The following is a 129,721-nucleotide window of genomic DNA, read 5'->3' on the forward strand; positions in this document are numbered from 1 at the left end:
CTAGTAGAGATGCGAGGACTACTATTTAGTATTTAATTTAAACACAATACTTCATATTTAAATAAAATATACAATAAATTTATTTCACGTACATATTTTATATATAAAAAATTTAGACATATTACATGCTAACGCATGATTAAGAACATTTACTTTTTAATTTTTAGTCAAAAGATTAAGGATCAATTGTGCACTCAATTAACAAGTAATTTTAAAGATATGAGAATAAACATGCTCTCTAAAACTCAAACTTTATTTTTTAATTTTTTATTTTTTATTATTATTCTTCAATTTAGTGTTGTTTTGTGAAGAAATCAGAGTTAGGAAGAGTACTGCGACACATATAAGTTCTTTTGGCATTCAAATCATATAAGTCACTTACATAATACGTGCGTTCCTCCTATTATTCTTCTTTTTTCTTCTCTTTTTTCTTTGTGTTTTTTCTCATTTTTTTTTGCGTGTTCCATCTTCATCATCGTTTTTTTATTACTATTGTTGTTGCTGCATTTTTTTCCTCATCCTCTCTCTATTGATTTTGCAATATTATGTATTTTTTTTGTTTAATTTTTTCCTCCAAAAAAGAATTATGAGAATATGAAATAAGAAGATGAAGAAGAAGAATCAGCAGAAGATGAAGAAGAAGAAGAGGAAGATTTTTAAATTATGCAAAACTTATCAGCACACATATACCGAAATTTTTTAAGTAATACACTCGAATATCTTCGTGTTACACCCAAATTTGATACAAATTATTCGTATCCATCGATAACATGCATTTGTATGGCAAATATGGTGGTGTTCTTATTGTAAAAGTGACACAAGACAGCAACGGAAATATCCTTCAAAACTTTTAACAAATTTTTATTATTTTGAGATTCTCAAAAATTATTTCAGAGTAAAAAGATTAAACTTTATGTCGTTAATTTGTAGTCAAATTTTTAATATGTATATTAAATAAATAAATTTTTAATAAATTTTAGTATAAAATAATTATATTTCAAAAAATATTATTAATGTGAAATTTTTTTAAAATAATAGAAGAACAAATATGATACACGAATGTAATTTTTTAAGGTTTCTAAAAAGTAAATTTAAAAAAATTACTATTTATAAATTAAAATTAATTACTAAAATCAACTATAATGTATAAATATATATTACTTAATTTATTTTTAATATATATTTTTTATTTAATATGTATTTTATATTAATAATTAATTTTTGTTATTAATTTTAAATTTTTAATATATATTTAACATGATTAAAAAAATTATTGATGAATAAAATATTTATCTAAATTTTTTGAGATCCGAGTCTATTTAAAAGATTGAAAAATGGTTTATTTAATTTCTCAGCAACTCTTTGTTTTTTAATTTCTTACCAACCCGTATCTTATTGGGGCTCATTAATTTTAATATGATAATGTGATGTGTATAACTCAACGTTATGAAAGTTTGAGGGGTTAATACAGTAATGTGACAGCGTTAGTTAGCTGAATAGGGATTAGAAATCGGACCGTCCGATTTTTTTGTGGGAAAAAGGAGTGCACAAATTAGACGGTCCAATTTGTGCATGATGGAAAAATTTTAATATAGTAATTGGACCGTCCGATCACATGAGACTGAGATATTTATGAGTAGTTCACCAAAATCGGATGGTCCGATTTGCTACATGCTAAAAATTTGGAATTCGAATGTGATAAAAATAGGACTGTCTGATTTCAATGCATAATAAAAATTAACTGTTGAGATGCGGTCGGACCGTCCGATTTCTGGTTTTACTCAAAGTCTCCATTTCTTGTTAGTCTCTGAAATCTCTCTTCTGAAACCCCTATAATTCTTTCTTCTTCTTCTTCATTGTTTCGGCACCAACTTTCATCTTTATTGTTTGAAGATCCTATTTTTCCAAGTTTGAGAGTGTTTCATGTGAGTATATCACAATGGATGATAGAGTATTGTTAAAAGTTTATTATCATGAGCAGATTTTATTACAAACAGCTGAAGGTGTAAAATTCGTGTGTGAAAATCTATTGGAGATTATTATTCCATTCACGTTGTCGTTTGAAGAATTAAAATGTGTAATTTGTGAGAACATAGATTTTCAAACATGCAGTAGGAGAATATCGTACATTTTGTACAGGAACCCAGTATCTGTATTTGGTGGGTTCGTTCAGTTTCAAACCAAATATGTAACCAATGAAGCGAGCATGCAAGATATGTTTTCAGTGTACATGGAAACTCGCTCACGGATATCGTTCATCGAGCTGTATATTGAGTTCGAGCAGTCGGAAGCAGACCGGAATATTGAGCTGAAAAATTATAATAGTGATAGTGAGGAGGAGTTTGAAAGTAATTATGTATGCCTTGATCCGGGTGGAGGCGAAGATCAGGCCGACGACACTATGCAAGCAGATGTGGCGGATGTGGCAAAAATACCATTTGTCGGTCCTGTAATTGGAATACCATTTGTCGGAAGGCCAAAAATTATCGCCACATCCTCCAACGTCACGACATACTCACCAACTGGAAAATAGAACGTATGAGTCTCGGGCCGCCATCTCTCGATCAGAGCATTAACCAATGCCGATTGACATTGAACAACTCCAATATGAGAAACGTGATAAAATCTAGTCTCCCGCAAATGCCCCTCCACAATTAGATTATATAGATTTGGTGACAAATAATGATCACATATTAACATCTGTGTACCCTACAAAATATAGCCATATATTATATTAATCAAATATAACCATACTTAATTAACATACAATATTTAACATTCTACCATTCTCGTTATCACATAAGCAACATAACATAATTAATAAACCTTAAATGAATCTAAAATACCTATCTATTTATTACTATTATTTCCATCAGAACTATATTTTCTAAAATCTAAATTCTCTTAATCTCTTAATAACAATTTTCATTCGTTTAGTATAAATAGAATGTAAAACTCAAATAAATTTAAAATTAAATCTAATTATTATTATTAGTCGACGGCAATAAAAATATATATTCTAATATCTAAACTAAATCCTATTTGGTTTATAATAATAATTATTAATAATACCTAATTTATATTTATATAACTGATTCCTTATTTTTGTTATCTATATTATTATTATTATTATTATATATTATCACTGTACGGGCACATATAAAAATTAAGGGGTCTGCTACACATACAAGTAAAAAGGCCGTACAAGTTTTACAAGTTATCAGCCCAAACTTCATTAACACGTGCATTAACTCATTTTGAATGGAGCGTAACTACACGCGCCCCACTCAAACGGTTCCTCTTCATCTTCTTCTTCTTCTTCTTCTTCTCTTCTTCTTCTTCTTCGTCTTCGTCTTCGTCTTCTTCTTTTTCTTCTTCCTCTTCCTCTTCCTCTTCCTCTTCCTCTTCCTCTTCCTCTTCCTCTTCCTCGTTTTTTTTTTTCGATTTTTATGGTTTCTGAAATTCTTCTTCTTCTTCTTGCTGCACGTTCTTCTTCCTCTTACTCTTCTTCTTCTCCTTTTCTTTCGTTTCTGCACGTTCTTCTTCCTCGTTTTCCTCTTCTTCTTCTTCTTCTTCATTTACGTCTTTTTTTTCTGTTTTCTCTTTTTTTTTTTCGATTTTTCATGGTAAAATCGTTTTTGAAGAAGAAGAAGCAGCAGAAGATGAGGAGGAGAAAGAGAAAGAGTTCTGAATTATGCATAAGATGTATTTCAACGAATTTTGGGTGTATTTTTTTAAATCCTTTGGGTGTATTTTCTGTAACCCTTTGGGTGTATTCCTATAATCGTTTGGGTGAATTCTTGTAACCGTTTGGGTGTATTTTCTATAATCCTTTGGGTGCATTTCTGTAATCATTTGGGTGTATTTGAGTGATATCTGACTGATATCTATGGGTGTATCTGACTCATATCTATGGGTGTATCTTACTGATATCTATGGGTGTATTTTTCATTTCAGAAAAAATGGCAAGCATTACAGAAATACACCCAAACGATTACATAAAATACACCCAAGAAATTACAGAAATACACCCAAACGATTACATAAAATACACCCAAGAGATTACAGAAATACACCCAAACGGTTACAGGAATTCACCCAAACGATTATAGAAATACACCCAAAAGATTACAGAAAATACACCCAAAGGATTTAAGAAATACACCCAAAATCATGCATAATTCAGAACTCTTTCTCTTTCTCCTCCTCATCTTCTGCTACTTCTTCTTCTTCAAAAACGATTTCAGAGCTTGATGTCAAAAAACAATAGAAATCGAGAATAACGAAAAAAGAAAACAGAGAGAAAAGCATGTAAATGAAGAAGGAGAAAGAGAAGACAAGAAACAAAAGAAAAGAAGAAGAAGAAGAAGAAGAGGAAGAAGAACGTGCAACAAGAAGAAGAAGAAGAAGGTGCAATGAAAACGTGCCGTAACAGTATGTGGAGGAACTAACGTCAACGACGAAGAACAAACCAGTGAGAAAGGAGGAGAAAAGAACGATCGAAAAAGAAGGAGAGGAAGAAGGGATGTAGCGCGTGTAAAGAACGTAGCACTTGCAGCGAATTTTGGGGATTAGAGTTTAATTGGCTTGTAATACTTATAAGTCCTAATCGCTTATACGCAGAGTTTTCCCCAAAAATTAACAACCATATATCTATTCTATTAACTAACCACATTGTTCCTAACCTAATTAACTAGCTAAACTAGGTTAATTTAGTAAACTAAACCTAAACTAACTAACGGTCACCAGAAAAAAAAAATAATATTAATATACCTCAGTCAGAAAAAAATAATCTATATTACTTAGTTCACTAATTATACTTACACAACTCTAACACTTGAACTAACTAACAACATATACTAACTAAATATTCTAATAACATGTTTAACTTAAACTAATTATTATTATTTAAATTAAAAAAAACAATTTAATAAAATAAACTTATATAATTAGGATGATCAAGGTAATTAACAATGTGTAATTCTGAACGATTAACATCTTTTGTTCTTCGTCTCTTTAGTATTATTCAATTCGGTCTTCTTTCCTTGAATTTTTTTGTTTCTGCTGGAGTTTCAAAGGAAGAAAAGGAACAGGGTTTGAAAGAGATGGAAGGATGAAAAGTGAGAGATGAACAAAGTGGGGAATGGATGGCTGGGGTATTTCCATTGAATTAAAACGGGTTTACTGGCTAGAGTAGGTGCATGTGCGACGCGTGGCAGTGATACGCAAATCGGATGGTCCGATTTATTTACCCTTCACGCCAGTAATTGGACTGTCCAATTACATGTCCCCTAAATCGGACGGTCTAATTTTAACTACGCAGCCCCCACAACCATGTAATACAAGCCAAGCACCAATAACTATGAAATACACCAATCCTAGCCTCATATTAAAATTAAAAGTGTCTTATTGGAGATACGTTACTAATTAATTTAGAACTCGCCCATCGAAAAATAAGCACTATTAAAAGCAGATCACGTACAATGTGTAAGGCCATGCATGTGAAGTTGTGAACTGGACTGACCTCAACCAAAACAATTAAAAGGGGAACGAGTATAGGCCCCCTTGGATATTTTATTAACTCCTTGTATACATATTTATATTTGTGATGGTTTTGTAGGATTTTTTTTAAATAAATTAAATAAAAATTAATATTTTATTTTTATTTTATAGATTATAACATAATAAAAAAAAGGTTTATTAATAGTCACCTTATTAGTTAACACAAGTGAATGAGTTATCTTAGTCATTTTAATGGTGCTTAGTCCGTGAAATCACTTTGGATTCCACTAAAACAACTTGCAATTGATATATTGTTGTTGAGTAATGATCATCGTCAACTAGTCTTGAAATTAATATTTGTTTAGTGATTTAGTCTTGGAATTAACAATTTAATAATTGTTTACTACTTCCGCTGGAATATTACATCGTAGATTGGTAAAGGCATCACGTGGCACATGACTCAAAAGTCAACATGCTGCAAAAACGTTTCTTTTGTACAAACAACAAAGAATGAACTCTCTGTATATTGAGGCAGTTTCCATTACTTGCACACTCTTTCCTACGGCCATCTGCACTCATCAAAGCAAAACCAATCTCTTATCTGTCTTCCTTTCTTCATTTGTTGCATTTCTGAAAATGGCGGAGGCCTTGCTTGGAATTGTGCTGGAGAACTTGATCCCTTTTGTCCAGACTCAATTTGCAGCCTTCTCTGGAATCAAGGAAAAGGCTGAAGACCTATCACGAACTTTACAACTAATCAAAGCTGTTCTTGATGATGCCGAGCAGAAACAATGGTCAAATCGTCCTCTCAAGGTGTGGCTGCAGCAGCTTAAAGACGCAATGTACGTGCTGGATGATATCCTTGATCAGTTGCCAACAGAATCCTCTCAACTTGGGTGCTTAACTTCTTTGAATCCAAAGAAGGTGATTCATCGTCGTGAGCTTGGACAGAAGCTGAATGAGATAATAGGGAGGTTGGATCGAATTGCTCAAGCAAGAAGCAACTTTGATCTTAGACAAGGTCTGAGGGAAAGGCCAAGTGAATTAGTTGAATGGCGCCAAACTAGCTCAACTATCGCCGTTCCTCAAGTGTACGGACGAGATGAAGATAAAGGGAGAGTTGTGGAGTTTCTTCTTAGCCCATCACGAAGCTCCGAGTTCCTTTCCGTCTATCCTATTGTTGGCTTAGGTGGTCTTGGGAAAACAACGCTTGTCCAGCTGGTTTACAACGATCCAGAAGTAGGTAACAATTTTGATTTGAAGATTTGGGTGTGTGTTTCTGAGAATTTCACTATCAAGAGTATTTTGCGTTCCATTTTAGAAGCTGTCAAAAAGGATAAGTCTGAGGTCATGGATTTACAAGTAATGGAGGAAAAAGTGAAACAATTGCTACAAAGTAAAAAGTATTTGTTGGTTTTAGATGATGTATGGAAAAGAAGCCAAGAAATGGAATTGGGATTAACCCAAGACAAATGGGATAAGTTAAGATCCGTATTGTCTTGTGGATCTAAAGGCTCATCCATTTTAGTATCCACTCGCGATAATCATGTTGCAACAATTATGGGCACATGCCAAGCTCATCATTTGGGCGGTCTATCTGAAGAAGATTGTTGGTTGTTGTTTAAACTGCACGCATTTGGAGCTGACAAAGAAGAGCGTGCAGAGCTTGTTGCAATAGGGAAGGAGATCGTGAAGAAATGTGGAGGATCACCTCTTGCAGCACTGGCTTTAGGAGGTGTGATGCAATCCAGAAGGACGGAAAAAGAATGGCTTGAAGTTCAGAAAAGTGAGCTTTGGAGTTTACCAGAAGAAAATGATATTATGCGTGTCTTGAGATTAAGCTACTCTTCTTTAACTCCAACACAAAAGCAGTGTTTTGCTTTCTGTGCCATATTTCCCAAAGATACCGAAATCATGAAGCAAGAATTGATTTATCTTTGGATAGCTAATGGATTTATTTCATCACGGCCAAACTTGGAGGTTGAGGAGGTTGGCAACATGGTTTGGAATGAATTACAGCAAAAATCATTTTTCCAAGACGTTAGGAGTGATGATTTTTCTGGGGAGATTTATTTCAAGATGCATGATTTAGTCCATGATCTTACGCAATCAATTTCAGAGCAAGAGTGTATATGCTTGGAGAAACACAACCTTAATGATTTTTCAAGCAACTCCCATCATATTGTTTTTCACGGCATTCGTAAAAAACAATTCAAGAAGATAGCCTTTGAAAAAGTTGAATCCTTGCGGACATTGTATCAACTGAATTCTGATGAACTTCCCTTCAGTTCTAGATTGATTCGAACAAATCATTCTCTTCGGGTTTTGTGCATACATCCTGGAAAGATACCATCTTTCGGGAGTTTAAGTTGCTTGAGGTATTTGGAACTTTGTGATTTGGGTACAAAGAGCTTGTCTGCTAGTATTTGCAATTTGCGTAGATTGGAAATCTTGAAACTAAAACGATTGTCGAATCTTCGCAGTCTACCGAAACACTTGACTAGGATGCAAAATCTCCGACATCTTATCATTGATGAATGTTATTTTCTATCTAGTATGTTTCCGGAGGCTCACAAATTGCGTCATCTGAGAACACTAAGCGTATACATTGTGAAATCAAAGAAAGGGTATAGTTTGGCAGAGTTACGCCATTTGAATCTGGGAGGAAAGCTATGCATCGAAGGTCTAGCAAATGTTGGGAGTATATCTGAAGCTGAAGATGCCAATTTGAAGGATAAACAAGACCTTCGAGAATTAAGCTTGTCGTGGTCCAGAAGTGATGGTAAGACGAAGTCAGTAGTGGGAGCAGAAGAAGTACTCGAAGCGCTTCAACCTCACTCCACACTCGAGCTGTTGACGATAACGTGGTATGAGGGATTACGTTGGCCAACTTGGATGCAAAACAATTCTGCTATCCACAATTTAGTTTCTCTTCGACTTGTGGATAGTCTGAAATGCGGGCATCTTCCTCCAGTGGGAAAACTTCCATTTCTGAAGAAGCTTCAGATAAGCAACATGGTTGAACTGCGGTTCATTGAGGAAGATGAAAGTTATGATGGTGTTGAAGCAATGCCATTCCCATCTTTGGAGAAATTGTATTTGTCCTACTTGCCAAACGTGGAGAGATTGATGAAACGGGAAACAACACACATGTTCCCCTCTCTTTCTATACTCTTTATCGAAGATTGCCCTAAACTGCAATTGCCGTGCCTTCCAAGTGTTAAGGACCTCACTGTTTGGTATTGTAGCAATGAGCAACTGAAGTCAATCTCTAATCTCAACGCTCTTAACCAACTTCATCTTTGTGATAGTGATCAAGTGTCGTGCTTCCCAGAAGGAATGATGGACAACATGACCTCTCTTGCAACTCTGGAGATATATTCTTTCAGAGAATTGAAGGAACTGCCATCTGACATCACAAAACTCACTGCTTTGTCTGATCTAACCATCAATGACTGTGGAAAGCTGGAGTGTTTACCAGAACAGGGTTTGGAAGGCTTATCTTCACTTCGAAAACTGTTCATTCATTCCTGTAAGAGTTTGGGATCCTTGCCTGATGGTGTCCGGCACTTAACTTCACTTCAATCTTTGACTATTGGAGGCTGCCCAATGTTGAAAGAGCGGTGTAAGCAAGGAACAGGGGAGGATTGGCACAAGATAGCACATGTTCCCCATGTAAAGCTTCATGCTTTTTAGTTTATACACAGCTTATTCATTATTTTCTTTTCATTTTGTTGTGTATTTGCATAATCATGGTTTTAATATCTTGTATTCTATTTTATCTTCATTTCTACTGTTCCCTTTTTGGAAATGGATCTTCTCAATTTTTTTTAACAATTGAGAGAGTAAAGTGTGATCTCTCACTATTAATTGTTATAAGTAAAACAAAAAAAAATATGAGAAAAAGTGTATTAAAAGATTATAAATCATACTTTACTCCCTCAATTTTTTTCAACAATTGAGATGATCCATTCCCTTCTTTCATATTACACAACTTATCCTTTATGCTTCTTATATAGTTCAATTCCTACTATAATTAAGTCAGTAACAAGTCAACTCATTCTTAGCATGTACAAATGGAATTACAAGTCATTCACACTTCACAGCACTGCAATATATAAATGTTCTCTTCAATTTTATAATTTCTTTTTTTTTTATTCTGTTCATTGAAGCCACAACTGAGTTGTCCCTTTTTCTTTATGTATATTAACATTATGATTTATTAATAATACAAGAGAATCACTTCTTTTAAATCTGAAATTTCAACAAGTTAGGGATATTTTGATTAAATTTTCTTATCCTACCAAACAAAGAAATTCAAGCCATCTATCGGTAGCTCTATAATAGTATTAGAGGTGCGAGGACTACTATTTAGTATTTAATTTAGAGCAATGCTAGGGCCAGTAATTTTTGTGATTGTTAGCCATCAATTAGCCATCAATGATGATTTGATGGTGTGAGATTGGTATGAGATTTCATCCAATGGTTCATCTTCCTCTGCTGGTTACATGCTGGCCAAAATTCAATAAAACTGCTGGCCCCCTAAACTTTTCCTTTAATTTAAATACGATACTTCATATTCAAATAAAATATACAATAAATTTATTTCACGCACATATTTTATATATAAAAATCTTATACATATTATATACTAACCTATCATTAAGAATATTTACTTTCTAATTTTTCATTGAAGGATTAAGGATCAATTGTGCACTCAGTTAACAACAGCGCGGAGCTACATTGTAGCAAAGAGGGGCAATGATCCCCCTAATTTTAATTTTTTACACATAAATTATATGTAAATTTTAGTTTAGTCATTTTTAAAATTTTATTTTAGTCTTATTTTATTATATAAATATTTTTTGCCCTCTTCTAATCTTTCATCTAGCTCCGTCCCTAGTTAACAAATAATTTTAAAGAACATGAGAATAGCCATAATTTCTAAAACTCAAACTTTATTCTTTCAATTTTAATTTGTTATTATCATTCTTCAATTTAGTGTATGTTTGTGAAGATATCAGAGTTAAAAACAAATTGAATGAGAATAACTTAAATATATAATATTCTCCTTTTATTTAATTGAATATAAGTGATAAATAATAAGCTCACACTTTCACACTTTATAACAGTGTTGTAAAAATCCGACCGGCCAGTTTAATCGGAAAATCGGTGAATCAGACTCTAAACCGATTTGGTCCGCTAATTAAACCACACAAAGATGAGAACCGGTGTAAACCGGTCAAATCCGTAGTAAACCGGTCCAACCGAACCGCTGGTAATTAAAATTTTGCAAAATGAGTGAAGTGGGGTTCGAACCCTGTCCTCAATAAGAAAAAACATGTCACAACCACCAGGCTATCACAGTTTTAATTATCATGTTTACAAATTAACCCTGTCCTCAATAAAAAAAACATGTCACAACCACCAGGCTATCACAGTTTTAATTATCATGTTTACAAATTAATATATATATAAATATCTTTTATCAAATATATTTACTTCTATTTAATTTATTTTAATTTTAGTTATAAACTCATTTATTTTTAAATTAATTATATTTTTATTTAATAATAATTATAAATTCACTATTTTTTTTCATAATTATATAATATCTATTAATATTATTTTTTAATAAATATTTGTAGTATATAATAATATAATAGATATAAATTTATTAATAAATTATTAAATTTTGAAAATAATTATTATTTTAATATAAAAACAAAATAAAATATTTATGATACATTAAAATTAATAAAATACTTATTATTTCTGTTTCATATTATTTTAGAATAGTTGAATATTCTTAAAATGTTAGTAAAAATATGTATTTTAAATTTTAACTTTAAATTTTTTATTATTTTTTATTTTTTATTTACATAGGATCGGATTAATCGGTTCAATCAGTAACCCACTAGTTGAACCAATGATCCAATAACCCAATAACTTAATCGGTTCGATCACCGGTTCGGTTCTGACAACTATGCTTTATAATCACGCTCATCTTATAATACAATTCAAATATTGAGTTTCTTCTCAATAATTAAAAGGACAAGCATTTATGGGTGTATGTACAAAAGGAATCTCTGCAATCTGCACGGGCTATGAAACCATATTTGGTGAGACATTCTACGATAACAATAATAGGGGGTTTCCATCTTTGCAACTTTGGTCATACCAAACATCTTCACACCTCTCATCTCCAACCACTTGAATTGTCATCAACACCCCTACATAATATCAAAATATTTTATGTTTCAATAGGTTATATTATATAGAACTTGGAAATGATTATATATATAAAATTTTAATTGAACTAATACTAAATATTGGAGGAGTAAATTTCACTTTTAGTTTTAAATTATCATTTATGATATATAGTCTTACAAATATATTTATATAATCCAAAGTGAAATGAAATTAAAACTAGCATTGGAGATGCACTAACAAATTTTCCCCGCTTGGTATTTATAAAAGGTTAATAATGGTAGACATTGTTGTTGCTCCTTTAATATATCCATGAAGAATTGTCTTTTTAATATTTATTAGTCTGCATAGTAAAAAAAAAAAAAAAGGATTTTGCTAACATACTATTTAAGAGTACTTTTTAAAAATAGTAAAATGAGATTTTATTTGGAAGGTAAGATTTTAAAATTTTCAATAACATTAAATACATATTTCGTTGGAGTTTTCTTTCAGCACTGACTGCACTTTGCAATTTGCATTACAAATAATTTCTTTCCTACAGCCATCTTCACTGGTCAAAGCAAAACCAATCTCTAATCTTTGTCTTTCTTTCTTCTAGTTTTATGCACAAAATCTTCCAAGTTTTATGCCACTTGAGGTATTTAAGACTTTGTGATCTAGATATAAAGACTATTCCTGATATAGCACATGTTCTCCATGTATATTTGTGCTCTTAGTTTATACACTCCTTACTGATTTCTTTTTCTTTTCTTTATGTTGTGTATTTGCATAATAGTAGTCAAGTTATTTTTCAATATTAGTAGAAGGACATGAAGGACAAAATCAATGTGACCAAAGATGGACTCTTTTTATTCTGTCTCAACTCCTTGCACATTTCAAGTTTACAGTATTCCAAAATTTTCACTCACTTAAAGTATTCAGTGTCAAGGAAAGAGCAATCAATGAAAGAGAAGAGATGAAAAGAAACTGTTATTAAGAGAGAGTTGTTAGTTAGTTGGTGGTAGTTTGGTTCAGTTGAAGCAGTTATACAAGTTGGTCTTAGCTGGAGGCTCACCTAATATGAATATAAAAAGGAAGATTAAGAATTCAATTGCTGATCTTTTGCCGCAATTCAGTTCTGATCCAATTCTCTCTCTCTTTTCTCTTATCCAAATTCTCAGTTTCTTACAAACCAACATATCTCTCAAATTGGAACCTAAAATTAGTTACATACAAATTAACTTCACCTAATTTTGCACTTCTTACATAACTCCAGTATTAATATAAAATGGAACTGAAATTCATTCTAATTCAGAATTTCAATTCTTATTGAGTTATAGTTAATCCGCATCAAACAAAAGTTCATGAACGTTACTTAATTGCAATTCTCTAGTATTCAATAATTGAAGTGTTTTGTTTTTGTGCCAATTTGAGTGCGTGGGACCTCCAAACGTTATCAATACACTCTGAAAATTATTGATTTGAGACACACTAATTTTTCAGTAAATTAAAGTAATCCAAAAAGACAAGCACAAAGCAACAAGCAATCATTTCTTTCTTTTGACTGGGCAGCAGGACAATAATTGAAAGCAATTATTGTGGAATGAGGAATCTCATTGAATAAAAGCACGTGAATAAATGGTAGAAAAGATGGTCAACTTATTTTTAGTGAAAACTCAGGTACAGTTAATTTCATGTGAAGTTGATAGCTGAGAGTCGTTAAATGATTTGACTAAATTTTTATTTAACGGTTCTCAATTATCAACTTCACATGAAATTGACTACACCTAAGTATCTACCCTTATTTTTTCTTGGAGTTTTCTTTCAACGCTGACTGCATTTTATTTGCATTACAGCATATGTATTGCGGGTCAAAGAACTCACAACATAAGAATGTTGATCATGGTTACTGTCTCACTGATATATAAGCTACAAAGAACAGGCTGCATTTGTTTTTCTAACATAGTTTGATGTTTTCTTTTTATCTGTCTATATATAATCTTTACCTGATTCAAAATTAGTTACTTATGAGTTAACTTGATCTAATTTTGCACTCTTACATAAGTACGTGCTAATATGAAATACAACAAAAACTTCAATTCTAATTCAGCCTAAAAAGTTCAATTCTTATCGATTTTTAGTTAATCGTATCAAACAAAACCTGACGAGGATTACTGAATTGCAAGTTACAACTCTAATACTCAATAATTGAAATGTTCATATGGCTAAAAGAAAAAGATATCAAAATACTGTGAATGAAAATTATTGATTTGAGACAAATTAAAGTAACAACACAAGGACAATAATTTCTTTCTTTTGTCTGGGCACGAGGACAATAATTGTAGGCAAGTATTGTGAAAATATCTGTTAAGAATAATGGTAGAAATTAAAAGATGGTCCACTCACTTTTCTTGGAGTTTTTTTCAACACCGAAACCATTTTGCATTACAAGACAGTTCCTATTCACAATTCATTTGTTTCCCTTTCTTCGACTGTTGCATTTCTGAAAATGGCCGAGGCCTTGCTTGGAGTTGTGCTGGAGAAATTGACCCCTTTGATCCTGAGAGAATTTGCAGCCTTCTTTGGAATCAAGGAAAAGGCTGAAGAGCTATCACGGACTTTAGAACTAATCAAAGCTGTTCTTGATGATGCTGAGGAGAAACAGTGGTCAAATCGTCCTCTGAAGGTGTGGCTGCAGCAGCTTAAAGATGCAATGTACGTGCTGGATGATATCCTTGATCAGTTGCCTACTGAATTCTCTCAACTTGGGTGCTTATCATCTTTGAATCCAAAGAACATGATCCATCAGTGTCATCTTCGGCACAAGTTGAATGAGATAATAGGGAGGCTGAATGGAATTGCTCAAGCTAGGAGCAACTTTGATCTGAGACAAGGTGTGAGGGGAAGGCCAGTAGATGAATGGCGCCAAACAAGCTCAACTATCGCCCTTCCTCAAGTGTACGGGAGAGATGAAGATAAAAAGCAAGTTGTGGAATTTCTTCTTAGCCCATCACGAATGTCTGAGTTCCTTTCCGTCTATCCCATTGTTGGCTTAGGTGGTCTTGGGAAAACAACACTTGTTCAGCTGGTTTACAACGATCCTGACATAGGTAACAACTTTGATTTGAAGATTTGGGTGTGTGTTTCTGAGAATTTCACTATCAAGAGTATTTTGCGTTCCATTTTAGAAGTTACCAAAAAGGATAAGTCTGAGGTCATGGATATAGAAGTAATGGAGGTCAAAGTAAAAGAATTGCTACAAAGTAAAAAGTATTTATTGGTTTTAGATGATGTCTGGAAAAGAAGCCAAGAAATGGAATTGGGATTAACCCAAGACAAGTGGGATAAGTTAAACTCCGTATTGTCTTGTGGATCTAAAGGCTCATCCATTTTAGTATCCACTCGCGATAAACAAGTTGCAACAATTATGGGAACATGCCAAGCTCATCATTTGGACCGTCTATCTGATGATGATTGTTGGTCGTTGTTTAAACTGCGCGCATTTGGAGCTGACAAAGAAGAGCGTGCAGAGCTTGTTGCAATAGGGAAGGAGATCGTCAAGAAATGCGGAGGATCACCTCTTGCAGCACTGGCATTAGGAGGTTTGATGCAATCCAGAAGCACGGAAATGGAATGGCTTGAAGTTCAGAAAAGTAAGCTTTGGAGTTTACCAGATGAGAATGATATTATGCGTGTCTTGAGATTAAGCTACTCTTCTTTAACGCCAACTCTAAAGCAGTGTTTTGCTTTCTGTGCCATATTTCCCAAAGATGCAGAAATCATGAAGCAAGAATTGATTTATCTTTGGATGGGTAATGGATTTATTTCATCCCGGCCGAACTTGGAGGTAGAAGAGGTTGGCAACATGGTTTGGAATGAATTATACCAAAAATCATTGTTCCAAGATGTGAGGAGTGATGATTCTTCTGGCAAGATTTATTTCAAGATGCATGATTTAGTCCATGATCTTGCTCAATCAATTTCAGAGCAAGAGTGTATATGCTTGGAGAAACAAAACCTTAACGATTCTTTAAGAAATTCCCGTCATATTCTTTTTCACCGCATTGATAAGAAACAATTTAAGGAGAGAGCCTTTGAGAAAGCTGAATCCTTGCGGACATTGTATCAACTGAATTCACATGAATTTCCCTTCAGTTCTACGTTGATTCCGACAAATCATTCTCTTAGGGTTTTGTGCATAAATGATAGAAAGACACCATCTTTAGGGAGTTTAACTTGCTTGAGGTATTTGGAACTTCGTCGTTTGGATATAAAGAGCTTGCCTGCTAGTATTTGCAATTTGCGCAGATTGGAAATCTTGAAACTAACACGGTTGTCTAAGCTTCGCCGTCTACCGAAACACTTGACTAGGATGCAAAATCTCCGACATCTTGTCATTCATGAATGTGATTCTCTAACTGGTATGTTTCCTGACGCTCACAAATTAAGCCATCTGAGAACACTAAGTGTATACATTGTGAAATCAAAGAAAGGGCATAGTTTGGCAGAATTACATCATTTGAATCTGGGAGGAGGGCTTAACATCAAAGGCCTAGAAAATGTTGGGAGTATATCTGAAGCTGAAGATGGCTACTTGAAGGGTAAACAAGACCTTCGAGAATTAAGCTTGTCATGGGGCAAAAGTGGTAAGAGTAAGAGCAAGTCGATTGTTGAAGCAGAAGAAGTACTTGAAGCGCTTCAACCTCACTCCACACTCAAGCTGTTGAAGATAGAAGGCTATGAGGGAATGCATTGGCCAACTTGGATGGAAAACAATTCTGACACCCACAATTTAGTTTCTCTTGGACTTGAGGATTGTGGAAAGTGCGGGCATCTTCCTCCAGTGGGAAAACTTCCATTTCTGAAGAAGCTTGTGGTAAGTGGCATGGATGATGTGCAGTACATTGAGGAAGATGAAAGTTATGATAATGTGGAAGCAAGCCGGTTCCCATCTTTGGAGGAATTGCGAGTGAAGAGATTGCGAAATGTGGAGCGGTTGATGAAACGGGAAACAACACACATGTTCCCCTCTCTTTCTACCATAGAAATCACCGATTGCCCTAAACTGCAATTGCCATGCCTTCCAAGTGTTAAGCACCTCACTATTTGGAATTGTAGCGATGAGCAACTGAAGTCAATCTCTAATCTCAACGGTCTTAACCAACTTCGTCTTTATATAAGTGAGGAAGTGTGGTGCTTCCCAGAAGGAATGATGAACAACATGACCTCTCTTGCAACTCTGCATATATATTCTTTCAGAGAATTGAAGGAACTGCCATCTGACATCACAAAACTCACTGCTCTATCTCATCTACGCATCAGTAACTGTGGTAAGCTGGAGTGTCTACCAGAACAAGGTTGGGAACGCTTATCTTCACTTCGACAATTGTCAATTATTGAGTGTAAGAGTTTGGGATCCTTGCCTGATGGTGTTCGCCACTTCACTTCAATCTTTGATTATTGACGGCTGCCCAGAGTTGGAAAAGCAGTGTAAGAAAGGAACAGGGAAGGATTGGCACAAGATAGCACATGTTCTCCATGTAAATTTAAAGTAATCATTGTATCTATTTATGTTGGTAGTGTTGAATTTGTGTCCTTCATTCATCTTATGCTAATTTGTCCATATTATTCAATTGTTATTACTCGCTAATTGTCCATATTATTCTTGGTTCTTCATATATTGATGGTACTGATAGAACTTGAGAAAGGATGCTCGAATCAAATTTGCACTAAGTTAAAATTTTAGATTCTGTTTTTGCGGAAGCTTAAGTTGCAGGAAATTATTTCATTTTGTCTCAGGTGCAGAACATATAAAGAGAAGGGAAGAGAAGAATCAAGCATGTATTTTGGTTCGGATTTTTAGTGCCTCCAACACAAACTACGATGAAATTTTCATTATAATCTAGATTACATTCATCAGTAAAAGTTCAAGTCATCGGTAGATCAGTAACAGCAGAGATGTGAGGCCTATCATTTAAATAAGACATTTCATATTCAAATAAAATATACAATAAATTTATTTCACACACATATTTAATATATAAAAAATTAGACATATTACATGCTAACGCATCACAAAGAATATTTACTTTTTAATTTTTGGTCGAAGGACTAAGGATCAATCGTGTCTATTCAATTAACAAATAATAAATGGAAGTAAATTTTAGAAAACAAATTACATGAGTGAGAATAATTTAAATATCTAATATTCCTTTTTCTTTAACTGAATATAAATTAAATGCTTATTTCTTTGAGAAGTACTTATATTGTGTATAGGATTTAGAAAAACAATCCCCTGATAGATAATAATCTCACACTTTACACTTTATAATCACGCTCATTTTATAATATAATTCAAATATTGATGAGTTTCTTCTCAATAATTTTGGAAAATGTGAGTGTTTGTGTTGCCTTTGCATGCCATGCATCCACCCTATTATCTCAGTGAAATAAATATTTTTCAAGAACTATGAAAGCTGTCTTTTTGGGCTACCGGATTGACTATATAAAAAGTACAAATTATATGATATAGAGAAGAATATGATATTAATTTGTAGAGATGTAAATTTCTCAAAATATATTCTCATTTCACTCCATCAACATTTAGAGCTTTTCCTCGTTCAAAAACTTCCTGACATAGTGCTACTCTGATCCTACCCAACCATACACCAATACCGAACCAGTTCCAATAGAAACCACCAAAATAACAAGCTTTCATACTATATTAAATTTGATTTGGAGAAAAAAATGAATGACTTGCTTCTCATTGAATCTGACGTTGGTTTATATATATAGACAGCTGGATGCATAAATAGTAACTTAACTAATTTTGAAAAATCTAACAAACTAACAAACTTGGTTGAACATCTAACTGATTTATTAATTGTACACCTGACATGATTTAGTGAATAAATATCATCCTAAAATTAACTTTTGACCCTAATAGTTTACAATAATACTAGAGAAATAATAATTAAATTTATCTTATTTAACATAATATTTATAATTTTATGTATATAATATTTATAATTATATATTTTTTATATTTAAAGTATTCTAATAATAAGCCAATGAGTTATAGTTCAAATAGCATAATCTCTTTATACTCTATGGAGGTCGCGAGTTTAAGTCTCCTAATTTTGGCAAAAAAAAATAATAATAATAATAATTAATAAATACAAAAAAATTAATTGTTTGAGTTAATTTTCTCTCCATAATATTATTCTATGCTGGTGGAATTTAATTTTGCTACTCTTAGTCCCACAACAGAGAAGAAAAGAAAAACTTTCTAAGAAGTTTCAACGGAATTTTTTACTGGAGGAGTTCACCAAGTAACTAATGTAATTTTGAACCTAATGGTTTGATTATAGTGAAAGATATCTCTTCTTTAATCCATGGTATCGATTCAAGTTTTGACTATGAAGTAATCAATATTGTTGCGTGAGTCTTATTTCTTATAGAATCTCTAATACTTGTAGTTCAAAATAGAAAAAAGAGTAATGTAACTTTGCGTATATTTGTTGTGTTGATGGAGTGAAGGATATGACGAAAAGATGCTTATTGTTTCATGGAGCTTCTCAAGGATCTGATTCTTAGTTTGAGCGAAGCTGTTCTACAATAATCCAGCTTCTTTTGTCTATTCTATTCCATTTTTGAGGCAGAGATTCCATTACATGCATCACCTATCTCAGCATTGTCTCTGATTTTCGTCTTCCTTTCTTTCTTTTTTTCTTCATTTGTTGCATTACAAGATAGTTCTTATTAACAATTCATTTGTTCCCTACAGCCATCTGCACTCATCAAATTAAAGCAATACCAATCTCTCATCTTTGTCTTCTTTTCTCTCTTTTTTTCTTCATTTGTTGCATTTCTGAAAATGGCTGAGACCTTGATTGAAATTGTGCTGAAGAACTTGATCACTTTGGTCCAGAGTGAATTTGCAGCCTTTTCTGGAATCAGGGAAAAGGCTGAAGAGCTAACACTCACTTTAGAATTGATCAAAGCTATTCTTGATGATGCTGAGGAGAAACAATGGTCAAATCGTCCTCTCAAGGTGTGGCTGCAGCAGCTTAAAAATGCAATGTACGTGATGGATGATATCCTTGATCAGTTGTCTACTCAATCCTCTCAACCTGGGTGCTTCTCATCTTTGAATCCAAAGGTGATTCATCAGCGTGAGCTTGGGAAGAAGTTGAATAAGATGATAGTGAGGTTGGATCGAATTGCTCAACGTAGGAGCAACTTTGATCTTAGACAAGTTGTGAGGAAAAGGTCAAGTGAAGTTGCTGAATGGCGCCAAACAAGCTCAACTATCGCCCTTCCTCAAGTGTACGGACGAGATGAAGATAAAAAGCAAGTTGTGGACTTTCTTCTTAGCCCATCACGAAGCTCTGAGTCCCTTTCCGTCTATCCCATTGTTGGATTAGGTGGTCTTGGGAAAACAACACTTGTTCAGCTGGTCTACAATAATCAACAAGTAGCCAACAATTTTGATTTGAAGATTTGGGTGTGTGTTTCTGAAAATTTCACTCTGGTGAGTATTTTGCGTTCCATTCTAAAAGCTATGGAAGTGGATAAGTCTGAGGTCATGAATTTAGAAGAAATGGAGAAAAAAGTGAAAGTGTTGCTACAAAGTAAAAGGTATTTGTTGGTTTTAGATGATGTCTGGAAAAGAAGCCAAGAAATGGAATTGGGATTAACCCAAGACAAATGGGATAAGTTAAGATCTGTATTGTCTTGTGGATCTAAAGGCTCCTCCATTTTAGTATCCACTCGCGATAAGGATGTTGCAACAATTATGGGAACATGCCAAGCTCATCATTTGGACCGTCTATCCGATGATGCTTGTTGGTCGTTGTTTAAACTGCGCGCATTTGGAGCTGACAAAGAAGAGCGTGCAGAGCTTGTAGCAATAGGCAAGGAGATCGTCAAGAAATGCGGAGGATCACCTCTTGCAGCACTGGCTTTAGGAGCTGTAATGCACTCAAGAAGTACAGAAAAAGAATGGCTTGAAGTTCAGAAAAGTGAGCTTTGGAGTTTACCAGATGAGAATGATATCATGCCTGTCTTGAGATTAAGCTACTCTTCTTTAACGCCAACTCTAAAGCAGTGTTTTGCTTTCTGTGCCGTATTTCCCAAAGATACAGAAATCGAGAAGCAAGAATTGATTTATCTTTGGATGGGTAATGGATTTATTTCATCCCGGCCAAACTTGGAGGCAGAGGAGGTTGGCAACATGGTTTGGAATGAATTATACCAAAAATCATTCTTCCAAGATGTGAGGAGTGAAGATTTTTCTGGCAATATTTATTTCAAGATGCATGATTTAGTCCATGATCTTGCTCAATCAATTTCAGAGCAAGAGTGTATATGCTTGGAGAAACAAAACCTTAATGATTCTTCAAGAAACCCCCATCATATTGTTTTCCACGACATTGATAAAGAACAATTCAAGAAGAGAGCCTTTGAGCAAGCTGAATCCTTGCGGACATTGTATCACCATCAACTTAATTCAGATGAATTTCCCTCCGTTTCTAGATTGATTCCAACAAATCATTCTCTTCGGGTTTTGTCCATATATGGTAGAAAGATACCATCATTTGGGAGTTTAAGTTGCTTGAGGTATTTGGAACTTTGTTATTTGGATATAAAGAGCTTGCCTGCTAGTATTTGCAATTTGCGTAGATTGAAAATCTTGAAACTAAAAGATCTGTGGAGTCTTCGCCGTCTACCGAAACACTTGACAAGGGTGCAAAATCTCCGACATCTTATCATTGATGAATGTGGTTCTCTATCTCGTATGTTTCCTGAGGCTCACAAATTATGTGATCTGAGAACACTAAGTGTATACATTGTGAAATCAGAGAAAGGGCATAGTTTGGTAGAGCTACATGGTTTGAATCTGGGAGGAAAGCTACGCATTGAAGGCCTAGGAAATGTTGGGAGTATATCAGAAGCTGAAGATGCAAATTTGAAGCGTAAACAAGACCTCACAGAATTAAGCTTGTCATGGGACAAGAGGAAGTCGGTAGTGGGAGCAGAAGAAGTACTTGAAGCGCTTCAACCTCACTCCACACTCAAGCTGTTGACGATAGAATACTATGAGGGATTACATTGGCCAACTTGGATGCAAAACAATTCTGCTACCCACAATTTAGTTTCTCTTCGACTTGAGTATTGTGGATATTGCCGGCATCTTCCTCCATTGGGAAAACTTCCATTTCTGAAGAAGCTTGTGGTAATTTGCATGAAGGATGTGCAGTACATTGAGGAAGATGAAAGTTATGATGGTTTTGAAGCAAAGGCATTCCCATCTTTGGAGGAATTGGAAGTGTCCAACTTGCCAAACATGGAGCGGTTGTTGAAACGGGAAACAACACACATGTTCCCCTCTCTTTCTAAATTAGAAATCACCGATTGCCCTAAACTGCAATTGCCGTGCCTTCCAAGTGTTAAGGACCTCACCGTTTTGTATTGTAGCAATGAGCAACTGAAGTCAATCTCTAATCTCAACGCTCTTAACCAACTTCATCTTTTTCAAAGTGATCAAGTGTCGTGCTTCCCAGAGGGAATGATGAACAACATGACCTCTCTTGCAACTCTGCTGATAGTATCTTTCAGTGAATTGAAGGAACTGCCATCTGACATCACAAAACTCACTGCTTTGTCTCATCTAACCATCAGTAACTGTGGAAAGCTGGAGTGTTTACCAGAACAGGATTGGGAAGGCTTATCTTCACTTCGAAAACTGTCAATTGATAACTGTAAGTGTTTGGGATCCTTGCCTAATGGTGTCCGGTACATAACTTCACTTGAATATTTGAGTATTAGTGGCTGCCCAATGTTGAAAGAGCGGTGTAAGAAAGGAACAGGGGAGGATTGGCACAAGATAGCACATGTTCCCCATGTATATTTAATTTAATGTATTCTTAGTTTATACACTGTTTATTCATTATTTTCTTTTCATTTTGTTGTGTATTTGCATAATCATGCTTTCAACTTTCAATATCTTGTATTGTATTTTAAGTTAGTTTAAAATACGCAGGATTTTAATTTTTCATATGGCAGTAGATTTTAGATTTGATGATGATAGGCTTTTTATCCAATTTCAAGTTTCAACTTATATATTCATTTATCGTTTAGCCATTAGCACCCTCTATTTTCCTTAAGCCACAAAAATGAGTATCTATTATCTTGCCCAAAATAAATTATCAAATCATAGAAATTGAAATTGGCCCATTTAGTAGTTCTTAATTTGTGATTTTGTATCCTTGATTGATCTGATACTAATTTGTTGTTCTATGGAAGACTTCAAAAATAATGATTTTTTAATTTCAAATTTTCATTATTATTACTCGCTAATTGTCCATATTATTTTTTATGCTTCGTATATAGTTCAATTCCTACTATAATTAAGTCAGTAACAAGTCAAGTCATTCTTAGCATGTACAAATGGAATTACAAGTCATTCACAGCAGTGCTATATATAAATGTTCTCTTCAATTTTATAATTTCTCTCTTTTTTTTATTCTGTCCATTGAAGCCACAACTGAATTGTCCCTTCTTTTTTATGCATATTAACATTATGATTTATTAATAATACAAGAGAATCACTTCTTTTAAATCTGGAATTTCAACAAGCTATGGATATTTTGATTAATTTTTCTTATCCTACCAAACAAAGAAATTCAACCCATCTGATACTTAGATATATTACATGCTAACGCATCATTAAGAATATTTACTTTCTAATTTTTGGTCGAAAGATTAAGCATCAATTGTGCACTCAGTTAACAAATAATTTTTAAAGAATATGAGAATAGCCATGCTCTCTAAAACTCAAACTTTATTCTTTCAATTTTAATTTCTTATTATCATTCTTCAATTTAGTGTGTGCTTGTGAAGAGATCAGAGTTAGGAAACTCTATGTAATGAATACACTCAGATATCACTTGCGTGCAATAATCATTCATTATTCTTCAATATAATAGACTTTCATTAAAAACAAAATGGATGAGAATAACTTAAATATATAATATTTCTCCTTTTATTTAATTGAATATAAGTGCTTATTTATTTGAAAAATAACTTATATTCTTGTGTATAGAATTTAATAAAATAATCCCCTGATAAATAATAACCTCACACTTCCACACTTTATAATCACGCTTGTCTTATAATACAATTCAAATATTGAATTTCTTCTAAATAATTAGGGTGTACATGAGCCGGGTCACATCAAGTTTGGTCTAACTCAGATCCGACTCGAAATATAGACCGGGCTTAACTTTTAGATCCTAATTCGATCCTAAACCTAATGAAACCTACGTACTTTCGGGTCGAGTGAAAACCGGATCTTTAGCATGTAAAAATTACCTAATTTCGCTCCAACCATTATTTCACAATTCACATAGTAAAATTCACTTAAAAAATATAATAAGAACTAACCCTTCTCTAAAATTAAAGCATAACCATAATCAATACTAATATTGTCTAATAACACTAAATATTTAAATCAATACAAATAACACAATATTATGCATTAGTCTAAAATCTTATACATTTTAAACATAAAACATTAACTTATAATCTTATAATGACTAATAACACAAAATATTAAGGTTTACAATATTTAAATTCTACATAAGAATAGCCATCATCCATCACTAATAACACAAAATATTAATTGTGTATGATGACCGAGCCACTGGACCGAGTTCGAATGACCCGAACTATAGTCCAGACCTGACCCGAAATAATGACCAGGTCTATTTTTGAGACCCTTACCCGATCCTAGACCCGATAAAATCACACTAAATTAGCTCCTAAAATATTTGGGATCGGAACGAATCTTCGAGTCAGACCGGATCATGTACACCCCTATAAATAATTAATAGGACAAACATTTATGGGAGCATGTACAAGAGGAATCTCTGCAATCTGCACCAGCTGTGAAACCATATTTGTTGATGCATTCTAGGGTACAATAATAGGAGTTTCCATCTTTGCAACTTTCGTCATACCAAACATCTTCACACCTCTTATCTCCAATCACTTGAATTGTCATCAACACCCCTACATAATATCAATATATTTTATATTTCAATAGAACATGGAAATGATTATATATTCCAATAGGGGAAAAAAGTTAAAGATACTAATAAAGTAATGATGAACCTGAAACCAAAAGAAGAAGAAACAATTTTTTTGCTATAGTTAATTTAGCCATCTTTCTATGATAAGTGCAGTGTGAGCAACTCCAAGGAAATGAAGGGGCTATATATAATTGGAAATTTGTTTTAATAAATAAAAAGATTTGAAAGTTTGTGTTTGATGTTAAACAAAATTTAGATATTAAATCAAAATTAAATTATTTAGTTCAAAACGATATTTCTATTATTTAATATTTGATATATATACTTATTAACTAGATTGGTGGTATGTTAATAAAATTATTATAATTTCAAAATAATTAACTTTTTCTTAACTTATAAGAAATATTTTTCATTTTAAAAATAATATTAGCCTATTTTCATTTCTTACGGCAACTTGTTATTAATTGAAAATGATCATCATTAACAATTTAGTCATATATAGTGTTAAAGTATAGTCCAAATTAAACTCCAAACAGCATAAATATTTGTTAAGTCATTAATTTTTAAATATGTATAATTCTTTCAAAAGTGACTTACATAATTTTGAAACATTAATAAAAATATGAGTGAAGTGGTATTATGAAAAGTCAGTAAATGAATATTATGAAAAATTAAGAGTAATCAAGTTAGTGAGTGGAAGGAGATAATATTTTTGAAAGATTATTAAAATTACAAATCGCTTGGTATTTATGAAAAGTTAGTGAATGTACGTATTACGACTTGAAAAGTTAAAAATAATACTATAATTAAGTTAGTGGTGCCAAGTGAATGAGAAGGGATAATTAATTGAATATATATTATTGAATCTTATCTTAAACGGATAAGCAATGTGAATTTTTCAAATGATCTCATAATTTTGAAATAATGCTTCATTTTAAACAGGTTAAATTACACCATTAGTTCATATACTTTTATAGAAATTATAAATTGATCTCTACACTTTAAAATTTTATAATTAGATCTTTAAATAAAATTAAATTTTGTAATTTAATCCCCATCGTTCAAACAATATTTAATTTAACAGAATATTCGATAAATATTCACTATTTTAAACATGTGACTTACACGTGTTTGATAGTAAAGACTACTTTATAATTTTAGTGAGAATATAAAAACCAACTGTATAATTTAATCGACTAAAACCCCAAAGTGGTCCCTGAGATTGGGCGAGTTACCCATAATTGTCCTTGACTTTCAAAATTCCCTAACAGCATCCCTCACATTCATCTCCGGGACCCATAGTTGCCCTTCGACCCTTTCCAACGCTCAGTCAGCAAACGGAGGGATGATCTGGCACCTCCAATGCCACGCTGGAGCCAGCAACGGCTAGCTGATGTGGCAAATCTGAATTTTGTACCCAATCTGGTCCTTGATCCCATTAAAACCCTAAAAGCTAAGATCATCCTCTTCATTGCCTAAGCTTCAAACTGCTGCTGCTAATTCCTTCTCAAATCATCCTCTTCATCGCCTCCAACTCCAGGTAATAACACATACAGATCATATGCCTTCCATTTCGATCTGCCATTTCTTTGTTTTCTGATTGCTAGCCGTTGCTACCATAATACGAATGTAACTTGGCTAAATTTCAGTTTCCTCTAAAACTGTAATTACTCAATACTCAAAACTATAAGTTGCCGCTGCTTTTGTCAGTTTGCAATTGTTTGATGTATCATTGCATTGTGTTACTTACTGTAGACATGTGCTGCAAATGCAAATGAAAAAGGTGACAAGGCTTCCTTGATTCCTCACTCCAGACGGCCTGCACTCCCCCTCTCTGCAAATACCCCCATAGTCATTAGATGCCGCATTATCTTCTTTCGCAAAGACGGATGGTCCTTCCACATCCACTTACTTCAAGGACCCTCTCTCTTAATGGTAAAGATTCATTCTCTCCATTGTCAAAGGTTGCCCACTCACTACCGGTTACTCCAATCGCATCTTTGGGTCAAGAAAGTGTACATGGCAGACATCTGGGATGTGCTTCTGATTTAAATGTATGTCTCTTTTCTTCAATCAAGGCAACTATTTTCATACAACGCTAAAAGCTAAGAATCGTTATTACCTGGAGCTGGAGGCGATGAAGAGGATGATCTGAGAAGAAATCAGCAGCAGCAGTTTGAAGCTCAGGCGATGAAGAGTATGATCTTAGCTTTTAGGGTTTTAATGAGACCAGGGACCAGATTGGGTACAAAATTCAGATTTGCTATATCAGCTAGCTGTTGCTGGCTCCAGCGTGGCATTGGAGGTGCCAGATCATCCCTCCGTTTGCTGATTGTGCGCCAGAAAGGGTCAAAGGGCAACTATGGGTCCCGGAGCTGAATGTGAGGGATGCTGTTAGGGAATTTTGAAAGTCAAAGACAATTATGGGTAACTCGTCCAATCTCAAGGACTATTTTGGGGTTTTAGTCAATTTAATCATTTAAAAATAACTAAAAACTCCCTAGACTATCTTTTGGCATTGAAAACGAGCTGAGATGATTGTTTACCTACTGAAAACGAGCAAAAATATGGTGGTAAATCCACTGAGATTTGCTTACCAGAGATACATCGACCAATCTAGGGAATGGTCGTACCTGTAAGATAAAGGTCGCTTACAGAGGTTATCGATACATACATTGGCTAGAGAGAGACTCACCTGTAAGACCGAGGTTGCTTACAGAGGTTATGTTTGCATACATCGGCTCAAGAGAGTCGCACCTGTAAGACAGAGGTTGCTTACAAAGGTTATGGCATTGAAAACCAAACTCAGACAAAGGTTGCTGAGTTACATCAAGAGCAGGTCGAAACCGACAGATGAACTCATTACCTGCACTAGGGATAAACATACATCATGATTGTTTGACCATATCTTTTATGAATTCTGTTTTCTGTGATTGTGTATGTGTTGTATTCGTTTTCTCTTTATGTTCTTTAGTTATTGTGTTTGATGCGTGATTCAGTTGCTGCTGCTGACTGGGTATAGTATTAAAACAGACTTAACTAACCATCTCGACCATACTAAGAACTTTCCAATTCTTACCCCTGCGCTTCCTCTTCAGATGGAAACAGGAACTCTAGTTAAGATTACCCCTATATATACGAGGACCCAGCAAAAGATATGAAGGTGATAAAGATCTCGTCTTTTGGTTGCAATGATCGATCAGAGACAGTAAGAGTTGGTAGCGTGTTTTGGGTGGCGCCTTCATTTTAGCGTAGGAATTTTGATTTAGTCTCTCACTTTTGGATAGATCAACCGAGAGATTAGGAACTCTAAATACTGGCTAGGCTAGTTTCGGGTGCTAGCTTAGGGGCTTCTTATATGGACCAGGCCTGGAGTGTTAATTATTGATGGTTTATTAGTGGCTAAGAGAAGAGGGGGTTGAATCTTAGCCCCTCTTTTTACTTAGTAACTCTTGTTGTCCTTCAGAACGGAGATATTTCTTGTTTTTGTCTCGTGCCTAGCCGAGAGACTTTTTCGTTTTGTCTCGTGACTATCCAGGAGATATTTTTCAGTTTTATCTCCTATGCAGCAGAATCAGAAATGGAGTAGAAGAGAGAGAAAATTACACCAAGATATATCCTGGTTCAGCTGCTAAGTGCAATGCAGCCTACATCCAGTCTCCATCACAACAATGATGAAATTTCACTATAATCATTTTCGATTACAGACACCAATTCTCCCTAGGAACTACCCTTCCTATCTAGGATAAGTCCAGAATCTATTCCCAAAACTGAACTTGACTTGGTAACCCACCAAGCTTTCAATTGCAAAGTGCTAACCCAACTTGCAAGAGAATTCCCACAGAACTATGATACACAACACAGATGTACAAAGGACTTCTAAGGACATTTATGGCTTTTTCTTTTAATTTTGTGCACCCTGCCTTTTTCTGCTCTATGGCTTTTTCTTACAAACCTCCCTTTTTGCCTTTTTCCATGAGACTCAAGACAGACAAAATTAAACAGAAAAATACAAAATAGAAAACATTGAAGGAGAAGAACTTCTGTTAGCTTAGGTAGCTATGTGAACACTGTGCTTTCACTCTTTTCCTTGCTTCAAGCCCGGGTTGTTCTCCCTTATTTATAGAAGGGGAAGCCTCCACGGTTGAAACTGCTGAACCAAGCTAAATTTCTTCTTCTTCAACCCAAAACCGATTCGGCCAGAGAGAGAGAGAGAGGAGAGATAACCGAATGTAAACCTCAACATGCAATTACCTCTGTGTCTTTCCTTTACACCAAGCTTCACCAATCCGAGCCATCCATCTTGACTTGCACTCCAAGAAGAATCCCTAGCCCTTAATGAGTTCTTGATGATGACAGCTTCTTCTGTTCTAACTTCTGCATCTTCTCCACGTAGCTACAGTAGCTACCTCCTATGGCAGTTGATCAAAAGTTGAGACAAGTCATCCCTTAAGGATCTTCTTCCTCTGACCGAGATCTTCTTCCATTTTTGGTATGGAGAGCATGAGCTTACTTCAACAAATCTTACCTCCTTTGGTGAAGATCTCAGCCTCAGCATACTTTTTGTTTTCTTTTTCTTGCCATCATTACAATGGTCTTGTTACTTGCTTCTTCTTTTCTACGGTAGCTTGCCATAGCTTCCATGTTTTTCTGAGAAGTGACCGAGAATGAAAAGAGAGTAAAAAGAGAAACTAAAATTGCTTTCAATGAAACTAAGAGAGAGAATGAAAGTGAATTAAGTTTCCACTTCATTTGTTTGATGAGTAACGTGTAGCATCATTAAAGCCATCAAATCACTTTTCTCTTCCTCTTGCATATTTCCAATGCAAGTAAATTCAAGTTAATTGAATTTGAAATCCATCACAAATTGAAAGTGGAATCCGTTGGAAGCATGGAATTTTGCTTTCTTTCAATATTGGTTTCGGATCAAGCTTTGGTCTTAGTAGCAAAGATTTCAATTGGGCTTATATCATAATTTTTGGTCCAAATAACATAACCATGATTTCAACCACCATAATCACAACAATTTTATATCAAGGCTGAGAAAAATATTCCAATGGGCTTGTTATATTTCGGCCCAATCGCAAAAATCCGCATAGCAAAATTATTTAATTAGCACATATGAATTAAAATCAAATTGATAATTTTGCAACTAATTATTTTAATAATGTTTAATCATTATCAATTTAAATTAGAGTTTCCAAACTCATCAATTATGTATATAGTAGTAAGATATGAAGGGTTGTACGCTAACTTATGTATATATGGTAGTACCTTTATATATATGTATGATCTATAGTATATGTTATGTTTATATATAATGTTGGCCTTGTGTATGCTTTATTTGATTCTTTATTGTGTTTTGTGTATGTTTAATCAGCTGTCATCGCAAATCTTTTTATAAAGTAAAAGTTTTTCCAAAAATTCAATAGTGTGCTAATTCGATTACAGGCTTAATAGTAAATAGTTAAAGTTTTGGATAAGCAAGTTGGTGACACTCAGTTTCCAGTATGATCATGACGTACTGGGAATTGAGTCGTGACATCTTCCATCTTTGGCCACTGCGCGTTCGGGTTCCAAGCTCACGGAGCAGATTTGCAACCTCACCTAGCCAAAGTTGTCGTTGCATGGCTGCTCCGTCATCGGATTTCCTTCCCTGCCTCCATGTGCCGCCGTCGACTCTCTCCACCCCGTAAATGTGCTGGATGTTTAATTTACTAGGTATATAGATGGTTATTTTAATTCTTAATTGGATGACTATTTTATTTGATTCAGTTTAAGTATATACAATTAACAAATGTTAGATGATCATTTCATTAAGTAGTCGAATAATTATTTTAATAACTACGTGAATAGTTATTTGATGACAATCCTGTAACAGTAATGAGGGAGGGGGTTACAGAGGTGGACGATAATGGCCAGTGAAGATGCTTCTAACGTCGAAGAAGTAGAATGATTGATAAAGGTGAAAATAGCATACGGTTTGAAGGATGAGGATGTTTAGATAAATTCTTTTAATAAATTAGAGTTAGAATAATTAATTTTTTAAAAAAATTGTTTGAATTTTTTGGCTTAAGTAATTTTAATCTTTTTTATATTAAACCAAATTTAGAATCCATTATTTACATTATTAAAATTTTTCGTTGTCTTTTTAGCGGAAGTGTTTATTTTAGTTCTTTCTGCTCTCTGCTTGCCTTTTTGGGTGCACTTGCTGCATTAATTCTCGTTGCTCTTCAAACATGGTATACCATGCATCCTAAAAAATAGTTATCGCATTTAAATAATAAGAGTCTGTGTAATGTGAGTGTGACCCACGGATCATTGGTTTGCATCTAAATTTCTTAGACAAAAAAAAGAGTGTGTACCTCGAAATGCTTTCTATTATTTGTATGTTTTGTAATGCATTATTTGATTACTTATGAATTATGATTGTAATGGGAAAACATGTTTGCTAATTCTTCTATTACTGTGTTGTTTAGTATTAACTCGTTGACTCCAAACATGTTTGCTAACTCTTCTATTCTTCTATCACTTGGGCTAACATATATTGTTCATTTAATTTTTACTTTTAGCTAACCACCGATAAACTTTAAGTTGTTTAGTATTCGATTTATATTACAAGTTATAATTTAATATATACCATTGTATATGCACCTATCAGTGTGATCAATCTATGCTATTAATCTATATACTCCATACTCCATGAATCAAGATACTGAAAATTGAAAAGTTTACATTAAATCAAAACAATGAGTTAAACACGTAAAACATGAATTTATAATATAATTTAAATTGTAAAATTTTTTTATCTAATAAATTTTTTTAAAATAAATTAATTTATTTAAAATTGTACTATCAAAATATTTAAAAAAAAATTGAAATTTTTGCTATCTTAGTAGAAATCAGCCATCACAAATATAAATATGTATATAAAGAATTAATGAAAATTGGAGGAAAGAAAGGCCTATACTCATACCCATTCCCCTAATTAATCAATAACATAATGTGTCCAATTAGATATGAGTTCGTAAGAAGTTAAAAAACAAAGAGCTGGTGAGAAATAAACTATAAGGAATGTTATGGAGTCGGTAAATTTTGTAATTTGTAGTAATTAATTAATTATTATTGATATTTTTAATAGTATAAAATTTCATCTAATGATATAGAATTATTTTTTTTTATTATTTAAATGCTAATTAGATTTTAATAAAAGTGTTCCTCTTTTAGAGTTTCTCATCAACTATTTTTCATTTTTTTTAAGTAAACTCGGAATTTCACTCGGCTCTCTGGTTCTTATCAACAAAAAATAATCATTATACAATAACAAATTAACAATTTAAGTATAGATTGTCTCTCTTATTCATATATATAATTAAAGGAGGGAAGGAATCAAATTATTTTATCCAAAACGTGTTGCTCACTTGCTCCACGAGTCCATGACAACGGCAATAAGGATTAAATAAACTACCACTTGGCGAGACAGTTCATTGTTTTGTTTTTTTAATCAATAAGAATAAGGAAAGTCTACGGCTGTTTAACCTAACAAATAATCTACTCAATTGCAAATTTATTATGTAACGTTCGGTCTTGAACGAGGGAATTATTAATTTCAACCTAAGAAGAAAAATCAAACAATGCACTTACAAGTTACAACGAAGTTTTATGGGGGGGAGTTTGCTGAGTCACAGCTTGAGAGCATCCCCAAAAGTTCTCAACTGCTTGGGTTTTTCAAAACATTAAGCTTTTTATCACATTAGTGTCCAAACACCATATTATATGGTGATATATGAGTCAAGAGTGTATTTAAAAAATATATGTCATCTCAATAAATTATAAAAATAGGGAATGATAAAATTATTGAAATAGCTACAATAATAGACATATATCAAAATCAATAATTATGGAAAGATAAATTGAAAATTTATTTTGCGAAAATGTTTAGTAAAAAAAATTAGTAAAAAAAGTCATTAATAGCGTGTTCCACTTGAATACTACTGTTGTGGGGCTTATTATTATTATTATTATTATTATTATTATTATTATTATTATTATTGTAAAAAAAATTTAAAATTATAGAAAGAGTTAAAAATTAGTTTAATTACTCTGCAGATCCTATAGTTTCATCGAATTTTTAATTAGGTCTCTGTATTTTTTTTCAATTATGTCTCTATACATTTTTTTTTTCAATTTAGTCCTTGTTAACGTTAAACGTAAAAAAATATTAGTGAATTGTGAAATTACTTGTATACCCTTAGGAACCCAATTAAAAAGAAAAAAAAGTATAGGGACCTAATTAAAAATTCGATGAAACTGTAAATATTTAATGAAAGATATTCCTATAATCCCTATTCAATAATTCTACGGCATGAAAGATATTTCTATAATCCTTTTTATTTTGTTATTATCATTTTTTTGCTTATTTATATACAAATTATACCAAAAATACCTTCTCTTTTTTTTACTTTCAAAATACCTTTATCTTAAGAACATAAAAAAAAAAGAATTGATAAAATGAAATAAAAATAGCAGTATAAAATTCAATTTTCATCATTCAAGTATTTATTATGATCATGTAACATTTTATATTTGTGTGGATTCATAGAATATAGTTTGTGTCTTTATCATATCATGGTACACCATAAAAAATCACAAGGCTATGTAATTTGTGTTATTGAAATTTGAAATCTAAAAACAAAAATCTTAGAAAACATAATTTCAGTGTAATACAAATAATCTAAAAATCAGTTCCTGTGTTGCAGCCTCTCACAACCAGCATAAGGATTAACAATAAAGAGCAGACTTGAGTTCATCAAGTGTCTCAATAAGATAGTTTTTTTCACCAAAAACTTCAATCAAAGCATGGTAGTCTGCTTTCGAAACAAAGAAAGTCGGAACAAGATCATCTTTGTGAGGTCTATTCATCTCTTTGGGAATTCTCCGGTCACCACCATATACACCTCCATTGTTGAAAACAATCACTACCATAGATAACTGATACTGAACTAATGTCTGAATTGAAAAAATGATAAGATATATAAGGTAACAGTCCAGAATTTTCGCTCCACATTCCTGGATTAAACCATTACAAACATATTGGCGTATAGTAATTACACAGCTTATGTAATCCTCTCTGTCACAAAACTACTAGCGAGTTCATGGAAGATCCTAATTCAAAACAAATGGCAATAAAAATTTCATAAAGATGATAAAAATATAACTAAAAATAAGGACTTCAATCCACGTAACACAATGGAAGGACAATTAAATAGATAAACATAAGCATGGGTTTAGTAGTATCTACCTTAACTTCAATGGCACTAAATTCAAATCTAAAATCCCCTTTAACTGCAGCAACAAGTCAATGGGGACAAGCCACTGTAGCTGCAATGCAATAACTGAGGCCAACCCCTATGATCCTCCAAGTCCCTGCATCCAATCTAGATTTAGGCTTTGTCTGAGCCAACACAGCCCTACCTACATCCATGGTGTTTGCACCGTCGGACACCATTATTGGAGCCGGCTTCTGACTCCAAGAATTGCATTCTTATGATTCTCATTGGCATCAAGAAATTGAATGGCAGAACATCCTTAGCAATCCAAGCCTTCTTCTTCGCCGCATTATCCTTAGACTTCTTCCATATAGCTTCCACCCAAGGTGGTTCCTAGCCAAACAAAATAGATCATCCTTAATCTCCTTATTCAGAGTCTCCACAACTGTTTTCGTATTACCAACTAAACTCAAATGGGGTTTTCTCAACTCAATCTTTTCCTCAATAATATATATATATATATATTGTAAACCTTAAACCATTACATAAAAAAAATCAGAAATCAATTCAAAAAATAAGTATTCAAAAATCGATACCTATTTTGGTAGATCGAATTGTTTAAAAAAATAACTAGAATTGTTTAGAAAAACTGATTTTTATATAGTTCTTCCAAAAAAAGAACCAATTTGACTGACAAAAATTTAAAAGTAAGTATATTGATGGTATGAATTTTTTCTATATTCAGGCTAGAACAAGCAATACATATTTTTTCAAGTATCAACAAAAAGACAAGACACAAACAGTTCAAAATTTTTTCTACACATTTCTGGATTAACACTATGCCTCATGATATGTTATGCTGTTTTATAACAAACTTTTAATAAAAGAAATTTTTTTTACATATCTTATAGTCCTTCAAGTTTATAATTGATGAAAAAAATTCACAAAAACGTCTTGAAAATACAGTAGTAAGCTTACAAGTAAACTAACTTACATTCTGAGAATTAGTATCACTTTCTTCACTACTACCTTCACTTGCTATAAGTTCATAATCTAACCTCAATGAAGTTAACAATGATATTCAGGTCAGATTTAGTATTTTTCAGAGCTGACAGTGCTTCTAAAATCATTGCATTGTACCTGAGGAGAAGAAAAACAAAAATAACCAAGTATCAGAACAATTCAAAATTAACAAAATACCTTTCTTATTTTATTGAGGCATACAACAGTTTTAACCAGAATTACAATCTTAATCCACATCATTTAATTTCAATAATCCATATAAAATTAGTGACATCAATTTGCATACCGCAGAGGATTCTTAGCATCTTCGTCATTTTGAGAGGAATTACCCACAGCAACAGAAGGATCAGGTTGATGAATCATAGTGGTGACAAGGGTAGCATCTTCCCCAGAAACAACAATGGCATTACCAACCGCAACTGGGGTAGCAGCAGTGCCCCAGCCTTATTCTAGGAATCCTAGACTTTTCTTTAGATCCTTGAGTGCCATTACTAACGCTTAAATTTCGCTACTTATCCTGAATTACCACAAAAGAAAAAAAAATTAAAAATTCTAAACCTTTGACTCAGTTTTTTCACATTCCAATTTCACCATTTATCCAGAAAACGAAATATATGAAGGGGAATTAGGCACATTGCAGTTAATTTAAAACCCTAAATTGAGATAAGACGCAAAATTGAAAAGGCTAATTAGGAGAATTTTGCACCTTGAGGTCGATGTTGGAACGTGAAGTGAGAAAGGGTACGAATTGGGAATCTTTGAGAATCTGCTTCTTCTTATTACCCATTTTTAATTTCGTTCTTCTTTCTTTCTTGAATTCTTCAATTCAATGAATTCAGTTTAAGAGAAATTGAAGAGCTTCCTCCAAAGCTGTAGAGGTAATTAAGACTTCGATAGTGACGTCTGTGTTATGGAGTTGCCACTAACAGCAGAGCAGTGCAGCACAGCACAGACCAAGGACGACGGACGACGATGGATGCTCACGCCGCCAAGGACGATGACAACGCAGATGGACGACGACACCAGCGAATAGAGGAGAAACGCCACTGATTTCAGAGAATAAGCGCTGGCTAGGGTAGTTTTGGAATTTTAAAAAATTGGAAGTGAGTTCAGTTTGCTTTTTTAACCCAATTTTAAGAATATTCGATTTTTTAACAGAATATTATGTTATCTCAAACGATTTTGTCACAGCAGGGACTAAATTGAAAAAAAATTAGTCGTCTAGGGATCCAATTGAAAAGAAAAAAAATAAAAAGACCTAATTAAAAATTTGGTGAAACTATAGGATTTACAGAGTAATTAAACCTTAAAAATTTAATGGATCCGATCTTTTTATTTTACTATACCCCTCCTTGTAATTAATAATTGAATATCCAATTGCATTCTTTTCTTTTTTTTTTTTGTATGATGAGAACTAAATATCGGTTTAAAAAATTCACATATTTAAAGTTTAAGATTCGCTGTAACTCTAAATCGGGATTTAATAGTCTTTAAAATTTAATAAAATTTGTCACAAAATTTTAAATCAATAACCAAGAGTTTAATCTCAAATCATTCTTCTTAAAAATCACAATAGAGTACTTAATTATTAGCTATGAGAGAATTCGAAATTAATTGTAATAAACGGAAAATCAAATTGATTAGAAATTAAAGAAAAAACAATATCTAAACAGCTTGTTTAAAAATTTTTATTGGTATAGAATTGAATTAAATTCTATCAAAAATTAAATTTCAGTTAAAATTGAATTGAATTCTAATGTTTAGAATGAATAAATAAAATTATAGAATTGAATTAAATTCTAATTTCTAATGTTTGTAACGTTTATCATATGAATTAAAATTTTATAATAAATAATTTTATTTTTTATTAATATAATATTATATTTAAATAATAAATATATTTATTTATTTAGTAAATTATATAAAATAATAACAAAATTATATTTTTTATTAAATTTTTTTTAACTAAAATTTGTCCTCTTGTTTTAAAAAAAAAGATTAGATTAATCTAAAACTATTAAATTTAAAAATATTATTATTAATTAAAAAAATTAAATGGTTTTTTGTAATTGATTATAACGATACTGTTCAGTTTAACAAATAAATAATAACATTTTAGTGATGACAAATATAGTGTTATTTAGATGGTGGATAACCCAAGTGTGTTGTTGATGTGTTGTTTAGTATTGCAGGTCCATGTAGAATATCTTGTGTAGTCGGATAGTCTAACCACAATCCATCTTTCTTTTAGTGTGTAACCGATTTATATATGTTTAGCTCTCCTTTTTTTTGCCCGATGTTATATTAATAAAAAATAAAATTCTCTGCTAAAAAACTTTAATTCATTTGATAAAAATATTAACATTAGAATTCAATTCAATTTAATTTTATAATTTTATTAATTTATTTTAAATACTAAAATTTAATTTTATTTTATATTATTTGTTCTTACCGAGATGAGCCGAGGTATAGGTCGTCTCCTTTAGAAGGTAGGCCGACTTCCGAGGTTTGATACGAATCACACTGTCGAGGAAAGAACTGGAGAGGTGGGTACCTGCAAAGGCACTCCGACGCTCAAGTCAGTAGCGGAATATATGTATGGAGGTTTTTCTCAGAAAGATGACTTACCTCTTTTGTTCCTGCTCCTCTTTTTTTATACTTGTTCGGATAGAACCGATCATTTTTCCCGAGTCGTAACGTCAGGGAAAGCATTAATTGTCTGTCTGGCGTTATGAGAATAAACGTCTGGCCGACATTAAAAAAATGCCGATTATTACAAATGCTCGGTTATGATCATGGGTGCGTTACCGAGCTATAACTCGTAACCGTTCTTCCTGGTCATATCACAGCCCCCAAGCTTGGCCTGGCCTTGAGGAGACGGGTTGAGCTTTTGTCGAGTTATAGCTCGGTATACAGAGCCCCCAGGTCAACTCGGATCACTCCGCTTTTACATTTTGTAATTAAGTTTTGGAAAATTTCATTTAATTGGGTGCTGTGCATGGTCATCATTGTGACTTGGTTCAACTTCCAATGATCCCTTTTAACCGTTTTAAGTGACATTAAATGAATGGCTCAGATTAAATCATGGAACTGAAAGGTTTATTAAATTAGTGGCTTAGGTTCAAAACTAAACTTCTGCATAGCGTGTTTAAGTGGGGGGTAGCAGTTTTCACAGAGACATGAGTACAAGAGGTCAGTAAATCTTCTTCGTTTCATCTATTTGCTAGTGTTTATTTTTTGGTTTTTCTTGAGAATGGGTGAGGCTAAGAAAAAATTGTTACCTCAAGTTGGAAACGATGAGGATTACAACTGGGTTGACAAAGATGTTCATATACGGGCTTCGTTGTTTTCGGATACTGAGAGTGTGAGCAGGGTAAACTTGGGTAGGGTTGCGAGGAGCGGCTTTCGGTTGGAACTGCTGCCATGCAGCCGGTCTGATCGTGTTTTTCACAGAAAAAATGATTTTCACAGTTTTTATATGTATAGCTGTGTCATCGAGGAACTGCGTGTAAAACTTTCCTTTACTAGCTTTGAATGTAATGTGTTGATGCAAATGAACTGTTACACCCGAATGGCTGGGCTTTTATCAGATGTTTTCAAGCTTTAATGGATTTTCTTGAAATTGAGGCAGAAGTGGAATTGTTTTTTTCCTTGTTCGAAGCCAAAGGGGTATGGAAGGGTTTGTGGATCAACCTGAATAGTACTCCAGGTTTTTGTGTTTTCAAACTTTATAAATCGTCTTTTAAAGATTTTAAAGAAATGTTCCTGAAGGTGAAATCTGTTGATGATGAATTTCCGTTCTATCTTGATGAGCATTTGGGGGGAAAATTCCCTATGTACTGGTGTTGTCATCCGCAACACATACTGGGTGTTGAGTTTATTAACAGTCGAAATGAATGCATTATTTCATTTCTGCTTGAGATGGTTGGTAAGAGTGGTTTAATATCTGTTTCTGATTTGCTTTGCTAGGAAGAAGATAAGTCTGCTGTGATAAAGTATTTTGGTAAGGAGTTGGAAAGTTTGTTTTCATATTCTGATCCTTAATATTTTTGATGTGTTGGTCAATTCTATTTTTGTGTTGCAGCTGGTAGCTTCCCTGGGGTAACGGCATCTAGTTTGAGGTCCCGGTTTAAGACTAAGAATTTTGAGGGGTCCTCATCTAACCCGGACAAGGCGGATGGTGGTGCCGAAGTTAATCAGCCCCCACCGAGGAAAAAGGCTATTGTTTTCAAAAAAAGAAAGTCGGAACTAGCTTTTCCAGATGAGGCACAAGGTAAGGATGAAAACGTGCGACTGGAAGATTTATCTAGTTTTTTAACAAAGCAGGAGAGATTACACACTTTTGAGGAAGACGAGGAGGGTTCTTCAGTGTGGAGTAAGAGGTTTCCTTTTAGCGTTGTTGCTGACGAGGTGGTTCAGACTATGACAGATATCAAACGGGTGGAAGAGGTTGGGGATATAGGGGTCGACCAGTTCTTACAGGTTTATTGTTTTTGTTGTGTGTTTCCCCCCTCTTTTTTTTTGAAAAGAAAATGCCTGATCAATGATTTACTAATCTTAAATCGTTAGGTATTGGGTTTCCGATTGGCTAGTATTGGGCGTAGCCAGGAGAAAAAGCATAGAAAGGCCATCTGTGAGGCCTCCCAAGTTTCTGAGTTAAAGGATCAGTTAGCGCTGAAGGAGACAAGTTTGACCGATTTCAAGAAGAAAATGTCTGACGTTGAAGCCGAGTTGAAGGTGGAAAAGGAATGTCATGAAAGGATTTCTGATTTGCTGAAAAAGAAAGAAGGTGATTTGTCGAGTTTAAGTGAACAAGTTATCGAAGTTTCGGCTAAAATGAAAGAGCTTGAGAATAGCCGAGAATCGGATATCCTGGATGCTTTCGCAGAGGGGTTTCAGCGAGCGGTAATTCAGGCGAGGTTTCTTGTTCCGGATAGAGATTTTGCTGCCATGGATCCTGGCAAAATAGTTCGGGATGGCAAGCTTGTTGATGATGAAGAAGCTGCCGAGGAGGAAGACGATAATTTGGTTGACTAATGTATTGGCATAAGTAGTCATTTGTTATTGTGTTTTGAAGGGTTTATACCCTGCTGTTTGAACTGATATTTTGTGCTTTTTGGAAAAAAATGTTGAGATTAGGGGTTTCTGTTTCCTAATCATGTATTTCGTAGCCTTTGATTTGGCTTATATGACAGTGATAATTATCTGATTTTGCGCATTCGTATTATAATGCGACTTCTTTGTTTTTTTCTTTTTTATATCACTGATTAGTCTCTTAAAGGAAGGTAAAGTTGCATAGGACAAGCCCTTTCATGGGGAAGTAGTTAAATATGCATAAATGAGAAAAAGTTGGTTTTTATTAATAGCAGTACCTGTACAATGTTGTTTAGGTAAGCCAGCCTCATTAAAACCTCCACAAGCAAAAACCCTTTTGGGAAAAAAAATTCTTGTGGTAGGAAAAAGAGTACTGGCATGCTGCTTTATTAGCTGTAGTATTGCTTCAAAGAGTTGATGTTCCATGTGTTAGGAAGTTTGGTTCCGTCTATCTCTTCCAGCTTATAAGCTCTTTTGCCCAAGACGTCATATATTCTATATAGACCTTCCCAAGTTGCTACGAGTTTCCCATGGGAGGGAGGTCGGCGAGCTTGCTCTGTTTTTCTGAGTTTTAGATCACCAATGTTGAAGGACCTTGGGATTACCTTCCGTGCATATCGTCGGCTAACTTGTTGTTGTAATGCTCGGTGCCTAACAGCTGCTGTTTCTCTAATTTCTTCGATCAGGTCGAGCTCTGCCTGCCGAACTTGATCATGTTGCTCGGCCAATGTCCTTATTGAGCCTTGGGACACCTCTATAGGAATCATCGCTTCTAATCCATAGACCAAACGAAATGGGGTTTCTTTGGTTGTTGAATGAACCGTGGTATTATAGGCCCACAATACTTCGGGAACGAGCTCGGCCCACAATCCCTTGGCATTGTCAAGCTTTTTCCGCAGCGCCTGTAGGATCACTTTGTTAGCGGCTTCTGCTAGCCCATTTGACTGTGGATGTTCCACTGAGGCAAAGTGTTGCTTTATCTTTAAGTTCTGCAAAAAAGTCTTGAAATTCTGGTCAATAAACTGCCGACCATTGTCGGTTATGATGTGACCTGGGATACCAAATCTGCAAATTATGCTTTTCCAAACAAAGCTTATCATCTGTGTGGATGTGATCCTTGCCAAAGGTTGTGCCTCAATCCATTTTGAAAAATAATCGATTGCAACTACCAAATATTTTACCTGTCTTGGGGCGATGGGGAACGGCCCAAGGATATCGATTCCCCATCTATCAAATGGCCAGCTTACCACTGAGTTATGAAGATGCTCTGCAGGCATATTGATGATCGGCGAGTGCTACTGACAATTTTCACAGCTTCTGACTTTATGTTTGCTATCCTCCCATATTGTTGGCCAATAAAAGCCGGCCCGAAGTATCCTCTGCGCGAGGCTTCTAGCCCCAGAGTGTATTCCGCAAATGCCCTCGTGGGCCTCGGACAGAACAAGGTTGGCCTCCAGCCTGTCCAAACATTTTAATAAAGGTCGAGAGTAACCTCGCCTATACAAAGTGTTATTTAACAAAGTAAAAAACGTGGCTTGTCGCCGGAATTTGCTCTTATCTTCAATTTCCTCGGGAATGAACCCAAAACGGAGATATTGAATGTAAGGGTGTTGCCAACTGTCTTTATTGACTATGTTTAAGATGTTGAATGTCTCAGTGCTGGGTTTATCTAGGATTGACTGTAAAAGGGTGGCAGTGTAGGCTTGTGTTGTTGCTAATTTTGACAGGACATCTGCTCTGGGATTTTGCTCTCTAGGTATATGAATAATCTCGATTTTAGAAAAATTGTTTAATAATTGTTGTACGATGTCCAAATATTTTAATAAAATCGGGTCCTTTGTTTGAAAACTGTGGTTCACTTGTTGAACTACTAACAATGAATCACAATAAACTTTTAAATTATCAACATGTAAATCGGCAGCTAACCTGAGCCCGGCTATGAGGGCTTCATACTCAGCCTGGTTGTTGCTGGCCTTGAATGAAAATCTGAGAGAATGCTCGAGGGCTATGCCCTCCGAGTTCTCGAGTAACATTCCAACACCGGCCCCGTGAGGGTTCGAAGCACCATCTACAAATAAGGACCACTCCGGATTGGATGTAACTGAACATGGCTCTGTGAGTTCAGCAACAAAATCCACTAAGTGTTGGGACTTGATTGATCGTCTCGGTTGATATTGAATGTCGAATTCTGAAAGTTCAATGGCCCATTTGATCAGCCTTCCTGCCAGCTCGGGCTTCGAAAGGATCTGCCGCAGAGGTTGTCCAGTCTTGACAATGATTGTGTGACTTTGGAAATATGGTCGGAGACGTCTGGAGGAAAAAACTAAGGCCAGGGCGACTTTTTCCAACATCGGGTAGCGAAGCTCGGCATTCTGCAATGACTTGCTCACAAAAATAGACTGGCTGTTAGCTCTTATCTGTTTCTATCACAAGAGCAGAACTAATTGTCATATCAGTAATAGACAGATATATATACAATGGCTCACCGAGCTTTGGTTTTTGTAGAATAGGAGGCTTTGAGAGGATCTCCTTTAAGTTTGTGAAAGCCATTTCACACTTTTGGTTCCATTCAAAATGCTTTGCACTCTTTTTTAAACACTGAAAGAAATTTAAGGATTTAGGTGCTAAACATGGTAAAAATCTGGATAAAGCCGCTAACCGTCCCGTTAGTCTTTGAACTTCCTTTATCGTCATTGGACTCTTCATGTCAAGTATTGCTTGACATTTTTCCGGGTTCGCCTCGATACCTCTGCTGGTGAGGATGAACCCGAGGAATTTTCCTCCCTGTACCCCGAAGGCACACTTTTTTGGATTTAACCGCATCCTATATCGTCAGATTTGTTCGAAGATCTCGGCCAGGTCCTGGATATGGGGGTTGCCGAGCTTTGTTTTGGCAACCATATCATCAACGTAGACTTCTATATTTTGGCCTATTTGCTGCTCAAAGATCTTGTTCATCAGGCGCTGATATGTTGCCCCTGCATTCTTTAGACCAAAAGGCATAACATTATAGCAGTAATTACCAGCCTCGGTTATGAAAGCCGTTTTTTCTTGATCCTTTGGATGCATTAGAATTTGGTTATAACCAGAATATGCGTCCATGAAGCTTAAAGTACCGTAACCGCAAGAATTATCAACCAGAGTATCAATGCAAGGTAAGGGATAAGCATCCTTAGGGCATGCTTTATTTAAGTCAGTAAAGTCAACGCACATGCGCCACTTACCATTATTTTTTCTTACCATAACGACGTTGGCTAGCCACGTTGTGAACCTAATTTCTCTGATGAATTTGGCGTCGATTAGCTTTTTTACCTCGGCTATTGATGCTTGTCTTTTCTCAGCGCCGAGGTTTCTCTTTTTCTGGGAGACTGACCGAGCTGCTGGATTGATATTCAATTTGTGTGTTATAACAGACGGATCTATTCCAGGCATATCAGCGGAGGTCCATGCAAATAGGTCGACATTTTGTCGCAGGAAGCTTTCAAGGCTTTTTCTTTCTTCGTCATTCATTGAGGTGCCCACAAAAGTGAATTGCATCGGATCACCAGTTAGCGAGATCTTTGTTAATTCCTCATTTGGCATAGGCCGATTTTCAAAATCGGCCCGAGGGTCGAGCTCAGCCGATATTATATTTTCTGACTTGATGGAGTTGACTTGTGGTTGTCCGGTCTTTTTGATGGGCTTTAAGCTGGTGTTGTAGCATCGCCGAGCTTCCTGGAGGTCACCATGGACCGTGGCTACGACGTTATCCTGCACGGGGAACTTGACACAAAGGTGAACTGTAGATACAATTGCAGCAAATCTATTTAGAAAGGGACGACCTAAAATAACATTATAAGGGCTAAAGCAATCGACCACGAGATATTGAATATCTTGTGTCTTATATAACGGTTGCTCACCGAGTGTGGTCTGTAACCACACTGATCCTAGTACAGGAACTCATTCTCCTGAGAATCCGACCAGGTCTCCAAGATACGGTTGCAGAATGTTGTTGCTCAGCTTCATTTTTTCGAAGGTGGTGAAAAATAAGACGTCCGCGCTACTTCCTGGGTCGAGTAAAACTTTTCGTACTATCAGATCTCCTAGCTGGATGGAGATGATGACAGGGTCATCTAGGTTGGCGTCAACACCATTTAAGTCAGCTGAGGATTGTTGGGAGCGTCTGTTACTGCTAACATGGCCCTATAAGTTCGTTTTCGGGCCAAGCTTGTGTGCCCACCTCCAGCGTAACCTCCTGAAATGCAATTTATTACCCCTCTAGGTTGTGCCGGAGCTTTCTCCTTTCCTTTCGAGGATGTGCCTGCTGCTGATGTATCAGGTGTTGGGATGGTGTTTCTCTGCATGTGTCCTGCAATAAATTTGTCAAGATGTCCTTGTCTTGCTAGTCGTTCGAGGAGATCTTTAGCAATAACGCATTCATCGGTTATGTGTCCGTGCTTTTGGTGGAAAGTGCAATATTTTGATTTGTCAACTCCCTTTGATTCCGGATAATTGCCGGCTTTTCGAGGAGGCCTTATTAACTTAGAGTTGAGTATCTCCTTGATGATATCATCCCTCTTTGTGTTGAACTGGGTGTATGAGTCATAACGAGGAACTGGCTTGAATGTTTTCTTGTTATCTCGGGGTTTATCGTCATCTTTGCTCGTAGGCGATCTTTCTGTCTTCCGTGCTTGCCTGAGCTCTTCAACATCAATCTAACCTTTAGCCTTCTCCCGAAATTCAGCCAAAGTTTTGGGCTTTGTTACGGCGATAGTCTCTTGAAACTTGCCAGGGCGGAGGCCGCTTTTAATGGCATGGAGGTGAACCTCTGGGTGGAGATCGGGGATTCTCATGGCGACCTTGGTGAAGCGCGTGATGTAATCCTTCAAGCTTTCTTGCGGCCCCTGTTTAATGGTTGTCAAGTAGTCCGAATCGTGCAAGTAGATTGCTGATGCGGCAAAATGATCTTCGAATTGCCTCGCCAGCTCCTGGAATCGCGATATAGAATCTGCAGGCAATGAGCAAAACCAGTCAAGTGCAGGACCATCTAAAAATGACGGAAAACATCGACATAAAATTGGGTCGGATGCACCGTTGACGATCATAATAGATCGAAATTTTTTGACATGTTGCTTCGGGTCTCCTAGTCCATCGTACAGTGTCAGGGTCGTCGGCAGGGTGAATTGCCTTGGCAATTGAAAATTCATTATATCGGTTGTAAATGGTCCGGCAGAGTTGTCTCGTTCTTATTCTTCGTCATCAGGTTGACCTTCCTCATTGTTGTTGCCTCCTCCCTCATTACTCTGAGGTGTTTCCGAGACATGAGTCGGATTCGACCGTCGCTCGTCGTTTTCTTGTCGCGCTTGATGGTCATTGTTGTGCTCTATTCGGGCGTTAACCAGCTGCGCGATTTGATTTTGCATCCTTTGATTCTCCTCCGCCATCCGTTGGTTTGCCTGTTGAAGCTCGGTTACCATCCTCATAAGCTCGAGGGGGGTGGGGGGAGGAGCATCAGCCATGTGTAAATGCTAGGGTACTTTGGGACCTTCAGCAGATGATATCTTTAAGCTTGGGCCCCACGGTGGGTGCCAATGTTCTTACCGAGATGAGCCGAGGTATAGGTCGTCTCCTTTAGAAGGTAGGCCGACTTCCGAGGTTTGATACGAATCACACTGTCGAGGAAAGAACCGGGGAGGTGGGTACCTGCAAAGGCACTCCGACGCTCAAGTCAGTAGCGGAATATATGTATGGAGGTTTTTCTCAGAAAGATGACTTACCTCTTTTGTTCCTGCTCCTCTTTTTTTATACTTGTTCAGATAGAGCCGATCATTTTTTCCGAGTCGTAACGTCAGGGAAAGCATTAATTGTCTGTCTGGCGTTATGAGAATAAACGTCTGGCCGATATTAAATAAATGCCGATTATTACAAATGCTCGATTATGATCATGGGTGCGTTACCGAGCTATAACTCGTAACCGTTCTTCCTGGTCATATCATTATTAAAAATTTTTAAATAGGTGAAACAAGAAAAAAAAACTAACTCCATTATTATTTATTACCCCTTAGGCCGTGAAATTAATTTAGACTCCACTAAAATAACTTGCAATTGATAGGGAATAGATTTTTTTAATTTTTTTTAAAGTGTAATTTTTTATTATATATTTTTTAAGTAAAATTAAAAAAATATATAAAAAAAAGATATTAAATAATAAAATATTAAAAAAATTGAGAAGAAAAAAATTGAGAGATTCATTTTTCAATTGATATATTGTTGTTGAGTAATGATCATCAACTAGTCTTGAAATTAATGTTTGTTTAGTGATTTAGTCTTGGAATTAACAATTTAGTAATGATCATCAACTAGTGCTTCCGGTGGAATACTACATGGAACGAACTTTGTATTTTGAAGCAATCTCTGTCTTCCTTCCTTTCTTTCTTTCCTTTTTTTTTTTTTTCTTCATTCGTTGTATTTCTGAAATGGCGGAGGCCTTGCTTGGAATTGTGCTGGATAACTTGATCCCATTTGTCCAGAGTGAATTTGCAGCCTTCTTTGGAATTAAGGAAAAGGCTGAGGAGCTATCACGCACTTTACAACTGATCAAGGTTGTTCTTGATGATGCTGAGGAAAAACAATGGTCAAATCGTCCTCTCAAGGTGTGGCTACAGCAACTCAAAGATGCCATGTACGTGATGGATGATATCCTTGATCAATTGCCTACTGAATCCTCTCAACTTGGGTGCTTATCTTCCTTGAACCCAAAGAACGTGATGCATCGTCGTGAGCTTGGACACAAGTTGAATGAGATAATAGGGAGGTTGGATCGAATTGCTCAAGCTAGGACCAACTTTGATCTTAGACAAGGTGTGAGGGAGAGCCCAAGTGAAGTAGTTGAATGGCGCCAAACAAGTTCAACTATCGCCGTTCCTCAAGTGTACGGACGAGATGAAGATAAAGGGAGAGTTGTGGAGTTTCTTCTTAGCCCATCACGAAGCTCCGAGTTCCTTTCCGTCTATCCCATTGTTGGCTTTGGTGGTCTTGGGAAAACAACACTAGTTCAGCTGGTCTATAACGATCCTGAAGTAGGTAACAATTTTGATTTGAAGATTTGGGTGTGTGTTTCCGAGAATTTCACTATGGAGAGTATTTTGTGTTCCATTGTAGAAGCTATTACAAATGCTAAGTCTGAGCGCATGACTTTAGATGTAATGGAGAAAAAAGTGAAAGAATTGCTACAAAGTAAAAAGTACTTATTAGTTTTAGATGATGTCTGGAAAAGAAGCCGAGAAATGGAATTGGGATTAACCCAAGACAAATGGGATAAGTTAAGATCTGTATTGTCTTGTGGATCTAAAGGCTCCTCCATTTTAGTATCCACTCGTGATAAACATGTTGCAACAATTATGGGCACATGCCAAGCTCATCATTTGAACCGTCTATCTGAAGATGATTGTTGGTTGTTGTTTAAACTGCGCGCATTTGGAGCTGACAAAGAAGAGCGTGAAGAGCTTGTTGCAATAGGGAAGGAGATCGTCAAGAAATGTGGAGGATCACCTCTTGCAGCCCTGGCATTAGGAGGTGTGATGCAATCCAGAAGCACGGAAAAGGAATGGGTTGAAGTTCAGAAAAGTGAGGTTTGGAGTTTACCAGATGAGAATGATATTATGCCTGTCTTGAGATTAAGCTACTCTTGTTTAACGCCAACTCTAAAGCATTGTTTTGCTTTCTGTGCCATATTTCCCAAAGATATGGAAATGGTGAAGCAGGAATTGATATATCTTTGGATGGGTAATGGATTTATTTCATCACGGCCAAACTTGGAGGTGGAGGAGGTTGGCAACATGGTTTGGAATGAATTATACCAAAAGTCATTCTTCCAAGATGTCAGGGCTGATGACTTTTCTGGCAAGATTTATTTCAAGATGCATGATTTAGTCCATGATCTTGCTCAATCAATTTCAGAGCAAGAGTGTATATGCTTGGAGAAACAAAACCTTAATGATTCTTCAAGAAATTCCCATCATATTCTTTTTCACCGCATTGATAAGAAACAATTCAAGGAGAGAGCCTTTGAGAAAGCTGAATCCTTGCGGACATTGTATCAACTGAATTCACATGAATTTCCCTTCAGTTCTACGTTGATTCCGACAACTCATTCTCTTCGGGTTTTGTGCATAAACGATAGAAAGATACCATCTTTGGGGAGTTTAACTTGCTTGAGGTATTTGGAACTTCGTCGTTTGGATATAAAGAGCTTGCCTGCTAGTATTTGCAATTTGCGTAGATTGGAAATTTTGAAACTAAAAAGTTTGGAGAATCTTCGCCGACTACCCAAACACTTGACAAGGATACAAAATCTCCGACATCTTGTCATTCATGAATGTCGTTGGCTATCTCATATGTTTCCTGACGCTCACAAATTATGTCATCTCAGAACACTAACGGTATACATTGTGAAACCAGAGAAAGGGCATAGTTTGGCAGAGCTACGTTCTTTGAATCTGGGAGGAGAGCTACGCATCTCAGGCCTAGGAAATGTTGGGAGTATATCAGAGGCTGAAAATGCCAACTTGAAGGGTAAACAAGACCTTCGACAATTGATGTTGTCATGGAGCAATAGTGGTAAGAGCAAGTCGGTAGTGGGAGCAAAAGAAGTACTTGAAGCGCTTCAACCTCACTCCACACTCAAGCTGTTGACGATACAAGGCTATGAGGGAACACAATGGCCAACTTGGATGGAAAACAATTCTGCTACCCACAATTTAGTTTCTCTTCGACTTGTGGATTGTGGAAAGTGCAGGCATCTTCCTCCAGTCGGAAAACTTCCATTTCTGAAGAAGCTTGTGGTATCTTTCATGGATGATGTGCGGTACATTGACATGGATGAAAGTTATGATGGTGTTGAAGCAAAGGCATTCCCGTCTTTGGAGGAATTGAAAGTGTCCTATTTGCCAAATATGGAGCTGTTGTTGAAACGGGAAACAACACACATGTTCCCCTCTCTTTCTATCCTCTACATCTATAAATGCCCTAAATTGCAATTGCCGTGCCTTCCAAGTGTTAAGCACCTCACTGTTTGGCATTGTAGTAATGAGCAACTGAAGTCAATCTCTAATCTCAGCAGTCTTAATGAACTATATCTTCGTCATAGTGACCAAGTGTCGTGCTTCCCAGAAGGCATGATGAAAAACATGACCTCTCTTGCAACTCTCGAGATAGATTATTTAAGTGAATTGAAAGATCTGCCATCTGACATCACAAAGCTCACTGCTTTGACTCATCTAAGCATCAGTAACTGTGGGAAGCTGGAGTGTTTACCAGAACAGGGTTGGGAAGGCTTATCTTCACTTCGACATTTGCCAATTCATAACTGTGAGGGTTTGGAATCCTTGCCTGATGGCGTTCGCCACTTAACTTCACTTCAATCTTTGACTATTGTTAAGTGCCCAGTGTTGGAAAAGCGATGCGAGAAAGGAACAGGGGAGGATTGGCACAAGATAGCACATGTTCCCCATGTAAAGTTTGATCGTTTTTAGTTTATACACTGCTTATTGATTCTTTTCTTTTTGTTGTGTATTTACATAATCATGGTTTTCAATTTGTATTGTATTTTATCTTCATTTGTAGTGTTCTTTCAAATTAAATAGATAACCTCAAGTGTTGTTGTATCATCTGCAATGGCAGAGGATGCAAAGGTGGCAAGGGAAGCAAAGCTTGCCCAACTACTCAATCAAACATTTGAACATAATAATCAAATTTCTTCAACTCCCAAAATACACAGAGTTCCTCTTTTTTGGCATACCCAAAATGATATCATTTGGTCCCATTCATCATGGCAACCAAAATCTGAAGCAACAAGGACAACACTTGAAATCTCAATGGGCGTCCCTCTACATTGAAGAGTACAGTAAACAGGTTCCTCTTTATAATGGTGACAAGCAAAAGGCAGCGAATTATTTGTATGGAGTTGTACAAGAGTACATCGGGGAACTGAAGGAGCTGTTTGCTGAGGATGTAATTGAAGGGTATAGTGATGAAGAACTGATTTGGATGCTGTTTGAGGATGACGGAACACATTGACGATCAGTGTCCAGAAGCATTGAAGCTAAAGCTTTATTACATCGAAACTTGATTGCTTATGAGATGTGTCCAGACTTTTGCAACAGCTTCGAATGTTGTTGTCTCTTTTCTTTCATGGATTCCTTGGTAGATGATGCTGAGGATGGAAGGAGCTTAGATCAGCTGGTGTTATCCAAAATTTGCTTCAAAACGATGAAGAACTGGCGAAATTCCTTAATGATATTGGACATGACTTGCCCACTAAAATGTTCAATCAACTATTCATGAGCGATGCTGTTCCCATTAGTAAGAAATATATCCAAGTCAGGCGTCAAATTGAAAAACATTACTCAGGTAAATGGAGGACTTCTCTGGCTGAAGCACGCTCTAAGTATTTCAGTTCTCCCTGGTCTCCACTTGCCTTTCTGGCTGCACTTGCAGGATTAATTCTCACTGTTCTTCAAACATGCCTAACATGGTATACCATACGCTGGTAAAAAAATAGTTATCACATTTAAATAATCCGGGTCCATGTATGTGTGTGACCCACTGATCACGGGTTGCTTCTAAATTTCTTAGACCCAAAAAAAAAGTGTGTAGCGCAAAATGCTTTCTGTTATTTGTATGTTTTGTAATGCATTATTTGATTACTTATGATTGTATTGGGAAAAACATGTTTGCTAATTCATCAAGCTTGTATATTATTGTGTGTTTAGTGGTAACTCAATTCATTCCAAACATCTAAATTCAAATAATAACAGAAGACCACATATCTATCTCCAGCTAAATTTTCCAAACACCCTGTTAGGATTCTGATTTCTGAACTCATCATCCAAAATATATGAAAACAGAGGTAGGCTTGGGGTTTCTAAGGCAAGTCTAACTATCCAATCAGCATCAAAGCTGCAACTCATACTTGAAATCAAGAACTATCCATTTTCAAAATGAAAGAATATTATATAATGCAATCAAGTTGAAACAAAAATCATTACCCTACCCCATCCATATGTAACATTACTTTATAGTAGGCAGACAAAATTGTTGTATGTGGAGAGAATATGATGTGAGAACAAGCACTTGCATAAACTACAACTAATATCAGGGTATAAAACAGAATTGGCAGCTAGCAAAACTTGAAGAAAAGCTCTCACATCCCTGATACAATGAAATAACCATCATCTATCTATGCTAAGTGTAGCAAGCAGCAAGTTGGCATTGAGATATCACAACAATTCAATCTTCTCGCTCCATTATTGCTGTTTTGGCTCATCTGTCTCCTCCTTATCAGGATCTTCCTCTGGTTCCTCTTTCTTTTCTTCCTCCTCTTCCTCGTCCTCTTCGGGTGGATCCGCAGGCAATGGAGGTGGCAATGGTGTCTTCATCGGACTAAATTGAGGGAATATATCCGGTCTTCGTCCTGGCTTAGGCCTTTCCCATTCCTATAAATATGATATGCATTCAATATTCAATTAGTGTATTTCTCGAATGGCCACCAATTGAGAACAGAGTAAGGTTCACCACAAACCGATATCTGAACAATACTAATAGACGCCGCCACTAAATTAAGTGTGTAGAGAAATGTAAGGAAATGTGAGTGAAAGCATTACGCGGTAAAGGAAGGAGAAGTGGAGGAGGGAAAAAAGAAATTGAGAGCTTGTGATGTATTCAACAATTTCAAGCTCCATTAACCACTATGTAAAAAATGTCCATTTTTTCAATATTTTAGTAAGCATAATTCCATATGTTTTAATCCCCCCCCCCCCCCCCCAAAACTCTTTTTTTTTTTCCTCCCCCAACAACAACAAAATATAGGGTTTTGAAGGGTTTATGAAAAAAGTGAGAATATATATACTAGCCTTTCCTCTTCCCTCTCTTACTCCTCCAAATCAATCTCACAAACCCCTCAAGTTTCATAAGAAGTAATCTATCTAGATAGATAACTCATAACTGTTCTACCGAAGTTTTTGTCCCCCTTCATTTACTACACAACTAGACAAGAAATAATCATCTATGGAAGAAAGGGTAAGTTGTAGTTTCCATGAGATAGGATCCATTACTTGCTAAAATTATGCACAAGAAAATAGTGGAACAACCAAAGCATCCATAATTCAACCACACCCCAGCACATATCTCCAAACAAACAATATAAGATCAATTTATCCAAGAGTTAACCCTATCTTTGTTCAATTAGACAGTTTAAATCATCTGAATGCAATTTTAGGATGATGTCATCAATCATAGCCAGCCAAATGGCAATTCAGCTAGAAGCTAGAGACACTAATTAATTAAAATCCTAATTTTCCCTATTAACCAAACGAATTTCAACAATTTCAACTATTAACTTTAAGAACCAGTTCCCCTAAATTTTAAACACCAACTGTGCCCTAATTCTAAGTCAAAACACAAGCAAGGTAAAAGTAACAACTTTCAAGAACCTCTTGCAGCACGAAACATGCGTCAACAGCAGCACAAGAATTCAAACAAGAAAGAAGAGAGAAATGAAGGAACATACAATAGGGAAATCGAGAGGGGAACGGCGAGTCATCTTCTCCTCTTCGGGGGCCATACGAACACGGAGGGAGTGGAAGCGATGGGAAAGTGGAATTGGAGAGAGAGAGCAGCAATGGACGGTAAAGGGTACTCGAAAGTTGTGGAAAGATGAAGACTTGTTGACGGAAGAGGAAGAAGAAGGAGGTGGAAGGAGTAAGGGGGTGGTGGCGGTGGTTGTAAACAGCGCCATGGGCATTGGTGGGTGTGTGTGGTTGGTGAGGCGTGAATGTGTGTTTGCGGCTGCGAAACACCTAATCCTTCCCCTTACTCTGCTATTTCTTCTTCATTGGTTCTTCTTATTTACACCCTTCCTTGGTCGGTCTATTTTTTAGGCCAGTTTAAAAAATTTTAAAAGTAATATTTTTGAATTTTTTATTTATGAAAAATAATAATATTAATATTTAGTGTAATTTTTAAAATTAAATTATAATTTTTAAAAAAATTATTTTAAAATTTTATAAAAAAAATTTTAAAAAATAAAATTTTTTATAATACTACTATTTTTTATTATATTTATATAAAATAATTATTTTTAAAATTAAAAATTTAAATACAAATATAAATTATTTTTAATATAATTATTTATTATTTAAATTATTTTTTAAATAAAATTTAATTAAACTATTTATTCAAACTAAACGTTAGTTCTCTGTCAAATCTAAATATATACTATCACCAACACAAAATAAATAAATAAATAAATAATAAAAAGTATAACAATTTTTATGTGTGAACACATTACTAAAGCTAATTATTTATATTTTTAACTATTTAAAATTTCATATATAGATTCTTTTATTGAGAAAGGCTTATTTGTTATATTATTTTAATGGTTAGAAAGTCATAAATATCAAATTTTGATTAAAGGCTCATGTGTTTCTAAAGAAAAATTCTAGAGAATAAAAGTATTTGATAAAAGACACATAATCCTGAAAATCAATTCAATATTCATGACCCTGAATGCCGACCAATTTTAGCACTGCAAAATGGCAAAAACATTAATCTCCACAATGAATGCATTATCTTTATTTTTCTCTATGCAAAACTTCCCTAGACACAAAATTCCATGATTTTCATTATGCATAATTTCAAAATCAGCCTTTTCTATCATCTTTTCATTTGACTTCTATTTAATTTCCTATGCTCTTAAGCCATGATGCACGAACACTAATATAAATACAAGACTAGATACAATACGATACACATTAATATATACACAATAATATATAAATTTTAAAATCTTATAAAACATGAATTATAAATTAATAAATATAAATTAATTTTTTTATACTTTTTAAATAAATCGTAATGATATTTTAATATTTTTTAATATTAAAATACAAATTAATTTTTTTAATTATTTTTAATATTTTATTTTTAATTATATCAAATATTTAAAATATTTTTTATTTTAATAAATAATAATATATACTATATCTAAATTTATTTTAAAAATATATGTTAAGAATAAAACTGGACACATTGACACGTGATGGTATTTAGATATATCCAAGTTGTTTAAAAAAAAATTTTATACATAATTGAACATCGCAGACACACATATCAACACACGTAACGAATAAGTATCGACGAGTGTAATATCCAAAATGTGTCCGCAGACACAACAACTCAACTAAATGTCCGTACTTCATAATTCATAAGTCATCAGTTTATTAAATAATCCAAATATCTGACTGAACACGCCTTTTTTTTTATTTAAATATAATTAAATAATGAGACCCTTATTTTCGGTTGAGTTGTTTTGACTGATACAAGTGTTTCATATATAGCTATATTTTTCTTACGACGTGGATTCATGTTTTTCATACTATATATTTTGCTTACGACATTAAAAAAGGCGGGTCGGGCTAGGATTTCGAACCCGTCAAATTAAAAAAATTCGCCAAATTCGCACGCTAAATTGGCGGGTTTTGGCGGAGCGGAGCGGGCCGGTCCGTCGGGCCGAAACTTTATATTTTTATTTTTTTTATTAAATAAAATAGTAGTTACTATTATAAAATTAATAATTATATAATTTTTAAAGACTTTTTTTCATTTTTTGTTTTTATTCTTCTTTTAGTTATTAATTTTATTTATTTTATTTTACAATTTCGTATATATGCTCAAATTATGTGACTTATTTTTTAAAATAAAGATGATTTTATTGACAAATATTATTTTGAACAATTTTATTGAAGTTAAAAATAAAAAAAATAGTAAACAAATTATATTAAAATTTGACTATTTTTTATTTGTATTTTATTTTTTAATTATTATTTTTTGGTTAATTTTAATTAATTTTATTTTTCAAAAAAAAAAAAAAAAGAGTCAAGCGGGCTAACCCGCCAACCCGCCAATCCGCCATAAAGTGGGACGGACTAACATTTTGAACCCATTTTAGTTGGCGGGACGGGCCGATCCACCCCGTTTATGAGGTAGGCCTAGGCAGAACGGACCAGTCCGCTTTGCCACCCCTTATACTCCATGCCCCTCGCTCCTCTCATAGTATTTTTGTACAATCCATAATTGCACTTTTACTTCACTAATTAAAAAAAAAAGAATAAAAGAAAAACAATTCTATACATACACGTAATTACAGTTTTGTTGATCATATTTTCTTTTTCGTTCCTTTTCCGGGTCAACCTAAATTGTTTGACCAATTTTGAGTCAAGTATCATACCATATTCATAAGCCTTTTTTCTTTAATTTTTGGTATTGCCCATTTTCAGTGTCCAAAACACGTTTTGGGCCCAAAGTGGCCAAGTAAATTACCCTGGGTCTATTTTTCAATTCTTTTTTGGTTCTGGGCCAGTTTTGGCCTGGATACCTGACCCAAAAAAATTATTTTCTTCGAGGACCAAAAAAAGACGAAACATACCGTATTTATCAGGGGGAGATCACGAGTTCACGACCCAAAAAGAGGGGGGTGGGGAAGAGAGTTAGAGGAAGTCTCTTAAATTATTTTGTATAATTTTAAATAAAATAGCAGTAATATATAACATTTTCTTTGAAATATACGTAATTATACTTACCTCGCTTATTTTTAGAATAAAATGACAAATAAATTCTTAAAAATTTACACTTCGTATAAATTAGTTTAAAAAAAAACGAATATAATCTTTTAAAATAGTAGATGTGGACATATTATTTTAAATTAGTTCGTATGATTAGGGTAGAAGATCTTAATTTGAACTATTCTATCCATGTTTACTATCGTAAAAAATTTTATTGATATTTTTTTTTAGGAATTAATCTGTTCGAAGTATAAATTTTTATGGGGTTTATTTATCATTTTATTCTTTATTTTTATAATAATAATAATAATAATAATAATAATAATAATAATAATAATAATGTTTGTAAAAACAAAAAAAAAAGGAAAAGGAGGGTTTTGATGAGAAAATTAGTGAACAACTTATATGAGATGTGAGTAGATAAGTAAATAGCATAACAAAACCAGATAGGCATATCAAATAAATCCAAGTTGATTTCACTTTCCAAGAGATACTCTTATTTTTCCCATTCTAATAAGATGACATAATGGACCCCACACATTATATTGATTGAGTAATCACTAATCAAGTCTCCCATCTCTTTCCCTAAAAAACATGATTGAAATAAAGTTTGGAACAATAGCATTATGTCACCATGAAATAAAGAATATTCTAATACTATATGGTGTTGGTAATACAATTCAATTTGAACACTACAAACTATCATAATGCCTCTAACTTCCAATCTAGGAAATTTCAATGTCTGGAAATCAAAATCACATGCACCCAACACTTCAAGGAGCCACAAGTATATATGTTATTATAAATAAATAAAAAAACAGAGAAATTGATTTTAACCACACCAATTTTTTAGTTGTTTAAGGTTTGGAAATGTTGTTTCCTATAATATATAGTCTTTGTGCTTATCACTTTCCCATCCAATTTTCTACATCTCTTATCAACTTTTAGTTGTATACTTGTTTTCTTCTCTTTTGATAGTGAATTCAATTCAATAATGTCAGCCTAGTGTATTAACTTTTGTTTATAATATCATTTGGAGATAACATTAATCGATATAATTAAAGCATTACGGATTTCATAATAAAAAAAATTATTCTCATTTTTATGTGAAAGTATCAATTCAAACCATGTATTATAGTTCAAACACTCTACTCACAATTAAAACAAAATAGTTAGATAGAATATATATTTTGAGGCCAAACGTTAGCAAATAATTAAATAAGAACCACAAAAAAGAATCAAATATTATCTCTAAAAGTGATATATTTGTATATATTCATGCATGTTATTTATATATTTCTAATAAAATAATTAACTACCTAAATATCAACGTTGTCATAACATATAATCAAATTTATCATAACTTTTTCATAACAATATGTTTTTTAAATATATATAATTAAAAAATATTGATGATGATCATCTTCAATAATATGTAACACTAACATGCACAACAGTGTAATTTCAGCCCCAACACAAAGAACATTGCTATATGAACATTTTAATTTGATCATACTTGATATCAAACAAGGTTTTTAATTTTTAATTTGTTTTTCAAACTTGTTAAGTTTAAGCTTTCAACAAAAACATAGAAGGAAAAAAAAAAAGAGAAATACAAAGTGAATATCCAAAGCTAGTGTGCAAAATGCTTTTCCCATGACACAAAATGACAACAAATTTCTGCAAACAACTTGTGCAACTCAGGGCCCAAGAACTCTCACCAACTCATAAGTTTTATAGAAATTTGTTAACAAAATTATCCAATAGAAGAGTATTAGGAGCCAATAAATTTTATAATTTATAATAATTAATTAATTATTATTAATATTTTAATAATGTAAAATTATATTTAATAATATAAAATTATTTATTTTTTTAATAGTTAAATGTTGATCAAATTTTAATAAAAATATTGAGTTCTAGACTTTTTCATATAGAATATATTATCACCCAACTAAAGAGATGTAAGAAAAGAAGAGAGATTAGAGAACATGAAAAAAAAATTATCTAGTTTTCATAAAATTAACGTGCAATAATCTCTGACTACCTTGTATGGACCGAACACTAATGCAAAATTCAATTGGGTGCCTCATAAAGTTATCAAAAAGTTGGTGAACATTAGAATGCAATAAAAGCAAAATTAACCGTGATCCATAACAACAACACGCCACGTGTAGTTCATGTATTGGTACACATGGGAGGCACGTGTTGGTTCTCCTCATGAAACATAAAGCATTGGCCTTTTCTTTTCACTTCAAATATAGCAAACAAAATAGTAACCGGTGGCTTTTGTCCTTTTCTTTTTTGGCCCATAATTTACAATAGCGGCATCAAAGTGAGGTTGTGAATTGTCCCAGACTCCCTGCTCTCTTTTCTACCCTACCTTCTTTCAACCAAAGGAAAAGGAAGTAATAAAAACAAGAAGAAAAAGAAGGAAAACATACAAAGGTCTGAGAAAAATCAGGAGTTGTTTTCAGTTTTGGATATTTTTTGCTTCCTGGGTTTGTCACAAACAAGAAAAAGATTCAAGCTTTGAACAAAAGAGCGCATTTTAGCAAGCTGAATAGCCGGTTCAGTTTTCCCACATTTTTGTAAAGCAAAGACACAACCAAGAGAAAAGAAAGCTCAATAAGCCAAAAACCTTGGAAAGTGATAGCTTTTAGTGCAATTTGATCCGTGAAGGAAACATCAACAACCTGATAGATACAAATATAAAGTTTTTCCTTTGTAGGGTGTGTTTGTTTCTTCTGAAATCTGATACATTAGTGTCTGATCTTAATCTCATTCTCATGTTTTGGGGAATGAGAGAAGAAGGAAGAGAAGAAAGAAGATAATGGATTTCTGGCCAGAGTTTCTTGCATCAAGTTGGGGAAAAGAGTTTGTAGCTGGAGGGTTTGGAGGGATTGCTGGAATTGTATCTGGTTATCCATTAGATACAATAAGGATAAGGCAACAAAGCTCAAACATTTTTGGTGGTTCATCATCATCAGCATTCAGTGTTCTTAGAAATGCTATTGCTAAGGAAGGACCAGCTTCTCTCTACCGTGGCATGGGTGCACCTTTGGCCTCTGTTACATTTCAGGTACCATTCATCATTCTTGATTGCTATCTTTATAAATATCAAATTCACCTTCTTCTAAATAATGAGAGAGGAATTCTCTATTTTTATATATTAAGATATGATTGGGAGTTGAGATGTTTTATATTTTCTCCTTAAATTCATAGGTTTATGATATGCAGATTCTCAAGTTCATATATCAATACATGAGTTGCATGTATATATGAAAAATTATGTCACACAAAATCTCCATTGCATAATTCTGAATCTTCTCTTGTTCTTGTTCTGATAGATACAACATGGAAGAAGCAGATAACTAATAGGTCTAGGTCACATGGGATATAATATTCTTTTGTTCAATAGTCTTTTTTATTATTTCCTTTTGGAAAATAGTCATTGATGTGAGTGCCCAATTCCCTTTGGAAAGTCACTTTTCTCACGCCTTTATTTTTTATAATCTTTGTGTATAATGATAGCAATAGAATATAGAATCATATGAATCCTCTTTTCTTTTGAATTGATCAAGAGCCATTAGGATAAGGACTCAGTGACTCACAGACACCTTTTTCTCCAATTCAAGCAATATTCAATGAACATGGTTAGGCTTAGATCACTACTTCACGGCATTAGGTTGGAAAATGAACACGGGTTACAACTTACACACACCACATGCCACCTCAATAGTAACGTTAGTAGTACGATGAAGTCACATTAAAATTTATATTTGCTTACTCTTATGTATCATTTAACTATGAGACAATTTAGTCATTCATAGATTGAACTGTGGTTTTGAATCGTTCGGACCCCATAATTGAGACATTAGCATGAACCTAGAATGTGACTACCATTAAAGGTTCATTTGCCATGTTGTCAAATTAATGAGATGCTTCAAGAAAGTTCTTGTTCATCCACCCACCGTTTTCCACGAGGGCCAGTTTTGCTTTGTTTAGTGTCATTTTTGGCTATGGTGGGGAACAAGCACAGAGGCATAGAGCCAACATCTGAAGTTGGTAGGTGTCATGGGGCCATAGTCATGTGTCATGCAAGGTTTATTAGTATTTGATTCTAGATGGGATTTTGGCTGTTACAAAATTATCTTTTACAATCTAGACATTGAAATCATTATTTGAACTGTATAAACATAACTTTGACGTTAGGCCTTTTTCTTCTTTTTTTTTTTATTGTGACTTTAACTTTATTACAATGATGCACATGTCAAATAGTAGGAGTTTGCAATGTGTTACAAACACAAGTTTATCACAATTTTTAAGCACACACACATCAGAAATGGATCTACTCACTTGCTGCATTTGAATTCACAGTAATACAGACAAGAAGAGATATAGATAGATATTTTCTGTCTTCATTTTTAATGAAGTATAGAGAATAAATTTTCTCTCTCTAAAATAGAGAATTTTGTTTATATCCTTGTCATCACAACCACATAAATTTTTTCTGTTGTCTTTGTATTTCTGTCTCAAAAAGATAATATATGCAAATGCAGTACATAGAAATTTTTTCGATGTAAATACCCCTACCTAACAATTACTTTGATGTCAATGACCCAGATCCACCCCATTTATATGTTAGACATAAGTATGTCATGTCATTGTTTATTTTGTTATCTCTTTACAAGATTTCCAAATCACAACATCTAATGCAACTTCAACTACAAGTCATATGCTCAAAATTCTTGTGTTTTTTGGTGACAGAATGCTGCAGTTTTCCAAACTTATGCAGTTCTCTCAAGAGTTTTTGACAAATCTGTTTCTCCCAAAGACCCTCCTTCCTATAAGGGTGTAGCATTAGGAGGAGTTGGCACTGGTGCTCTCCAGAGCATAATTCTTTCCCCAGTAGAGCTGATTAAGATTCGTCTTCAACTGCGCCGCGGTGCAAACCACTTGACAGAACCCCAAAAGGGTCCTGTTATGGTTGCCAAGAACATATGGAGAAAGGAAGGACTCACAGGAATCTACAGAGGACTAGGCATCACTGTGATAAGAGATGCACCTGCCCATGGTATCTATTTCTGGACATATGAATACGTAAGAGAACAGCTTCACCCAGGATGTAGAAGAAGTGGCCAAGAAAGCTTGACAACTATGTTAACAGCAGGTGGGTTAGCTGGGGTAACAAGCTGGATTTCTTGCTACCCTTTTGATGTTGTGAAAACAAGGTTACAGGCACAAACACCAGATTCTTTAAAATACAATGGCATTGTTGATTGCCTTAGAAAGAGTATTAAGGAAGAAGGGCATGCTGTTCTATGGCGTGGACTAGGAACTGCAGTTGCTAGAGCTTTTGTGGTGAATGGTGCTGTGTTTGCAGCATATGAGATAACACTAAGGTTATTGTTTAGTAATGGAAATATTCAAATGCAGGAAACTATATAAGACAATGAATTGAATTCACTCCCTCCCCTTGTTTTTGTGGGAGACATTAGAATGATATAATCATTAGAATAACAGATGTATTATAAAACAATTGAAATGCAGGTTTGATATTGAAAAGCATTACCACATTTAGTTTCCGCAGTAAGTGATATTTGATCATCATTGCTTGAGGATATGTGCCAAATATCTTCTCTTGTTCTTCATCTAAAAGTCTAAACACACATACGAAGTAATAATAGTGCATTCAGAAGAACAATACATGAGCAAAGATCGTATCGTGTTGAGAACTTGAGATAATGAAACAAAATGGACGAATTAACTTGGGATAATGAAATAAAATGGACGAATTCCACACAGAAAGGATCAAAATACTGAAATAGTTCTAATTTATTTCAGCAACTCAAATTCAAGGCAACTAGACGAATAAGATCAAATGATTAAGATCAAGAAGAACAAAGGCACCAAAACAAAAAGCAGCACATTTCATGTACGATGACAAAATAGACCTAAATGATTATATATGATATACGCTTAACTGCTGTTACATAGTTCTCATCATTGATACAAATTTATATCTATAGTTCTATACCAGAAAAAAGTGAACGATACATTTCAATACACGGATTCAATCATTAGGCACCATCAATCAAATGGCTCAATCCTCAATCCTGTCTCCATTAAGATTAAGATCAGCCATAGCCCGAGTCAAGCCACAGCTAGTCTCAACCAACACATGAAGATCATTGTAGTGCCTAACAGCCTGAACTATCCCCCTAACTCTCTTGTAAGGATCCTCAAATTGGAAAATCTCAGACCCTACAAACACCCCATCACAACCCAGCTGCATCATCAATGCTGCATCTGCAGGGGTCACAATCCCTCCAGCTGCGAAATGCACCACTGGAAGCCTACCCATCTGCTTTGTCTGCGCCACAAGGTCGTAAGGTGCCTCAATCTTCTTCGAGAATGCAAAAACCTCGTCGTCATCCATGTTAGTAAGAATCCTTATGTCCCCCATCACAGACCTCACGTTCTTCACAACCTCTGCAACATTCCCAGAACCTGTCAAATCCCCTTGAGTCCTCACCATTGCTGCGCCCTCCCTCACCCTCCTCAATGCTTCTCCCAGGTTCCGTGCACCGCAAATAAAAGGGCACCTAACATTACATTTGGATAAAACTTCCAGTTAGTTATGCCAGTTACATCATAAGTATATAGAATGGTTTTTATTTCTATTAAGGAAGCAAACTTAATTATGCGCAAAACTCATTAAGCTTAATAATGATACGTTGATCCCAACTTCAATGCGAACTCAGTAACCTAAATGTCTTTCTTAGTAACAAATAAATGAGATCAAAAGAGTGCATAACATACTCAGCACAACATCTGCTTAAAAATTGAACTAAAAACTACTTTTCATGCTCTAGAATAATTCAAGATTTCAGAAGCTCAATTAGTTAGCTGATTAGCTACAGTTAAAACAACTTGAGTTTTCTCAGACATAACTCAGCAGAGCAACCTATTCAATCAACAATTTCAAATTCTTTAATTCCGCTAAGAACACCTAACAATTAACAACTATAATAAGTTATAACTGCTAGTTAGTTATGCCACCTGCCACAACTAGATAAAATATATTAGTTAGTTCATCTTTTCGGTTAGCTGAGGGTGGAACTGAGCTAAATAGAATCAAACTTGAATTCAGTGAGAAATGAGACTAATTCTCAAACTCTCGAGTATAATTAAGGTTTTCTAGATCTAAATAAATCATGCATAATGTAATAACCTAGCTCAAATCTGTTATGAACAAACTTAGTTATAATTTGGTAACTGAATTCAGTTAATTTGTCTCACCTGAAATTGTGCTTGTTGATGTGGTTTTGCTCATCGGCGACGGCGAGAGCTTCGCTCTCGTCAACGTAATCAACGCCAAGGGCTTCAAGGATCTGAGCCTCGACGAAATGGCCGACGCGAGCACGAGCGAGGACAGGGATCGAGACGGCGCGCTTGATGTCCTTGACGAGCGAAGGATCCGTCATGCGGAGAATGCCACCGGCACCTCGCGACGGCGACTCGGACACAACGACGGCGCATGCGCCAGCTCGTTCGGCGATCTTGGCTTGTTCGACGGTGGAGACATGGAGAATGGCTCCGCCGCGAAGAGTCTGGGCGACTCCAACCTTGAAGGAGTACGGGTTGTGCTTCGGATCAGTGATGACGGTGGTGTTGTAGAGAGTTACGGTGCCGTCTTCGGCCATTTGCGAACGTGTTTGTGAAAATGCGGAAATGAAGAATTGAATTGTGTTAAGGAGTTGTTTGGTTCCGTTGGGAAGCGAGAAGGAATGTTGTCGGTTGATTTATTGGGCGTTGAGAGAGAGTTTTGTGGTAGGTTCGAGAAAATTCGAAGGAGGGAGGGAATGAGTGAGTGAGTCGGTGGTGAGTCAGAAGCGAGTCACGAGGTGTATAGAAGGTTCGATTTTGGGTCCAGAAAAGAATATTTAGTTATTTACTTTGCACACACTATACAACTGAGTCTAAAATGGCTGGTTTACTAGCAACGTGGGAAAGAAGACTTTGGAGTTAGTTGGGTTAGGAGGAAACACGGCATTAATGACCTTCTTAATTTTTGTTTAGATGTTGGGAGATTGAGATAATCTTTTAGGTAATCATGATTAATTATTATTGAAGGTGTGATGACTGATGAGCCTATCACTTTGCTCCTTCTTCCTTGTCTTTTAAAGGATAAAAAAACATTACTTATATAAAAATATTTAGTTAAAACAATAACTTGTGAGATAATTTAATATATTTGAATAAATTATTTAATATAATATATATAAATATCTTAACTATCATCATTCATAGTAAACAGTAATTTTTTAATAAAAAAATGTTTTTTTAAATAATTTAATAAATTGATCTCTAATCTTATTTAACATTATATAGATTATTATTTAATAAAATAAAAAACAACATGATTCCTAATATTTATAAAAATCATAAATTGGTTGTAAATTTTGCAAAAAATATGTAATTGAGATATTGAATTAACATAAAATATTATTTTCTATTTATTTATTAGAAATTAATTACCTAATATTTTAAAATTTCAGAAATTAACCTATTAATTTTTATAAAAAAATTAATTTAATTAGTACAAAAATGATTAAAAAATCAATTTACAACATCACTCTTTCTAATTTTACTTTACCTGCCAAATTTACAAGGAATAGAAACATCTAAGTAAAACAAGGCTTAAAATTGTAAATATATAAAAATATGGTAAACTCAAAAGATTATATATATTTGGTATTAAAACGGAATTAAAATCCAAATTAAATAAAATTACATAAAATAAAAATTAAATTTTAAATTTTAAATATTAAATTTAAAATTTAAAATTTAAAATTTTGAATAATAAAAATACAAATTGCCTTAACCCAAAACATTATAAATATATAAAGGAGTTCAATAAGTACAGCCCATTCTTTTCATGTTTTTTTTTTTTCAACAAACTTTTAAATTTTTAGTACACACACCTGTCCCAAAAAAAAAAAAACCGTACTAGTGTACACACACGCATTCAATGGGGTTTAAATATTTTAATCTTCGATGGGTATAACTGTACAAGTACAAATGTCGAGTAAATGAGCCTATAATTGAATAGCCGTTTCTTTGGTTGATGTTGGATCCTTCGACCATATTATATTTTTGCTACATATTTAAGTTTTATTATTATTTAAATTCAATCAATAGGTCTAATACTAATAAAAATTATTTTTATTAAAAAAATATATGACACATATTTAAAATTCTAAACATAATTTAACTCTCACTTTGTACTCTAATATAAAAAGCCGTTCACATTTCTTACTCGAAATTGCAATAAAAAAAATTAAAATTTCTCAAAAATTTTCAAATTCATTATTCTTCTTCGTTCTTCTTTTTCTTCGACTCTTCTGCGTGTGCGAGCTTGTTTTTTATGTGTGTGCACGCACTTAATTCTTGTGTGTATGCGTACTGTGTTGATGGTGGTGTTAGTAGTGGTAGTGTGATAGTAGTGGTGCGATTATACGTTTTTTTCTCTGCTTCTTTCTCTTTTTGTCTACTTTTTATGCATAAGTGTTGTGTTTATAGTAGTATTGACAATGGTGGTGGTGGTGGTGGTCTAATAATGGATGAAGGACGCAATGAGGTGTGGTGGAGAAGAGAAAGATTCAGAGTGTGTGAGAGAGATAAGAGAAGTTAATATAATTAAAAGTCAATTATAATTAGGGTTCCATATTTTAGTATTGATTCTAGTTGTGATTTTTGAAGAATTTTCATAGCTTAATTTTAGTTTTGGTTAGGTTTGGATTCTAATTTTAGAAAGAGGTTGAAGGTAGTAGAATAGGAGTAATTCAGGAATTTTAAAATAATTTTAACGGAGTTAATTCTAATTTTAACGATTGATTATTTTTTATAAACGATACTCATTTTTCATTGGTATAATATTAGTATCGTTAAAATTAGAGTTAACTCAGCTATTATACTCATGAAAGATAAAAGATGAGTATCGTTTGACAAAAATAATCAATCGCTAAAATTGGAGTTAACTCTGTTAAAATTATTTTAAAATTTCTAAAATACTCCAGCTCTACTATCTTCAACTTCTTTCTAAAATCGAAACCCAAACCTAATCCAAAACTAAATCAAACTATGAGAATTCTTTCAAAATTACAACTAGAATCGATCCTAAAATATGGAACCCTAATTATAATTGGCCTTTAATTATACCGAGTTCTCTTATCTTTTTCACATTCTCTGAATCTCTCTCTTTTCTACCACACCCATTGTGTCCTTCACTCCATTGTTAGACCATCACCACCATCATCGTTAATACTACCATAAATACAACACTCAGACACAAAAAATAGAGAGATAAAAAAAGAAGCAAAGCCACACCACCACTAACCCAACATACACACACAAGAATCAAGCACGCGCACACACAAAAGAAAAACAAGCACACACACATGCAAAAGAGTCAGAGAAAAGGAAAAACGAAAAAGATAAAAAATGGAGTGTGTGACAACAAAGAAGACCTCGCCCACCATGCGTCCACCTTTGGTCTTCTTCCCCGCAACCTATGCTCTCTGTTTTTGCCACTGGAGCAATCGACGATGAGAAGGAGCAAATGACGACGAGATGAAATGGAGGCAAAAAATAGTAGATCTGATTTGTATGTGTTGTCCGGAAGGAGAAGGACTCAATGATTATTCGTTCGCCGGAATCAGAAGTAAAGATTTTGGTAGATAGAGATCCCATAAAAACTTCTTTTGAGAAATGGGCAAAATCCGATCATTTCTCAAAAACAATAGCTAAGGGACCCGATACTACTACTTGGATTTGGAACCTACATGCTGATGCTCATGATTTTGATAGCCATACTAGTGATTTAGAAGAGATTTTTCGAAAAATATTTAGTGTCCATTTCGGCCAACTCTCCATCATCTTTCTTTGGCTTAGTAGCATGAATTTTCATGGTGCTCATTTTTTCAATTATGAAGCATGGCTAAGTAATCCAACTCACATTGGACCTAGTGCCCAAGTGGTTTGGCCAATAGTGGGCTAAGAAATATTAAATGGTGATGTTGGCGGAGTTTCCGAGAAATACAAATAATCTCTGATTTTTTCTAGATTTGGCGAGCATCTGGAAAAACTAGTGAATTACAACTTTATTTCACCGCAATTGGTGCATTAGTATTTGCAGCCTTAATACTTTTTGCTGATTGGTTTTATTATCACAAAGCTGCTCCAAAATTGGCTTGGTTCCAAGATGTAGAATTTATGTTGAATCACCATTTGGTAGGATTAGTAGGACTTGGATCTCTTTCTTGGACTGGGCATTAAGTACATGTATCTTTACCAATTAATCAATTTTAAAATGCTGAAGTAGATCTAAAGGAGATTCCACTTCCTCATAAATTTATTTTGAATCTAAATTTTTTGGCTCAACTTTATCTCAGTTTTGCTGAACGAGCAACTCCATTTTTCACCTTAAATTGGTCAAAATACGCAGATTTTATTACTTTTCGTAGAGGATTAGAGCCAGTAATTGGTGGTTGACAACAAGACTTACGACAAAAAAGAATGAAAAAATTGTAGATCTAAGTAGATTTAGAATGGTAAAAATAGTAGAGAAAATATGAGAAATAAGTTTTGAAAATTTAAAAAAAATTATAGAACCAGTTCTAATTTTAAAAATTAGTTACCTTTGTCAGACGATATTTATTTTTTATGGATACAAAATAAATTTAATTTTTTTAAATAATTTTGTTAATGTCTAAAATTTTCGTAATTAAAAATAGTTGTTTACTCCTTTTCTTTATTATTTTTATTTCAAAATACATTGATTGTTCTTAAAATATCTTTGAACGTCTCTTCTAATATGAAATTACTGAAAAAGGAAACAAATTTATTACCATTTGACCAATATGAAAGTAGTAGCACTACCAACTAGCAAGCATATATTTTATTCGTTTTTTCTTTAAATATATATAAATTCGGTTTTTGTTAGGTAGACAATAATTTTTTTAAACAAAGTGAATTATAAATTTTAGAATTAACCCAATAAAATGAAAAACACTTCATCCTAAATTATTTTTTAAATTTTAATATTAGGATAACTTTGTATATCTAGTGAATTGAACATCCAGCCATTGTTAACTATGTATGAGTAAATCAAATAAAAAAAATTTATTCAATTAAAAATAATCAATATAATCATCTATATACCTATTGAATTGAATATTCAATATATTTATTATTCACCTTATTTATTATTTTCATTGTCTTCCAATACTTTTTCATATAAATTTGATGTTGCAAATATAAAAATAATCATATAGAAATAAGTTCTTTGTTTGGTAGTGAAATATAAATAAGTTTGTACAGAAAAGAAAAATATATAAATAAGTTGGTTGTATACTTGTATTATATTTATACACGGTAACATAAAAAGTTGATCAACTTTATAAATTACATGCATGTACTTTTTTGGTTTTGTATGCGTAAGAATTTTTTTTATCATGAGAATGTCTAAAAAGTGAAAATAAAAATTTCAACTTTTTTCAAATTGATCTTGTAAAATGTAATTTCACGTTTTCTTTATTATTTTACTTAAGTCTTATAATGCATAAAAAATATTATTTCCATAATAATTGTTAAAGATGTGCTCATGGTAAAATCTATTTGGGAAAAAACCACAAAAAATTGATAAAAGCAATTTAAAAAAAAAAGGACACACACGATGAGGACACGTGGCATGATCCAAAAACCTGGGGAAAAGGCATCAGAATTTTTGAAAACTCGGGGAGCCAAGCGAAGCGCGCAATAGTGGTGTTTGGTCCCCACCCACATGAGCGACGGCGTTCGATGATAGGCTAACTTCAAATAACCATGAAAAATGAACCAAACAAGGACCCACATAATACGTCGTCGTTTCACGAAACACGTGCCCATTCTCCTTCCCGTTAACACTTTTTCATTTCAAAAGCCTCCTTCATTCTTTTCGTTTCGTGAGTTTCACTCCATAACAGTGACAGTGTCCACTCCAAGTTTCTCCACCTTCTCCTTCTTCTTGTTATTCTTATTGTTGTTGTTGTTGTTGTTGTTATTATTATTGTTATTCTGTTACGATCGGTTAAGATGAACAGACAAGGGCAGCGATCCGGTGCTTCGGCGGTGCACCAACCCCGTCACTACTCCGAAAACCTTCTCGAACCTTCCTCCAATGCCAGCTGGCTTCACTCTCACTCTAACATTCACTCCTCTTCCAGTTTCATTCCTCCTCTTCAGGTTCCCCTCTCTTTTGTTTAATGATTTTTTTCAATTTTTTAAACCATTACTTCAGAAATGATATTTATTTATTTATTATTGGGTAATTACATAATGCTTTTGTTGTGGTGATGATCTGATTCTCTGAATCTTGTGGTGATAATGTTGTGATGGAACTTGGAATTTTTTGCTATTGAGATTTCACTGATTTGTGATGTGATGAGTTATTTGTTTATTTGATTATGGAGTGGGATTATGTATTGGCAGGATTATAATTTGTATGGTGGAGGAGGAAGCAGAATGTATAGGAACAGCGTTCAAAGGAGCTTCAGCGGAGGAAGTGATTATTACTATGACGCGGAGGCCTCCGCCCTGCCCAAGAAGAAGTATGGCGAGGAAGTTTCGCCGGCCGATTTCAGCCCAGGCCTCTTGGATATCCATTCATTTGATACTGAGCTTCTTCCTGAGGTTACTTAGCTTTTCATTTATGTGATTGAAATTTTGGTAGCTAATCATTTTTCTTTTCTTGAGGAATGTAGTTAATCATTTTTTTTATCATGGTGGATACTAAAATTTATCCTCCAAAGATATGCAGGAAATCAAATCACTTCTCTAAGTTATTATAAACTAAAATAATTGTTAATTTGGGATTAAGTTCATGTCTAAATATATTTATGACGACTAAATTGATATGCTTTTTGAAGATTGATGAACCATATTGGTGACTAAATTCTTTAGACGATTAATTTGATGCTATGTATATGTTTAGAGTGCTATTTTGACGTTTTGTACTTTGGTTGTTGGTTATAAACTTATGATTGTGAGTAATGCATGTGTTGTGTCTTCGAACTAGCATGGTGGATCTGTCATTTGTTAGTTGAGAACGGAAAATTGTAGCTCAGATGTTATGATTGTGATTTGTCTCTCTGTTTGATGATAGATGCCAGCTTCTGATGTATCCGATGCCACCCTATATCAGCCTACTCTTGGTAGAGGGTTTGATGATGCTGAGCCTTACATGTTGAGTAAGCAGAGTGGCAGAGGTCGCGCACCTGACAACAACTTAATGAGTAATGTTTCTTCTACTGATAAGGAGAAATCCAGCTCTGTCGCAAAGATTAAAGTTGTGGTATGCACTTCTTTCTTATGCCTCAATGTATTATGCTCTTTGATGTTCCAGTTTGAACTGAAGCTTGTGTAGATTTTTAAAATTTTTTTTTTCTAACTTGGACATATTGATACTTTAATGCAGGTTCGCAAAAGACCACTTAACAAGAAGGAAATAGCAAAGAATGAGGAAGACATTATAGAGACAATATCGAATTCTTTAACAGTGCATGAGACTAAACTTAAGGTGATTGTAATAGGCAATAAAATCCATGGTTCTTAGTAGGTATATTTGTGAATCTATAATATTTGGATTTGAAAACACTGCAGAGAATCTACAATATCTGTTTTATCTTGATGTTTTATTTCAACTCTTCAAAGCCTTCTACTAGGTAGTATGCCACAAAGTCTAGTTTTAGCAATGCCCAACAATCAACATATCTAAAAGCCTTATTTATTAAAATCACCTTCCTAGTTTTTTCATAAGGCAGTGCATATGTCAAATTTATGGGATGATATTTTAATAATGTTTTCAAAATCTAAATGCTTTATAGGTCGACCTAACTCAGTATGTAGAGAAGCATGAATTTGTTTTCGATGCTGTCTTGAACGAGGAGGTTACAAATGATGAGGTAACTATAATGCAATCAAATGTTGAGTTGAAAAGCATGAATTCACAATATATAACCCAGTTCGTGTAATTTTTGCTTTTAATCCTTTGATTGGCTTAGGTATATCGTGAAACAGTGGAGCCCATAGTGCCAATAATTTTTCAACGAACTAAGGCGACTTGTTTTGCATATGGGCAAACAGGTGATAGCAGCTTCTTACGTCTGTTCTTGTTGCAATTAGCATGACAGCCTGCATTAGGACAAGTCAGATTATGCCTATTTGAGAATGAACTTCATACCATGCATCCATCTGAAATAATTTACAATTGTTCTTTTTCATTTTTGTAAGAATATCATTTTGATCGTGATAATATATGGTTCTGAAACTCTATTATTCACATCTTTAATCACAAGTATAGTTGGTCATCTTCTTTATGAAACAATTGTTTGTAGTTTGAAGTTCCTAAAATTGTTCCTGTACTTGTTCTGTATTAAGGCAAAATGCTTGAATTCTGTAAAGGATGATTCTTTCATCATTGTTATTTATGCCAAATTGACTTTGTTGGCTTGCACTATTGTTGGGTGCGAGCATGTTTCTGCTAGCTATGTTCTTTGTAAACTTATAAAAACCATTTTCTGCTAATCCAGGAAGTGGGAAAACTTACACAATGAAGCCACTGCCTCTAAAAGCATCAAGGGACATCTTGAGATTGATGCATCATACTTACAAGAATCAGGGATTTCAGTTGTTTGTTAGTTTCTTTGAAATATATGGTGGAAAGCTTTTTGATCTCCTTAATGATCGGAAGTGAGTCATTTGATCCTTCTTGTTTGCATCTGTACTGTAGTATCTATATTCTTGAAGTTTAATGGTATGTTTCTGCAGAAAACTGTGCATGAGAGAGGATGGTAAGCAACAAGTTTGCATTGTTGGCTTGCAAGAGTACCAGGTATCCGATGTAGAGATGATCAAAGAACTGATAGACCAAGGAAATGCCACACGAAGTACTGGCACCACTGGTGCAAACGAGGAATCTTCAAGGTCACATGCAATACTTCAGCTTGCTATCAAGAGGTCAACTGATGGCAATGGGTCGAAGCCTCCTCGTGTTGCTGTTATTGGCAAGCTCTCCTTCATTGATCTTGCGGGAAGTGAACGTGGAGCAGATACCACAGATAATGACAAACAAACAAGGTATGTAGGAAGCAACCTGAAGTGGAATATTTTGAAAGAGAACTCTTATTTGTATAGACATATCATGAAAACACTTGTGGTAATTGTGAGAGTTGAGAAGAGGGGGGAAAATGAAAAACAAACTATTGTGTCTATCTCTAACTAGGATGTATATGAGATGTCTAGCTTTTGTGCATAAATAACATTTCAACTATTGAAATACATCATATTAGTAATTGCATCTCAATTTTGACCCTCCTGATTCTTGACCTTAATGGCTTTATTTTGGCTGTTCCAAATTATATGTTACAGAATAGAAGGTGCTGAGATCAATAAAAGCTTACTTGCCCTGAAGGAGTGCATAAGAGCTCTCGATAACGATCAGGGACACATCCCATTCAGAGGCAGTAAATTGACTGAAGTTTTAAGGGATTCCTTTGTTGGTAATTCCCGCACTGTTATGATATCATGCATATCACCAAGCTCTGGTTCATGTGAACATACTCTCAATACATTAAGATATGCTGACAGGTAACAAAAGAATAAATTCTGTTCTTGGTTATTCCCATCTTCAAACCACCAACATCCTGCACAATGTTCGATAGATACAAATTGAAACTTATTCTTTGCTGTTAAAACTTTCAGAGTAAAAAGCCTATCAAAGGGTCACAATTCTAAGAAGGAAACTATATCTTCAATCAACCTCAAGGAATCTATTACAATTCCTGTATCTTCTTTTCCTGCATCTGCCTATGAGGATCATGTGGCTGATGCATCGCTGGAAGATAATGATGTGGATGAATTTAGCCCTCCCGAAGAGTACTATGAAGAGGTGAAACCATCATTAAAGAAATATGGAAAGATAGAGCCGTCGTATGGTGTGACAGAAGACAAATCGAAGAAGCAGAATAATCAGATCAAATGGAAGGACCTCCCAAATGTTGAACCTAAAACTGTACATTCAGACGATGATTTGAATGCCCTCTTAAAGGTAAAACTACTGACTACTTGCAGAGTATATTCTTGTACACAGAAAACTAGATAAAAGCATTTTATCATAACTTCAGGAGGAGGAAGATCTTGTAAACGCCCACCGGAAACAAGTAGAGGAGACCATGAATATTGTTAGAGAGGTATTGAATTTAACCCTATTGGTATTCAGCATAAGTAGAACTTCAGCACACACACACGCAACAAATTTTCTGTTTGTTGAACATCTTGCATATCCTGCCCCGGCTGGTTTCGGTATTGTTCATCCTAGAATAAACCTAAAGAGTTCATAGAACAAAGAATAAGCATTTTTGAACACTGCCCTTGCCATTGCTTCCCTGAAAGGCATGTTGGAAATTGCAAGTTTTGTTTTCTTTTCTTGATTGAGATTTTCATTCATCATCCATGTATGCAGGAAATGAACCTCTTGGTTGAAGCAGATCAACCAGGGAATCAGCTGGATGATTATGTTACAAAGCTAAATGCCATTCTAACACAGAAAGCTGCTGGTATCTTACAGTTGCAAACCCGTTTAGCACATTTTCAAAAACGTTTGAAGGAGCATAATGTTTTGGTTTCATCTAATGGTTACTAAATCATATTTGAGACTCCTTGTGGCGATTGTTGCTATGGCTGGAATGATGAATTGTGGGAGATTTATGCGGCATTCGTGCTAGATTATTCATTATTTTTACCTTAGCTCTTATCGTGGGGAGTATAAGCTGGGGTCTCTTTTTTTACTTTTCTTTTCTTTGGCTTCTGAGCATATAGAATTGTATTGGTTTTAGTGCTGCTATTCAAGGCACAATATCAATGTATAAATCTTTGATTTGATGTTTTATCAATCAATGGAGTTTCTTTTATGGAGTAGTCCTCTTATTCTGTTCAATTGACACCTCCCAAATGGACTATTATTTTTTTTTAATGTAGATGAAATATTATTAAAATGATTAACGCACGTTTTCTTACTTATAACCAATTTATCTTTTTATTTTTACTATAGCAACGATGAAAAATTGAAAATACATGAATTTATCAGCTAGTTGTTTTTTCTTCTTGTTTCAGTTTTTCTACAACAAAATTTCCCAATGTTTGTACTTTGCTAAAATAAAAATAAAAAAAGCCATGGACGAAAATTTGAATGTGATGTATAATCTTTCAAAATTCCTATAAAATTGAGTTAACTTAGTATGAGTTTTATTTTGATCTATTGATACTTGATAGTATAACACGATCATCAAATTAAATTCATATATTTAAAAAAAATTTTAGATAGTAAATTTGAAGATTAAATATAATGAGTGTCATAATGGATTAATAGTATGGGGTGTTGGTGTGGCAACATCCAAAGTCCTTGGTAGTCGGTAGATTGCATTTTACTTTCAATATAAAAAATTTTAGAGTTATGTTACGTGTACTCTAAAATCAGTCACCAAAATCAGTTACTAGTATAAAATATATGCTGAAATATAAATACATATTAAAAATAAATTAAATCACACATATATCTATATATAAATACACTAGTAGCTAATTTTAGTGACTAACTTTAATGTACAAATAATATTTTTTAAATTTTAAGATGCGAGTAATCTCATATTTATAGATTATACAAATTTCTTGTATCATTACTAAATAATAAATTGACACTGTAGGACTTAAAATAAAAAATAAATAAATAAAAAGAAAGAGGTAAAATTTGTAAACCGCGACAGTTAGTGATACTTGGATACCCCAACAGAACCAGCCAACTTTTCTTCCCGCCATTTTCTTCTTCTTCTTCCAGTGAATGAACTCTGCAACTCTGATGTGAATGAATGAACGAATGCAACTTCACTTCACTTTCTTTCCCTAATTCACTGACAAGAACAAGTTTTGCGAGCACCGATTGAGCAAAAGATGGCAACTTTGATGTCAAAGATGCTCAAGAAGATGAGCTTCTTCATTCTCCTCTTCTGCATCTTCCTCTCTTTCAACACCAACAACAACAGCATCAACAGCAGAATAAGCATCACCACCACAACCACCTCCTCTTTCTGTAACCCCTCTTCTTCTTCTTCTGCTTCTTCTTGTTCTTCTTCGCACTCTCGTTCTGTTCCTCTGGACTCGTTTTCCAATTACCCTGTCTCGTTATCTGTCAAGATCAATGGTGGTGTTGGTGAAGATGATGACGACGATGATGATGAATTTGGTGTTCTTGACGCTGGTGATAATGATGATGATGACAAAAATGATTCTTCTGACGATGATGAAGATGGTGGTGAGTCACTTCAGTATGATTACTACCGAAATTCGTGCCCCAAAGCAGAACGAATTGTTCGCTCCACCATGCAACATATTCACCGCACCAAACCCTATTTGATTCCAGCTATCCTTCGCCTTGTTTTCCATGATTGTTTCATTCAGGTCCGTCTTTGTTGGAAAATTTCAAAATAAAGAAAAAGAAAGCATATACACGTTGGGGTTCTTTTTATAGGGTTTTGAGTTTCTGTGATTTTGATCACTCTTTGTTTTTCTTGAGTTGGCCCTGGCGTTCATGTTTTAGATGTTTTCTCGAAAGTGAAGATTATTGAATTTCATTGATTGTAATTTGGGGTTTTGTTTATCCAGATGCTCTAGTTATGAGGTGTATTTGGACTAAACTATAGCTAGATAATCAATAGTTTCTTGGAGAGTTACATAAAAATTGATATTCTACTTTAATTTTATTGCATATTATTGAGTACTTATGATGTTGTTATATATCTATGATGAGTTTGTTGGCTGCTTTCTAACTCAACTGTGTTTCAGGGATGTGATGCTTCGGTTTTGTTAGATGATGATGATTACATTGATTCAGAGAAAGAGGCACCTCCCAATGGAAGCCTCAAAGGTTTTGATGTAATTGAAACCATCAAATCCAAGCTTGAAGAAGCTTGCCCTAGAATTGTTTCTTGTGCCGATATTCTTGTACTAGCTGCTAGAGACTCTGTGGCTCTGGTAATGTGTTTTTCTCTTCTCTTCCTTTCATCATTGTATTTTCATGATACACTTTGAATCTGTGATAATCTAATGTTGTAGATCTAATAGAAATCATAGGGCATTGTCCATTCATTTCTATGTTCATACACACTGGAACTTGATTTAGATCTGTGTTTACTTCAGGCTGGTGGCCCCTTCTATCCATTATATACTGGCCGGAGAGATGGTTCGAACTCTTATGCTGACATTGCAACGTATGAGCTTCCTTCGCCCTATTCTGATTTATCACACACCCTTAATTCCTTCAAAGCAAAGGGATTTGATGAGAGGGAGATGGTCACTCTCCTAGGTTAGTTTCTAGACATTCTTTTCACTTCTCTTTGTATTAATGGGTAACAAGACCCTTTGGCCTTATCTTCAGGTTTGATTATATTGAAGCAGCTGATATATATGACCCTTCTTCCCTAAAGTTTTAGGGCAATGATTGTATATTTCAGAACCTAACTGTTTAGGACATACATCAATGCATCATTTGCTAACAAAATCACATTAATGCATGAATATAAGCTTGCCATTAATTAACAGAACCTAGTACTTTCTGGTTTAAGTGTGCTTACTATTTTCTTTTTTTTTAAAATTCCATTGTTTTGGATGTGTCTTTGGCTTCTGCTTTTGATGCTATTTGGTGGTTTTGTGCAACTTACCATTGTCAATGAGTGACTAAACTAGTCTGTCCACTCTTTCCTTTTTAGGTGCCCATAGCATTGGCGAAATCCACTGCGAATTCTTCAAAAACCGCCTCTATAACTTCAGTGGAACCAATGAACCTGATCCATCTATAGAAGTTGAATTTCTGAACCTATTGAAATCAAGATGCAGTGCATCATCTCCCTCATCTACATCAGGATATACTTCCCACCGCACCCTTTCATCGACAGCTTTTGAGTCAACTTTTTCCAATGGCTCCCCTTCTTCCTCAGTAGAAGAGCCAGGAATTACTATGGACTTGGAACAACCTCAATCAGATTTTGGAATTACCTACTACCGCAACCTATTGCAAGGTAGAGGAATCTTGTATGCTGATCAGCAACTACTGGAAGGCGAAGTAACTCGTTATTGGATCAAGGAATATGCTCTAGATTCTACTTTGTTCCATAAACATTTCGCCCTCGCAATGATGAAACTCTCAGATCTCCATATATTGACACCGCCTATGGGTAACATTCGGCTCAATTGTTCAAAGGTTGCATGAAATGTTGCTAAGAATGAGATGTTCATGAAGTGCTTGTATGCATATTACATTTTGTTGCCAACTGTAACAGAAGAGTAGCTAGAGCTTTTAAAAATTAGTTTCTGTTTCTTATCATTCCTATCAAACTAGTACACAGCATTCAAGAATCTATTATGATCCAAGTATCTTTGAGAAAGAAACTGAAGATATAAAATTTTGCACAATAAGAAAATTGGCAAACAAGAAGGTAAGAGGTTCTCTTATCCATATGATTCAATTCTACTCATGAGGTGCTATCATAAATCATGTATGTCATACAAGAGCAATAACACAGGGAAAAGGAAGAAATTTCTAAAAAGTGGGAACTGAACCACATAAACTCATTTTCAGTTTTATCATATATGATACAACATGTGGAAGAAGGACACAACACAAGAGACACAAAATAGTGAAATAAAAACATTTTGCTATACACTGAAACCTGCTATGCCTTGGGAATTATGATTATCTTATCTACAACCTGATTGAACCAAGTCTCTGCTTTGAGGTTTTGATGCTAACAGAGGGCTGTGGAAACGATAACTCTGAGTGCATATCCATGAAAAACTGGTCCACGATATCTAAATAGACAGGGCTTTTAAGGCGAGAATAGTAATGTAGTGCCTCTTCTATGTCTAGTACATCCTCAAGATCACCCTCATCAACCATATCTAATTCTCTCATCTTCTGTGCTAAAAGTAAAACATTAGCTCCCTTTGTTGAATCCTCCTTATTTCTTACTTGTGATGAGTTCCCTTTGTTTTTCTTCTTCTTCTTCTTCTCCTCCTTTGGCATGTCTTCATGAAAGCTCTTTTGTGGACTTTGCTTTGCAAAACTCACAATATCTTCAATTTCTGGCTCTTTTGACTTGGAATTTGTTATGTTGTTGCTGTTGCTGCAAAACCTCTTCATTCTGCTGAGATCATATTGCAAGTGATCATAGAACTCATTGTAGAATTGGTCACTTGTTGTGTGAGTTCTTGCATTGCCACTTCCACAAAGTAAAGTGTTGAAGGAGAGTGATCTTGGTAGTTTTTGGTACCCTCCACGGAATAAAGACCTGAATTTTCTAAGGCTTTTGTGGAATAAAACCTTGCTTTTGTGAATGGTGTCTCTTAGCAGCATTTGTGATTTTATTGAGAGAAGGAGGAGAGGATTTCTCCAAGTGGTTCTTCTGTCTTCTTCAAAAGCAAGCATGGTTTTAAATATGCTCTAGTTCTTGTACAGTCTCCAATTTTGTCCTGATTCTTATTCACATATAAAGATAAATGCAGATTGAAATTAGTTTCTTATGGTTACCATAAGACAAAAGAAATGTACTCTAAAAGGGTTTTATTTCCATCTATGTTTCAAGCTTACCTTTTTGTCTACGGCATCCCATGTACCCTTTAAACCCCCCCTCCCCCCCCCCCCCCTTTTTTTCTCTCTCTGATTAAAGTCAAAGCTAGTAACCAAGGTTTTAAATTGCAGTTGCGGTCGATTTACATGAATAGATTTAAGTATTTAACCATATGATAAGGTGAAAATATTAATGTCAAAGGTTAAGGTTATCAAATTTGATAGTTCACCTAACCTCGTCGAGCTAAGATAAACTCAAATAATAAAATTCAACTGGTAAACTTGATTTGGTAATCTAAACTTGTAAAGTTTATAGTTAACCAGAGAGTTTGATAACCATGTCAAAGGGGCAAAGTAATTTGGGGTCATGATACTTGTGTAGATATTTTCCTTGAATGTGGTGGTTGTTCCTATTTGGCTTACAGATAGTTTACAAAAGAAAGCATAAAAAAAGGACTTTCAGTATTCATATTATCAGAGATGTTAGTACATTGTTTTGGCTAAGGTACAAAGTTGCCAGCAGTGTTGCCTAAAAACATTAAATCAAGAATTTGCAAAGCTTGGCCAGATTTGAAACATGATGAATTATGACCCCCCTAAATCAAATTATTCTTAGTTTGAGATTTGCAGGGGTTCTATCATTTTTAACTTTAGTGACTTGTGTTCATTTAATTAATGCACCTCCAAAGTAGATTCAGTCAGTGCTTTTAGCAGAAAAATCAGTAGGGTCACTGAGAATAATTAATGACACACATGCTCACATTCCAAACCAATGCTAATTAAGTAGAAAGCCTTATTAATACTCATTCTATACTAAAAAGTTGTTTTAACTTTTTTGGTACATTAACAAATCATAATCAATGCAACAATATATAATTTATATCTAAATAATCCCATTTTTCGTTGGCAAACAAGTCTTAATCCACAATTAATTAGCGTCATGGTTCTTAAGTAGGAAAGTTATCGAACACATTGGTCCCACGGTCAGTTAACCAAAAGGACCTCGACGCTGATTAATTTCGGATAGAGACTTGTTTGGAGCTTACTCCATTAATTTAAGAAGTGGAGAGAGTATACTATTTTGTAAGAAAGGGGTTAATTGGTAGTCATGTCACTATCAGATTTTGACATAGCTTATTAATTCCTCTACCCACCTCTATCCAAAACTATGATAGTTAAAGTGTCTGCACTGTGTTTGGCAGATATCTCTTTTTATCCTGAATAACTGTTTACCCTGCAAGGGAGAGCAACTTAACTCTGGCAGCAAAAACTGACAAAACTTTGGATGCCCAAACATGTACTACAACTGCCAAATTTTGCATCTATCATTCATGAAGATAACATGATATTTGGCAGACTATATTAAAGATAGGCTTTGGTGCTTGGAACCATGCACTGTCTTATTTTGGAGCTTATTGTTTATTTTGGTGTTCAATCATTCATTGTTGTTTGATACTTCAGCAGTTGTATTCAAAATATAGTTATATATAGTAGATAACAATAATGATCCACAAAGTCAACTGTTTTTTGCCCTGAAAACACTTAATTCTACCAGGAATAGTTGAGATCATATATAAGTTATTAACAATTTATTAGAAGAAAAATGTTATTTAAAATTCACTTTTCTTTTCTTTCTTTTTTTTTAAAAAAAAAGAAAGAGCTCAATGCAGCAAAGTCAAACACATCACAATCTAATCTAACCGACAATAAGTTAGGTGAATTGTTTCCCTTCTAATTGATGGTAAAACATTCATATCATAGATGTAGTTATTTCCCACATAAACTTAGCATATTGTCATTTTCTCCAAGATAGATTGGTTCTGTTGTCCATGTTGAATATCTGACACCAATGTTGCCCGTGACCAGCATTAAGTATACAAAACAAAGTTGCAGAGTGGCAGCTAGAACAATTAATCTGCATCTTAAATAGCATTCATTGATTCAATTCTCTCAGCATTGAATAGAGTTGCCAACATAATACCTGCTTATGAACCGTTATTTATATGATGTAATTATCAAAGTCAATTTAAAACAGTTTGAACATTCTTATTGCTGACAAAGACAGTCTAAGTTTTTATTTGGAATAAGATCGGATAACATATACAAGCCCCTATGAATCCATTTTCCTTTTTTACAAAAAAAAAAAAATTTACAAATAGGAATTCTCCCCCGTAAAAGAATAAAAAATAAAATAGTGTATAAAATCATCAGAAAAGAAACAAGGGTATGAAAAATGAATAACTGTCAAGTGCACAATACAGATTTTTTATTTGCTGCTCTGCCCTATTTCAAGTTTTTTCTTTCTTCTATATATAAAGATTAAAGAATCTAAGTGAACTGAATAACTATCAAACTGAGGGTATAAATGGGACAATGCTATGATGCATCAGATTGTACTTGGTGCATCATGTACTAAGGCAATCAAAAGGAATAAACTTGAATCATGACGGATGCCACATTGCCACACTTCTCATTGTTCAAATCTCTACCATTGTATTGCCTTAATGCACGGTGCACCAAATTCAACCCGGTACATCTAAGACATCTCCCTATAAATGATTATAATGGAAATCATAGCCTTTGTAAGACCTTTTCTTCTGCAGTGAGTATTCTCAGCTTCTCTTTTTAAATTTGAAAAACTGATGGAGCAACCTGTGCACTTCACCATAGTTATTAGTGGAAGAAACAAGACGATCTTTTATCCACTGTGGTAGCTTGTTGACTGGGTGGGATAAGCTCCTTTTGGAGGAATCAGATGCATATCTAGTATCAACAAGCAAAATTGCTGCATAGTCATTAATATGACGAATTGCTCTACCTGAAACAATATACATACATATAACAGTGTAATGTAAGTCCTATAGAAGAAAACCCCTTCAAGATGTTTGCAAGTGCTATATATGCTTAATGTACAATAAGTAATGTTACTTTGAACATCCAATAGTGTGTATCAATTGGACACATAGCATAATCTGATGGTGAAAAATAAGTGTTGAAGTAGGGAGTCAAAAGTAGTGTCGGCATGGAGTTTGAAGGTTTCGATGTTCAAAAACTATTTTCCATGCACCATAGAGGAAATCCAGTAAGATATTGTGCAATCATGAGCTTGACCTTTGGTTTGCTACATGAACTTAATGCATCAAAGAATTAATTAGTAACAAAGCATTGAATTTCGGTGAAGATTAATTCCTTATAAATTGCTTAACCACATGTTTGGTGTGGTATGAGAAAGACCAAAACCATGGTTTCAAGGGTATAAATTGAGTTTCAACTTATTTGGCAAAAATTGGTTGAGCTACATTTCAACAAAATTACCCTTTATGGGATTAGTGCATATATACTCACCTATTGATTGATTTACAGCTTTCATGCAGAGATTCTCATAGTACTCTTTCCCTCTCTGGCTGCAACTTCTTAAGATGTCAAAACCACCTTGTGCATCTCCACTATATACATCACAACTTGCACCAAATAGGGTATTTTCAATGGACTTCGAATTTCGAAAACCTTCTATGTGCTTTATCCTTTCCAATAACTCGATATCAGATGGACTAGCATATGGCAGTCCAACCATGATGACACACCGACCCATTCCATCACTTAAGTTGATCCCTTCAGATATCTTCCCACCAACAACAGCAAGGAGCACTGCACCACTTTGAGATGCTTGGTTTGCTTCTGTACTCACACTTGATAATGCACAAATGGCATCTTTATATTCCTTTAGAACAGATTCAACTTCCATATTATTCCTAGGCTCTCTAAAGATACGCTTCCTCCTAGTAATCCTCTCAATGATGCCAGAAGATCCCCAGAGTTCATACACTTTACCTTCATAATCGAAAGAAGGGAAGAAGACTACGATTCCTTCAGGAACCACAGTCACCAAGTTACATAGCAAAAGGCCTAGTTCTCGCATCTATAAAACACAAAATGGAACATAGTCAATCATTGTCCGCAGTTGAATACTTCAGGTGTCATTTGGTTATTGTCTACACAAAGAGGACAGAGATGTTGGAGACAAAAACATCCCTTTAGCAAGACAAATTTTAAGATAATTTTTGTACTTCTTGAATAAAGAGACACAAGAGATGTCTCCGAGACAATTTTTAAGTAAATTTCTATACCTCCAAAGAGATGGGACACTGGAGAGTGGAGACCCATGTCTGCCATCTCACTGTCTCCATCCTTTCTATCTCAAGACAGAAGCCAAATGCTACATTTACAAAAGAAACCATGCTAAACAATGATAGACAAGAATAAGGATATGCTCACCATGTCTAGTGAGCTTCTAGAGCTGTAGCTAAAATCAAAGGAGCGGCCAGAAGGACCACGAGAAACCGCAATTGGCATAACGCTATCTGGAGGGACAATGTGGCCGCATGAAAAGAAATGCAACTGATTCGGTGGTAACCACGGAAATAATCGCTCCCTTGTCTCTTCTATAGGTTGAAGAGTTCCCCCTACTAATAGAACAGCATGTGCTTGATCTACAATCTAAAGAAAGCTTCAGAGTTATTTTCTTGTTCATTATATGTCACGAAAAGTAATTTAAGCTACAAAGTACTTATTAACTTAAGACATCAGTGTCAAGCAAACCTCAGAGAAAATCTTCTCGCCACTGAGCATAACAAACTTGATATATCCCCCTTGTTTCCTAAAGCTTGATGATGAACTAGACCTCGAAACTATTATCCTTCCATCGCTATCATTGTTTGTCAGTGACAGTAATATCTCCGCTAATGCCTGGAAAGCAGACAGACATCCCCCCTCCTCCCCATGTTCCCGAATTTCATTGCGTGCTGATGTGTTCTCCGAATTAGCCACCTTTTCTCCATAACTATTAACCTGGAAAATCAAGTAAATTTTGACATCAAATTGAAGACAAAAAGTTTCATTAAAAAATGTAAGTATTTAGTAGCAGATTCACCTTGTGCATGATATTACTTTCCTTTATATACTTTAACAATTTGATCAAGTTGATATTGTCTATATTTAGTTCAAAGATAAAATCATTGATGGCCATAGTAAAATCAGATGTTCTACTTTCTTCAGAAGCATGTTCTATGTCATGGTAAGAATCCATCGGATTTCCATTCTTCTCATTGAGTAGTACTCGAAGGAAAGCTTGAGTCAGAACCATCAGAGTTTGAATATATCTCCGGTTGGCTGGTCCCAAAAGACTCCGGAATCTCACAAAGTACCGTTCTACATGGCAATGCACATTCTCCAGCTGTCCAAATAGGGAACAGAACAATTAAATTCAAAAGTAAATATAACTTGTTCAATGTCTATGCTAGATAAAATTGACGAGCATACCTGTGATAAAGTAATTTTTGAGTCATACATGCTGATGAGTGAATCAGCTAAATTATGTGCCTCGTCTATTATAACAATATTGGATTTTAAATTCAGACCAAGAGCTTCACGAGATGATTTCGACAAAAGAGATTGATATGGAAGAACAACAAGATCAGCTCTCACAACCATGCTTCTAGAGCCATAGTACGGACAGGTTCCCAATGTTTTTCCAAGGTTTGCAAGATCTTCAATATCCAAGGGTCCTCGTTCAGATACCTCATTCCTGAATTCATGTTGTAGTTTATGTTTTCTAAGCATTGGGCAACCAGAAGAGGCTTTTGTTCTGCGTGTGTGTGCACCTACTCTTATGTTCTGCAAGTTCAAGAGACATTAGTGCCTAGACAATTCTATCTTATTTATTCTTGCCAAGAAAGAAAAGGTACCAACACCAAGCAGTGACTAATAGATAGGAAACTTAGTTCCACAATTAGACATTAAGCATAGAAGTTAGCATTGCTTATGTTTTCATCTCAATTTTGTACTTCTAAATAGAACTATTTTTCTTGAATCCTTAGCCAAGCATGCCTTGTTGAATGAAAACATTCTCAATATTAAGTTTCTATGTGCCATTTTTCAAAAGAAAAGTGATATACCTTCACTCTAGTAGCTTCATTTTTCTTTTTCTTCTGGAGTTCCAAGCATCGCTCATTTATGCGTGTGGAGTTTCCAAGTGAAAGCACATCTATGGTAAAATACAGACATTTGTTGTTAGCCATTTCAGCTTAATCAAATGGAAAATGATAAAAACTTCTTCAAAATCTCAGTTCCAAACCTTTGTTAATGCAAAGATTTTTCCTTGACCCTAAACTCACAACAGTCATCTCATTAGCAAAGATTGTCTTCTGTAACTCCTTTATGAACTGCGAAAGCTGTGAATGTGTTCGGCTACAGAATAAACCTTGAACTTCTTCTCATCCTCCTCCCCCTCAGCATCATCAGACTCATCTTCACTCGAAGAATTAAGCATGCTTTTAGTAGCCTTCCTCTTCAACATCACACTCCCTAAATCCCCTTCTTCTTCACTCTCATACTCTTCAAGTAGAAACTCCTTGTCATCAACATCTGTTGTATCAATTTTCTTTTGTGAACTTTGACATATCTTTTCAGCAGGAGAATGTTCACAATGCACATCCCCAAAATCTTTACTAATTACCTTATTCTCCTTCTCCTTCTTATCAGCTTTTCCTGACAGATACCGAAACTTGTCCTTCTTGTTTTTCACTTTATCCTCTTTAACTTGGGGGTCTTTGTTAACAACAAAGTTCCTCAACCAATCAGGGTCATCATCCGAACCAACTCCGCCATCACCATTGCCACACGCTTCCTGTGATTCCTGCTGTCTCCTCTGATCAAGCACCCATTGCAAAGCACTACAAATAACACTCATAGTCTTCCCAGTACCTTTTATAACACACAAATCTCAACAAAATTAACCTAATTCTTTTTTTTTTTCCCTAATAAACAAAACAAAGCAAAACAACAACATGGAATTGCTTCCAATAATGTAAGACAGACTAAAAACAGTAAATTCATTGTCTTCCTCTTCTCCTAACTAAAACATAATAACATCACCAAAATTAAACTCATTTTGCAAACAATTAATAATGCAAGTGTGATGCAGCCAAAAACTCCCAAATAAAACGACGTTAAATTTAAGATTAAAAAAAATTAGAAATGAATGTTGAATTACCAGTAGGGCTTTCTAACATGGAGACGCCACCTTGGTTGAGAGAGTGATAAAGAGCCTTCATGAATTCCATCTGAATCGAATATGGCTTGAAAGGGAACGCTGAGAACTTCACTTCTTCTTCTTCTTTAACTTCCATATTCCTAATTCCTTCGCTCCTTTCTTCGTTCCTTCAGTGTCGCAGCGTTGATTCAAGTATTCAACGAATTTTCTTTTTCTCTTCCTTTTTTGGGTAATAATCATCGAAGAGAGAAATGAAGACTCGGCGCCACTACCATATGGCGGGAACAAAAAAAAAAGTTGAAATTTTATTTTAAAATATTAATTAGAAGTTTTTTTTAAGCCTATTTTATAAAAGGTATAGAAAATTTTCAATTTTTATCTTTTATAAATGATATTTATTATTGAGATATTTTATTCTCTTATTCATACGAGAGAAATTGTCCTTTTATTATTCAATAAAAATATTTATTGTTTATTTTCTATTGTATGGGAGATGCAATAATTTTTTATCAAATATACTGTAATGTTTTTTGTTGGTTTTATTCTTAAAATTTTATTTCATTTTACTCATACAACAAACGTTTCAAAATATTTTGATTTTATCTTAAGATTTGATTAGTTAATTATTTTAAAAGATTGGAGAATAATAATTGTTTTTGCTATTAAGGACCTATTCAAAGTATTACTCATTATAAAAAGGGAGATATCGTCATGTTTTATCTATGGATGAGTTATATGTCGGATTCCAAAAAATATGAGATAAGGTGATACCTACAAAAAGTATACCGACGCTCAAGTCAGAAATAATTTAAAGAAGAGAGTGAAAATGACTTATGTAAGTATTAGGTTTTTAGATGTCCTTTACTTTGACTTAATGTTACCTTATAAAGACTAAATAGAAACTAAGTCTTTTGAATATACTCGATTAACGAATCATAAGTTACGGTTGTAGTGAAAACCACAATGTGGTTACCGTGATATTCTCAGCATTTTTTGTTTTTACTATTTCATTGAGTTGTTGGTGATGACATGTGATGAAGTCATCATGTCGTTCTAATGAGTGTTATCATATTTTTGAGTTATGGGCCAAGCTATAACTTTTTTGGGTTGATGTATAAGCTTCATTAATCATTGAACGAGTTATAGGTAATAGATCAAGACTGTTCTCTGAATAAAAAGTGGCAATTACCTAGTAATACGAGTGGACCAGATTGTAACGGTCGAATTTTACATATAACGACTGAGTTATGTGTTGGTAATTTATGAGTCATGGAAATCCTAACATTCTTTTGATCTAATCTCCAAATTATAGCTTGTAGCCGTCGAGTTATAGTGACCAGATTACAGCCCTCAAGCTTAACATGTTTATTTTTAAGAGAAGCAGGTTGAGTTTTTTTGAAAATCGAGTCATAACTCGGCAGGATATAAAAGAGATGCATTTGTGTTATAATTCAGAGATATGAGGATTAGCCTCCAAACTCAACTTAATAATCTTAAAAATAAAATTGGACAAACATGTCATTGAGAAAGGTGTTACTTATATTAGTATATTTTTGAACGAGCTTACAGGTGATTGTTTGTTGGACTAAAGTCGACTTACAGGCATCGATTTGCTTTGACTGATTCCGACTTCTATGTGGACCAGGGGTTCTGCCAATGTGTAGCTCGGGCTCCTTGAGCACTGAACTTCTAGGTATCACTGATCCGTCTTTACTTCTTTTATAGCTCCAAACGCGGAAGTTCCTGCAGAAAACACTCCGAAACTCAAGTCAGTGAAGGACTAACAGTTATGCTCTTAATATGCTCGTTCTTTTTCCCTTTTTCTTCTTTTCTCATTGTTAGATGGAAAAGTGTGTAGGAAAAAGCAGTAATCGAACTAAAAGTATGAAAAAAAATAAAGAATAATGAAGTTAAAAATAATGTACTGTTTATTGAGGATTACCCTCTTAATATAGAAGGTACATGATGAAGTGACTCGTTAAAATCCTCCAAGCAAAATCCAATGTAAAAATAATGTTTGTCAGTGAAAAAAAAGTACATATTCGAGTCTTAAATTATAACTTAGTTGCGGTATAGTTTTAGAGAAGTTGCGTTCCAAGTATTAGATGGTTCTTTGCCTAGTAATATTTGAAAGGTATAAGTTCCTTGCCAATCACTTTGCTGATTTGAAAAGGTCCTTCTGATCGCCCTCTTTTTATTGAGTTTGTTTATTGATCCGCTGAGTTTATCAAAGTTTTTCTATTTCCATCTGTCCTACTGCTTTTTCTTAGAATTATGTTAAAGTCTTCGACTTGGAGACAACAATAGTCTTGTGGAACTTGCTAGGGCGAAGACCACTCATAAAGGTATAGAGGTGGACGTCAGGGTTAAGGTTGGGAATCTCCATTGCTATTTTATTGAACTTCGTCATGTAGTCACGGAAGCTTTCGGGTTGACCTTGTTTGATTGTGCTAAGGTAGTCAGAATCATGGACATAGATCTTGAATGCTGCAAAATTATTGGTGAAAAGATCGGCCAATTCCTTAAAAGTAGAGATAGAACCTGCATGTAAAGATGAAAAAGCAACACCATCTAAAAATGCGGGAAAAGAATGACATAATATTGGATCAAAATCACCTTTAAAAAACATCATTGAGTGAAACTTAGTAATATATATGTTCAGGTCCCCAATCCCCTTGTATGGCTTTAAAGTGGTTGGTAGGGTGAAGTTCTTCGCATTTGAAACTTCATGATTTCCCCAGAAAAAGGATTTGTATGTCCTTTTAGCGTCTTTGAAGTTGTAACTTCTACCATAGCATGAGTTCCTGACACATGTTCGTCATCGTTTTAAGTATCCTTGCGATCTTTCTTGCTATTTGTATTCTTTTGCTATTGTGTTAACAACTTGGTTATCCTTTGGACCTCGGCCTCGAGCGCACTATTTTTAGCTATTAACTTAGCCTGAGTTGGTGGAGGAGGATGTGAATTTTGTTCATCATCCATGATCGAGATCCTAAAAAAAGAGGAATAATAACAAGTGGGAAAAAATGTGCGGTAACATTAAGCTCGTCACACGGTGAGCGCCAAATGTTCTTATTGTTACGGGACCTATTTCGAGATATAGTTCGTTGCAAAAGGGAAGATGTCGTCTTATCTTCTCCGCGTATGAGTTATAAGCCAGACTCCAAAGAACCCCAAACAGGATGGATACCTGCAAAAGGTACTCCGATACTCAAGTAAAAAATAATTCAAAGAAGAGAGTGAGAATGACTTATGTAAGTATTAGGTTTTTAGATGTCCTTTACCTTGATCTAATGTTATTTTATATAGACTGAATAGAGACTAAGCCTTTTGAATATACTCGGTTAGCAAATCATAAATTACGGTTGTGGTGAGAACCACAATGTGGTTACCGTGATATTATCATAATCTGTTTTGACTATTTCATTAAGTTGATGATGACGTGTGATGAAGTCATCATGTTGTTCTACTAAGAGTTATCATGTTTTTAAGTTATGGGCTGAACTATAACTTCTTTGGGCCGAGGTATAAATTTTATTGGCTGAGTTATATGTAATAGATCAAAACTTATTCTCTGAGTAATAGGCAACAATTATCGAGTAATATAGAATGGATCAAATTGTAACGGTCGAGTTATGTATTGATAATTTGAGTCATCAAAACCCTAACGTTCTTTTGACCTAATCTCCAAATTATAACTTGTAGCCGCTAAGTTATAGTGACCAAATCAATAATAATAATGATAATAAAATCATAATCTCCTCTGATTTGAAGAGAATGTTATTTTGTTCTAAATTTAGAAAACATTATTGGTTTGTTAATAATATGAATCGGGGAACTAATTCGGCTTCAAGTTCTTTCTAACCAATATAATTTGCACCATGTCAATCTAAATTGTATAATATGATATATGACATAATTGCTTTTATGTTATTGTCAAGTCTAAGATTTCTCTAAGATTTCTCTTGAACAGGAATAAAGAAATCAATGTTATTTGAATTCAACAGGAATAAAGAAATCAATGTGATTTGAATTGAACAGGACGAGACCAACTATCCCTAAAGGTAACAACTAATACACTGAGCATATCGTATAATTAGGCAATCTATAAAGTGAGAGAGTAAACTAAAGTATATATTCAATAATGCAACCTAGTAAAACTTAAATTTTAATTGTTTTCCTGTTATTAGCATCCATTCCTGCTTTAGTTTGCTAACTCTTTGAAAAACTTAAACTATATGCTGCCTCATGGAACAACTATTAGGTTGAAAAATTCCTTAGAAACAGTCACAATCTCTTCTAGGATTTAAACTTATTTTCATTCTAAATATCTCTTAAATACTACAGAGCACAGCATATATAGACAAATTAAAACTCTTGATCAACTTGTTATATGAACATGGTTTTGTTTTGTTTTCACCATCTTAAGAAGGCCACATTAGATTACTATTGATGGTATCGTTCTTATATTTGAATTAATTATAACGAAAAGGTTTATTTGATAAATAATATCAATATAGTTGACAAATTCCCACCTTAAATATGGTGTTACATAACACTTGTACCTGAACCTTTTCAGATATTACACTGGCAGTTTTGTAAAATCGAATTGATACAAAACATAAATTATATAGCATATCATGATAAATGCATCATAATCTAACAAAGTAAAGGACGATTGATATTCATATTTATATCGTTTAGTTAGGTTCAAAAAGAATCTAATTAAAAAATATTAAATCGAAGATACAGTCTATAAATAAAAGAATAATGTTACACATCAAAAATTTTTTCTGAATCATGTCCAATCAAATTAAATAACAAGACTTGAAATAATGTTAGATATAACTAAATTTTATTATCATACTAAATTTTATTATCATAGACCAACTTAGTTAAACTTGATAAATGAAACATTATTCCAAAAAAAAAAAGCACCACATTAATGATAATGAAGTTATGGATTCAAGAGGCTGTGTAGGATACTCTTCCCCAAAAGGTAGCCAAAATGCAAAATATCCTCAAGAGATTATAGGGTTGGCTTAAATAACCGCATTTCAGATGAGCAACTTGGAAGACCAAAGTGCGAGGGTGAAACTAAACTTTCATGATAGATGTGAAAGATCCTTGAGCCTACACCCCGAGATAAAGGACGGTGTTTGGTCATGCCATCACTGGAGCTGTCAATATTAGGAAAATATATGCTGCCATCAATTATGTTACATAAAACTAACTTGCCACTTGGAGATTTCCCCAGTAGAACATCATTTTTCAACATGTACATAGGCCGTAGTACATAATTTAAACGAGAATTAATGAGTAGCGGGTGGTGGCGGATTATTGCCAACTTAGTCCAAGATTGAGGAACTCCATACTCCTTCATCAACCAGAGAGTCCAATGAGTTTTCTTAGTCTCATAACAAACAGCAAGACAACCCCCCAAGATATCCAATCGGGGAAACACACTGCGATCATCATCTGAATCCCTACTGGGAGCGGAAAACTGACTATAAGTCTCTTTCACCAAGTCAACGGAAAGAACTGCCACAAAACTACTACGACGGCCGCGAAGAAGCCAATTAAGAGTGCCAGTGCCACTTACAAAACGCCCTGTCCGACCCACCACAGAAGCCTTGTTATCGCGGTCAAGTAGTCTATATGGGAAATCCTGAATTGTTCTCCAGTTAGATTTTGGGCCGAATGTGAAAATTCTGGTGACAGATTCACCTGATTTCTTAATCACAATCCCGAGAAGCTTATACTTGTCGTTCACATGATCATAACCGAATCCACAATAGTGGAAGATACCACCAATTTTAAGCGGCTGAGATGTGAGTCCAGTGCAGGGGTTCCACAGGATGGCACGATCTTCAAGCTCATCGTCGAGCAAGCACAGCAATCCATTACAAGAGCCAATGATGCTACGGCAGCGTCGTCCCTCGTAGGGGACTACTTTAGTCGGTTCACGGGGAGGGTTCTCGAACACAGATCGGGCGGAGAAAATTCCGATGATGGGGTTTGAGTAGCTATAATAGGCAATACGCAGGTGGGTCAAGGCTAGATCCACCGCCATTGAACGTCGAAGGTGGTCCTGGGCAAATTGGGAACTGGAAATTAGGGTTCTCCATGAACCGCAGACGCTGTTCCTTAATCGCACAAGAGAACTCGCCGGAATCCTCAGCAGGATTTCCTCTATGAGCTCGTCCATGAGGGCAGGCATCCCGGTGGTTGTGACGACCTTCCCCTTCCTCTCATAATCATTATCATCGTCGTGAAGCGGACTATTCATGCGTTCCATGAGTTGGATTTTAGGATTACTAGCATCAACCAGTTCGGAAAACAATTTGGAGGGATAATGTGGCCGCATGAAAAGTTCCCTTGTTGAAACTGTTGAAGAGTTCCCCTACTAGTAGAAAAGATTTTTTTAAATATTTTTTAATAAATTTAAAACAATTTAATATTTAAATATCATATAAAAATATTTTTAATGTATAATTATATTTAAATACAATAACATAAAATATCTTTTATTTATTACTTTAGGATTTTTTCAAAATAAAAATCTTCTTAAAAATTATAATATTTTTAAATTATTTTGTTAATATTTTTATTGTTATCATTACAACTTATCAAATACACTAAATAATAAAAAACAAATCTTTCTTTATTGAAAAAATATATTTTATATACTTTAACAATTTGATCAAGTTGATATTGTCTTTATTTAATTCAAAGATAAAATCTTTGATGATCACTTGATTATAGTAAAATTGATGGAATATAATTGTAATGAGATATTATGAAAATTAAATAATTAAGTAAATAACTAATTAAGAAATAAATTAACAATAAAATAAAAAATAAATTATTTAAAATTCTTTTTTGAAAAAAAAAAGAAGATAAATAGTTAAATAATTTTTAAGTCAAATCCATCTTGAAATTTGAATATATTAGAAGGAGAGAAGTAGATGGACAAGTGAGAGATCAAAATTGACGACCATACGTGTGATAAAGTAATTTTTGAGTCATACATGCTCATGAGTGAATCAGCTAAATTATGTGCCTCATCAATTATAACAATATTGAATATTAAATTATTCTTCCATCTTAGTCCATGACAACAATAAAAAAGTCTCATGGCTTACAAATCCAACTCAATAAAATACATAAATTCAATTACAATTTTAGTCTTTATTATCTTATCTTATCTTTTTTTTATCTTATCTTTAGTTATTCTTATCTTATCTTTATTTGATTTTATCTTTCATAAGACAATGCTCTATATATACTTAGTTTTACCTCATAGTTTACAATACAATTCAATCAATCAATAATCAATAAAAGTTCTTTTCTTTATCTTTCCTATTCTTTCACAATTTTATTATGGTATCAGAGCGAGCCTTGGTATCCTCTTTGAAGATGATCATAAGCTATCATCTTTTTGGTGAGAAATCACCCTACTTCTTTGTCAACCTCCTCCTCCCATGATGAATAATCAATCTTTCAATTTATCTCAGCAACTAATCTCTATTACATCCATCCAAGTAAAAATCCAACATTAGTCTTGGTTACATCGGTTCTAACAGAAAATAACTATCATTCATGGAATAGTCACTATGGCCTATCTGCGCCTTCTTCCGGCAGTTTCATCTGCACCTTCTTCCGAGCGTTTCGTCTGCATTCTGTTTCAGTCATGTCTACATTTTATTTCAGCAAATTCAATCTACATCTGTTTTAGCAGTTCGATCTACACTCTTATCGCACTTTATGCGCCCTCATTCTTATCGCGCTTTACGCGCACTCTCTTATTGCGCTCTACGTGCCCTCTGACTGAGTTATACATATAATGATTGAGTTATGTGTTGGTAATTTATGAGTCATAGAAACCGTAACATTCTTTTGACCTAATCTGCAAATTATAGCTTGTAGCCGCCGAGTTATAGTGACTAAATCACAACCCTCAAGCTTAACCTGTTTATTTTTAAGAGAAGCAAGTCGAGTTGTTATGAATATCGAGTTATAACTCGGCAGGATATAAAAGAAATGCGTTTGTGTTATAATTCAGAGATATAAGGATTAGCCCCCAAGCTCAACTTGATAATCTTAAAAATAAAATTGGACAAACTTGTCATTGAGAAAGGTGTTGCTTATATAAGTATATTTTTGAACGAGCTTATAGGTGATTGTTTGTTGGACTAACGCTGACTTATAGGTGTCGGTTTGCTTTGACTGATTATGACTTCTATGTGGACAAGGGGTTTTGCCAATGTATAGCTCGGGCTCCTTGGGCACTAGATTTCTTGGCGTCACCAATCCGTCTTTACTTCTTTTATAGCTCCGAACGCCAGGGTTTCTGCAGAAAACACTCCGACGCTCAAGTCAGTAAAGGACTAAAAGATATGCTTTTAATTTGCTTGTTCTTATTCCCCTTTTTCTCCTTTTTTTTCATTGCTAGATGGGAAGTGTAGAAAAAAGCAGTAGTCGAACTAAAAGCATGAATAAAAATAAAGAATAATGAAGTTAGAAATAATGTATTGTTTATTGAGGATTACCCTTTTAATATAGAAGGTATAGGATAAACTTCCCCGTTAAAACCCTCCAAGCAAAACCCAATGTGAAAATAATTTTAGTGATTGGAAAAAAGAGCACATATTCAATTCCTGAATTATAACTTAGTTGTGGTATAGTTTTAGAGAAGTTGTGTTCCAAGTACTAGATAGTTCTTTGTCTAGTAATGTTTGAAATGTATAAATCCCTTGCCAATTACTTTGCTGATTCGAAAAGGTCCTTCTGGTCATCCTCTTTTAATTGAGTTGGTTTATTTACTCGTCGAGTTTGTCTAAATTCTTCTATTTTCATATGTCCAACTGTTTTTTTTTTCAGAATTATGCTAAAGTCTTCGGCTTGGAGACAACAATAGTCTTGTGAAACTTGTCAGGGCAAAGACCACTCTTAAAGGCATAGAGGTGGACATGAGGGTTAAGGTTGGAAATTTCCATTGCTATTTTATTGAACCTCATCATGTAGTCACGGAGACTTTCATATTGACCTTGTTTGATTGTGGTAAGGTAGTCGGAATCATGGACATATATCTTGAATACTGCAAAATTGTTGGTGAAGAGGTCGACTAGTTCCTTAAAAGTAGAGATAAAACCTGTAGGTAAAGATGAAAACTAGAGTAAAGTAACACCATTTAAAAATGTGGGAAAAGAATGACATAATATTGGATCAGAATCACCATTAAAAAATATCATTGAGTGGAACTTAGTGATATATATGTTCATGTCCCAAATCCCTTCATATGGCTTTAGAGTAGTTGGTAGGGTAAAGTTCTTCGCATATGAAACTTCATGATTTTCTCAGAAAAAGGGTTTGTACGTCTTTTCAGTGCCTTTGAAGTTGTAACATCTACCAGAATACGAGTTCCTGACACATGTTCGTCATCACTATGAGCATCCTTGCGATCTTTCTTGCTATTTTGATTCTTTTGCTGTTGTGTTAACAACTCGGTTATCCTATGGACCTCGGCCTCAAGCGCACCGTTCTTAGCTATTATCTCGGCTTGAGTTGGTGGAGGAGGAGGTGGATTTTTCTCATCAACCATGGTCGAGATCCTACAAAAAAGAAGAATAATCAGTGGGAAAAAAATGTGGAGCAACATTAAGATCGGTCTCATGATGGGTGCCAAATGTTTTTGTTGTTACAGGATCTGTTCGAGGTATAGCTCGTCGCAAAATGGGAGATGTCGTCCTGTCTTCTCCACGTATGAGTTATACGCCAGACTCCAAAGAACACCAGACAGGATGGGTACCTGCAAAGGGTACTCCGACGCTCAAGTCAGAAATATTTCAAAAAAGAGAGTGAGTGTGACTTATATAAGTATTAGGTTTTCAGATGTCCTTTACATTGATCTAATGTTACCTTATATAGACTGAGTAGAGACTAAGCCTTTTGAATATACTCGGTTAGCGAATCATAAACTACGGTTGTGGTGAGAACCACAATGTGGTTACCGTGATATTCTCGTCATCTGTTTTGACTTTTGACTATTTCATTGAGTTGTTGGCGATGACGTGTGATGAAGTCATCATGTCGTTCTGCTGAGAGTTATCATGTTTTTGAGTTATAGGCAGAGTTATAACTTCTTTGGGTCGAGGTATAGATTTCATTGGCTGAGTTATAGGTAATGGATTAAGACTTATTTTATGAGTAATAGGTAGCAATTACCGAGTAATATATAATGGACCAGATTGTAACGGCCGAGTTATAGATATAACGACGGATTTATAAGTTATGAAAACTCTAAGGTTCTTTTTACCTAATCTTCAAATTATAACTTGTAGTCGCTGAGTTGTAGTGACTAAATCAATAATAATAATGATAATAATAAAATTGTCATCTCCTCTAATCTGAAGAGAATATTATTTTGTTCTAAATTTAGAAAACATCATTGGTTTGTTACACTACAAGAAACATCATTAAAATCGATGGCCAAATCGACGGCTAAGCCGTCGATAATATTAAAATTCGACGGCAAAATGAAAGGCGGAGATGGTCATTATTAAGCTTGTCGATTTTTCAAAATGCTAATAAAATCGACGGCTTGCCTAGCCGTCGATAATAATTTAATAAAATCGACAGCTCTTCTGTCTGTAATATGAGTTTGAGGATTTTACATTCTTACTAAAATCGACAACATCGCCGTCGATATTATTATATAAAATCGACGCCATTTTCGTCGATATTTGATTCAATAAAATTGACAACATTTTCGTCGATAATATGCTTACTAAAATCGACAAAGCGGATGTCGATATTTGATCCAATAAAATCTAAAATCAACGGTCATGATGTCGATATTTGATCCAATAAAATCGACATAATTGCCGTTGATTTTATTATTTAAATACCGACAAATTTTTTGTCTATTTGTTTTGTCTATTTTAATTTAAAATAGATACTAATAATAATAATAATAAATCCAAATAATATAATAGAAAAACACTATAATCACTAATTAGTAATAGAAATTATGCTTATATATAGCAAAATATGTTGGATTTCTTTCTGCCAAATGAAAAAAAAAGTAAGGTATTAAATATAAAATAATAATGGTTACATAATATGCACCAGTCTCACAGTACTAGCAGCGTCTAAAGATTACTCTTCAGTAACCATTGTTGCAATAACAGTCGAACTTTGCCATTTAGAAACTGTTAATAAAAAATAAATAAATAAATAAAAGAAGAAGAAGGAATTATTATATATAACAATTGGTATTGAATAAAATTGAGCTATATACAACAAGTTTCTTTTTTATTTTTTTTAAAGAAAATGATGTCACACATTATTATATTATATATTCTACAAGTATAGTCATAAAAAAAAAAATTCTACAAGTATAAATAATAACCTGGAAGATGGGTTATTACTGCTACCGTTATTGGTTTTTGTACAATAAAATTTGTGATGTTTTTGCTTGTTGAACCCTGCATAATTGAGTGTGCCTCTACGAAGTTTCTGGACAGCAAAACACTTATTTCACCACTTCTGCCTCCCAAGACATAAATCTCTGTCTCATCAATGTTGTTTGCCTACAATAACAAGGACCAAAACATATTAAAATTATATATTTACAAAGATAAATTATACAATAATGATCATAGATAAATTATATATTAAATAAAATTGATGATGACTTTGTTGAAGGTGAATGAAGTTGAGAGAGAGAGTTCATGAACAGAGTTGAGAGAAGAAACGAAATTGACATTAACTCAATCTACAGTGAAAGAACTCAAGTTACCATTACTGTGGCAACAAGTTTATATAGGGCTAGTTCAATTCTAACTAATCACTTCCAGCTGGCAATAATAGTAACAAACTTAGTAACTAATCTACTTAAGTTACATTCTGCTGTGTGTTGCTGTATGGTATGTGTGTGTGTGTCTGCACAGGGTTCTCCATCAAGTAACACCCTCCCTCAAGTTGGGAGTGTAGATGTCCAATAGTCCCAACTTGCGGTAAAGTGTTGAGAAAACAGCAGGGGACAGCGGCTTTGTCAACAAGTCAGCTACTTGTTCTTTGGTCGAGATGGGCATCAAATGAATGAGTCCCTCCATGAGCTTGTCGCGCATCACATGGCAATCCACCTCGATATGCTTGGTTCTCTCGTGAAAAACTGGGTTGGATGCAATATAGATGGCTGATTGACTATCACAAAAGATGCTGATGGGTTCAGTTAGAGGCATACCAAGGTCCTCCATCAAGTATCCTAGCCAGATAGCTTCTTTGGTGGCTGTAGCTAAGGCCCTATATTCAGCCTTAGAGGAGCTGCATGAAACAGTATTCTGCTTCTTACTTTTCCAAGAGATAAGAGCAGACCCAAGAAAAAAACAATAGGCAGAAGTTGAACGTCGTGTGTCCGGACAAGCTGCCCAGTCAGAATCAGAGAAGCCTGTGATGCATAAATCAGTAGAAATGGGAAAGAATAATCCCTGAGCAGGTGCAGATTTCAGGTATCGCAAGACTCGATGAGCGGCGTGTAGATGCAAGCTTGTCGGTTTGTCTAAGTACTGGCTAAGTCGACTAACTGCATAGCTGATGTCTGGCCGTGTGTTGGTCAAATACAACAATTTTCCAACTATCTTCCGATATTCAGCTGAATCGGATAGAGGAGTTCCACTATCCTTGCTCAACTTCACACTATAATCCATAGGTGTTGAGACTAGTTTGCATTCAGCAAATCCATAGTCAGTAAGCATGTCCACAACATACTTCCTTTGGTACAACGCGATCCCTTTTTCTGAACGTGCTACCTCCAACCCGAGAAAGAATTTCAAGTCCCCAATATCCTTGATTTTGAACAGATCATCCAGGACACCTTTGATTTTGTTGATCTCAAGGATGTCATCCCCAGCAAGTACTAAGTCATCCACATAAACTAAGACTGCAGTAAAACCAGTTTCACATTGTTTGGTGAAGAGGCTGTAGTCAGAACGGCATTGCTTGTACCCCAGATCCAATAAAACAGATTTGAGCTTGTTATTCCATTGTCTACTGGCCTGCTTGAGTCCATAAAGTGACTTCTCTAGCTTGCACACTTGTCCCTTGTCAATTTTCAGTCCCGGTGGAGCAACCATATACACCTCTTCATCAAGATCTCCGTGGAGGAACGCAGTGTTCACATCTATTTGCTTTAGGTACCAATTTTTTGCTGCTGCCAATCCAAGTACCATTCGAAGGCTTGTGAGCTTTAGGACTGGACTAAAGGTGTCTCTGTAATCAATACCAGGGACTTGCGTGTAGCCCTTGGCAACAAGACGTGCCTTATGGCGTTCTACAGATCCATCAGGGTTATATTTCACCTTGAACACCCACTTGCATCCTATAGGTTTCTTCCCAGGTGGCAAGGAGGTGATCTTCCAGGTCTTGCTTTCATCAAGTGAATCAAGTTCAGATTTAATAGCCTTTTTCCAGCAAGGTTGAGACATAGCCTCCTCATAATGCTTGGGCTCAGTATGTGTGGATAATGCAATCGAAAATGCTCTATGATTTTTGGAAAGTTTCTCATATGACAAAGATTTAGATAAAGGATACTTACAGTGAGTATTGACGGAACAGACGGGCTTGGTGGTGAGATTTAAGCACTGATAGTCTTGAAGGTAAGAAGGAGGTCTTCTTATTCTCGCGGTCTTTCTTTGCACATTCTGCTCAGCAATAGGTACTGTAGGACTTGTCTCATTACTGGTGTTAGTATTAGAGATAGTAAGTGGTGGTGAATTGTGAGAAGGCTCAATTGATATTGAGTCTGCATTAAGAGAAACGTCATTATGTGAAGGCTGACCAGTGAGGTCATGCTCCTTTGGATGTGGCGCAAGATTAGCTAGACCTTGGTGTGTTTGAGGTTAAAAAACGTCATATGAAAAGGGGTCAATGTTCATGGATTGTTGCTGATTAGATGCAGTTGTACTTAAGGAGTTAGTTTCAATGGAAAAGGGAAAGTGATTTTCATAAAAATGTACATGTCTTGAAACAAAAATTTGTCTAGTTTTCAAATCCATGAGTACATAGCCTTTAACACCCTCCCTGAATCCTAAATATACTGATTTTCGAGCTCTCGGATCAAGTTTTGATCTATTTGAGGTGATGGTGCTAGCATAAGCTAAGCAACCGAACACTCTAAGGGTTGAGAGATCAGGGGTAGTGTTATGCAAGATTTGAAATGGTGATTGATTGTTTAGAAAAGTGCTTGAAACCCGATTTATTACATAAACTGCATGGAGGATAGCAAAATTCCAAAAACATTTTGGGATTCCAGATTGAAAGAACAAACTTCTTGTGACAGATAGAATATGTTGATGCTTTCACTCAACAATTCCATTTTGTTGAGGAGTCTCAACACAAGAAGTTTGATGTATTATTCCTGTTTCAGCAAAGTAAGTTTTCATTGAAAATTCCGGCCCATTATCTGTTCTGATGTACTTTACTTGGCTGTTGAACTAAGTTTTTGCAAATTGAACAAAATTTTTTACTATTGTGCCAGCTTCAGCTTTGGTTTTCATTAGATGAATCCAAGTGAATCTGGATTTGTCATCTACTATGGTTAGAAAGTATTTGTGGCCAGCAATTGAGGGGATTGCAAGAGGACCCCAGATATCAATATGAAGAAGTTCAAATATGCTTGCTGAAATAGTATTGCTATTTGAAAAACTTAATTTCTTTTGCTTTGAAAAATGGCATGTATCACATGGATCAATTTTTGTTTTACAATCTATAAAAGGAAAAACAGATTTCATTACATGGAGTCTTTCAAAAGGTAAATGTCCTAACCGAAAATGCCAAAGGTTTATTCCTTTCATTTCTGACTTTGGCAGGGTAAGAATGCTTGCTGTTTGTGCAAAGTGAGGCCTCACAGCTTCATTGTTCAGTGTGTAAAGCCCCCCACAAGCTCTAGCTACTCCAATCACTTTCTCCGAGTTGGTATCCTGTATCTCACATTTTTTGTCATCAAAATTCATATGACAATGCAAATGTGATGTGGCCTTGGAAACAGAAATCAGCTTGAAATTGAAAGAGGGGATGTATAATGCATCAACAAGGTAAAGTTCATTTGTGAATATAATAGTTCCAGCAATTTTGCTAATGGCTAATGCACCATTAGGCAATTTAACAAGGATTGGAGCTATCTCATGATATGTATGAAAGTCATTGAGTGAGTAAGAGACATGGTCAGTTGCTCCCGTGTCTATTACCCATGATGCAAATTTCTTATCTGAAATATTCAATGCAAGAATGTTTGATGTGAAATGCATAATATGTTCCAACTTACCTGGATGAGGTGTTGGCAAAGGCTCTTTGTGAGGATCAACACTTTGACTTGGTTTCTGCGCTTCCTTGCTGAGAAGTGCTAATAAGGCTGATTTTTGTTCAGGTGTGAAATCAAGACTTGTTACATCACCATCCTGCCCACTGTAAGGGTTTCTGAGATTCTCATTGCTTCCCTTAGAGTCAAATTCAGCTGCACTCATGTTGGTGAATGCTGTGTTATATCTTTGCTTAAGGTGTGGTGGCAATCCATGCTTCTTGTAGCATGTATCAACAACATGTCCTGTCTTACCACAATGTGAGCATTGCATCTTGCCTCTTCCAAAGCCTGAATTTTTGCCTCCTCTGCCCCTCCCTCTCCCTCTGCCTTGAAAGGCCCCTGCAGTGTTCAAGAGAGTGGCAGGTTGAGTGCTTGTCTGAGCTATCAATCTTGGTTCTGAGACAAAATCGAAGCTTTGAAATTGTCTCTCTTGCTGTGTGAGAAGAGAGAAAACTGTGTTGATATTTGGGAGTGGATCCATAAGCATGACTTGCGACCTAACCCCAGCATATTGTTCATTCAATCCTCTAAGAAATCGAGTAACCTGATCTTCAGTTCTAAAGTCCCTTATGACTCCTAATCCACAAATGCAATTTCTTCCACACTCGCACGAAGGAATTGCTCTAAAGCTGTCCAAATCTTCCCATATCGTCTTCAATTTTGTGAAGTACACGGTTACACTCATTTCTCCCTGCTTGGTTGCATACAGTTCCTCTTGTAGCTCAGCAATTCGGAAGCGGTCACCTTGGTAGTACCTATGTTTTAGGTCTTCCCAAAGATCTAGTGCTATGGTGTTCCAGCTCACACTTTTGGCAATGTCAGGTTCTAGTGAACGATTGATCCATCCAACTACATACGTATTACATCGGTCCCATGCCTCAAATAGGGGATCGTGCTTTTCTGGTTTATCTAAACTACCATCAATAAACCTAAGTTTGTTCTTTGATTTTAAAGCAAGATTCATAGCTCTACTCCAATCTCCATAGTTCCTTCCATTCAGAATTTCATGAGTTATAGATATACCTGGATTTTCGGAGGGATGTAAGTAAAAAGGACTTGCAGGATCTTGGCTTGGTCCTCCATTGCTTTTGTTTATGTGCGCTTGAATTGCAGAAAGTTGATTCAAGAAGACTGAAATTCCCTGAGGATCGAGGTTCTCCAATGGCGATCGTGCTTCTGGCTGTGCGGTTCCGCGAGCTGATTCCATCACTGCACGCTAACTAGCGGTTCAGAACTTGCGTCTTTGATTATCAAGTTTGAATGATTGAGCCCCTTCTTCAATCTCAATCCCTAGAACACTCTTCAATCTCCACACTCACCGCACCATGTTGAAGGTGAATGAAGTTGAGAGAGAGAGTTCATGAACAGAGAAAATTGAGAGAAGAAACGAAATTGACATTAACTCAATCTACAGTGAAAGAACTCAAGTTACCATTACTGTGGCAACAAGTTTATATAAAGCTAGTTCAATTCTAACTAATCACTTCCAGCTGGCAATAATAGTAACAAACTTAGTAACTAATCTACTTAAGTTACATTCTGCTATGTGTTGCTGTATGGTATGTGTGTGTGTGTGTCTGCACAGGGTTCTCCATCAAGTAACAGACTTAAAGCCATGTACTAAGCAATTTATTAGAACAGAGGCATAAGCTTTGAATTCAATATCTTCAAATAAAGAGATTAAACAAATACTTTAATTTATAGTTGCTTACCCTAGTATAAACAAAAACAAAATATACAACTCTTTTAAGGAAAAAAGTTCACTCAAAGCATGAAATTTTTAATGAAACTCAAGATATTTGACTAAACTAAGGAATAAGACTAGCACACCATTCAGAATTGGCAAACTTAAAATTTTAGAATTAGTAAATAACTAATGTTTGCTCATGTCCTTTCTAGTAGTAGACCAGAGGGACCAGAACCTGCAGCTGCACCGGCGAGGACACAACCTGCCGTGAAAGCTTCGACAGAGAGAGAAAGAGGAGGTGGTGCGGAAGAAGGTGGATGCAGAAGAAGGAGGTGGCGCGAAACAAGGTTGAACGAGGGAATTTGGGGGGAATTGCGTTTCTGAACTTTGGACGCGGGTAAATGTGTTTTTGGTAATTAAAATCGACGGCATATTTGTCGATTTTAATTTATAAAAAAATAACATCTATAGCGTCTATTTTATACACTAAATCTACACTGTTTATTCCATTTTAGAAAGCGATCTAGACCGTTAAAATTTATTGACGACAACATTGTCGATATTTTAAATAATAAAATAGACGCCATATTTGTCGATTTTAATTTATAAAAAAGCAACACTATAGTGTCTATTTTATACATTAAATCTACACCGTTTATTCTATTTTAGAAAGCGATCTAGACCGTTAAAATTTATCGACGGCATCATTGTCGATATTTTAAATAATAAAATAGACGCCATATTCGTCGATTTTAAAATAAAAGTATTTTCGATTTCTGGTGCGTCGATAATGTGACGATAATAGAAAAAAAATTAATGCATTATAAAAATATCGACGAATTGGCCGTAAATTTTAATATTTTATTTTTAATTATTTTTTTGACAATATCAATAACAGAAATAACCATTGATTTTTGACGTCGAAAAAAATACTTTTTCTTGTAGTGTTAATAATATGAAACGGGAATTAATTCGGCTTCAAGTTCTTCCTAACCAATATAATTTGCACCATGTCAATCTAAATTGCATAATATGATACATGATATAATTGCTTTTATCTTATTGTCAAGTCTAAGAGTTCTCTTGAACATGAATAAAGAAATCAATGTTATTTGAATTCAACAGGAATAAAGAAATCAATGTGATTTGAATTGAACAGGATGAGACCAACTATGCCTAAAGGTAACAACTAATACACTGAGCATATCGTATAATCAGGCAATCTATAATACGAGAGAGTAAGGGTCCGTTTGGCTAGTTTCATAAGTGATTTTTTTTTTAATTTTTAACTTATGAAAAGATGTAGTATTAATGTCTGGTATAATTTTTAAAATAAAATTGTAACTTTCTAAAAAGTTATTTTAGTGTTTAAGGAGAAATTAAAAAAAATAACTTCTCTCATAATAAAAAGTTTTTTATCATTTTTTTCTTAAAATAAGTACTTTTAGAACTAAAAAATCAAATACAAAATAATTTATTTATAAGTTACTTTTAATATAAGTATTTATTGTTTAAACTATTTTTTCAAAAAGTAACTTAATTAAATTGTTTATCCAAACGGAACTTAAATGTAGTGATGATCTCGATTTCTATAGCATCGTTTGGAACTTTTTGTTATATGTGCAAACTTTAGCGTACCTTGAGCTGCATCCTGATATCTAAGTCATCAGATTGATACCAATTATATCAACTAAAAAGTATATATGCAATAATGCAACCAAGTAAAACTTAAATTTTAATTGTTTTCCTGTTATTAGCATCCATTCCTGCTTTAGTTTGCTAACTCTTTGAAAAACTTAAACTATATGCTGCCTCATGGAACAACTATTAGGTTGAAAAATTCCTTAGGTTACTCACAATCTCTTCTAGGATTTAAACCTATTTTCATTCTAAATATCTCTTAAACACAACAGACCACAGCATATATAGACAAACTAAAACTCTTGATCAAATTGTTATATGAACAGGGTTTTGTTTTGTTTTCACCATCTTAAGAAGGCCACATAAGATTACTATTGATTGAATCGTTCTTATATTTCTGTTAGTTATAACGAAAAGGTTTATTTCTTAAATAATATCAATATAGTTGACATATTCCCATGTTAAATATGGTATTACATAACACTTGCACCTGAACCTTTTCAGATATTTCAGATATTACACTGGCAGTTTTGTAAAATCGAATTGATACAAAACAGAAATTGTATAGCATATCATGATGATAAATATTAAATAGTTATTGTTTAGTTAGATTCAAAAGGAACCTAATTAAAAATGATTAAATCGAAGACAGAGTCTATAAATAAAAGAATGTTACACATCAAAGTCTTTTTATGAATTAAGTCCAATTATATTAAATAATAAGACTTGAAATAATGCTAGATATAACTAAATCTTATCATGATAGACTAACTTAGTTGAACTTGATTAATGAAACATTATTCAAAAAAAAAAAACAAAAAACAAGGCACCACATTAATGATAATGAAGTTATGGATTCAAGAGACGGTAGGATATTCTTAACCAAAAGTAGCCAAAATGCAAACTATCCTCAATAGATTATAGGCTTGGCTTAAATAACCGCATTTCAGATGAGCAACTTGGAAGACCAAAGTGAGAGGGTGAAACTAAGCTTTCATGATAGACATGAAAGATCCTTGAGCCTGAGCCCCGATACAAAGGAGGATGTTTGGTCATGCCATCACTAGAGCTGTCAATATTAGGAACATATATGCTGCCATCCTTTACGTTACATAAAATTAAAATGCCACTAGGAGATTTCGCTAGTAGAACATCACTTTTCAACATGTACATAGGCCGTAATACATCATTTAAACAATAATTAATGAGTGGCGGGTGCTTGCGGATTATTGCCAATTTAGTCCAAGATTGAGGAACTCCATAGTCCTTCAACAACCAGAGAGTCCAATGAGTTTTCTTAGTCTCACAACAAACAGCAAGACAACCCCCCAAGATAAACAATCGGGGAAACACACTGCGATCATCATCTGAATCCCTACTGGGAGCGGAAAACTGACTATAAGTCTCTTTCACCAAGTCAACGGAAAGAACTGCCACAACACTATCAAGACCGCTGCAAAGAAGCCAATTAAGGGTGCCAGTGCCACTTACAAAACGCCCTGTCCAACCCACCACAGAAGCCTTGTTATCGGGGTGATGTAGTCTATTAGGGAAATCCTGAATTGTTCTCCATTTAGATTTTGGGCCGAATGTGAAAATTCTGGTGACAAATTCACCTGATTTCTTAATCACAGTCCCGAAAAGCTTATACTTGTCGTTCACATGATCATAACCGAATCCACAATAGTGGAAGAGACCACCAATTTTAAGCGGCTGAGATGTGAATCCAGTGCAGGGGTTCCACAACATGGCACGACCCTCAAGCACATCGTCGTGCAAGCACAGCAATCCATTACAAGAGCCAATGATGCTACGGCAGCGTCGTCCCTCGTAGGCAACTACTTTAGTCGGTTCACGGGGAGGGTTCTCGAACACAGATCGGGCGGAGAAAATTCCGATGATGGGGTATGAGTAGCTTGAGCTATAATAGGCAATACGCGGGTGGGTCAAGGCTGGATCCACCGCCATTGAACGTCGAAGGTGGTCCTTGGCAAATTGGGAACTGGAAATTAGGGTTCTCCATGAACTGCAGACGCTGTTACTTAATCGCACAAGAGAACTCGCCGGAATCCTCAGCAGGATTTCCTCTATGAGCTCGTCCATGAGGGCAGGCATCCCGGTGGTTGTGACGACCTTCCCCTTCCTCTCATCATCATTATCATCGTCGTGAAGCGGACTATTCATGCGTTCCATGAGTTGGATTTTAGGATTACTAGCATCAACCATGAAAAGTTCCCTTGTGTCTTTTATAGGTTGAAACTGTTGAAGAGTTCCCCCTCAAATACACTAAATAAATAAAAAACAAATCTTTTTTTATTAAAAAAATATATTTTATCTACTTTAACAATTTGATCAAGTTGATATTGTCGATATTTAATTCAAAGATAAACACTTGTTTGGTGAACTTTAAAAAAAAATTTTTTTTTTAGTTCTCTTTTTTTAAAAGATTTTATGAAGAAGTAAAAGTAATTTTTTGTTTTGATATCTTGTGTAAAAAGATCTTTTTATTTATTGGATATAATAATATAAAAATATTTTTTTGTTTATTTATTACATAAAAAATATCTTTTTTTTAAAAGAAAAAAATATTAAAAAAAAAGATATAAATTACAGCTTCTTAAAAAAAATATTTTTTTATTTTTCTAATGTTTTTACTTTTAATAGAAATTTACTAAACACACTAAAAAATAAAAAAAATATTTTTTTATTGAATTTTTTTTTAACAAGATAATGATGCCCAAGCAAGTACAAAATCTTTGATGATCACTTGACTATAATAAAATGGATAGAATATAATTATAATAAGATATTATGAAAATTAAATAATTAAATAAATAACTAATTAACAAATAAATTAACAATAAAATAAAAAATAAATTATTTAAAATTTCTTTTTGAAATTTAAATATATTAGAAGGAGAGAAGTAGATGGACAAGTGAGAGATAAAAAGCTAACTGGTTAAATAGTAATAAGATTTGAATTGGGGAGCTTTCTTCGGTAGAGAAAGTATTTTCTGGCCCTTCATGGACCAGATAATAAAATAAATTAATAAAAAATATTGGGGTGGGTTCACAAATAGATAATAATAGTGGTTGGGGATGAATATTAATTGGGGATCTCCAATAATCAAGCTCAGCCTTCTGAACAGCTCTACTATCTCCAACATTCATCATTTTCACCTCACCACGCCTCTCTACTTGTTCTTAGAACTACTTCCGTTTCCACTTCCATTTCCATCACGCTTTTTTCTCTTCAAACCATGATCATCAAAATTAGAATCTCCACCACCACTTACAGCACAAGATGTCCTATCTTCATCATTCATATTATTATTATTCTGTTGATCAATCCAGCCAGCACAAGTATCGCTATCATCATTCCCAATTGTCAAGATCGAATTTTTTAACTTCCAAATTAGAATTTCCATTAACCCCATCACCCCAAAGTAAACCCTTGAGCTCCTTGTGCACTGCGTTGTAGTGTTGTACAGATTCGAAAGCAAGTAATCAGGCGCATCTGGGTCATTGAATCCATCATAGATCCCACGAACACCTAACCGTGTTCCTCCGACACCACCACGTGACAATCCTCCACTACTTTTCCCTGACACCACTGAACATTCTGGTGACCTTCTATTGCCGCCGCCGCCGTTGAATCGTCGTCTTCCAACAAGCTCCATTTGCTGCTGAAATTTACGCTGTTTTTTTTGTCAGGATTAGGACCAAAAGAGGTCCAAACCAAAGAATAGCACACCATGACCAACCCAATTTATCTCCCTGTAACTCAGCATCTGTTACCCTGTGACACACCAAGCTTTCACTTTTCATTCATGGCGGACCTTCAAAAAAAAGTAACAGCGTTGAACTGGAACCAAAAAAATAACTCATTTAGTCCAAAAAACAGCACATCATGATCAACTCGATCCATCTTCTTGCAACTCAGCATCTACTACCTTGTGACACACTAAGCTTGCACTCATGGCGAATCTTCAAAAAAAAAAAGTAACAGCGTGAAACCAGAATAAAAAAAAATAACTCATTTAGTCCAAAAAATAAATAAATCGAATTTTATAACTCAAATCGAACCAAATTACGTTGAATCTGTCTACAAATTTATTAATTTTTAGGTGAAATATAAAATTTTCAACTATTACTATAAGAGAGCCATCTTAACTATTAAAATAGTATCTTTTTATTTGATCCATCAAAATCCAAAAAATACTTTTCCCACCAAAGACATTCCCTTGAATTGGATATGGGGCCGATACGGACTAGATTTAAGTATCAAACTATCAATTTCTGATTCCGGGGAAACCCTTATAATAATCATGTATCTGAACCTACAAAATTTCATCAAACAAGTTGCAGCAGCCCCGTGCGGCCGTGCCTCCTTTCCTCGTCATCTTTCTCGTTTGTCCTCCGCCGACCACCGTTCTTCTCGTCTCCATCCGAAGCTCCCACGCCGATTATTCGTTTCCTCTGTCTCCGGGTCCTCCTGTCCGCCATCGTCTTCCTGTAGGTAAGCCTCTGTTTTACTTCTTCTTTTTTTTTTCAATTTTAACTGAAAACGTCGAGGCCTCTGGTTTTCTTCTCATAGAATTTCAATGTATGTTTTATCTTGTACATTCAATAGCGATGCCGCTGAGAGTAGAATTGTTAGAAGGTGCGTTCTGTGGTACCCATTATGTTACCATGGCTATAGTGACTACAAGCAACCTACCAATTAAATGTGAACACTTGGCTTCTCTAAAATAAAGTTCACTTTGAGTTACTGTGTTTAAGTAGGGTAAAAAGACTAATAATTAGAGTAAACAATTTGAATAGAAATTTGGAAAAGATTATTTTTCTATACTAAAAAAATAAAGAAAAAATAAATGTTATTACATCATCCATGAATACTGAGGTATTATATGAGTTAGGGTTTTTTGGGAGTGGAAAGAGTAATCGTTATAGGAAGCATTGGCATACACATTGTTTGCGATCTGCTACGAGAAGAGAAAAAGTGGGAATCCAATGGGAAACCGCCGTTGAGTTTGCTGGAAGATGTCGGAGAACTATTTGTTCTTGGTACTCGTGGTCGAAGAAGATAGATGTTGGAAGCAGGGTAGTAACGACTGATGAAGACAGAGCAACTTATGACCTGTTAAGAGGATTTTATGGATTATGTGTGTTTTACTTACTTCTGTCTGGTATAGTTTTTCATAGATACTGTTTTGAGGGAGAAATGTGTGGCTGAAAACAATGTACAGGAGACGCTTTTACCGTATCTCATGACTTGACCAAATATTGTGTTTGTTTTAGTTAATAACAGTAACTATATAATCACTAATTTCTTGTAGTGCAAAATTTGTTGTTGGAGTAAGTAGTGTACCAAAATGTGGTAATTTAGAACTAGGTTACTTGTATAAATTTATTTCCATAGTAATTGAGGCTAACATCTTCAAGTGTGGCTACTATTTAGTTCTGTAACACCTTCTTAATGTAATCACTTAGATTCTTGTAGACATTTTATCATTGGAAAAGTTATGTATGAGATTTAGGGAATGTTAAAAAACTGAACTAATGAAGAAGCCGTGTTGGCATAAATTAATAGTAGAGTACCAAATTTTACTGCATAGCATGAATACACGTTGGGCATCATGGAGTACACTCTAGGTAAAATGGCATTCAGAAATTAAGCCTTTGAAGAGTTAAACTTTTTGTTTTTGGTCATTTTGATTCAGAGTTGTGGCCTATAAATTACATGATTTTGTCTCTATTTCCACCCGAACATAAGCATTTTGCATTCATACTTTCATTTGTACATGTATGATTGTTATTGAGTGTGGACGAAAAAGATTAAATTGAGAAAAGAATTCTGTTTTTGTTAAGAAGTGAACTCTAATTTATTTCAAGTATAAATTCATGATTTGAAACAATTAATTGCATGTATAAAATAATTTTTTTAGACTTTACTCTGTTTATCCTTGTGGTTATCTATTTGTTTTTTCTTTATTTATTCATTAAGAATAAATTTGACCTTTCAATATTTAGTAATAATGAACTTGCAGTCAGACAAATTTTGGTCTGATTTAGTTTCTACATTAACGTGAAGATTTGAAAATGATATTTTTCTTGTACTCCAAACCAAATAAAAGAATTCTTTTCTTGATGGATAGCTATTCTGAAGGCATTCCAAACACAGTATAAGCTGATCCAAGGTTCTTTTGGATGCTAATTAATGATTTTTGGGTTGTATGTCTTATACTCAGTTACTATGTTATTTTTGTCTAAGTTGCCAACTGACAAATTCGTTGCCTGTTCAGGTATTTGGTGGTGTGAGATGGACAGCGATTCAGAAAATAGCTCAGAGTTCTCTGCACAGTGGAGTGATGGATGGAGCACGGGATCGGAGGCTGACGAATGTGAGACAGTAAGGCAATCAAAAGAAGTGGACATGACATTGTTGGATACTGAGGGAAGTAGTAGGGTAGCAGATGATGCAAAAGATCAAGGATCTAGTTGGGCGACTGTGAGGTCAGTTGAAGAACCAAATAATTCCAATCGCTGCGAGGCAGGGGTAACAGCAGAAGATTTGGCTATTGCTGAGTTCGATTCAGTTGAGGAGGCATATGCAAGGTACGTGGAATATGCACGGGTTATCGGGTTTGCAGTTCGAAAGGGAGATTCGGGAAGAGATAATGAAGGTAATGTTGTGAGAAAATTTTTCTTCTGCAACAGAGAAGGTTGCGCGATAAGAAACATTACGAGAGGATTGATAGACAGCGGGCACACAAACCAATTACAAGAACCAATTGTAATGCTCGGTTTGTGGTTCATTTAGACAAGGGTTGTGGAAAGTGGAAGATGAAGTCTTTCGTCGTGGATCATAACCATGAACTAGCCCCAGCAGACCACACAAATGTGATGGCACCGCATTGGCACATGTCGGAAGGCGACAAGGCCCATGTTCATAGCTTGCACGAAGCAGGTTTTCAGACAACCCAAATCATGGGATTCTTTGCGTATCTCGCAGGTGGTTATCGCAATTTGCATTTTATAAAGAAGGATCTATATAACTATATCGATGATGTTTGACGTTCCCGCATAGTAGAGGGTGATGCTGCTGCGGCCATTAGTTATCTTAAAGGGAAGACCGAACTTGATCCCCTAGCTGTGGTACAATACTCGTACTGTGCTGAGAACCATTTGGGTAATCTATTTTGGGTGATGGTCAAATGCAGCATGACTATGATTGTTTTGGTGATGTCTTGGCCTTTGACTCAACCTATAGAAAGAATTTATACAATAGGCCTTTGGTGATTTTTTCAGGTACTAACCATCATAGACAGACCATTATATTTGGGTTTGGGTTGCTTGAGGATGAGAAGATTCCTTCTTATAAATGGTTGCTAAGGAGTTTTTTGGATGTAATGAGGCAAAAGGAGCCGATGGTTGTGGTTACTGATGGAGACGAATCAATGAAGGAGGCTATCTGGAGCGAGTTTCCTAATGCAGCACACAGACTATGTAGTTGGCATCTTGCTCGGAATGCTGTCTCTAATATTAAGGATGCTAATTTCTGTAGTGCATTCAAGACTGTATGGAAACTTTGTGGTTGAAGAATTTGAGAACTATTGGGCGGAGATGGTTGAGAGCTTTGGTTTAGAGAATAATGAGTGGATTGGAAAAACATACGAGAAGAGGGCGCATTGGGCAAACGCCTATCTGTGTGATAAGTTTTGTGCAGGAGTTAGAACAACATCGAGATGTGAGGGAATCAATTCATCCCTCAAGAAGTTTATTAGATCTGGAAATTGTCTACTTGAGCTCGTGGAGAACCTGGATCGTGTGGTGAAGGATTATCGGAATAATCAGTTCATGGCCGACTTCAAAAGCTTGTATTCGGAACCGGAGATGACAACAGGGTTGGAAAGTATTGAGAAGGCTGTAAGCAAGGTGTATACGCGAGAGATATTCTTTGAGGTTAAGAAACAAATAGAGTCAGTTGGTGCGTTGCTCGTGCTTCATCGTGAGACTTATGGTACCATTCAGAAGTTCATGCTAAGGAAGTTCTGAAAGCCCCGTTGAATTTATACTGTTTTATACGATAGCAGTTTCGAAAATTATGAGTGCTCGTGCAAGTTGTGGAACAGTCTAGGGGTCCCTTGTAGTCATATATTTTGTGCGATGAAGGAGCTTGAGATAGAGGCGTTGCCTAGGCTATTAGTGCTTCGCAGGTGGTGTAAAGATGCAAAAACATTGGTGTCAGTTGGTGAAGTGCCAGTGGTCGATCCGGAAAAGGCGTTTCGGGTACGTTATGGGTCTCTGTGGAGTGCATGTATGTCTATGTGCTATATAGCCGCCCAGGATGGAGAAACGTACGAGAATGTTCTTTCTCAAGTAGCAAAATTGACGAAGGAAATTGAGTCAGCAGGCCCACGAGGCGGAAGGAACCGATTTGGGAGAGCAGGCGATGACCATGTCAACATGATGGATCCAACTATTGTAAAGTCGAAGGGTGCTCCCAGGGGCAGCACGAACGCAAAAATGGGAAGGCGATGTAGAAGGTGCCATGGGCTTGGGCACGATCGTAGGAATTGTACTGCGAGGAACGAACAACCAGATGATGAGGTTATTTTCTAATTGCTTTCTTACTGTTTGAGTAGTTTAGGTCTGTTATGTTGTGTGATGTATCATTCAAAATTCAGCAGCGTTATTTTGATTGAGCAGTGTTGTCTTGTCTTTTCTGATTTTGTAGGTAGAAGGAACTATGAACAACCAATCTCAAACTTCTTGTAAAAAGGTTCGACGAGGTTAGGCATTCGCCAATTGGTGATGTGCATATCATTTATTCATCAATGTCAATCCGTTGAATGAAGCATGTTTGCATTTGCCAAACCAGGGGTCCATTTTCTTGTACTTGTTGTAGATGCGGGTTTGAAAATTTACGTGAAGCAGTGTCTTGTATTGAACTCTAGTAATGCTAATGCGTCATGTGTTGTGAATTAGGGACGTGCATTGTACAGCAAAATTTGAATGTCTTTCATGTGTTCCAAAGTAATGATCATGGATAACATGAACCCTTAATGGTTAATTTGTTTCAGCCTTAGAATTGTCCGCTTAGGCGTTGTCATTATTTCTCGATACTTCCAACCGTATTGGACATAAGGCTTGTTCTCTCTTTCTGGCAGAAGATGAAAATTCCTTTTAATTCCTCTAAAATGAAAGGTACCTTCATTACAAGAACTACTTTTATGAATGAGTTTTTTTTTTAATCAATTTTACCCTTTATTTTTTTCATTGGAGGGTCCTTATTACTTGAATATCTAAATATATAATTAAATGTTGCTATACAATTTTCATTTTTGGTGTGGTATAAAAAATTTTATTTTTTATTTGGTTCTGTTAAAATGAACAAAGTAAAAAAAACTACTAATAACTAAGGAATAAAGTCATGAATCATGAAATTTTATAACTTAAATTAGAATTAAAATAAAGAGTACTAGAAAAAATAAAAGTAATGTAGTTTCATATATTTTTGTTTTTGATATAAAAATATATGTTATCAATTTTTATATATTATTTTTATTTTAATAATTAATTATTAAAATCTCATAAAATAAATTAATAAGGTATTTTTAAATATCTAAATTAAAATAATAAGATAAAATAACAAATTTATTTGGGTTAATGCATATTTTAGTAATTTTGTTAAAGGGCCTGTAATTGTTCAACTTCCATATCTTGGTATAAAAAAAAGGGCTTGTAATTGTTCAATTTCCATATTTTGGTAAAGCGATCCATGCAATAGAATACTCTTAAAAGTTTACACAGCATTTTACTATTAGTACATACATTTGAATTTGAGTTTCGAAAGTTAATTGTATTGGTTTAGTATTGGTCTAACCAGAAAAAAAAAGGTGTAACTACCGCATCAAATGGAAGAGCAACAAATATGGATATGAAAGCCAGTACATGATGGTTTACTAAATTATGCTTGATGAAATTAGAGAGGTCCGAAAGACACAATTGATGTCTATAAAAAAGCATCGACAACTATAGTTTGTTTTACAAAAGTCGAGTGTATTTGAAGCACACTCTTTGGAGACTGCATGATTTGTGCGCGTTCCTGAAAGGTGCTTATCCAGTCGTACCTCATCTGTAACTCCTGACACTGTACCTATATCGAGGTAGAATATCAGAACTTGTTGTTTTATGTTATAAAGTGGTGCAGTGTATCTGGATTGGAGGTTAAGAAAATTTTCATAGACATCCTGATAAATGCATCATATGAGTGAGGATTTTACCTATGTAGGTCAAACGTGTCATGGGTTACACAAGGAGTTGCATGAGAATAGCCACAGAAGGTTGCCAAACCTACTCCCAGGAAACATTGCACAATCCAATAAGTTGTTGGATTACATAATATTATACAAAAGGCTGTGGTCTCTCGGCCATTTAGCATTCAAACAAGCATATGTTAAAAGAAACTTAGGTGAACTTGTGAGTCAGTTAGCTACTGGGGAACCGTTGGTTAAGTTCCTCTAGTATTCCAACGCAGCTTGGATAACCTCCATGCGCTTGTCATTATGGTACTTTAGCACCATGTCAACAGCAAGCCTCATACGACTGTAGTCTGTAATTTTCTGCAACCACAAGCGGTTCACTCAGCACATGTTCTAATAATACTGCAAACAGAATGCTAAAGTCTATGGTGTGTGGGTATACCTCAGCCTCGTACGAGTTCCACAGGTGGTACATTATCATCCATTGCGCAACGTACAGGCCGCAATCATTGCTAGAACAAAAAAAATGTTTTACGTATGTTATTTTTTTAAATCCTGTAACACATCATGCTGAATCAAGTGACAACAGTTACACTAAGGGAGTTCTAGATTCTGCAACACTTCATCATGCCAACAAAATAGAGGGTGGAACAAAGATATCATATCATAGATAATCATGGATCAGTTAGTCACATATGACTTTAGTTCATAGCCAGCTTAAGGTAACAGAAGTAGATTTCGTATTAGGGGTACCTTCCGGGGTCCTGCCTGGTGACCTTAGGCTCCTTTATCTCGTAGTCACTGCACATAATCCTAGGATTTGTCGGTTCATCATACCAATCATCACTGTCCATCAGCTCCTCCAGAAAGATAGCCTTATGGTTGCATCAGGGCGTACACACAAAGTTCATTATTAACGTTGCTTACCGAATAAAATGTAGTGCAGAAATTAGTTTCAACGCGAATTAATAGACCATACCACTTTTTTAAGTTGCCGAAGCCGCTTGGGTCTGTCATCTTCTGAGGGAAGGGAGTCCAGGTACACAAGCTGTCTGCGAATGACGTCAATCACAAGCAGAAACCAATGTCCATCGCACCAAATGGGACAATAAATCTGCTAGCAGAACCCATTATCGGAATGTTCACATGCGTAATGAATTAAGGGGTAACGACAACATTACAAATCCTATCGGGACTGACCTTGCAGACCCTGTTGGCTTTGCCCATAAAATCCTCCCTAATGGCCTTCAGTGTCGTATAAGGAACTGGTCCCTTCCATTGGCAATTTGCTGTAACGACAAAGTTCAATGGTGGCCTTAAACAAAATAGCCTGATCACCACCTTCCTTATGCTCGGCAGGTCCAACAGTCTTCTCTTTTTTCTTGTTCAAAAAGGATTGCAACTTCGACGGATCTAACAGAGGTACTCGCCCACCTACAAAATAGCCAACAACATCAGTAGAACCAAACAAATAGCAATATGGACGGAAGTCAAACAAAATATTACCTATGTATGCTTTCAAACCCTCAGTATCACCCGAATCATACAAACGCAGAATATCAGAAATAGACATACACTCCCCAGCAGCAACACTCTCAACCAAAAAATCCAACACAAACTCCTCCTCCTCACTCCTCTCAAACGCCTCAAGAATATGACTCGGCTCAGAACACCAAAAAAGAGGAAATCTTTTACTAAGCTCATTATCCAGATAAAACGGATACTCCGACTCAACAGACCGGACTTTGACAAAAAGGGATTTGAAGTTTTTAAAGGAAGATTTGTAAAGAAGAAAGATGGAACGACCAGGAAAACTACTAAAGCAAACCCACAAACCCTTTCGAGTGCCTTTCGCTTGAAAGAGTGAGAAAAACAACGTCAGGGAACAAGGAAACAAAAGATAATCCATTAAAACCTGAAAGGCGCGAAGAAACGCCCAGGAGTTAGGGTGTAACTGCGAAGGAGCATAGTTCAGTTGAGTAAGAACAGCACATTCAAAAGATGAGAATGGAAATCTCACACCAAACTCAATCAGGCAGGGAGTATACATATAAAAATATAACCAGTCCCCGCTTCTTTCATAAACCCTATCATCACTAGAACACGGGAGAAGTTCAACAATAACCCCAGAACCACTCCTTGTGAAGTTCGATCGTCTCAAATCAGAAAGGGAGTCAACACTAGTAAAAGAAGATGACCGGGTCCTAACGTCTTCATTAACCCAATGGTAAGGATCGTCTTCCCTAATCTCAACAGCCTGAAGCTTCTCTTTCAATTTTCCCCCCGCCATGAACCCACAAGAAGCAGTAACAGTAAAAAGCGAAGAGAGAAAACACTAACCTTTCGAAGACATAGCAAAGATAAAAACGGTGAGAAGACAGAGCAACAAAAGCGTAAGTTCCAAAAGATGTGATTATTGCAAGCCCACTATTTTAGTGGGCAAAACTGAAAACATACCCATTACAAACGTGGAAAAACGAAACAGCATTAATGTGCAATAAAAACGACGCGGTTTACTAAAATGAAAGACCAGCTACCAAAAATACCCTCCAGCAGGCCCACCATACATTTACCGCGTAAACAACTAAAAAATTCAAAAATCCTCAAAAGCTCAGCTGCCATTCCTAACACAACACCAGCCGAGCTTGGGGGCTATGACGTGTTCCCCGATATTCTCGGCCAGAGAGTCAGCACTAACTAACCGAGATATGCTCGACCGAGAAATCAGCCCTGAATAAACAAATCAACAATTTCCTGCTAAGTCATCAGCACAACAGCGATATCTTCTGCCTTTCATCCACAACAACGGAACCCACTCCTCAAACTAGATCACGTCTCTGCACAAGTCAAAGATACTGGTAACGGCGCCTACCGGATACGTCGGAACAAACTAGATCTCGCCTACACACCACACACCTATAAAAATCGACCCATCACAAACTTCACTCCAGTTCAATTACTTTTATCTCTTAACTCACATACTTACTCGAGCGTCGGAGACCTTTTTGCAGGTGCTCCCGCCGCCGTGTTTCGAAACTCCGAGGTTATCCACAACGTTGCTTCCTGACGACTCATAGTTCGGATCGGGAATCCAGCAACCACTCTGAGATCATCAAACCTCGGCTCGTTCAGGACGGAACCGTAGCCATCAAATAGCCATCAATGATGGTTTTAATAGTGTGAGATTGGTGTGAGATTTTATCCAATAGCTCACTTTTCTTTGCTGGTTACATGCTAGACAGAATTTAACAAAGTTGCTGGCCCCTAAACTTTTCCATATGTAGCTGTCTAGCTTTACCCCACCTCAAATTTAAGTTGTTCATCTCGAGTTGAAGAGCTTTTACAAGCAGCACAGGACCAGCTCCTCCTCAACCTCTCCGTTAAGTCTCACTTAGCTCGTCCTTCTTCTTCTCACAATCAGAACAATTTCCATCTCGATTGGATCTGGATCTAGAGCGTCGATTCCAGGCTCTCAAATCCAATTCTCATGCTGTATCTGCACCTTCTCAGCGCCAACAACTTGGAGTTGGAGACGGAAATGAACACGATCTCTCCGCCAGATTCGATGCTCTCAAGGTGAAATCAGCCTCAACATCAACAACTAATTTAACCGTGAAAAGTGTTGACCTCGAACATAATGAACTATTGTCGATCATTACATTATCTATGTAACGAATCTTAATCTTAATTCTTAATAGGGTTAAGTATGATTTTGGTCCCTAACGTAGGGGCCAAAAATCGATTTCGTCCCTCGACTTTTTTTCGCTTTAAAATGGTCCCCAAAGTTTCAGTTTGTTTTAAAATGGTCCTTCGGACCAAAATGCCCCTACCCCTTCTTCCCCAAAATCATGCCACCACCACCACCACCAGAACCAGAACCACCACCACCACCCCCATCCACTGCCAAACTCAGAAAATCAACATCATCATCGTCATCCTCATCAGAACTCAGATCCAAAACTCAGATCCATAATTCAAATTCAGACAAACAAAAACTCAACTCATAAAATCATCATAAAAGATCCAGAACTCAACTCAGATAAACAAAAATTCAGATCCAGAAATTTCACAAAAAAATTCAATTCACAGAATTCACAGAAGAAGAAGAAGAAGCGGGGGACGGCGGCGGGAAGAAGTGGGGGGCGGCGGTGGGTGTGGCGGTGGGAAGAAGAAGAAGAAGAAGAAGAAGAAGAAGAAGAAGAAGAAGGGGGGCGGCGGTGGGTATGGCGGCGGGAGAAGATGAAGAAGAAGAAGAAAAAGGGGGCGGCGGTGGGTGGGGCGGCGGTGAGTGTGGCGGCGGGAGAAGAAGAAGAAAAAAGCGGTGTGACGGCGGGCATGGACGGCGGTGCAGCGGCGGGCGGAGGCGGCGGGCAGCGACGGTGCAGCGGCATGGGTCTCCCCCCTCCACCCCCTCCCCCCCTTTTCTCCCTCCCCACCCCCTCCCTCCCTTTTCTCCCTCCCCCTTTTCTCCCCACCCACCCCCGCTTCTGTTATCCCCTCCTTTCTTTCTTTTTTTCTTTTTTTATTTATTTATTTTATATTTATTTTATTTTATAATTTTTTTAATAAAGGGTAATTTGGTAATAAAAAAAATATAATTGGTAAAAAGGACGATTTTAAAACAAACCGAAACCTCAGAGACCTTTTTGAAGCGAAAAAAAGTCGAGGGACGAAATCGATTTTTGGCCCCTACGTTAGGGACCAAAATCATACTTAACCCTTCTTAATACTAATGTATTCATAGGCAAGATAAGGCATGAATTAATCCAATTCATTTTTTATATCATAAAAGACATTTTAAGAAAATAATTTGATAGCCAAATTATTATTCCCATATCCTTTCACATAATAATAATAATAATAATAATAATAATAATAATAATAATAAATTTAAAATTAACCATCATAATAAAGTGCCAAAATGTTTTATCTCATAAATTTTATACAATAAAAGACATTTTCGAAAAATAATTCAGACACCAAGATATTTTTATATCTCTTTTATTTTATAATAGATAGATTATGATTATTAGATGTGTTTTAAAAAGTATGTATGATACATATACTATTATATGGTATATGATTTTGTTGCACATAAAAAAATATTTCATGGCTGAAAACTATATTTAAATAAAACTGTGAAAATTGGCCTAGCTAATTTTATTATTTTGTTCGAAATCTTGAATTAAGTATTTAATTGCCAGATATAAACTTGAATAACTATTTGGAGTGAAATCATCTTTCATCATCTGTATACACAAATATATATACATATACCACCAGATTTGGAAAAAGGGCCCAACCCAATATCTGCACAAACAAAATAAAGGGGTCCATGCACATCCACCTTCCCTCCGTTGTCGCTTGGGATAAAATGGCTTGGCTAAATCTCATATGACTATGAGTTCTCTAATTTGTTTAACTTATCTTTAAAAGTAAAAAATAAAATATTTAAAATTTATTAAATATTATCTGTTTATATTTTTTAGTAAGTTAGATATATAATGTTAAAGTACTTTAATATTCACCTTTTTTATCACTCACTCCTCAGTCCTTACCCATAACAATAGCAACTCTTTTTTTTTTAATTTCCAGAAAAATCAAACAAGGCAAAGAAAGAGAGAGGAGCATCAACTTAGACCTGGTGCAAGACTTTTAAATTTAAAAGTATAATTTCTAATATTTTAAAGATGCAAATTTTTTAACAAACTTAGTCGTTAGTTTGATCAAGTGTTGGGAATTTGAATCCTGCTTTATGTATGTTTAAATAGAGCTTCCATCAATCCTTGGCCTAAAAAATTATATTAAAAAGAATTGATTAATGTTGCAGTCCCATGTGCTGAAAATGCACCAATTCTAGTGCCCCAACAACACGAATATTGCATCATGATTGCATCAACTATATGCTACTACATGGAACCTCTGTTTTGATTCGTTTGATTTAATTTCTATGATTGGATAGTCATTTAAAAAATATATTTTAATTATTTTGTTAATATTTTTATTTTTATTATTAAAATTTAACAAATACACTAAATAAATTAAAAACAAATCTTTCTTTATTAAAAAAATATTTTTTTATATACATAACAATTTCTTCAAGTTAATATTGTCTACATTTAATTCAAAGATAAAATCTTTGATAACCGCTTGACTATAATAAAATCAGATAGAATAATGGAATAAATTTGTAATAAGATATTACGAAAGTTAAATAATTAAGTAAGAAATAAATTAACAACAAAACAAAAAATAAATGGTTTAAAATTCTTTTTTGAAAAGAAAAAAGATAAATAGTAAAATAATTTTTAAGTTAAATCCAGTTTAAGTGCATGTTTGGGTGCCATTATTTTGTTAAAAAAAGATCTTTTTTTAATGAAAAAAGATTTTTTTAATTTTTTAACGTGTTTGGCAAATTTTTAGTAATAAAAGTAAAAGTACTAGTAAAATAAAAAAAAAATCTTTTTTGAGAAGCTGTAATTTATATCTTTTTTTAAAAGATTTTTTTTTCTTAAAAAGAAGATGTTTTTTATGTAATAAATAAACAAAAAAGTAATTTTATATTGTTATACTCAAACATAATTGATAAATAAAAAAATCTTTTAATATGAAATATTCAAATATAAAATTACTTTTATTTTTCTCTAAAATCTTTTAAAAAAAGATAACACTTTTTTTAAAAGTTCACCCAAACAAGCGCTATATATATATATATTAGGATTTAGGAGAAAAGTAGATGGAGAAGCGAGAGACACGAAACACGATAACTGGTTATCGGATAGATTCATAGATCTGAACCTCCAAATTTTCATCCAAGAAGTTGCAGCAGCCCCGTGCCCCCTTCCGCCTTCCCTCGTCATCTTCATCCTTTGTCGTCTCCATCCGAAGCTCCCAGCTGACCGCCGTCTTCCTCCTCCTCTGTCTCAGCTTCACGCCGACCTTTTGCTTCCTCTGTCTTCTGCCCCTCCTGGTCTCTTACTCCGCCATTGTCTTCCTGTAGGTAAACCCTCTATTTTACCTTTTCTTTTTTTTTTTCAATTTTAACTGAAAACGTTGAGGCCTCTGTTTTTCTTCTCATAGAATTTCAATGTATGTTTTATCTTGTACTTTAAATGGCAATGTCACTGAGAATAGAATTGTTAGAATTATATTGTTTATGATTTCTTATTCCTGCTGTATTGTGGAGTTTTGTTGTAGAGAAGGATTTCGTTGTTTTCCTCGTACGTATGAAGAGGGGTCCCATTCCTGATGATGATGATACTGTTGCGAGGAAGGGGAGGGTTGTCACAACCACCGAGGGGTGGCCGGAACTGCTCCGCTGTACCAGCACAAAACCACCGCCTATCCTTCTGGACGAGCTCATAGAGGAAATCCTGCTGAGGATTCCGGCAAGTTCTCTTGTTCGATTAAGGAACAGCGTGTGCAGTTCATGGAGAACCCTAATTTCCAGTTCCCAATTTGCCAAGGACCACCTTCGACGTTCAATGGCGGTGGATCCAGCCTTGACCCACCCGCGTATTGCCTATTATAGCTCAAGCGACTCATACCCCACAATCGGAACTTTCTCCGTCCGATCTGTGTTCGAGAACCCTCCCCATGAACCCACTAAAGTAGTTGCCTATGAGGGACGATGCTACCGTAGCATCATTGGCTCTTGTCATGGATTGCTGTGCTTGCATGATGAAGAGCTTGAGGATCGTGCCTTGCTGTGGAACCCCTGCACCGGATTCACATCTCCGCCGCTTGAAATTGGTGGTATCTTCCACTATTGTGGATTCGGTTATGATCATGTGAACGACAAGTATAAGCTTTTCGGGATTGTGATTAAGAAATCAGGTGAATCTGTCACCAGAATTTTCACATTCGGCCCAAAATCTAAATGGAGAACAATTCAGGATTTCCCATATAGACTACATGACTCCGATAGCAAGGATTCTGTGGTGGGTTTGGTAGGGCTTTTTGTAAGTGGCACTGGCACTCTTAATTGGCTTGTTCGCAGCCGTCTTAGTAGTTCTGTGGCAGTTCTTTCCGTTGACTTGGTGAAAGAGACTTATAGTCAGTTTTCCGCTCCCAGTAGGGATTCAGATGATGAGGAGTTTGTGTTTCCACGATTGGGTATCTTGAGGGGTTGTCTTGCTGTTTGTTATGAGACTAAGAAAACTCATTGGACTCTCTGGTTGATGAAGGACTATGGAGTTCCTCGTTCTTGGACTAAATTGGCAATAATCCCCCACCACCCGCTACTCGTTAATCCTGGTTCATGTTATGTATTACTGCCTATGTACATGTTGAAAAATGATGTTCTACTGGCGAAATCTCCAAGTGGCAAGTTTGTTTTATGTAACTTAAATGATGGCAGCATAGAGTTTCCTAATATTGACAGCTCCAGTGATGGCATGACTGAACACCGTCCTTTGTCTCGGGGTGAAGGCTCAAGGATCTTTCACATCTATCATGAAAGCTTAGTTTCACCCTCGCACTTTGGTCTTCCAAGTTGCTCATCTGAAATGCGGTTATTTAAGCCAAGCCTATAATCTCTTTAAGGATAGTTTGCATTTTGGCTACCTTTTGGTTAAGAATATCCTACACAGTCTCTTGAATCCATAACTTTATTATCATTAGTGTGGTGCCTTGTTTTTGGTATTATATTTATAGACTGTCTTCAATTTAATGTTTTTTAATTAGGTTCTTTATGAATCTAACTGAACGATACAGATATGAATATCAATCTTCTTTTGCTTTAGTTAGAATATGTATTTATCATGAAATGTTATATAATAATTTATGTTCTATACGAGTATGATTTTACAAAACTGCGAGTGTAATTTCTAGTTTAGGTGCAAGTGCTATTTAACACCATATTTAACATGGGAATATGTCAATTGTATTGAGATTAGTTTATCAAATAAACCATTCGTTATAATTGTTTCTGATTCAATCGATAATATCGTATATACCGATTTTGGCCTTTCTAAAATGGTGAAAACAAATCTATTTGTTTGTTATTCTTCAAACAAAATAACGTCTAATGTTGGATAGAGGCTTAATTGTCTCTAAATTTAAATTAGTTGAGATTTATTTGTTGATTTTTTTGGACAAAATGTTGTTTTAACATCAAATTGGTTAATAATTTATTTTTTAGAGATCTAATTTTTTAAAAATATTGATATAATATCTTTTTTCATATGTTTTTTAATTTATTATATTAATATTTTTTTAATAAATCTTTTAAATGTATTGTATAACAAATACAAACTAATTAATAATAAAGGCCAAATAATAATATCAGAGTTTGATTAGTTTATTTTCGAAGAAATTTGAAAGGCAACCTCAACTTATTGGTTACGTCCATTTAATTTGAAAGTGTAATTTTAGTTGTCTTTTATATTCAATTTTCTTTTTACCATTTGTGAGTTTATTTTTATTGGTATATTAAAAAAATCCAAGTAATCGAGTTAAAAAAGGATACTAATACGATAGTCTACTAATACAAGGAGACACTGATTAATAAAAAAAAAAGTAAAAATAGGGAGAAAAAAACAAAAAAAAATATTATAAAATATGAATTTTTTATTTTTTTTTGTATTCTTTATGTAATTTCTATTTATTATTTTTGTTAATATACTTGATATATATATTTATCTTTCTATATTAAATCATTATTATTCTTATTATATATACTTTTCTTTCATTTTAATTTATTCTCAAAATCAGCAATAACACCTATCAATACATTATTTATTTTTGAATCAAATATTTTTCTTTTAGTTGCCAAAAATATTTTCAACTTCCAAAAATATTGTCTTAAAGGTAACGGGTATGCATCTTTAGGGCATGCTTTATTGAGATTAGTGAAATCAACGCACATGCGTCATTTACCTGTGCTTTTTCTTACCATGACGACGTTTGATAACCATGTTGTGAATCTTACTTCTTTAATGAAGCCTGCTGCTAGTAGCTTTGTTGTCTCCTCAAGGGAAGCTTGTCTCCTTTCTGTTTCGAAGTTGCGCTTTTTCTGTGCTATGGGTTTGATCGACGAGTCCACAGCAAGTTTGTGGCAGATGATGATGGGTCTATTCCGGGCATGTCTGCCGGGATCCACCCGAAGAGATCGGCGTTGTCTTGTAGAACTTCTATTAGTCGAGCTCTTTCCTGCCCTGAAAGTGCACCACCAATGTATGTGAATTTGTTAGGGTTACCATAAAATGTTACCTTTTCTCGTTCGTCCGTTGGTTGTGGTCTTTCTAGACAGTCTTCTCTGGGATCCAACTCGTTAAGGAGAGGGAGCTCTTCCGAGTTGTAGACGGCTTGCACTGGTGCCGAGGTTACTCTGTGTGCTACTTGTTGTTTTAGGCTGGCATTATAGCATTGCCGTGCTTCTCTGTGGTCGGCATGTACTGTAGCTATACTGTCTTCCTGCACATGAAACTTAACACATCGATGCAAAGTGGAGACTATTGCTCCGAAAGAATTTAATGCTGGTCTACCTAATATAATATTGTATGGGCTTATGCAATTTACTTCGACGTACTGTATATCGATCATTTTTTATCGGGGATGTTCCCCCAACACGGTCTTTAACCACACACTTCCCATTACCAACACCCTTTCTCCTGAGAATCCTATGAGGTCTCCGGAGTAAGGTTGTATAATTTTATCAGACAAGTTCATTTTCTGGAATGTTGAGTAAAACAAAACATCAGCACTACTACCTGAGTCTAGCAAGACCTTTCTTACCAGCAGGTCTCCGACCTGTACTGAGATAACAACGAAGTCGTCGAGGTTCGGGCTTGCTGATGTGCAATCTGAGGATGTAAAAGTAATTTCCCCTCTTGGTGTATCTTTCTGGGGCAAGAAGGTCATCCCTTCGATTGCTAGCATTGCTCAGTAACTCCGCTTTCGGGCCGAGCTTGTAGTACCTCCACTGGCGAAGCCACCCGAGATGCAATTTATGACTCCTCGTGGCTGGCTTGGGTTCGCCTAGTGTCTTTCGTCATTTTCCTCCGCCCCTGGACCAGTTGTTCCCCGTACCTTGTTTTCTCCTCTACTCCTTCTTCCATCAATGTATTTGTCTAAGAGTCATTGCCTTGCCAATCGTTCCAGTAGGTCTTTTGCCGCAACACAGTCATCTATCGTGTGGCTGAACTTTTGATGAAAAGCACAATGTTTTGTTTTGTCAACGAACCTTTGATCTTGATAATTACTGGCCCTGATTGGAGGTTTTATTATCTTTTCATGTAGGATTTCTTTTATAATGTCTTCTCTCTTTGTGTTGAATCGGGTATAGTTATCAAACTTGGGGGTAAGCTTGAAAGGCTTTTTCAGTACTCTGTTGCTTGTTGACCTGAGGGTTTTGTCTTCCTCGCTTTTGGTTTGATGCTTGTCTGTCTTCCGGGCTTCCCGAAGTTCCTCAACCTCCATTTGTCTTGCGGCCTTTTCTCTGAATTTGTCCAATGTTTTTGGTTTTGTTATCGCAATTGTTTCTTGGAACTTTCCCGGTCTGAGGCCGCTCTTGAGGGCGTGGAGGTGGACTTCTGGACTCAAATTTGGGATCTCCATGGTCGCCTCAGCAAAGTGCGTCATGTAGTCTTTTAAGCTCTCATGCTGCCCCTGCTTGATGGTTCTTAGATAATCCGATCTGTGCACGTATATCCTTGACTGGACTTGCTAGGACCATTTTTCCAAGCGTCTGGACAAGTAAAATACCTAACAGTGGGGGTAGACTACTTCACGAAGTGGATAGAAATAGAATCATTGGCCACTATCACCGCTCAGAGAAGTCAGAAGTTCCTCTACAAAAACATAATCACAAGGTATGGAGTGCCTCACTCCATCACCACAGATAATGGCACTCAGTTCACTGACTCGACCTTCAAGAACCTAGTAGCTAGCATGAAGATCAAGCATCAATTCACCTCGGTAGAACACCCACAGGCAAATGGGCAAGCCGAGGCAGCCAATAAAGTCATACTGGCAAGAATAAAGAAGAGGTTGCAAGATGCTAAGGGAGCTTGGGCTGAGGAGCTCCCCCAAGTACTTTAGGCTTACCGGACAACACCTCAGTCCGCCACAAGGAAAATGTAATACCCGGTCTAACCGAAATTGATTAAATAATAAGTTAAGTAGGAGCGAATAGGGTTGGAAGATTTTGCAATTGGAATTTGATGATTTAAATATGATATTTGGATTCAGTGAGTTTTTCTGAGTCGGAAGACATAGTTTCCTGTGTAAAAGCGCACAGTGGAATTTTGACCGGCAGTACCGGCTGAGACCTGTCTGGTACTGCAGCTGAGAAATTTGATTATGAGTAAATAATATTAAGAAATGAGGAATTATGATTAGGGGAGGTAGAAATATTTAAAGTGCGGTTTGAAGCGCTAATCTTAAAGGTTTTGGCCCAAAATTGGGCCAACGGACAAAAATAAGTGAACTGGGCCTAAGTGGGCCCAAGACCCAACATATATAAACATTAGTTATGAGCATTTCAGCTCAGTTTTACCCTAAAAGAGTAGTGTGGGGCGCTGATTTGAGAAGAGAGAAGAGAAGAGAGAAAACCTAACTCTCTTTGATCTTCAAACCACCATAACTTGAGCTACGGAGCTCCGATTGATGAGCCGTTTGCGACCATGCATCGCTCTTCTCATCCTCTACATTTCTATCTAAGTTTTGTGGTGAGTATTCTATTCATCTATGCCCAGTTTTCGAATTTCCCCACTGTTACACATTTTTGGGAAGTTAGTGTTGAAATCTTGTGATTTTGGGTGTTTAGGGATACTCCAACATGGATTCTAAGTGGGTTCTATCCCTACTTCATATGGGCTGAGGTAAGAAGTGCTCAAACCCTTGTGATTTATCATCCTTATGAGCCCTAGGTTGATGTATGTATGTGATATTGGTTATGTTAGTGTATTTGGTGATTTTGATGCACAATTGGGAGGTTGGTATTGCTTGTGGAGCTTTGGTGAGGCTTGGAGCTAAGGGTTGGTGGAGACTTCCATAGAAGAGGCTCAATTGATTTGGCTACAAGAGGTACGGTTTAAGTTTCATTTAAGTACCGTGTGGTGTGATGAGAATTCCTAGGCTAGATGCCCCTAGGATTAAGTTTGGATTGTGTAAATGGTTGATGCTAATATGCATAGTTGGTATGTAATGTGAATTGAAGATTGGGTTGAGAATTGTGTGGCCTTGTATGCTTGGTGTATTGAAAATTTGATGTATTGGGTAATGAGTATTAATTTGTGGTTTATGCATTTAAATTGTGAAATTGGGCCGGAGGCCGTAAATTTTGGGCCGGAGGCCGAAAAGAGGTAAGGGAGGTAAGTTGATGTGTGCATTGTATGATGACACAAGTGATTGGATGAATTTCATGTAATGAATATATGAATGATTGGGTTGGTTATTGGATAATGAGGTTTGAGGAGTTGAAGTGTGGAAATTGGTAATTTTGGGTGAAATTGTATAGATGAGGTATGTTTGATTTTGGTTGAGATATATTATGTGGTCATATATGTGAGTATGATTATTGATGCCTTGATGGTATGATAATGCATGAGAGATATGTATGTTGTAATATATGCTTGAGAAATGATTAAGGTTGATTTGGGGGTGAAACCACGTGATAGTGAGTATGATATTGGTTATGTATAGTGATGGTTGATTGGAAATAATATTGTTGAAAAATTTGGATGAGGAAGGATGTATGGCATGTTGATATGTTTGTAATTTAGCCATTCGTTTGAAATAGGTAAAGATGGTTATATGGCGGTTTGTGAATTGTGGCAAGGTATTAATGTATGAGTTGAGGAGGCTTGATGTTGATTTTGGTATATTTTGATTGGTTTCAAAAAGGGTTGAAATTGGCATGTTTTGGTTGATTTTGAAAAGAGTTGAAAATGGCTTGTTTTGAAAATGGCACTTTGTGGTTTTATATGAAAACATGGTTTTTGGGCATACTTTGACGGGACATAGCTTGGACTACGGATCTTTGTTTTGTGCCAAATCTGTTTAGAAATGAAATTGGATCCGGGATGTCCATGCCGTTCGAAGAACGGGTGAAAAACGATTTAAAATGAGGAAGTTATGTCCGTCGGAAAATTGGGGGTTGAATATGTGAATTCTGCAGTTTTTAACTTAGAAAATTTTTAGCAGAATAACCCCTTGCGCGTGGGCGCACTTGGCGCGTATGCGCCGATCTTCCAGAAAACGCCATCCACACGTGCGCGTGATGTGCGCGGGCGCGCCGATAGTGCTGCACCCAATGCCCAGCCATTTTCCAGAGAGTTGTGCCAGAACTGTGCCAGCTTTGTGCCTGGGGCACGAGAGTATCTACGCGTACGCGTGGTTGACGCATGCGCGTCGATTTGGCAGATTTTTAATACACGCGTTAGCGTGCATGACGCTTGCGCGTCGATGAGTTTTTAAGGACATCCACGCGTGCGCGTGGAGTACGCGTACGCGTGGCATTGTCTTCATGCCAAAGTTGATATTTGAGTTTTAAAAGCCAAATCTCATACTTCTAAGCCTCCGATCTCACCACTTATATCTTAAATCTTTATGATATGCCTAGCTATTAGAAAAGGGCTAGTGAATGAGATAACTTGCGAGTGAAGCAAGGGAAAATGAATAATCAATGAGGATCATTGAGGATTATGTGAGATGGGGAGGATGATGGTGGAAGTGCTTGTTATGCCATTGGCCGAAGGGCCGTAATTGTTTATGAATTGGCTGGTTCTAGATTGAACCGTGAGCCGGAATAGCTGTGTATGCTATGAATATTGGCTGGTTATGGATTTAACCGTGAGCCGGATGGCTGATATGGATGTTGATCCATGGATGAGAATTCATGCATGTTTATGCTGAATTATTGATAATTGTGATTTGCACTTCCACTATCTGAGTTACGAGTTTCCCTGGGTAGTAGCAGTGGCTAGTCCACTTGCTCCGGGTATGAGACGAAAAATGATGTTTATGATAAATGAATTAATTATGGAGTTTTGAATGAATGTAACTCAGATACCTGGGTAGTAGCAAGGGTTGTGGTTCGTCCCGCTTGCTCCGGGTCAATGCTTGTGTCTTCTCTCTGGTTGTAAGGGTGACAGGGCGCAGATACCCTCTAATGGCGACAGGGCGCAGATACTCTCTAATGGCGACAAGGCGCAGATACCCTCTAATGGTGACAGGGCACATATTCCCTCTAATGATATTAATACGCAACAGAGAG

General features: G+C 35.2%; 16 protein-coding genes, 1 long non-coding RNA gene and 1 pseudogene across 17 annotated transcripts; 8 read left to right on the plus strand and 10 right to left on the minus strand.

Annotated features, from left to right (window-relative positions):
* The first annotated feature begins 6,138 nt into the window (after window positions 1-6,138).
* On the plus strand, window positions 6,139-9,198 carry LOC112709875 (putative disease resistance protein RGA4). The gene has a single exon (XM_025761861.3). It carries the CDS (start codon window positions 6,139-6,141, stop codon window positions 9,196-9,198), a length of 3,060 nt encoding a protein of 1,019 aa, XP_025617646.2.
* A 5,002-nt stretch (window positions 9,199-14,200) lies between these two features.
* Window positions 14,201-17,155, plus strand: LOC112709876 (putative disease resistance protein RGA3). The gene has a single exon (XM_025761862.3). The coding sequence runs from the start codon at window positions 14,201-14,203 to the stop codon at window positions 17,153-17,155; it is 2,955 nt and encodes a 984-aa protein (XP_025617647.1).
* Window positions 17,156-19,567: 2,412 nt separating this feature from the next.
* Window positions 19,568-22,612, plus strand: LOC112709877 (putative disease resistance protein RGA4). The gene has a single exon (XM_025761863.3). The coding sequence runs from the start codon at window positions 19,568-19,570 to the stop codon at window positions 22,610-22,612; it is 3,045 nt and encodes a 1,014-aa protein (XP_025617648.1).
* Window positions 22,613-24,199: 1,587 nt separating this feature from the next.
* LOC112712850 (uncharacterized) lies at window positions 24,200-25,031 on the minus strand. The gene is made up of 2 exons (XR_003157929.2): window positions 24,868-25,031; window positions 24,200-24,765 (listed from the first exon to the last, which is right to left on the minus strand). It is a non-coding gene; the product is annotated as an uncharacterized lncRNA (long non-coding RNA).
* An 8,535-nt stretch (window positions 25,032-33,566) lies between these two features.
* LOC112712772 (2-hydroxyacyl-CoA lyase-like) lies at window positions 33,567-35,440 on the minus strand (annotated as a pseudogene).
* Window positions 35,441-41,466: 6,026 nt separating this feature from the next.
* On the minus strand, window positions 41,467-45,357 carry LOC140175409 (uncharacterized). Its single transcript, XM_072203757.1, has 5 exons — window positions 44,871-45,357; window positions 44,425-44,570; window positions 43,545-43,921; window positions 43,070-43,277; window positions 41,467-42,594 (listed from the first exon to the last, which is right to left on the minus strand). The coding sequence occupies exons 1-5, from the start codon at window positions 45,355-45,357 to the stop codon at window positions 41,467-41,469; spliced, it is 2,346 nt and encodes a 781-aa protein (XP_072059858.1).
* A 1,082-nt stretch (window positions 45,358-46,439) lies between these two features.
* Window positions 46,440-49,815, plus strand: LOC112709878 (putative disease resistance protein RGA1). Its single transcript, XM_072202267.1, has 2 exons — window positions 46,440-47,776; window positions 47,894-49,815. The coding sequence occupies exons 1-2, from the start codon at window positions 46,534-46,536 to the stop codon at window positions 49,681-49,683; spliced, it is 3,033 nt and encodes a 1,010-aa protein (XP_072058368.1). The 5' UTR covers window positions 46,440-46,533; the 3' UTR covers window positions 49,684-49,815.
* A 1,327-nt stretch (window positions 49,816-51,142) lies between these two features.
* LOC112709879 (uncharacterized) lies at window positions 51,143-53,078 on the minus strand. The gene is made up of 2 exons (XM_025761865.2): window positions 52,719-53,078; window positions 51,143-51,645 (listed from the first exon to the last, which is right to left on the minus strand). Exons 1-2 carry the CDS (start codon window positions 52,950-52,952, stop codon window positions 51,457-51,459), a joined length of 423 nt encoding a protein of 140 aa, XP_025617650.1. The 5' UTR covers window positions 52,953-53,078; the 3' UTR covers window positions 51,143-51,456.
* A 4,948-nt stretch (window positions 53,079-58,026) lies between these two features.
* On the plus strand, window positions 58,027-61,338 carry LOC112709880 (mitochondrial arginine transporter BAC2). Its single transcript, XM_025761866.3, has 2 exons — window positions 58,027-58,852; window positions 60,541-61,338. The coding sequence occupies exons 1-2, from the start codon at window positions 58,604-58,606 to the stop codon at window positions 61,219-61,221; spliced, it is 930 nt and encodes a 309-aa protein (XP_025617651.1). The 5' UTR covers window positions 58,027-58,603; the 3' UTR covers window positions 61,222-61,338.
* Window positions 61,339-61,709: 371 nt separating this feature from the next.
* LOC112709882 (pyridoxal 5'-phosphate synthase-like subunit PDX1.2) lies at window positions 61,710-63,845 on the minus strand. The gene is made up of 2 exons (XM_025761867.3): window positions 63,076-63,845; window positions 61,710-62,378 (listed from the first exon to the last, which is right to left on the minus strand). Exons 1-2 carry the CDS (start codon window positions 63,477-63,479, stop codon window positions 61,877-61,879), a joined length of 906 nt encoding a protein of 301 aa, XP_025617652.1. The 5' UTR covers window positions 63,480-63,845; the 3' UTR covers window positions 61,710-61,876.
* A 4,836-nt stretch (window positions 63,846-68,681) lies between these two features.
* Window positions 68,682-73,784, plus strand: LOC112709883 (kinesin-like protein KIN-13B). The gene is made up of 12 exons (XM_025761868.3): window positions 68,682-69,060; window positions 69,307-69,507; window positions 69,980-70,168; window positions 70,292-70,393; window positions 70,701-70,778; window positions 70,878-70,959; window positions 71,406-71,565; window positions 71,644-71,952; window positions 72,244-72,462; window positions 72,577-72,922; window positions 72,999-73,064; window positions 73,337-73,784. Exons 1-12 carry the CDS (start codon window positions 68,911-68,913, stop codon window positions 73,514-73,516), a joined length of 2,082 nt encoding a protein of 693 aa, XP_025617653.1. The 5' UTR covers window positions 68,682-68,910; the 3' UTR covers window positions 73,517-73,784.
* Window positions 73,785-74,641: 857 nt separating this feature from the next.
* LOC112709885 (putative Peroxidase 48) lies at window positions 74,642-77,264 on the plus strand. Its single transcript, XM_025761871.3, has 4 exons — window positions 74,642-75,327; window positions 75,712-75,900; window positions 76,066-76,231; window positions 76,635-77,264. The coding sequence occupies exons 1-4, from the start codon at window positions 74,821-74,823 to the stop codon at window positions 77,132-77,134; spliced, it is 1,362 nt and encodes a 453-aa protein (XP_025617656.1). The 5' UTR covers window positions 74,642-74,820; the 3' UTR covers window positions 77,135-77,264.
* Window positions 77,265-77,453: 189 nt separating this feature from the next.
* Window positions 77,454-78,527, minus strand: LOC112709886 (uncharacterized). Its single transcript, XM_025761872.3, has one exon. It carries the CDS (start codon window positions 78,347-78,349, stop codon window positions 77,627-77,629), a length of 723 nt encoding a protein of 240 aa, XP_025617657.1. The 5' UTR covers window positions 78,350-78,527; the 3' UTR covers window positions 77,454-77,626.
* Window positions 78,528-80,646: 2,119 nt separating this feature from the next.
* On the minus strand, window positions 80,647-85,774 carry LOC112709884 (uncharacterized). The gene is given in 10 exon segments (XM_025761869.2): window positions 80,647-81,308; window positions 81,836-82,409; window positions 82,766-82,987; window positions 83,090-83,338; window positions 83,421-83,723; window positions 83,810-84,163; window positions 84,445-84,533; window positions 84,624-84,746; window positions 84,749-85,252; window positions 85,542-85,774. Coding segments are annotated over 10 exon segments (2,760 nt in total). The 5' UTR covers window positions 85,678-85,774; the 3' UTR covers window positions 80,647-81,102.
* A 2,039-nt stretch (window positions 85,775-87,813) lies between these two features.
* LOC112712773 (F-box/kelch-repeat protein At3g23880-like) lies at window positions 87,814-91,830 on the minus strand. The gene is made up of 2 exons (XM_025765692.1): window positions 90,780-91,830; window positions 87,814-88,082 (listed from the first exon to the last, which is right to left on the minus strand). The coding sequence occupies exons 1-2, from the start codon at window positions 91,828-91,830 to the stop codon at window positions 87,814-87,816; spliced, it is 1,320 nt and encodes a 439-aa protein (XP_025621477.1).
* A 5,674-nt stretch (window positions 91,831-97,504) lies between these two features.
* On the minus strand, window positions 97,505-102,112 carry LOC140175410 (uncharacterized). The gene is made up of 2 exons (XM_072203758.1): window positions 100,309-102,112; window positions 97,505-99,348 (listed from the first exon to the last, which is right to left on the minus strand). The coding sequence occupies exons 1-2, from the start codon at window positions 102,110-102,112 to the stop codon at window positions 97,505-97,507; spliced, it is 3,648 nt and encodes a 1,215-aa protein (XP_072059859.1).
* Window positions 102,113-105,151: 3,039 nt separating this feature from the next.
* LOC112712774 (F-box/kelch-repeat protein At3g23880-like) lies at window positions 105,152-106,459 on the minus strand. The gene has a single exon (XM_025765693.1). It carries the CDS (start codon window positions 106,457-106,459, stop codon window positions 105,152-105,154), a length of 1,308 nt encoding a protein of 435 aa, XP_025621478.1.
* Window positions 106,460-121,231: 14,772 nt separating this feature from the next.
* Window positions 121,232-123,295, plus strand: LOC112712776 (F-box/kelch-repeat protein At3g23880). The gene is made up of 2 exons (XM_029288820.2): window positions 121,232-121,501; window positions 121,699-123,295. The coding sequence occupies exon 2, from the start codon at window positions 121,728-121,730 to the stop codon at window positions 123,033-123,035; it is 1,308 nt and encodes a 435-aa protein (XP_029144653.1). The 5' UTR covers window positions 121,232-121,501; window positions 121,699-121,727; the 3' UTR covers window positions 123,036-123,295.
* Window positions 123,296-129,721: the final 6,426 nt, after the last annotated feature.

The sequence above is a fragment of the Arachis hypogaea genome, chromosome 9 (assembly GCF_003086295.3).
Source record: "Arachis hypogaea cultivar Tifrunner chromosome 9, arahy.Tifrunner.gnm2.J5K5, whole genome shotgun sequence".
Taxonomy (NCBI): domain Eukaryota; kingdom Viridiplantae; phylum Streptophyta; class Magnoliopsida; order Fabales; family Fabaceae; genus Arachis; species Arachis hypogaea.

Coding starts and splice junctions, on each gene's coding strand:
- LOC112712776 (XM_029288820.2), top strand. CDS start 121,728: ATGAAGAGGGGTCCCATTCCTGATGATGATGATACTGTTGCGAGGAAG.
- LOC140175410 (XM_072203758.1), bottom strand. CDS start 102,112: ATGGAATCAGCTCGCGGAACCGCACAGCCAGAAGCACGATCGCCATTG. Junction 99,349..100,308: donor TGTTTTTCCTTTTATAGATT/GTAAAACAAAAA, acceptor CTCTTAATGCAG/ACTCAATATCAATTGAGCCT.
- LOC112709880 (XM_025761866.3), top strand. CDS start 58,604: ATGGATTTCTGGCCAGAGTTTCTTGCATCAAGTTGGGGAAAAGAGTTT. Junction 58,853..60,540: donor TGGCCTCTGTTACATTTCAG/GTACCATTCATC, acceptor TTTTGGTGACAG/AATGCTGCAGTTTTCCAAAC.
- LOC112709882 (XM_025761867.3), bottom strand. CDS start 63,479: ATGGCCGAAGACGGCACCGTAACTCTCTACAACACCACCGTCATCACT. Junction 62,379..63,075: donor ATCAACAAGCACAATTTCAG/GTGAGACAAATT, acceptor ATGTAATGTTAG/GTGCCCTTTTATTTGCGGTG.
- LOC112709876 (XM_025761862.3), top strand. CDS start 14,201: ATGGCCGAGGCCTTGCTTGGAGTTGTGCTGGAGAAATTGACCCCTTTG.
- LOC112712773 (XM_025765692.1), bottom strand. CDS start 91,830: ATGAATAGTCCGCTTCACGACGATGATAATGATTATGAGAGGAAGGGG. Junction 88,083..90,779: donor ACTGGGGAAATCTCCAAGTG/GCAAGTTAGTTT, acceptor CTTTACATGCAG/GTTCTATCTCTACTTTTAAG.
- LOC112712774 (XM_025765693.1), bottom strand. CDS start 106,459: ATGGTTGATGCTAGTAATCCTAAAATCCAACTCATGGAACGCATGAAT.
- LOC112709879 (XM_025761865.2), bottom strand. CDS start 52,952: ATGCCCATGGCGCTGTTTACAACCACCGCCACCACCCCCTTACTCCTT. Junction 51,646..52,718: donor CCCCTCTCGATTTCCCTATT/GTATGTTCCTTC, acceptor TCATATTTATAG/GAATGGGAAAGGCCTAAGCC.
- LOC112709878 (XM_072202267.1), top strand. CDS start 46,534: ATGGAACGAACTTTGTATTTTGAAGCAATCTCTGTCTTCCTTCCTTTC. Junction 47,777..47,893: donor ATGGGTTGAAGTTCAGAAAA/GTGAGGTTTGGA, acceptor TATTTCCCAAAG/ATATGGAAATGGTGAAGCAG.
- LOC112709877 (XM_025761863.3), top strand. CDS start 19,568: ATGGCTGAGACCTTGATTGAAATTGTGCTGAAGAACTTGATCACTTTG.
- LOC112709875 (XM_025761861.3), top strand. CDS start 6,139: ATGGCGGAGGCCTTGCTTGGAATTGTGCTGGAGAACTTGATCCCTTTT.
- LOC140175409 (XM_072203757.1), bottom strand. CDS start 45,357: ATGAATTTTCAATTGCCAAGGCAATTCACCCTGCCGACGACCCTGACA. Junction 43,922..44,424: donor CTCCGGCACAACCTAGAGGG/GTAATAAATTGC, acceptor TTCCCCGTGCAG/GATAACGTCGTAGCCACGGT. Junction 43,278..43,544: donor AATATCAATCCAGCAGCTCG/GTCAGTCTCCCA, acceptor CGGTACTTTAAG/CTTCATGGACGCATATTCTG.
- LOC112709886 (XM_025761872.3), bottom strand. CDS start 78,349: ATGCTTGCTTTTGAAGAAGACAGAAGAACCACTTGGAGAAATCCTCTC.
- LOC112709883 (XM_025761868.3), top strand. CDS start 68,911: ATGAACAGACAAGGGCAGCGATCCGGTGCTTCGGCGGTGCACCAACCC. Junction 70,169..70,291: donor TCGCAAAGATTAAAGTTGTG/GTATGCACTTCT, acceptor ACTTTAATGCAG/GTTCGCAAAAGACCACTTAA. Junction 72,463..72,576: donor ACATTAAGATATGCTGACAG/GTAACAAAAGAA, acceptor TAAAACTTTCAG/AGTAAAAAGCCTATCAAAGG.
- LOC112709885 (XM_025761871.3), top strand. CDS start 74,821: ATGGCAACTTTGATGTCAAAGATGCTCAAGAAGATGAGCTTCTTCATT. Junction 75,901..76,065: donor CTAGAGACTCTGTGGCTCTG/GTAATGTGTTTT, acceptor TGTTTACTTCAG/GCTGGTGGCCCCTTCTATCC. Junction 76,232..76,634: donor GGAGATGGTCACTCTCCTAG/GTTAGTTTCTAG, acceptor TTTCCTTTTTAG/GTGCCCATAGCATTGGCGAA.